General features: G+C 34.9%; 18 protein-coding genes, 1 non-coding gene and 1 pseudogene across 20 annotated transcripts in view; 10 read left to right on the plus strand and 10 right to left on the minus strand.

The window, feature by feature from the left end:
* Positions 1-2,465: 2,465 nt before the first annotated feature.
* LOC149382303 (uncharacterized) lies at positions 2,466-4,193 on the plus strand. Of its 2 annotated transcripts, none has more exons than XM_089601925.1 (2): positions 2,466-2,636; positions 2,697-4,193. In XM_089601925.1, the coding sequence occupies exon 2, from the start codon at positions 2,771-2,773 to the stop codon at positions 3,701-3,703; it is 933 nt and encodes a 310-aa protein (XP_089458051.1). In that variant the 5' UTR covers positions 2,466-2,636; positions 2,697-2,770; the 3' UTR covers positions 3,704-4,193. The 2 variants fall into 2 exon arrangements, with proteins under 2 accessions (XP_089458051.1, XP_089458050.1); XM_089601924.1 differs by having other exon boundaries at positions 2,732-4,191.
* A 4,731-nt stretch (positions 4,194-8,924) lies between these two features.
* Positions 8,925-11,097, plus strand: LOC149382304 (protein NDL1-like; annotated as a pseudogene).
* Positions 11,098-21,069: 9,972 nt separating this feature from the next.
* On the plus strand, positions 21,070-26,154 carry LOC149382305 (Tesmin/TSO1-like CXC domain-containing protein). The gene is made up of 10 exons (XM_089630847.1): positions 21,070-21,295; positions 21,772-21,935; positions 22,026-22,707; positions 23,127-23,611; positions 23,724-23,798; positions 24,476-24,656; positions 24,838-24,933; positions 25,072-25,138; positions 25,228-25,357; positions 25,447-26,154. The coding sequence occupies exons 1-10, from the start codon at positions 21,245-21,247 to the stop codon at positions 25,814-25,816; spliced, it is 2,301 nt and encodes a 766-aa protein (XP_089486973.1). The 5' UTR covers positions 21,070-21,244; the 3' UTR covers positions 25,817-26,154.
* A 1,747-nt stretch (positions 26,155-27,901) lies between these two features.
* LOC149382306 (Ribosomal protein S3Ae) lies at positions 27,902-30,147 on the minus strand. Its single transcript, XM_089630683.1, has 7 exons — positions 30,033-30,147; positions 29,852-29,899; positions 29,645-29,750; positions 28,975-29,112; positions 28,700-28,885; positions 28,379-28,579; positions 27,902-28,265 (listed from the first exon to the last, which is right to left on the minus strand). Exons 1-7 carry the CDS (start codon positions 30,041-30,043, stop codon positions 28,170-28,172), a joined length of 786 nt encoding a protein of 261 aa, XP_089486809.1. The 5' UTR covers positions 30,044-30,147; the 3' UTR covers positions 27,902-28,169.
* A 910-nt stretch (positions 30,148-31,057) lies between these two features.
* LOC149382307 (Protein prenylyltransferase superfamily protein) lies at positions 31,058-33,831 on the minus strand. The gene is made up of 9 exons (XM_089601774.1): positions 33,446-33,831; positions 32,968-33,032; positions 32,656-32,708; positions 32,450-32,540; positions 32,243-32,328; positions 32,089-32,148; positions 31,917-31,998; positions 31,690-31,803; positions 31,058-31,556 (listed from the first exon to the last, which is right to left on the minus strand). The coding sequence occupies exons 1-9, from the start codon at positions 33,630-33,632 to the stop codon at positions 31,386-31,388; spliced, it is 909 nt and encodes a 302-aa protein (XP_089457900.1). The 5' UTR covers positions 33,633-33,831; the 3' UTR covers positions 31,058-31,385.
* A 1,360-nt stretch (positions 33,832-35,191) lies between these two features.
* On the minus strand, positions 35,192-41,632 carry LOC149382308 (cell division cycle protein 27 homolog B-like). The gene is made up of 16 exons (XM_089601880.1): positions 41,469-41,632; positions 40,673-40,745; positions 40,402-40,511; positions 40,124-40,170; positions 39,723-39,820; positions 39,148-39,461; positions 38,414-38,569; positions 38,058-38,262; positions 37,700-37,914; positions 37,532-37,597; positions 37,206-37,325; positions 36,808-36,884; positions 36,595-36,714; positions 36,247-36,466; positions 35,875-36,156; positions 35,192-35,794 (listed from the first exon to the last, which is right to left on the minus strand). The coding sequence occupies exons 1-16, from the start codon at positions 41,571-41,573 to the stop codon at positions 35,744-35,746; spliced, it is 2,259 nt and encodes a 752-aa protein (XP_089458006.1). The 5' UTR covers positions 41,574-41,632; the 3' UTR covers positions 35,192-35,743.
* Positions 41,633-45,041: 3,409 nt separating this feature from the next.
* On the plus strand, positions 45,042-50,353 carry LOC149382309 (Pseudouridine synthase family protein). The gene is made up of 20 exons (XM_089630694.1): positions 45,042-45,309; positions 45,622-45,700; positions 45,793-45,993; positions 46,428-46,642; positions 46,757-46,829; positions 46,979-47,035; positions 47,141-47,220; positions 47,305-47,367; positions 47,445-47,532; positions 47,652-47,754; positions 47,870-47,973; positions 48,170-48,243; positions 48,430-48,494; positions 48,649-48,824; positions 49,045-49,112; positions 49,210-49,270; positions 49,381-49,418; positions 49,523-49,591; positions 49,697-49,964; positions 50,147-50,353. Exons 1-20 carry the CDS (start codon positions 45,083-45,085, stop codon positions 50,171-50,173), a joined length of 2,136 nt encoding a protein of 711 aa, XP_089486820.1. The 5' UTR covers positions 45,042-45,082; the 3' UTR covers positions 50,174-50,353.
* A 63-nt stretch (positions 50,354-50,416) lies between these two features.
* Positions 50,417-51,300, minus strand: TIM23-3 (translocase inner membrane subunit 23-3). Its single transcript, XM_089630695.1, has one exon. The coding sequence runs from the start codon at positions 51,160-51,162 to the stop codon at positions 50,608-50,610; it is 555 nt and encodes a 184-aa protein (XP_089486821.1). The 5' UTR covers positions 51,163-51,300; the 3' UTR covers positions 50,417-50,607.
* A 3,410-nt stretch (positions 51,301-54,710) lies between these two features.
* Positions 54,711-57,357, plus strand: LOC149382311 (Duplicated homeodomain-like superfamily protein). Its single transcript, XM_089600796.1, has 2 exons — positions 54,711-55,503; positions 55,840-57,357. The coding sequence occupies exons 1-2, from the start codon at positions 55,061-55,063 to the stop codon at positions 57,182-57,184; spliced, it is 1,788 nt and encodes a 595-aa protein (XP_089456922.1). The 5' UTR covers positions 54,711-55,060; the 3' UTR covers positions 57,185-57,357.
* Positions 57,358-74,500: 17,143 nt separating this feature from the next.
* On the plus strand, positions 74,501-78,303 carry LOC149382312 (serine/threonine-protein kinase Nek1-like). Its single transcript, XM_089630823.1, has 16 exons — positions 74,501-74,611; positions 74,828-74,938; positions 75,070-75,136; positions 75,296-75,361; positions 75,519-75,565; positions 75,665-75,710; positions 75,813-75,893; positions 75,969-76,011; positions 76,106-76,155; positions 76,243-76,324; positions 76,417-76,466; positions 76,549-76,622; positions 76,713-76,764; positions 76,855-77,065; positions 77,153-77,304; positions 77,385-78,303. Exons 1-16 carry the CDS (start codon positions 74,601-74,603, stop codon positions 78,000-78,002), a joined length of 1,761 nt encoding a protein of 586 aa, XP_089486949.1. The 5' UTR covers positions 74,501-74,600; the 3' UTR covers positions 78,003-78,303.
* A 169-nt stretch (positions 78,304-78,472) lies between these two features.
* Positions 78,473-79,509, minus strand: LOC149382313 (protein IQ-DOMAIN 19-like). The gene is made up of 3 exons (XM_089601952.1): positions 79,194-79,509; positions 78,884-79,108; positions 78,473-78,795 (listed from the first exon to the last, which is right to left on the minus strand). Exons 1-3 carry the CDS (start codon positions 79,500-79,502, stop codon positions 78,514-78,516), a joined length of 816 nt encoding a protein of 271 aa, XP_089458078.1. The 5' UTR covers positions 79,503-79,509; the 3' UTR covers positions 78,473-78,513.
* Positions 79,510-80,027: 518 nt separating this feature from the next.
* On the minus strand, positions 80,028-81,931 carry LOC149382314 (copper ion binding protein). The gene is made up of 2 exons (XM_089602079.1): positions 81,010-81,931; positions 80,028-80,365 (listed from the first exon to the last, which is right to left on the minus strand). Exon 1 carries the CDS (start codon positions 81,777-81,779, stop codon positions 81,036-81,038), a length of 744 nt encoding a protein of 247 aa, XP_089458205.1. The 5' UTR covers positions 81,780-81,931; the 3' UTR covers positions 80,028-80,365; positions 81,010-81,035.
* Positions 81,932-87,061: 5,130 nt separating this feature from the next.
* LOC149382315 (uncharacterized) lies at positions 87,062-88,876 on the plus strand. Its single transcript, XM_089601015.1, has 6 exons — positions 87,062-87,244; positions 87,332-87,490; positions 87,585-87,668; positions 87,781-87,915; positions 88,017-88,112; positions 88,512-88,876. Exons 1-6 carry the CDS (start codon positions 87,130-87,132, stop codon positions 88,601-88,603), a joined length of 681 nt encoding a protein of 226 aa, XP_089457141.1. The 5' UTR covers positions 87,062-87,129; the 3' UTR covers positions 88,604-88,876.
* Positions 88,877-89,471: 595 nt separating this feature from the next.
* Positions 89,472-90,746, minus strand: EMB3119 (Ribose 5-phosphate isomerase, type A protein). Its single transcript, XM_089601642.1, has one exon. The coding sequence runs from the start codon at positions 90,542-90,544 to the stop codon at positions 89,711-89,713; it is 834 nt and encodes a 277-aa protein (XP_089457768.1). The 5' UTR covers positions 90,545-90,746; the 3' UTR covers positions 89,472-89,710.
* Positions 90,747-92,734: 1,988 nt separating this feature from the next.
* LOC149382317 (PITH domain protein (DUF1000)) lies at positions 92,735-94,897 on the plus strand. The gene is made up of 8 exons (XM_089630468.1): positions 92,735-92,855; positions 93,071-93,157; positions 93,495-93,618; positions 93,975-94,023; positions 94,111-94,171; positions 94,276-94,322; positions 94,406-94,483; positions 94,636-94,897. Exons 1-8 carry the CDS (start codon positions 92,817-92,819, stop codon positions 94,685-94,687), a joined length of 537 nt encoding a protein of 178 aa, XP_089486594.1. The 5' UTR covers positions 92,735-92,816; the 3' UTR covers positions 94,688-94,897.
* Positions 94,898-95,016: 119 nt separating this feature from the next.
* On the minus strand, positions 95,017-99,558 carry PNG1 (peptide-N-glycanase 1). Its single transcript, XM_089630467.1, has 17 exons — positions 99,345-99,558; positions 99,230-99,283; positions 98,974-99,132; positions 98,797-98,895; positions 98,594-98,680; positions 98,110-98,192; positions 97,878-97,991; positions 97,600-97,654; positions 97,441-97,527; positions 97,160-97,215; positions 97,018-97,077; positions 96,821-96,908; positions 95,943-96,704; positions 95,796-95,856; positions 95,571-95,673; positions 95,350-95,484; positions 95,017-95,266 (listed from the first exon to the last, which is right to left on the minus strand). Exons 1-17 carry the CDS (start codon positions 99,420-99,422, stop codon positions 95,191-95,193), a joined length of 2,157 nt encoding a protein of 718 aa, XP_089486593.1. The 5' UTR covers positions 99,423-99,558; the 3' UTR covers positions 95,017-95,190.
* Positions 99,559-104,526: 4,968 nt separating this feature from the next.
* On the plus strand, positions 104,527-107,326 carry LOC149382319 (acetyl transferase 1-like). Its single transcript, XM_089629723.1, has 3 exons — positions 104,527-105,003; positions 105,901-106,415; positions 106,953-107,326. The coding sequence occupies exons 1-3, from the start codon at positions 104,581-104,583 to the stop codon at positions 107,263-107,265; spliced, it is 1,251 nt and encodes a 416-aa protein (XP_089485849.1). The 5' UTR covers positions 104,527-104,580; the 3' UTR covers positions 107,266-107,326.
* Positions 107,327-107,441: 115 nt separating this feature from the next.
* Positions 107,442-115,148, minus strand: LOC149382320 (putative aldo-keto reductase 1). Its single transcript, XM_089629724.1, has 7 exons — positions 114,985-115,148; positions 109,452-109,622; positions 109,162-109,371; positions 108,462-108,634; positions 108,281-108,377; positions 108,049-108,202; positions 107,442-107,938 (listed from the first exon to the last, which is right to left on the minus strand). Exons 1-7 carry the CDS (start codon positions 115,045-115,047, stop codon positions 107,751-107,753), a joined length of 1,056 nt encoding a protein of 351 aa, XP_089485850.1. The 5' UTR covers positions 115,048-115,148; the 3' UTR covers positions 107,442-107,750.
* A 201-nt stretch (positions 115,149-115,349) lies between these two features.
* On the minus strand, positions 115,350-115,420 carry TRNAG-GCC (transfer RNA glycine (anticodon GCC)). The gene has a single exon. It is a non-coding gene; the product is annotated as a tRNA-Gly (tRNA).
* A 4,358-nt stretch (positions 115,421-119,778) lies between these two features.
* The window catches only part of LOC149382322 (barwin-like), a 1,653-nt gene continuing 422 nt past the window's right edge, over positions 119,779-121,009 (plus strand). Inside the window, exons 1-2 of the mRNA XM_089629725.1 lie at positions 119,779-120,173; positions 120,982-121,009. The exon at positions 120,982-121,009 is cut by the window's right edge and continues 422 nt beyond it. Of these exons, the coding sequence (XP_089485851.1) occupies positions 119,787-120,173; positions 120,982-121,009 (415 nt within the window). The 5' untranslated portion in view covers positions 119,779-119,786. The remainder of the gene's footprint in view (positions 120,174-120,981) is intronic.

Below are 121,009 nucleotides of genomic sequence, written 5' to 3' on the forward strand. Positions count from 1 at the left end.
TTATCTCATAAATAACACTTTTAAAAATTTGAAAATATATTTATTTAGTGGTAAATATTTATTTTGTATGTTTGAAAAATTTGTTTGTTTACCATTTATTTATAATACAAAAACGGTTTATCATTTTTCTAAATAATATTATTAATAATATTAAAAACACATACGCTATTTTTAAAATGTTGTATTTGAAAACACTACTCTAATTTTTAGTTATTTCTTATCGAGAGAATTATAGGACTAACGTTTTATGGAGCCCTTCTTTCTAAAATTATTGTGATTAAAAAATATATCGAAAATGTTGATTTACAAATATTTAAGACGATAATACCTCTGAGTATACAATTTTCAGTATATATCATACATTTTTCAGTATACATTTGAGTAACATACATCTAAAAAAAACCTTACAATACTTAATAAAATATTTATACACATTTTACATTTGATAGTTACGAGACCATATACAATAATATACAAAAAAATCAAGCTGATGACAATAACGGAGTACACAAAACGATTAGATGAGTATAAAACTGACACTTTATTAGACATACGAATTATTTTGAATACAAAATAATTACATATAATATTTTCGAAAAAAAAAAAGAAGCTCATTATCACGTAATTTCAAACTTTCGCACGTGAGGTGGATTATTTGCAGGTCCAATAGCCTAGGTAACTTGGATAAAATGGGCTAAAATGTTGGGCCTTAAAAAATAATTATGATGACCCACAAAGAGCAATTACACGTGAACACGACGTCTTGTCTCTCCATAAAGTACTAATTAACAAATCTCACATACAATTGTTTTCTGTCTTTGTATGTAATATGACCCAATCCACTTCTCACCTAGCGCCTTTTTTTAGTTACTGATCTTATTTATTTATTGACAAAAATTCCCAAGATAATAATTGAATTGCCTATCAAAATTTATCACAAAAAATATCAAATGTGTAAGAATCTTGAAAAATAAATGATTAAGATATGAGGCCAACATTTTAGCCATTTTATTAATAACAAAAATATGAGGTCAAATATGCAACGTAATACCGGGAATTATGGAATACAGGTTTGGTTTATAAGCTAAACAAAGAGGAAAATGGCCTAACTAAGCATTCTCACTGTTGCTCAACAACTATTTAGAATCTCTTACCAAAGAAAGAAAGAAAAAAAAAATGCAACTCTTTAGAATTCAATCCACCTGAAAAACACGACAGCTCATCATAGATTCCAAATAGACAAAAACCAAACACACACAAAAATTGTAGAAGACGAGAAATATCGTGGGTTGGCTATGAGAATGACTCATAAGTTTGGCCAATGAACTATTATTATTAATATGAGCCTTTGTTGTAGGAAAGTTTATACCTTTAACCATTATTTTATGCGAAATTACTAAGCAGAATCTTCATTATTTTATGCTCTGCATGTATTTCGTTTCATAGTTTATAATATGTGCATTTTTTCTTACAAAGATATTTCAAAGAGCAATCGTGCTTGCATTTCAACAAGGACCCGCTTCTCTAAACCAGTTGTTATTAAAAAAAAAAAAAGGTTATTTATTTTTTTTCCTCTTATTTCCCTCTCTTAAATGTCTCATTCATTCTCTTACCCTTTTGATTTCATAAGTAAATTATGGGGGAAAAAAATAATAAAGAATATTGAGTTAACCACGCAATCATGATTTTTAATTTTGCTTAATTAATGAAATCCATTCACATCCTTTTTTCATCGACTTTGACCTTATTAATTCCAAAGGAATGAGATCAGAGGTTTCAATTCTCTTTTCCCTCCCTGTGAAATTGTGAATCGGCAAACTGATAGAAAAGAACAGAAAAAACTGTGGTTTTTCAGTCTCACAGCTTTGTTGTAGTGATGTGAGTGGTTTCTCTTCTCTCTCTTTCATTTCTCATGTGGCCATGTCAGCTAAAGAGAAAAAGGCAAGTCCACTGTGACAGAGAGAGAATATGGGAAATGAAATGGAACACCTTTTTTTTTTTTTTTTTTTTTTTTGCACTTTTTCTCAGCGTAGAGTACTCGTTCAAAAAAAAAAACCAGCCTTTTACAGTAATATCACTCTGTTTCCTCTGTACCAAAAGACTTTTTTCTTTTCTTTTTAGTTTTGTTATTGTTTCCATGGTTTCATTAGATTTCATATAGCTGTCACCGTCGTTGAGGTATATTTGCTTTGCTTTTTTGTTTTTACTTTTACCTTCTTCTTTTTTATTGGATATTTTTTTTCTTTAAATTATTATTATTATTATACTTTTAGGTTGGCGTTTTCCAATATTTTGAAAATTAGAAGAAAATAAATTTTTTTTCAAAGGGGTATGGTTGATAGTGAAGCAAGTATACTTTTTGTCCGTTTCTTCAATGGGTGTAATTTATTGATTTTTTTTTTTTTTTAATTAATAAATAAAAAAATCTACATTCCACAGATTTGTCTTCTAATCTCCGATGTGCCCCCCTTTTTTTTTTCTTCCCTTTCCTCTCTCTCACTCTCTCAGATTCTGGATTAGTGAAATTGCGTGTGAACAAATGCTTCAAAAGTTGAAAATCCTACTCGCCCAGATCAAATCAATCTCTTGAAGAGTGAAATAGATGGTTCAGTTAGCCCTGTTCACGGTGAATTGAGGTAAATCTCACCTTCTCTCTCTCTTGAGACGCTTTCTCTAGCTTGTGATTCCGATATCAGACGTTTCTCTCCGCCGCTGAATCCGGGCCCACCAGGTGTTCGACAAAATACCGCAGAGAAGAAACAAGTGAAAAATGAGAGACTTCCCATCCTGCTTCGGCGAGAACGGAGTCCAAGTCGCCGATTCCTCGGCGTCATCGAACGGCTCGAAGGCGGCGCAGAACGTGGTGACGTGCGTGTACCAATGCCGGCTCCGATCCCGGCCGTGCCTGGTGACGGTGACGTGGAGCAAGTCCCTGATCGGGCAAGCCCTCACGGTGGGGATCGATGACGTGTCAAGCTCCAACCACTGCCTCTGCAAGGTCGACATAAAGCCGTGGCTCTTCTCGAAGCGAAAAGGCTCCAAAACCCTAGAAGCCTACTCGACCAAGATCGACCTCCACTGGGACTTCTCTCCCGCCAAATTCGGATCCGGCCCCGAGCCAATCGAGGGCTACTACGTGGCACTCGCCGCCGACCGCCGCGTGGTCCTCCTCCTCGGCGACCTCCAAAAGGAAGCCCTGAAAAAAACCGCGGCCCAATCTCACAACCACCCAGTCATGGTGGCGAAGAAGGAACACGTGTACGGCAAGAAAGTGTTCTCCACCAAGGCGAGATTCTGCGGCGCGGGCCCGGCCCACGACCTCTCGATCGAGTGCTGCGACGAGGCGGGCCCGGGTTCGGACCCGGGCCTCGTGATCCGGGTCGACGGGAAGAGCCTATTGCAAGTCAAGAGGCTGCGGTGGAAGTTCCGGGGGAACCACACTATCCTCGTGGACGGCGTCGCAGTGGAAGTTTTCTGGGATGTCCACGGTTGGCTCTTCGGTGCACCCTCGCCTTCTTCCTCGTCATCCTCCGGGGCAGTGTTCATGTTCAAGACCTGCCTCTCCGCCGAGAAGCTCTGGTCGACGACCACGGACGATCCCACCTCCGTGCCGTGGTCCTTCACGCAGCGGATTTCCGATAGTAAAGCCTCCGGGCTCGGCCTCAGCTTCTCTCTCATACTCTACGCCTGGAAGAGCGAGTGAGTGAGTGATAATTATTTTGTTGATTTTGTGTAGAACAAGACGAAGAACATCATATCATTGTTTTTCAATATTTTTATCCTACTCCTGATTAATTTCATTACATAAATAGATCACCGACAGGTTTTTTTTTTTTTTTTTTTTTTTTTTTTTTTTTTTTTTAGTTCTTGTTCATCTTATCTTGATTATGGCTGCTGTGCATATCCCTATCGAATTCAGTGTTCAATACAATGTTGATGTAGGTGATCATGGAATGCTTGTTTTGCTGGCAAATTCTGATTCAACTCAACATTGTTTTTTTTCCAATTCAAATAAATAAGGATGGATAAATTTGTGTCATTCTATGTCCTTTCATGAGCTTAAAATCTTACTGAACACAATTTTTTTTTTCGACGTAGCGTACTGGGCAACATATAAACTTTTCATAAATCATAGTAAAAGCGGTTTCAATTAAAGATCTGGGTTCATTTTCATTAGGCTGTTACATACATTTCAGCTTTAGGAAATAAATGTGATATACGATAATATAAGCATTAAAGAGAGGAATTTATTTAAGAGCATGAAATGGGATGGAAGTTTGAGTTGCAAGTGAAGGGAGACAAAGCAGACTTGTGCTCTGAGCGGTGTCTAAACATTTAATACAAGCAAACACATCGTGCTCAATTCAGAGCTGAACTAATAAGTACTTTACAAAATATACTTTCATGACATCGTTTTAGAGTACATAAGTTAGTTAAATGTATGTTGGCATCGGAGCTAGCAATTACAATAAGTGAATTTACTATGGGGCCGTTTGGTTTAGTTTTCTAAACTCGTTTTCTGTTTTTAAATTCTGTTTTCTGATTCTAATTTTTAAATTTAAAAAACAGATTTAGAATTACGTTTCAGAATATTTTAAATGTTGTTTGGTTATGTTTTTCATTCAATTGTATAGAGATAAAATAGAAAACAACTTTTCATTGTTTTCTGTTTTCTAAACAAATTTCAAAGAAAACAGAAACATGATTCTAAATCTGTTTTCTAAATTCATAATAGAATTTATAATCAGAAAACAGAAAACGGGAACAGAAAACATAACCAAACAGCCCCTATATGTGTGATGTGTCTTTTTTTTTGGGGGGGGGGGTCTATGATAAGGCTACAAACTTTTTTATATTTTAATAATATATTTGAATTTTAAGCATGATATTTCAACATAATTTTCAAATGTGTCATTTGGACTGGTCTTTGAAAGTCCGGTGAAATGATGTTTGACAGTCGTTTACTGAGAAAATAAGCATGCATGACGTTAAATGCAATATTCACTGAATAGAATTTAGATTTTTCACATCAAACATCACGAATAAAATTACAAAAAAAATCTAATTTGAGACATTTAACACAAATTCAAATTTTATTTCATATGATTGTTAAATAGAAGAAAAATTTATCTCGTTTTACCATGATTTTTTTCGTAGATACATAATATATATATATATATATATATTTTTTAAATATCAACATTATTTTTTCTGTTTAATTGAAATGCCAGATTTTTTTTCAATTTTAAAAAATATCATATATCTCTCATCAGTTTAATATAAATGATACATACATCCCCTAAAAGTATATAATATACCAAATACCAATATTTTCGTTTATTTAAAAAAAATTAAATTTAAAATTCCCATAATGCTCTTAATGAAACAACTATTTATTTTATATATATATATGTATAATATTAAATCAAAATCTTTCTTTATAAAAAGTTAAGAATTTTTGTTTAAATAGAGGTTTTAATTATTTTTTATATAAAATAGTAATTACGTATTTATTTTATTAAAGGTATTTTGGAGAGTTCAAATTTATTTTTGTAAAAAAATAAACAAAAAGTGGTATTTACAATATAACATATTTTTAAGAGAGGGAGTAATCATTTATATTAAATTCAATAAAAATATCTAATATTTTTGAAAATCGATAAAATAAATCGCGTATTTCGATTAAATACATGATATATCATTGATATTTTCCCAATTACTTTTCATTTGATTGTAGTTGATTTAATAACACAGTAGTACTAGATTGCATATGGGTGAACAGATAAACAATGTTGATTCATTGATTATATCCATGTAGTTGACTGGTGAAGTTAGCTGGTACGTGGATAAATGGCAGTGATACCAAGGCAATGAAATTAGAGATGCAATTAAAAAATATGATGAAATCTGAAAGTAAATCCAAGCTAACCCTTTATATTTTGTCAAACAATTCTAGTAATAATTTTCATAGGCCATAACATCAACATGGTCTACAATGTAAACTAATAGTGCCCCCATGTAAACTAAGTGTACTTTTACCTAATCGTTTGACTGTGCTAACAAACAATGTTCAAGAGTCAAATTATACCTTTATTTCATTTTAATTAAAAAAAGTTTGATTGTTGTTATTATTTCTTTTATTTAAAAGATATTAATAACAATAATAAGAACAAACTATTGAAAACAACCGTTTCGCGACTAACAACTGCCCAACAACAGACAAATAATTTAAATTTGTTTTTGTTTGTTATCTTATGATGTTGAATTTCGAAAAATAAAACAACAATAATCTCACATTCTCACCTATCAAAGGGTTTTTTTATTAGTTCTTGTATTATAAAGAATGTGCAATGAACGAGTGCCATGCTATATAGCATATGTGGTGGCCTACAAAAGTTCATCTCTATACCTCCATGGCTCAAAGTCACATCTAAATTTAATTTCCTATAGTGTGTGTAAATATATGTATGTATGTATGTATATATATATATATATATATATATATATATATATATGTGTGTGTGTCACATCCAGTGGTTCAAACATAAACTTCTTATTAATGTACACAATAATTCAATTTCTGAATTATTTATAACGAATTTTTATATTTCCTTTTACTCATCGTTTTTTTTTATCATGATATATTTTATATGCATATTTTTAGTACAAAGTTGTTGAATGTTAATAAAATTAAAAGCCCGGGGTTCAATTGGTTTTCAAAAAAAAAAAAAAAATTAAAAGCCCCAATATGAGGAGTGGATAGTGACAAGGTCGTTGAGAAGCAAGAGCTCTATCCATTTAAAGGCTGATGGTGAAGAAAAGGGGATCATGGAAATATGACTTTTCCATAGGCAGACATATTCTTTCAATTGCCACTTGAAACAAAAATAATAAATAAATATGTAAATTGGAAATTGAACCACATATTTATTATCAACTTCGTGAACGGTAAAAATAAACACGACTGACTAAAAACTCTTGTCTTAAAGACCACCATATATACATGTATTATGTACATATATATGGATTTATTATAGGTGGTGATCGAATTTGGATTGACAAAAAATAATATATATTCTTGTTCATTGATTAACTTTGGTGGTACTATATAGCAACACTATCACCCGAAAAAGGCCACAATCTCCGAGAATAGTCTATTGACTTTACATAACATCTTTAATAACTTATTTGTTCAGATCTGAAAGGACAAATGTTTATTAATAATAATCAGCAGTTTTAGAATTCTTTAGATTTTGGCTGGGAAGTAATCGCATTTGTAAGACATTCTAACCAAGGATTCGACTACCAAATTTTCCGGCGAATCTCGTGTGCGGGTACTCGAAATCCGCAAGCCCATGATAGAAATTTAGATATATTCCACAAATGTCTTTATTTTTTACAAAGTCTGCAAATATTGTTTAGACTTATTTTGAACTATATATTTTAGGGGAATGATTTTTAATTAATAATTTAATTAAACTAAAAATTTCCGGTAGGGGAATGCTTTATTTTATAAACTATATATTTTTTAGACTTATTTTAAACTAGAAAGAACTAATTGAAAACTATAAAATGTTAACTTCATTATGGTGTTTTTGTGAATAGTGCGGGCGGAGCCAAAAGAAAATTTTAACTAATTATGTTACTTAAAATATGGAAATTTTATCCTAGTCAAGGTTTAGAAATTGTTTACCAAATAGCCAAGATTTGTTCATTTTCAATTTGAAGTACACATCAAAGTCTTTCTAAATGATATATATATATGCGCACACACAAAAAAATTTAAAAGTGAATACAGACATGTGTGGTTAGTATACTCATACTTAAGCAATGAAATTAGCAAATTTAGTTTTGTAGAGGCTCATTCTGTATTTTATACAAACTAGTTTGTAATACATAATTTAAAAAAACAACTTTATAAATTTATAGTGATTATTATTCTTCTCTAAACAAAATTTGTGGTCTCGGTCCTCGTCTACCACCAATGTCTGCTAGGGCGGCGCAAAAAAACCGATAAAACCGTAAATCGGACCGGACCGTAGGTTTTTAGACCGTTGGTCCGGTTTTAAACGGTTTAAAATTTCACCGGTCCGGTTCGGTCCAGTTTGAAGTTTTAAATGGTCCGATCTGGTCTAAAAATTTTAAACCGCGGTTTAGACCGGACCGGACCGGTTAGTATTTAAATAAAAAAAAATTATTAAAAAAATATGTCTAAATCGGTCCGGTCTAAGACGTTCTGGTCTAGGTCTAAAAGAGAACCAGACCGAATATTATTTAAGAAAATATAAATAACAAATATGTTAAAATAAAACGGTCCGGTTTAAAACGATCTAACGATCCAAAACGGTCTGGTCTAAAACGGTTTAAACAGGACCGGACCGTTTTAACCGGTTTGGTCCGGTCCGGTTTAATTTTTTTAAAATCGTTTAAACCAATTCGGTTTGATTTTTTTACCGGTTTTAGATTGGACCGGACCGTGCACACCCCTGCTAGCCACAAATACCGCCAATTATCTCCAAAGCAACGACGTCGTTTAAAAGATGTTCTCGGAATTGCCCTTTGCGTCCTGACCAAGGATTCGAGTGACCGTTGTGTCCATCGTAACGGTCACCTGACTCGCCCATAACCGGCAAAAATTAAAGACAGCGAGTCAATGCCTCGACTCTGGGACAAAATCGCCAAACCAGCTATACGAAGTAAGGCATTCCAACTCAATTTTGTCGTTATTGCAAGGGTGTTTCCATAATTGACTGCAAGAGTTAAAGAAAAAAGGGTGAAGAGTAGAGAAGAAGAAGAAAAATAGAGAACTGGAAAACTAACAATCACCCGAGATTTTTCATTTTTCCATTTTTGCTATTTGGCTTTAAATTCTTTGACAAAGAAGTATATATAGCGCTCTGAGTTTTATCATAGGTATCGGAGTCATGGGCGAGTCAAGTGACTCGGTTTCCATTGACATTGATTTGATTCCTTTAGGTGGTAAGGTACGCAAATGCAACAATTATCATAATTTGTTCATTTTTCAAGTTCATATTTTGTTAAATGTGACATTCTTTCTCCTTATTGTGCAGGAATATGCGATGAAAACAAACAAAGGCTCGGTCTCAGTTTTTGTTTGTGGGGATCAAGAAAAGCCTTGCCTTGATTACTCACCCATATATTGCTCTGAATTGTATGACATTCTCACTATTACTTTGATATTGCTTCTTAACCCAAGTTTACGACCTTTTGCATTGGATAGAAATCGACCCTAGTGTCTAAAAGCAGAGTCTCTAATAGGCTATTATGTCATGGTAGCTTGGTTAACTCATGCATTGCATTTCAGAGTAGAAGAACTACCTCTAGTCTTTGTCAAAACCTTGTTTATGGATCACGAACTATAGCTGAAAAAATAATATCCAAATTTTTATCTATTTATTTATTATTATTGTGTGTTTTTGCGCAGACATGTCTTGTTTTCAAGGCCTCTTCTTATGCCAAGACGCTGATTCATTGTTGCTTCACAACTTCTACATATACCACATTGACGCTCCGGGTCACGAGGTCAGTGTTGAGGATCGGACATCGTGTGTCATAAAACAAAGCAATGTCTTGTATCTCGTTGTTTGTAGAGATTGTGATTTCTAACACGTATTCTCTTTTCTTTTCTTTTTTTTATTATGCCGTTTGTGTTAAGCGTGTCCTTTGCAGTTAAAAGCGGATGTGATTTCTTCAGATTTTCCCTTGCTTAGCGTGGATGACCTTGCAGACCACCTTGTCGAAGTCCTTGACTTCTTTGGGTAGTAATATATATTTTTTTGTATAATTAACGGCTATCTAGTTGTTTGTTGATCTTGTTGTTGGTGGTTGGGATATTCATATTAATTATTTACTATCCTTTAGATTAGCTTCTAAACTCTCTACGTCCATTTTTTCCTTAAAGAGGTCATGTGCTTAGGTGTAACTGTCGGGGCTTATATCCTTACTCTATTTGCAGTAAATGGTCAATATGAAGATACTTTGTTCAAAGGTTTTTGGTTAAATCCTTTTAGTATCGGTGATGTGATTGTTTACGTATCTCTCAGATGATGTACTGAGAACGAGTGCTTGGCTTGATTCTCGTTTCTCCAATTTGCAAAGCTCCTTCGTGGGACTGAATGAGTGTACAACAAGGTTATACATATATTATTTTCAATTCCAAAAAAACTTGGAAGCTTTCATCTGCGTTATAAATTTTTCCTTGTTTATTGCAGGTCTTGATGAACTTATTATACTTCTATAGCATGTGTGGCTTGTTAAAGGAATGCCTTCTTCAGCGTTACTTTAGTAAGGTATCCCAAGAGAAAGTACTAGCATTTTAACCTATAATCCCATATTGGATTTGGATATCGAATATTTATAGATTTTATTTTTTCTTTAGGAACTTAGATGTGGCTTACAAGGTGCATAATCGGACGTAATAAAAGCTTGCCGAAGGGTAAGAAGAAGAAGCTCTCCATTCAAATAAGTTGACTTTTATGCTTTTTGATCCTCGCATTTCGTATCATTGCAGTTACTGGATGAGAGACAGAGTTTGAACGTGATGCGTTTTCTTCAAGCGATCAATGAGTAATTAATACCTTATCAACTCTGTTTTAATGATACTTTTTGAAAGTATATACAGTTATAAATTTATTATATGTCCTATGTTCTTTAGGTGTTGAAATTCATAACATACAATAAAAACTAATAAATAACTTTTATATTGATGTAGGGACTAAAATATAACAGAATTGATAGTTGTAAAACTATTTTGTTGTAAAAGTTACCAAAATGTCAGTTTCATAAAACAACATTTATATCTTGTTTTTCTTATTGTAAAATCCTCTTAATACAAAAGGTTCAAGCGTGTGGGTCGTTGGTGACCGAAGAACACCCTTACGCAATGATAGATCCGATCGAGCTATTCCTAATGGGCTTTGGCTTCTATCGGCTGCCTCAATTCCATACCTCGTCGAGCAACGGTTCGAACCCAACCAGCCCGTCGAACCGCTCTTGTATAGCTGCGGAGCTTCTCTCCCGGAGAGCTTGGGAATCAAGCTAAAGCCAATCAAAACCCGGGTCGATTTCGTCATTTGACGCTAACCACTACCACATTTCTAATACCAACCATTTTTAGTGACAAAGAAGCCTCGAAATTTTGGACATACACACGTAAGCTTGATTTAATTTTAGTTTTCTCATTTGGCTTGAGAAGAATAGGGGCTGCTAATTCTTTGAAATCGCTAGCAACAGTTCAGGTTTTGACAACGTGAATTTAGTTTTAGGTAGCATATAAATGTACTATACATAAATATATTAATTTTGTTCGATGACTATCATTGTTTTGTACACTTTTTTTTTTTTGTATGTATAATGCTCCTTGTTACTATCATCATAATTTAAGTGAGTTTGTTTCGGGCTTCAGTAGAAACATTTTGTTTATAATTACGGCACAATACAACTAGATTGTTTTTTTGTAATGGCTCGGTCTCAAAGCAAGCACGGAAACTAAACTTTTTATAGTTTCATTTCACTTGTTATTAGTTGTTTACATTTTCATTAAAAATATTTACAAAATCATCCGAAAAAAATACAATGTATTTATAAAACATTTCAAAGGTCTAGGTATTTAGGAAATTAATATCTTCAACTGAGGTATTTTTGACATTTCTCCTAATCTATTCTTGTAACCAGCATTCTGAGGAAAAAAAATCAGAATCAATTTAGATGTAACGATTCCAAAAGAAAGGTATTTAGAGAATTCTTTGTCAATATAGATGTAGTCATGCAATTTCTCCTATGCGGGTATATGAGAAACATATGCTATTATTTCGTTGAAATCCCTAAATTTTCTGGAGTACTTTAAAAACGACCTCTTTAACTGATTGTTTTACATTGGCTTTTGCTTTATATATACTTTCTTCCTCTTGATTGGGGACATGTATAGAAACCGGTAGTGTTCATTAAAAAGAATAAGCAAACAAAATGGAAATGTACACAAAGTTTACAGGCATACATACAAACAGAACTTTATTATTTCTATATCAATATATGACTCAATTAATATGATGGAAACTCGAATGCCAAACTTGATTCTTTAACTCAATAATCTATTTTATTTTTATTTTTTAAAGGGATTTAGTTATTTTGGTTAAAAGATGATTCTTTTTTATTGACCAAAAAAAATCTAGAGAGAATGAGAGATCACTTACAACTCTAATCTTATTAGATATATATTTTGCATAGTAAAAATTCTAATTACCGAATAATTAAATTAACTCCTATTATATTAATTTAAAAATAAAACACGAGCTAGTGGCTCCGCCCGTCTCCCAGCCCATTATTATGACTTAGTTACTATGCATATAAAATTGAATTTGGGAATGGAGAATGAACTTATATTCCATCTGATAAATCAATCATTTGTGCTAATTTATATTCAATTATTTCTGAAGAAATAAAATGAAATTATATAAAATTAATAAAAGAGTGCAAAGCACGTGCCATATTCGTGCATGAAATGAAAACGAAATTATTCTAATTTTGGAAATTGATCATATATTTCAGGGAGCTTAAGTTGAATTGTGGCAGTATTTAGATTGCTCAACGTGGTTGCCACCAATTTCGTGTGACTCAAGAAGTTGATTATCCGGTATAACATCATGATGATGAGGTTGATGATGGTCTTGGTGAACAAGATTATTGGTGATGGCAATCTCAGCTCTTGTTTTGGCCAATTGAGTCTCAACAATTTGTATTTCTTGATGAAGTTGAGATATAATACTCACACAACCATAAACCGGGTCTTCTATTCTATGTTGCGCCTCGATATGCATTGACTCGACCGCCTCACCTCGGCGCTCCTCCGGCAAATCCTAAATTATTAGTAATTAAAAAGTGTATTCATACTAGATATCACATGAGAAAAGAAAATTTAAAACAACAAAGAAATTTAATCTATATAATAGTTCTCCTTTCCATTATCATGCACTACTTATATACTTATGCAACAAAATGTGTATATCTATTGATAGATCATAGACTAGATATTATGTACCTGAAGCGTTTTGGCAATATTTTTTGCACCGTAGATTTTATGAACACAAGCAAATTTTTTAGGATCATTTGAAGGAAAATATGGATAGAAAATGCAATCTTGTGGGCATTTCCTTCTCAAATACTTGCAAGCTGCGCAACGATGTCTTGATGTCATATCTTTAGAGACTATATATTATATTGAAGACGATATCTAATAACCTATATAATCGATAGGACAATATTTTTTTTCCTCTTGTTCTTGATGAAAAAATCTCAACAAGATTTTATGTTTCATCGTTAAAAAATTGCTCTTATATATTCATGTTCGAATAACGGCTATATTTTTTTGAGGGAAATAACGGCTATATTTTTAAAAACAAGGTGGTGTTGAAAACCATTTTGAAAATACCACAATAAATAACTTGCCTATCGATCATGTGGTTTTTAATAATATTGGCCACATATGTATTAGAGGTCAACGTTAAAAACATTTTGAAAATACCACAATAAACATTGAGTCAAATTGTTTAAACGAAAATAGCTCATGGTTTCTCAATCACGTTTGGCAACAGTTGTAGGAGTACTTGAGTGATACTTTGACTTAGAGACATGTCCAAATGAAGCATATGTCTTATCATTTTCAAATAATTTTTCCCTCTTCTCTTTTTTGGTCATTGTTTGGACTTTGGAATTGGAAGAACAACTTCGTTGGGAAATAAATAAAGTTCAAAGACACCATGCGTTTGTGGTCCTGTGTGCCCCTCACACAAAAGAAGAACAAAAGAAAAAAAGAAGCAAAGTTATATATTTGGAGGATTATTATATGAAGGACTCTATATATGTATATAGCAATGTTTGGATGTATATGATTTTGTCAGCTTCTATATTTGTCAGCTTCTAAAACTCCGCAAACTTGCTTTCACAGCATTGTTCTTTACAAAAGTTTCACACTTGAGGGTCTTTTTTGCTTTGGTAATAAAGATTATCGAATCTAATGAGGCCCCAATTCATTTTTTTTAATAATTATTTATGTTGTCACGTGGTCTTCTTTTTTTCAATGTGAGTACTCGTCTAGGAGTTATGTAAATATGTATGTTATAACTTACAATATATATGTATGAGCTTCCTTTGCAAAAAACTCTAGAATGACATACATGTCGCTTTTGCTCACAAATTTTAATAAAAAAATACGCGTATAGAATTCAAAAGCAAGCTTTATAAAATTCCTACTATGATTTCTCAACATGAGTAAATGCGGAAAAGATAAAGAAAAGTATGTCAACGAGATTTTTTCTTTTCTTAATAACGTTTGTATTCAATGTCGTCCTTAATTTTTTAAAGTAATTGATTGCCTTAAATAATGACAATTAAATTTGTTATAGACGGTGACTATTATTTTAATAAATGTTATATATGTACACGTTAATTGTCAGAGTTATTTTCCTCTTAGAATGTTCAACGCGCGCGTAATAGATGCAAACTATAAAGACCTATGAATAAACGCGTTTTTAAAAAAACAAGATACAGCAGTATGTTGGCATCCTTAATGTATTTTCATTTATTAATTTTTCATTTTTCTAATAAAAGATTTAAAATGAAATAAGTTAATCCGAAATGTGTTATTAGCCATGCGGATGTAATTATATGGAATTTGTGAATTCTAATACTAAGTATAATAAACCTTCTAATTGCATATTGAGCGTAACAATTAATAATTAAAAAAGAAAAAAAAAAGCTTGTTATAATACTAAGTATCGTATGTTATTTGAAATGGCCGTAACATTAACATGTATACAGGGAAATCAGCACCTCATATGCACGTTATTAAATACGTATATGAGTACATTGCTGCCTACAAAAATAATTTATAAAATAACATGAATTCTCGTGATTAATAAAGAAGGAAAAAAAATACTTTGCTGTTTTTTTACTAACCACATCTGTTTCTGGTTGATTCCATGTGCATGACTACTTGAAATATAAAACCATTCTATCGCTCAAACGAGTCGAGAGCTCAGTCATTGTTGACGGCTCTCGCTTGTCGAGTGAGCTGAGGAAGTCCTCCCATTTAAAGTCCCTCGAGGATAGCTGCAATGGCGTCTCCTTCTTCGAGCTAACCTACCTTTTATTTCGACGATTTCAATCATATATGATAAACAATTCAATCATATATGATAAACAATATTGTATACATTATCTATATTGAAGAGAATGGAACATTAAAACTTGAACATGTAATGTATGTAATGTATGTTGTTATCCCACTATCTACCTTTTATTCCATGTAATGTAATGTATGTTGTTATCCCACTATCTTCGTCTGACGTACCGTACGTGACGTAACCCATGCACGTATCTAACTCTAAGCTTTATAATTTTGCTGTGTGTATCTATTTATTCTACAGACGACTTTAGCATATATAATCAGTCTGTACTTTACCTCTCGCCTGGTAATCAATTCCTTGATTATGATACACAATAAATATGAAAGCAAGTATAACTGTTATTATTTCTCTCACGACGTATGTATTGCAAGAAAACAGAGAAAAAAAAATGAAGACCATATACATATCTTGAAAAGTAGAACAAAATATAGAAAGAAAATAAAAATAGATATCTTATGGATATATACATATCGCAAATCTTTCGGTGATGAACAAATTGCAAAACCATATATCAAAAACAGATCCATTTCTTTCACTCTCACATAACAAAAAGAGCACGGGGTATCACACATTTTTTTTTTTTTTTATATTCTTACGTATTACAAGATAATAGTGAGTAACCCTAATAACAAATAAAAAATATCATACAAAAGAATATTATACGCCTCCGCTAGCTAGCGTCCCTTGGACTCGGTTCGCAACGTTGAACCTTGATCCCTCATGGAGATCGCGACACGTGGACATACGAGGAAGGAACCGAACAGTGTACCTCGACGAAGATGAGTCCCAACGCCGTCGATCCAGTGTCGACGGCGACAGGGACGACCTCGTCGGCGATATCTGCGAGTAGAGCGCACTGAAGCGAAGGAGAAAGGGCTCACGGAAAACCACCACGTCCCCTTTGAGAGAAAGCTCCTTCGTCTTGACGGAGTTTCTCCGGCGTATTACAAAATAGACGTAACCGACTATCATATGCACGTGTAATTTAATACAATTACATAAGCCGGAGGTAATCGTGTTGATGTGATTAAAATTCAAAATAGGCACAGAACAAAAAGAGAGATGTTATGTATGTGGGTCCCACATGAAGCACACGTATTGACCAAAATCACATGCACGTGGAATCCTATTGAAATAAATTAGCTGAAGCATGTAATGAAATTGACAAATAAGGCAAAGATAAGGAAGAAAAAAATTACGTCATTTTTGAAATTTATTTTCCAAGAAATGGTATTTTCGGAATCACTTCTTAAAAAGTGTCATTTATGAAAATTTTCATCGGTCCATGAGCTGTTTGCTTATCCATGCAGATGTTGGGGTCACTAAACGACTAAATGAAGAATGTGCTTCTCAATGAAAACCCGGGATTCCGTTTTTCCATACCCCTATAATAATTATTTGTATTAGACAAATTATTTATCTATATGTAAGTGTTTCATACATATTAATTTGTTAATGACAAGATTTCATTGTATACGATAACTTTTGAGAATTTTGGATTTTTTTTTTCATGAAAATTATTCGGAATGCTATGTATCATTAAAATCTTGACCTTTTCACTCAATATGCATAATTATCCATGTGAAAAGACGGGCTCTGAAAAATATATACCGACATAAGATTTGTCCTTGAGCTTTATTAATTGTCATCGCAAAACTCAATTATTTATTGTGTTCTTTTAAATGGAAATGGATATTGACTGTTTTCAACGGGGATAACTGGAATCCTTGGTAGAATTTTTTTTTTTTTTTGTGGCATAGTAACTATTACTAACATATGCATCAATAATATTTCGGTGGAATTTTTTACAAATAAGACGTGTAAAATCTGCAGCAGTTTCGCAATAAAGTGGGTGTAGCTCTGTGATTTTATGTCGGATTTGTGGATCGAATCTTAACAAAATGCTCAGTTTCCAAAAGAAGGGAATGCACTCGTAGAAAACAACCAAATTTTTGTAACCCAACAACAATAACGATTTTACTCAAGCTGCAACCAAATCAAAACATAAATGATGTGGAACTCGACAAGAAATAATTCTTTATAAAAAAATAAAAAAATTTAGTTTCATGTTAAAAGAAATAATTGAGAAGTCTGGTTTCTAATTTCATTCGTGTATGAAAACAAAAATTCTGCAAAATAAGATTAGTAACAGTAACACACTCACTCATTAAAACCAAACCTTGTGCAAGAATAATACCAACGATGATAATCACAGACTACTGTTCAACAAAATTACTATGAACCAAGCCTAATCAACTCCTAGATCTAGATGGGATACAACTACAATAATAATAAGACAAAATCAGAATGAGAATCAATTGAGGGTTTTTGATAGCTCCAATATATTGAGTATTTAGAAAAGAATCAAATTTAAAAAAAAAAAAACACACATAAATTGCAAACTGATCATAAATGAGTATTTAGAAAAGAGTCGAGCATAAATTAGATCAAACTCAGTCAGGTCAACTCACGAGCGAGGCCCGGTTTAAGAATGGAATGGTCTTCAAAGTCTTGCTACTTTCTAGTGACGCTCTAGGTAACCAAAACGGTTAATCACAAACAACGGGAAAAACGAAACTAAAAAAACAAGGTAAAACTAAATATATACAAAATCACTTGTTTGAATAAAAATAAATTCTTTAAATATATAGCTTAACAAGAAAAGAAAAAGAAAGAGAACCCCAAAAAAAAATGGAAAGAGGAATAAAAGTTGAAACCTGTTGGAGACTTTTTTGGATGATCGGCTAATCTGTCCATGCAAATGCAGAGACTATTCCATGTGTAGAGTCAGGGACAATTCAGAAGCGGCTGAGAGTTTGATATTGTAGATTAGCAACGAAATGAAGGATCAGCCGAGAAACAATGGCTCTAGAAAGGAGTATTAAGAGCTAATACTCGTGTGAGATTGTGGTCAGACAGAGAATAAATTGGAGACGAGGAAAGAAGAGAGCCATGAGAAATACGACACTTGTGAAAAATTGGGTTTAAATGAACTTGGATGCCTCCACGTTAGTCTTGCATGCAAGCAAATGTTCGCCACATTTCAGCTTGTAATTGGCTCAATCTTATGAACAGAAGAAATCTTATTAACTGCGTTTTTAATAAAATATTGGGAAAATATCACATTTATACCCTGTGTTTTAGTGAAATGTCGAGTTTAACCCTCGATTTTCAAAAATGTCGAGTTCATACCCTCTGTTTAACTAAAATTATGAAATTATACCCTGAAATGAATAACAGCGTCACAAATCTCTTTTTCATTGATATTAACTCTTATATAAGAAAAACCAAATCAAATCTAATCAGTGCCCTAACTTCCAAATTCTCAATTTTGAAATAAAAATAGCCTTAAATTGAAATTAAATAATAAAACTCATACCTCCTAAGAAATGACTTCATTCCGTGTTCGAATTGTAACTCTAAATTCTGGATTCTCTGTTCGAATATGCGATTTTGATGACTATCAACTATCGATGTTTACCCATTTACCTCTTTCCGTGTTCTTCACGATTAAGAGACTGTTGTTTATTTTTTAGTTTTTAAATAAATTACATATATAGCGCGAATGAATAAAGATAATTGGTGTTTATATATACATATTATAGTCAACGTCAATGAAAAGTCAATAAAAAGAATATTCGTGACATTGTTGTCTATTTCAGGGTATAATTTCGTCATTTTAGTTAAACAGAGGGTATGAACTCGACATTTTTGAAAACTGAGGGTTAAACTCGACATTTCACTAAAACACAGGGTATAAATGTGTTATTTTCCCTAAAATATTTTGACAGGACAAGAACAACTGGTCATACCATTTTTCGGTAGTAAATTTTTGGAGGCTTATTTGAGCAAAATAAAAAGCAAGAATAAAATAAAATTCTAAGAAAAATTAGACATACAATTTTAGGCTTTTTAGCAAAAGATGATAAGCATCGGCTATTTTGCTATTTGGTTGCAAAGATAAAAATAAAATGACTTATAAGTGCTACAATATTAAGCTACATCAAACATCTATATTGTAAAATAGCCAACGTTTTGAGATTTTTAACCACACGACTCCATCCCTATAGCTCATCTTACTTGCCTTTTACATCCTACTCACTATTGCCACGAAATAACCACACCATCGATCAGTGGCGGACCTAAATGTACCCTTTGGTGTGCCTAGGCCCCCTCTCCAGTCCAAAATTTTGGGCAAAAAACTTTTATATTTTTTTTTTACCTTAAATTTTTTTTTTTTTTGGCCCTCCCACCTTTTTAATTCTGGATCCGCCACTGCCATCGATGATATTGATGTCATTGTCATTGTACGCGGAAAAACACAATTCTATGGAAATTGCTAAAAACATAACGAATAAAAAATGTAAACCAGAGATAACTTCTGCAGGAAGTTCATTTTGATGAACAAGAGCCAATAACAAAATTATGAAAATAAAGAACAAGACAAGCGATATATCATGGTTCGGATTCACTGCGAATTGTGATCCAGTCGAACCTCGAGAGAGTCTTATGATCCACTAACTTCAAATCAGAGTACAATTGTACAAAGATCAAACAAACTTCTTGATCTCGGTTTTGAGCTTCGGCACAGAATTCCCAAACACCTCACAAAGCTTGTCACTTGTGTTTCCCCGAGATCAAGACCCTCTTCTCGATCTCTCTCTCACTCTCGTATCTTTCTTGCTATCTCTCTCTAGATTTCTCAGGTTACAAGTCGGGGATTGGATATTTGTTTCTCTATCCGAATCTGTGTTCATATACACACATAGTCTCGGTATCACGTGTCCTAATCACTCAACGATCCTAACTAACTATCTTGCTCGAGTTGTTGCTCACGTGTAGATGATGATGACGAGGCACACATCGACGACGAGAAAGACGAACCCTAAATCGAATATGGCAAATAGAAATCCCATCCCTTTGACGGCAATCTCAAACCAACCAACATCTACGTAATGTATATGCATAGCTTTAGGGATAGATGATGAAACACCAAACACGATTGGCCTTTGGCTTTCTCAAGCTCTGGTTTGGGCCATAAATGAACACGGGCACTTAATCTTGCTTTATTCTTATGTGTTTTCATGGTTATTTTTTCCATTTTCGGACTCTAATTTTGTTCTATCAGAAAGTGATGGTGGGGATCCCAGTGAAATCATTAAAGAACATGAAAAATCGAACGTTTGAAAGTTTGAAGATTCAAGTTAAAAAAAGTGTTTGTAACACATATTAATCATTATATACATTGTAAATTATTTTTAGTCGATGTTAACTTGCATTAATCTTTGATATCGAGAGTTTGGAGTACAAATTTATTGAAATATTTTTTTTTATGTATCTCAAATTTTTGGAATTTTTTGATTTAGCAGATACAAATAAATTGTAGGTCATTGATTGACTATTATAATAATTCAAGGTTATTCTACAAAAAAAATATTTGACTATTTTATGAATTCATGATTTAATTTGATTAATTAGCTAGACCACAATTTAGATTATCAAATTTGTGAATTAAATTCCTGATTTACAATAACTTTTTTATATACATTGGATAAGGAATATTTCTTTAAAAAAAATTAATAAATTGAAGAAGGAATATTGAAAATAAACTCGGATGACGTAATTCGAGCTAAATAAACAACCTCAGATGACGTAGAGAAAAGCGGCCCCCACTCGAAGAGGAGCGTGGTAGATATACACTCAGAGAGTAGAGACTTTTTTTTTATGACCAATAACAGTGGGTCCCACAAACCAGATTTGTCTACTATTGACTATTTTATTTTATATGTTTATTCTTATATATATGTATGCAATTAACGAATAAAAACAAAAAGAAAAATTAAATTAGAAAAACAAAACGAAAACCCTTTTCTTTCCCGCCTTCCCGCCCCATCCCTTTTTCATTTCCTTACCAAAGAGAAGAAAATAACAAAAAGAAAAAAAAAATGAAAAGAAAGAAAACACAGCTAGAGAGAGAAAGTAAAGAGGGGGTGAAACGTAAATTTTAGAGAGAGAATGCGGATGAAGCTTCATCTTCGGCCATGGACACTCCAGTGAAGAACCACTCCACTCCTTTACCTTCTCAATTCGAGGTCTGTTTCATTTTTTGACCTAGAATCCCAAATTAAAGGTCGCTATCGATATTTTTAGGCTTTGTTGTTGCTGTTGTCGCTGTGGTTTAATTTTTGTTTGGGGATTTATTAGCCGATTTGGTGCTGCGAGGCTGTGGTTGAGAAATATTTCCACGGAGATTTTATGGAATTTAATTCCTTTCATTTTCTTTCCATTTATGGGTAATTTTAGGTGTTTAGATCATAATTAGCCTTCTAAGCGCAAACGTGCTTGAAATGAACCTCGATTATTCCTCTGTGGTTGATCTAGGGTTTGTTGACTCGTTTCTTGTCTTTTGCTAGTCTTTCCTTTAACTGTAACTTAATGTGTGAGGATAGTGTGTAAATGCATGTTCTATAGGGCTTTTATTTGCTGTGTTTCTTAACATATTTTTGCATTTTGTATGTTTCTATGACGATATAAAGTTGTGATTAGTTAGCTATTGCTCGATTTGCAGGACTCGCCCGTGTTCAATTACATTAGCAACCTCTCTCCTATTGAACCGGTCAAATCAGGGCACACCAACCAAACATTCAACTCGCTAAATTTCGCATCCCCGCCTTCGGTTTTCACTTCTCCGCAGATCAATTCCTCTAGTGTGACTAGGTTTTCTCTTAAAAGGTTCGCAGAGCTTCTATCTCTTTCTCGATTGGATACAAATGTTTTAAATTCAAGAGGTCTTAACGGTTGAATGTTTTCTTTGTTAAACAGACACACCTTCTCGGATCCATTGAAGCTCGGGTCCGCCGTAAGTGAAAATGCGCAGACAACCGAGGGTACTTCTGAGAAGAGAGAAACTGAAAACCTAGAACTAGCGGTTGAACTTCCAAACACCTTGAAATTCGATTCCGGAAGTCCCGATGGCCATTCCGGACCTTCTTCTGTGGTTGAGACTGATGTTATCATGGAGACAAATGTTGCGGGAGATCCTCAAGACACAGATGGTTCCAATGAAGGCCTTCCATTTGAGAGAGAAAAAGATCTGCGCAAAATTTCTAGGGTTGAGCAGAGTGATGAACAAGATGGAAACAACTGGGTAAAGTTAATATCCGACTCCGATGGTGTATTTACTTTTGATTCGCCGATCCCCCGAGGTCAAACCGAGGAACAAGAAGCTAGAATGGTGGATTCTGGGACAGTGTCTTTTGTCACAAATTTCTTGGATGAAAATCCGCATGATTTGGGCAAAGAAGAAAGCATTCACCAATCAGGTTCCTGTGAGCCATTTGTAGACGGAGAATCCACCATCCAGCCGGAAGGGAACGCGAGTGCGAGTGAAACAGATCAAACCCCGGTACTGCTCTCTAGCTCTTTATTGGATAAGCTGGTTGTCAGTGACTCTTGTGAGTTAGTAGAGGACAAGAGCAACAAGTACATCAATGCTAGCTGCAAGGTAATAATGTAGCTTTTTTTTTTTTTGGTATTTTGAAAATTTAACGTGCACCATAACCCATATAGTTGAGAAACTGACTCGCATACTCTGGAGAAGCATTTTCACTCTTAAGCTCATACCATGTGTTGGCATATAAGTTTAAGTAAATATAATTAAATTGAATTTTCACTTAGGACAGGTAAATTGTCAACTAATAGCAAAGTAAACTTGCCCTTTTACAATTGAGAAATTTTAGTAAAGTTGGTTGCAGTATCTTATATATATTTATGTATGTGATGAGTAAGACAGATTTTGCCCTGCAGTTTGTCCAGTCCACACTTGTTGTAATGTAGTCAATAATGTATTCATGTACCTATATCCCTTATAGCTTTATAGTTGCACTTGTGTGATTTTCCCAACACTAATTTTTTTGCCATCAGGATCAACCCACTTCTCAGCTCTATCGTACGATAAGAAGGCGCTCTCTGGTTTTCGAACGAGCAGAAATTCATAAGAGACAATTAGTCTGCGAGTCTAAAGATAGCTCTTTGGTTGCAATTCAGTCCAATAATAAAGTTGGGTCCGCACAGGATAAAGCCGTCCAAATTAAGAGCGGAAGTGGGTATTCCCTGTCGAAGTTGCCCGGCATTGGTTTACACTTGAATGCTCTTGCAAGTACTAGTGGTGGAAAAGCTGAGAAAGAGGCTGAGCATTTAGAAGGCCAACAAATAAACACACCAAGAATAATAAAACCTTGTACTTCTCTTACACAAACTGAGGCTCCACCAGATAATGGCTCATCCCAGCATTCTTTAGAGGGAGCTTTGGTTCTCTGGAGTGAGGAAGCCCAAGTTAACGGAAATACTTATCAAACATCTTGCCTTATTGGTGAAGAGTCAGACCCAAGCAGTCCTAAAAACAAAAGGCATGTTCTCATTTACATCCTTTGTAACCATAATAATTGTATTTCTCTGAACAATTATTTATTATTTATTTATATATATATATATTTATATTTTGCTGTTTTTCATTTACAGGCGCAAGTCAGAACCAGTTGGAGAAAGTTTGGCATGCAAGCGCTGTAACTGTAAGAGATCAAAATGTTTGAAACTGTAAGTGTCGAGATCCCATCGTGTCTACTGAAATTAAGTTATAAAATCAATGTGTAATATTTTTTAAGTAGTTATGTGTAATTGGTTTTGCTGGTACACGTACTAAAAACTTAGCATCATTTTTCAACTTCTCGATTCATGTTTCTGCATATAATAGCTTTTTTCTTTGAAATTTAGTGGATAACTTCCTTACAGAAAGAGAAAAAAAAAATTCTTAGTTATATGTTACCAATTAGAACAAGTTGTAGCTTGAATTGGCAAATAGAGGAGAAATGTAAACAAGCCCTTGCAAAGTCGAAGAATCCAAAACTAGGGTTTGAAATTAATACGAATTGCTTTCAGCAGATTTGTTCATCTCCATAGCCTGAATTCCTCCATTTATTTATTTATTTATTTATTTTAAATAACCTAAACTCCCCTTGATGTTTTAATTCCAGATGTTCTTATGTGAATGCAGTGTTGCACGTTACACAGTATACACTAGATAGATAACATATAATTGAGTTATTTTGTCTTTCTTTTTTTTGTAAAGTCCAATGTTCCAATGTATGTTATCTGTATTAAATGAAGGATGACTCGTAGCCACTTCCCCTAGATTCACTTGTAAAAACTAGTCGCTCTCTTTACTTGTATTGTTTGCTCTCTTACCTTTTTCCCTTTCCATGTTTTCAATGCAGTTACTGTGAATGTTTTGCTGCTGGTCTCTATTGTGTTGAGCCTTGTTCATGTCAAGATTGTCAGAACAAGCCTATTCACGAAAATATCGTTCTAGAGACTCGTAAACAAATCGAATCACGCAACCCTCTCGCATTTGCTCCAAAAGTTATTAGAAGCGCCGATGCTGCTTCAGAATTCGGGGTGAGAAAATGTCCTTAAAAATACTCTATTTTACATAAGCCATCCCATTGTGAAATTCGAGAGGCACCACATGACTTAACCTTCTTAATGGAGAAAGCGATTATGCTATTCTTGGATAGCACCAAAGATGATTGACAACAATGCATTATCTAACTGCATGTTTTTACTCTTTCCATTGCAGGAAGAATCAAACGCGACCCCGGCCTCAGCTAGACATAAAAGGGGATGTAATTGTAGGAAATCGGGTTGCTTAAAGAAGTATTGTGAATGTTATCAGGTACTTCTCTCCCCTCTTTGCATAACGATTTTGGTATAGTAACCAAATTATATATACTAAAAGTTTGCCCCCGTTTTAATTTATGTTTTTCCTGGAACATATACCAATCTAACATAAACTTGATGCTTTCTTTACAAGGGTGGTGTTGGATGCTCTATAAACTGTAGATGTTATGGGTGCAAAAATAGTTTTGGGCATAAGGATGGTGAGTTATTCTGGGTTCTTAATACGTACTGATGACGCTTTATTATCGCACCAATTTGAGGGTTTACTTCATGTTGATTGATCTTATAGGAAATGAAGAATTTGAGTACAGGGAGTCAAAATTAGAATTTTACGCAAATACTGCCACCGCCGCGATAGATGCCACTTCAGAGATAGTCGAGCACCATGGTCACCCTATAACACCGTCCGAGACTGACAGGTTATTTTCAAATTATGTACTCTTTTATATATATATTTTGGGACATGTTTGACTTTGTTCTATAACATCTATTCCTTGTGTTTCAACAGACCTTCAAACCCACGTGCAGTCAACTTAATCAGGAATCCCCGAATGCCGTCTCTCCAACCCTATGTCGGGTCGTCCTCGCATCAAGTGGTCAACAGAGAAAATCCGAATCCCGAAAAAGTCAACTATAGCTATGAGTCATCTCAGCTGCAAATGATTCCTGAAGACGGGACTCTAGAGAGTATGGAGACTAATGGGTGTCCACAAACGAACAGCATAAAGACAACCTCGCCGAACTCAAAGAGAGTTTCGCCGCCATATCGCGAGTTTGGGTCACTGACCGCTCGTCGTAGCGGTCGAAAGCTGATTTTGAAGTCCATACCAGCGTTTCCACAGCTTTCAAACCACGATGAGAGTCAGGACATGTCATAGGAATAAGTAATGTCTCTTTTCACCTTCACTACGAACTGTATTTAATGATTGGTATTTTCAAGCAATGTCAAACTGTAGCGAGTTAAGAAGAATACCCGTCTTATCTACTCTTTCAACGCTAAATCCCCATAAAATTCGTCTCTAGCTCTTTTTTTTTTTTTTTTTTTTTTTTTTTTTTTTTATATTCTTTTGGTAGTAATATGTTTCAGTAGTGTTTGTTTGTTCCGTTTGTAAGAAATTTGTATCCAATGCTGTCTTCGTCAGTGTTGCGTAGTAGCTATGTAAGAGGAGAATAGATAATACATTTTGGCCGTTGTGTTAATATATGGATTTACACCTATGCTTTGATCACAATGGTTAGAAATCTGGTTTTTGGCTCGTGCATTAAAACCATATTTTAAACTAATTTAATACGAACCTATATGGAAGGTAGTGGTACTAGTTTTTTTAAACATTTAACTGATTCAGATTTTGTTTATCTTTCTCTTGCTCTTCAACTGTAGCTATTAACTCGATATCACAACAGATTTACGTGACTGTTGTAATGTGAACGACTAAAGAAAAAGACAAGTTCTTACTGTCAGCTTAAGGGATCCGTTGGAACCCGAAGGGAAAAAAAATGAGAATTCATTATGTTTTTTTATTCTAGCTTTATTTGAATTGAGAAAAATTAGAGAAATTTGATTTTCACCACTTTCAAACACAACAAAAATATTCGATTTTCCTATTCATTCCTCCTACCGTTTTTTTTCCCTACAAATTTTCACTCTCTCTCGTATGTTTTCCGGGTTCCAAACGGATCCTAATGGCTTGAAGAAAACTTTCCAACATTTACGTTTAGTCTAGATCAATAATGGTGCACAATCACAACTTGTAAATCGCAGTCCAGAGAATTTGCATCCATACGTAAAATATAACGCTTTCTCTCTCCTAGAACCCGAGCAGTGCTTTCGTGTTGAAAATCTCCTTGGAAGACGGTATTTTTTTGGAAGGTTAATTTCATTTTTCTTCAGATGAATCTATTTGTATCTTGTATCAGTAGATAATCTCGTTATCAATTTTGTGTATATTTTTATATATTAGTAAGTTGAGAGTCCTCTCAGTACGTCGCTTGCCAAGGTTCTTTCGAAACTTCAGGCACTCAATACCAACGCAAAGACTTTGGATTGTTTACCAGCCTCGAGATTTTGGTATTGAGGCTCTAATCACTATTAAAACTATCCTATAACATCTACTAATCCCTCTAATCACTATTAAAACTATCCTATAACAATTCAAACCACAAAATAAAGATGAAAATCTTACCTTTTGTCATTTTGAGCGTCGGGGTTGCATCAGGGTCGATTTCAAGTCAAGCTCGTCAGAATCTCCGAAGAATGGTAAGCTACGTCGTAGGCCGTCGTGGCTCGTCAAAAACACTGGTATCTCATCGAAATTCGTCGTAGAGGGTTGGATTTCGTAGTAGAGTGAAAGAGAGAGTGAGAGTGAAAGATGAGTTTATTTGAATTGGAAAACATTTTTCTCCGAATTTGTGTTAAAAATCCAATATTGGATATTACTTAATTAATGAGTCTAAACTGGATACTTCTCTATTTTTTAGGTTCTGAAATTTCTCTTTGCTTTAATAAATTGCGATTTCGAAACAGATAAAATAAAATTTAATGTCTTCTCCTCAGATTCATTGAGCGGAAATAAAATAAGAGCACAATGTATATGCTTAGAAAGCAACTTTTTAAAGGCTACATTGATTTTAATGTCTTCTACACGTATAATTTCATACAAATTCAATGCAACCTACGGAGGGACTTTACACCAAGTTACATAGTTGGGGGTAATAAAAGACAACTTCAAACAAACAATGAAACTATGAAGTCCGAATCGTTAAAAATAATTCTTTTCAAATAAAAATTACATCTCAAGAAATAGCTGAAAATGACAACGAAACCACCAATTTCTTGAGAATGCCACTTAGAAATATTTAGATAAAACAAAAGAATTTACAGCTGACATGTAATTTTAATAAATTTGTTATAATTAAGAGCTTCCAAAAATAAATTCAAAGGACTAGGAAGAACACGGTTTCAATGATGTTGGAAAAAATTTAAGGCTTTTGAACGCAGAAAACGGAAGTTCTTGAAACCAAAAGTATTAGCAAAAACAAAACATGTAAACGGAATCTATGAATCAAAGAAGGCATAAAAACTAGTACACGACCATGTTCAATAAAAATTTCTAAGCAGCATTGCTCTGCATCAGTCTTCTAAGAGCAAAATTTCCATCTCCCATATAAACTTCTACTCATCAGAGAAAATCCACAAAATTGAAAAACATAAAATCAAAATGTGAAAACACATTAAGCTCCGACAATCTCAGCCTCTGGCTCAGCCACAGTCTCCTCTGCCGGCCTTTCGACCTTCACACCAGCGTCCTCTGAGTAGTCACCGTGGACCTAAACATAACCAAAAACAGAAACACAAGACTCAGATTCTGGACAGAGAGAGATCACTAATAACCCGACCAAAAAAAATGTATGGGCAAGAAGAACGCATGACTGAATTATACCTCCATCAACTTTCCGAGGTCGAATTTAGGAGCCTTGAGAATTTTGACTTTACGGATAAACACGTTCTGCAACGGGTAGATGCTCGACGTTGCCTTCTCGATCTCCCTTCCGATCATCTCGGGGATAAACTTGTTGACCAACTCCTTCAGATCACAGGAAGTGGCCTGGTTGATCATGATTTCCCTCATCTTGCGACGGATCTTAATAACGTACAAAAAAGTCGAACAAAATGTGAGAAATCATCGCTTGATACATAACCCTAATCTATATTCACCCTCTTGGAAAAAAAAAAGGTTAAAATATATGATTAAAAAACAAACCTGGCGAACTTGGCTGGTCTGGGCGTAGCAGGTTCTCTTGACCTGGTTTGCACGTCTCCTGGTGAAACCGATGCAGAACATCCTGAGGACGTAGTTGTCGGTGGTCTTGACATCGACGTGAGCCTCGATCAGAGTCTGCCACTTGCGCACAAGCGACCTAACCTTGTCGGTCGTGAAGTCCATTCCCTGTTGTTTATTAAAATAAATAAGTCAAGCACCATAAATTGAGTATTGAAATAACAACCCAGGAGATTCTTTTTACCAAACAGTCTTACCCAGAAGTTGGTGAGGACATTCTTTCCTTGGACATCCTCGGCTCTCAGACGGATCTTCCTGTAAGCATGATCCTCATCCTTCTGGAGATCAGCTAGGGAGACCTCGAACACTCTGTGCTTGAGTCCTTCAGAGGCAATCTGAACACAGTATAATATAGATCAGAACTCAACTTCAATTGAACCGTACAGAGCACTATAGGCAATCATTTTTTAAAAATTAAAACTTCAATTGTTAATTTGACCACAAAACCAAAGCAGCAAGTTGACACCTACTACAACTTTTGTTGTTAGACAGTTCATTCCTAATTAAAAACCACAAGCTAACCTCATCGGTCTATAATAATAATTTCATAATTAACAAAGAAAATGTACAGTGAAATAGAGTTCTATTTGTGCCAATAATTTAATTGCGACTTCCAAACTAAGTTGATCTAACGTTGTAGAAAGCAGACAAAGGATCAACATTCCGATATAGAACTCTATAGATAAGGACTACGAAGTTATCAGGCCTATGAAGTCCTATAAAACAAATTTTGTTTTCACATAGAGTAATAGTTCAGACCGAATTAAACGAATTGCCGGGATCACAAACATTCAGCTACATACGATAAATTTCAATATAGAATTAATAAAATATGATGAAATATAAATATAAACACGTATAAAATACCTTTGTTCCCTGAGTTCTGGTGACAAGAGTCTTTCCAACTTGTCTTTGGTTGAAGAGTGACGGCGCTTTGATGTCATACCAGTCCTTCTTCGCGAACGGATCGGCACTGAAGATAAATGTATACATTTCATCAGACGAAGATTAAAAAAAAAAGGCATTTACAACAGAAAATAAATAAACTAGGGTTTCGTCATAGAATTCACTTACGCTTTCTTCTTGCCACCCTTCTTACCCTTGGAAATCCTCTTGTTTTTCCTGAAATTCAAGGGAAAGAAAATACCATGGTGTTAGAGAGATAGATACAACACAGTACACATGGAAGCGCAAATGGGAAGCGATTTCAAAGCATCGACGGAGATAGAGAGGACGAGAGAGAGGAGAATCGCACCCTACGGCCATGATTGCAGAGAGGGTTTGGAAGAGAAGGTCTGGTCTAGGTTTGGGATTTGAGAGGCGGAAGCGAAGTGTGAAGTGAAGAAGCCTAAATACGAAAACCCTACCGTCAATCCTTTCTTTCTTATATGCTTTCGTGGGCTTTTATCCAGCCCAGTGTTTTGCGGGTCAAAGTCAATTCCGATAAGGCCCAAAACAATTTGTTTTTAATCTCTTAATTTTTTTTAGGAGCACATATATTATATTTAAATATAGTAATTCACATATTTTAAAATATTCCATAAATACATATATTATTTTTATTTTGATAGGATTTATATTATTTTAAATAAAATTATAAAAGAATATATAAACCCCAAACAAGTATTTGTTGCAACTAGTCAATCTTTTAAAGGATTTAGCTCAAGTTTTATTTTATAAAAGTTGATTAAATTAATTGTTCAGTTAATTTATTTAACATTGGCTTTGTGAATTATTTTCTTAATATTTGAGCTATTTGTTAAAAGAAGGGTAGACTATTCGACTATTAACTTAATTATCCCAAAAAAAACTTTTACTAATTTAGAAATAAAAAAACTATAAAAATGAGAAGTTCATTATTCTTAGAGTTTTTAAAATTTGGTAGCTCGAATAATTTATATTTTCTTATATCAACACATCTGGACTTTCAAGTACGGCCAGGATGAGCTTGAAAGATCGGATTAAGCCGAAGACCCGACGTTGACCCAGTACGCCGTAGCTTAGGCTTGAATTAAAGTTTAAAACAAAACTAATCAAAATATACGAGTGTCTAAAACAATTATGACACGTGTATGTAAGATATTTTTTTTTAACTTCCTCAAGTTATTTTTGTAAACTTCTTAAGAGTAATCCCGTTGTACTCATGTTGATGACTCAAGACGTAGTACCCGTATGAACATTGCTAATATTATGGATACGTTTATCAATACGACGTCTACTTAATCTAATGCACATCATATTAGTACATTACAAGAAATTTACTAAAATCAACAAAGATAGTAGATAAATCAACTGACGACTAAAATCGGTAAACATTTGAAATTCTTGCTCTGAAATTCTAACCTGAACAGGTAACAGACAACAATGCCCAAAATTATTATCGGAAGACATAGTTCCTGGTATGCCATTATCATGCTAATCAAGAATGAATCACACCCTTACAACTAGGGACAAAATGTCAAAACATAAATATGATAAAACTTTTTTAATGAAAGACAAGTTCCTTGTAAATCAAATCGCCATATTGCGTTCATCAAGCATCGGAATGCCAGTGCCGATTTCAGACCAGGGACTACTAAGAAGAACAAGCTTAGTTCAAAAATCCGAGTTATGATGACACTTTCAAGCTTTTCAAGGCAGTGGCGACCAGAGAAAGATTCCCGGGCGCTCTTTCTTTGTAGTCCTTCTCCAAGGCCGTTGCCGCTAAAGATTGCAGTTCGGGGCTTTCCTTGTCATCCCTGTTCCGACCTCTTGCGAGCTGCCCGATCGCAGACGAACACTTGAATAACACAAGTAATACGTGTGCTTAGTCTAGTTAATCAATTTGCTGACGATTTTCCGAATTAAATGATGCCATAAATATCTTGAAACATAACGATGTACACAAATTTCTAATCAGTTGGAAAGCTTACCAAACATATACCAAAGAGCGCTCTTGTGTTTTTTCCTCCAGTCAAGTCAATGGTTGATGCATAGTACTTTTTCGCTGTCTGTATATTTTCCAGTCCACCAAGAGTGTAAAGTACCTGATGATGACCAAGCAAAAAACGGATCAAGAGTGTGCACATAGATCTTCACAAGTTTAGGAAGCTGATGAAAAAACAGTAAAAAAAAAAAAAAAAAAAAAATCATCACTTACGTCAGCATAAGCCAAGTGAAACAAGGGAACAGTGGGTTGAGCTAATATTAACTCTTCATAGCAAAAAGCGGCTTGCTTGTACCTATAAAACAACAAAGTGTATGGTTATGGAAACCGGGTAAGACCCGATGAGGAAGACTAATAACTTCAATCGACAGAGTGTTGTACTAACATTTGCAAGGAGACGTATATTTCTGCAAGTTCTCTCCAAGCCTCGTGATCTGCCATAAATCTGAAGGATAAGCAGAGAAAAAAAAAACTTGTTTACATTTCTCTCAGATGATGCACTACTGAATACCTTAAAAGAATTTAATAATCTGCCTTACATTTCAAGATATTTATTCAGTGCATCAATGGCCCCCGAAATGTCACCTTGCGCTTTCGCCATGGCTACCTTTCTCTTATGGACGATCTACAAGAAGAAATGAAATAAGATTGGACAGTTGGTCATTTCAAGTTATTCCGAAATTTTTTGACATTCAAAACAAAGACCACTTGTATGAACTTAACTATCATGCCAAGGTAAAACTTACTTGATCAAGTGGGTTATCCTCTAAAAGACTCAAGTAAGCCTTCTCTGCTTCTGCCCAAGACCCTTTCGCTTCGAGCAACATTGCCTCAAGCCTACCTGCACATTTATGCCAAGGACACAAGAAAACTAGAGTCAGACGATCTTTTCCCATGAAAAACCCAGGAGATCTTAACAACGCCGTGATGGTTGACAATATCCTAACTCAACCTACCAATTCGATTGCTCTCCGAGAATTGATTTCTTAAAGCCCTTATGCAGTCCTGCAATTAGATTTCATATATAGATACCATAAGAGTTAACTCAAGTTGACGCCAAACCAGAAATGAAAATGATATAACTAGTATCAGATCATATCCAATCTGAATGTACCTAAATTCAATCAGAATGTAAAAAGAAGATTCAATACTTTTGCATAAAAGTCAACTTTAACCATGAGGATTTCCAGCTAACTTCTTATAAATATGTCCGAATGACCCAAAATTAAAGTATATGAAAAAAGAAGGGGTAAACAAAATTTACCTTTGCGACACTAAGATTTTGGCAGTCCATAGCGGCAATGGCGACCTGCTCTAGCAAAGTCCACTCTGTGTATAAAAGGAGAAATATAGAATTCACTAATCAGTCAAAAACTCAAGCTCGGGTTCCTATATCACAAGCTAAAAACAAACTGATTTAAGAAACAAAGCACAGTCGATACATTTTGACCAAATTACACAACACCGATGCACATGAAAACCTTGACCAATAAGCTACTTCTAAACTATATTCCTAACAGTATAACAAATGTAATTATAATCAAACTAAGCAATTTTTCATCTTCCCCAAATTGAATCCGTGAAGTTCACAAAATTGAAACACGAAGAATTCTCGTTTCTGGTCGTTCCATGGTCCAATCAAGATACACACACAGCAAAAGAGCGAATTCAAAACGACCTAGATTCGGTCAATTCTATATTATTTTAAAAAATTGAGAGGGATAGGTGAAAGAAAGTCCGACCTTCAGAGCCGATACTCGATCGCTTCTTATGGTCGTTCAAGATCGACAAACCGTGCTTTAAGACTTTCTCTGAACGACGAACCTTGAGCTTCCTGACGAGGCAGAGATAGTCCCAAGCCCCTCCACCGCCATTGTCGACCTGGTTCTCGAGCCTCTTCAATTGTGTCTCCTCTGTTTTCGTCACCATCTTCGCTAATTCACAGATCCGGCAGCACAATTGAAATCGATTTCTCTCTCTCTCTCTCTCTCCTCTCTCTCTCTCTCTCTCGCTGATCTATTGGTATAGACTATAGAGAGAGAAACAAACCGCACTGGTTCTTTCTTTCTTCTGGTGTTTCTATATCGCCGACTATTTGCAAAACTAGTCCCTAACATAAAATATCAATTTATAAACAGAAGTGATTATGCAAGAAAAATTGATGATAAAAACAATTTAAATTGATTTCTATTGAAGGGATAGGTATTTCATCAATAAAACCTTATTCTCTAACTCACTCATTAAAAGATTTTTTCAATATCACTTCAATAAACCTAAAGAGTTTAAGAGAATTTTTTCACAAATTTAGACACATGTGAGATCTATTTTGACCTAATACTTGAAGTTGTGTGAGTATTTACTGAATTACCGATAACACATAAATGTTTTTGGTTTATTTTAATTACATTTTTCGATATGATATGATATACACATAGATTTCTCCATGTAAAATTTTAGTTTTCTCGATACTCTTCGTTATTTACAATTATTTATACTAGAGAAGGTAATTTAGTTCGGACACGAAACACGAAACAATTTTGACACAGTTTAAAGCGGATTTGAATCTCATTAAATGAGTCAATTCCTAAATGAATTGAACACCCTAACACGATTAAATAATAGGTCAAAACGACACAATTACGGTAACACAATTAAGATCCAATTAACACGATTATAAAATGTTGACACGAAATACACTTACGATCCGCACGAATATGACCCAACTAATATGATTACGAGTAATAGCACGATTACGATCCAATTAAACACGAATATTAAAATATATATATATATATATGTATATATATACATATAATTAAATATATAATTGTGTATAAACGTAATGTAAAATTATAAGTATAAATAAAAGACATAAAGTTGTAACTATAAATTAAAAAAAAAATAAAAAAAGAGATTTATATTCACGTAGAAGAACTTATAGTTTCAATTTTGATATGGATGATATTAAAAATGATCGATATATATCAATATCAATTCACCTAGTATTACGTATATTTAACACCAATCGACAATAGCAATCATATATAGCAATAGATTCTTTTCTTGATAGTTGGTTAACCGCAATTAACCATAAAATAACTGATTGAATGGTTAGAATGCAAATTAATCGATTAAAATGCCCACTTTTAGCTGGTTAGTTTGATCCCATGAGATGAAAGGTTATCGACAATTTGTTTTGGTGCAACGTCAAATATGATTTTTAATAACTTTACGAGCCTATTAATTTAGAATTGGATATCAGAGCGAAGAGTTATGGTCGAAATTGCTATATATGGTCGCTAATAGTCATATTTGTCAGTCATATCGCTTAAAAATTATTGTCAACTGAATATAACGTTGGTTAATTGATTAACCGTTCTAAAAAATATTGTTAACCGATTAAATCTTTTAGCCGTTTTGAATGGTTAATGATTAAATGTTAACAGCTCAAACTGTTAAAGCTTTAACAAGTTAACCATTTTACCCACGTATACTTGATGAAGTCTTGCACTATTTCCTTCGAGCTCCCATACAAAATAAGTGACCATGAAAGAGAAGAATGGATATAATCCCTACACTACATTTGAAACAGTCCTAAAACATGGTTAATAAGTGACCATGAAAGAGAAGAATGGATATAATCCCTACACTACATTTGAAACAGTCCTAAAACATGGTTTCTATTGGTTCCCAAAAAACAAAAACAAAAAATCGAGAATGCACGTTTAAAATTGGCAAACTGCTACAGTTCAGTTTCTACACTAAAGAAGGTCACGTAACACCTATTTCTCCTGAGTTTACATTCATAACTGGCGTTGGGCATTCGTTTCGTGTCTCTCAAAATTATGTTAGATTAAACCACGGTCAGTCTGCTCTATCTGCCAGATTCTAACTGCTCATGGGAACCACAAAATTCCCATACACTGATATCACAATCTCCGAAAGCACAAGCCAAACTCTGTTCTTTATATATCTTGACATTTGCATGGCCATTTCACAGGAAGATCTCTCTCTCTCTCTCTCTCTCTCTCTCTCTCTCTCTACATGTAGTCCTCTAGTTCATCGGGTACAAGTAACTTTTCAATAGCAGCCTGTTCAAAAAGATGAGAGAAAAGGGTGAGCAAAATGTTCTCCTTCAAAGGTAAGACAGTATTGAAAAGAGGCAAAGAACCTTGATAGAAGCCACATCGGTCGCAGTAGGTTTCAGATCCAATGCAAGACCGTAATGAAGCATTGCCTTGTCAGGCATGTTATTCCGTTTGTAGATTAAACCCATTAGAGCATAAACGCTGCTTTCTCGCGGGGCACATTCTTTTAGCTCTTTTAGGACTTCTAAAGCTTCATCGAAACTTTCCAAATTCATGAGCATATTAGCCTTCTGGTACATGGGAAGAGGGTTCTTCGGATCTACTGTGATAGCCTTCTCCATCATCATCAAAGCTTCCTGATTTCTCTGCCGGCAATTGGAACATAAAGATCAGAGAGCTATATGAAGAAAATAATGTCTCCTGATAGAGCATGATGAGGATCGAGCATAACGAACCTTTAGTGAATGGAGTGCCGTACCGAGATAAGACATGATAACAGAAGAACGTGGATTTATGTGGAATGCCCTGCGAAAGTGATGCTCCGAGAAATCAAACTTCTCTTGGCGGAGATAGACCATTCCAAGTCCATACCAAGAATTGTAATGTCTTGAATCAACAGTAAGTGCACTCTGGTAGCTCTTGATTCCATTCTCAAAATCCTCGAGTGACGCATATCTGCAGTTGTAAAATAGAAAAGAAAAAAAAAACATTATATATATGTAATAAATACAAATGTGTGAGATAATAAGCTCGTGTTGCAAAAGATCAGAGAGCGAGACAGAAAATTAAAGGGCATATCATACTCGTGGCCACAAAGAGTATGCGCATATGCAAATCTTGGATTGACTTTTACAGCTCGCTGAAAATTTTTAAGCGCGGTTTCATGATCTTTCTGCACACTATAATAATTACCCATGGCACACCTGCAATTGATTGATAGAAAAGAGACATGTAAGTATTATTGCAGAGACAATCAGTTCGATGAAACAGTCATAGAGACCAAATCAACAGGCTACCAAGATTGTGGAGCTAAGCGATCCGTTGATACCAGTTCTCGCGCCAAGTAACTTAATTTCATATCTTCCTTCAAATGCTGCAGAAAAACACAAAATATAAATAAATTTATACGAAAATTTTAGAAGTGCCAAGTGAGAGAACTAATGCTAAGTTCGGTCTGCCAATCTCGTCATCTTTGACATCAGGAATCAAACAAGGCCAAATGTATGATTTGTGATTTTTAACCATTGAGTATCTGTTGCAATGACAGTTTGACTTTGAAGAAATCCAAGCAAGGGGAAAAAAAAGTGCCACGAGAATTACCCTCTAAAAAACCACAAGGGACAGCCATTTCTTCAGTCATATTACTATAAATTGATATTCAGTTCACTGATGGTAGAAAGGTGAAGAAACTCACGTAAAGAACTGTAGAATAAATATCCATTCCCTCTAAGCTGTAAGGTGCTAAGTCACGGGCAAGACTGAAGGCCCTCACAGCTTTTAAATAATCTACCAGCTCAAAATATGCTTTTCCAACCTGCAGTTCGATACGTCGCCTGGTCAAATAAAAGCAGGTATAAAGTAAATTCAAATAATAATAAGAGAAGCAAAAGATGTTGAGAAACCAGAAATAAAATTCTTGGACAATGAGAGTGGACCTCTCTAAAGTCCGGAGATTCCATCCTTTGTATACCATTTTATCTTATTTTCATTAATTCAATGTTCGTGGTTCATGTCAGTTACCTGGGAAAGAACCCAGCCTGTATTGTAATGCTTGGCTGGAAGTTTTAGATAAACATCTAGAGCGTCCTGTAAAGTCAAGACCTGATTAAGAAAAGAAGAAAGAATAACCCAATTCCTAAAACGTGAAAATGTTCTGCTTCTCAACAATACCCCCAAAGCCGTACATACCTGGCACCTGTATAAGCAAGAGAGTCTATACCCCTCCCCGAATGTTCCCAAAAGGCTCAATATTTCTGACGTTCCGGAAATAATTTTTGAGCTGTTCATGCTACGACCCTCATGCATGGCTGCCTCTTCATTCTCTTGTACTCTAGTTTCACCGGAAAGTGATTGACCAGAAATAGAAGAGGCCACACTCATTTGTGTATCGTCCAAAGAGATGGCTGACCAGAAAGCAAAAGGAACAAATCTAGTGTATAAAAAAGTTCTGAAATAAATAAATTATAACCAAGGTATGTGTGCTGTGGAATCTTCACAAATTAGTATATTCATTTGGTGTATTGATGTGAGATAGAAGATACACCACCTTCATCAATATTTTCGTTGGCCCACGCATGTCCTTTGCGACTAGCCAGAGAACGTAATGACATTGAGCTTGGCTTGAACACGGATAGATATTTAGATGAGGTGGTAGTTCCATTTCCAGCGACCATTGTGGAAGCTGCAACAGTATCGCCCGAAAGTCGTGTACTCCGACGCATGCCAGAATCATTAAACAACCTACTTGAAATCTGTAAACAGAAGGATAAGATATTGAGGGAAAAGTTCAAGGTAATCTGATAAACTTCAATTGAATTTTCCAAATAATATATGTTAGTACGCGCATGTGTGGAAGCATGTGTAGACAGATACACACATAACCATTTTTATATGTAAGAATACCTTTCGTAGTTTTCCTTCATCTACAACCTTTCGTCGAGGGGCTTGAACTGTGGCATTTATTGTTGACTTTGGTGAGCTTTCGGTAGCAGCTGTACTGAGGTGTGGGCCATTTTGTGGTATATTTCTACAAATCGGTGGTGGAGCAATGCCCGAAAACTGCAAAGCAACGACACATTTAGAGAGTTAATGTACCACTGCTAACACCATACTAGTAAGAGGGAAATACTACTATTAACAAGAAACATAAAGGGTTTTTCGCGTATTTAATTGGATGGTTTAAATAAGAATATGTGTGCTCCTCAAAAACATAACGAAACAAACAAAAAGTTAAACCGTGTCAAAGTAATTTCTTATACTTAATTTCATAACCTCTCGGTACAAGGAGGAGTGGAGCGATGGAAATACAATAATTCCTCCCAACACTGGCTACAATTTTATAATATTGTTAGCTCTATCATTTGGAATTTAAACTCCTAGGCGGAATATCGAAAATGTGATTATTTTTTGTTTCTTGTAAAGTTGAGAGTAAAAAACTGGCACCCGTAATCACTATTCTTATGCACTTTATACACAAACTTGAATCAAACCACTTCTTAGAGAAATGTTCTAAACGAATGATGCAAAGAATCAATCTATTTTCAAAAATAACACTCAGAACAACCTCAAATTAGATACACAAAAAACTTCTGACAGACAAATAGATTTAAAACTTCCATACTTTAACACTCTTATACCTGTGCAGCCACTGGTGAAGGAGTGTTATAGAATAATAAGTTTGACGAGCTTCCGTTTAGAGACTGGGTGGAAGTACCTCCCATAACAGTACTATTATGGGAATTTCCCGAGATATCTCTGATATTATTTCCTTGCACATGTATCAATTGCCTGGGACTTGATTCTTCCAAGCCAAAGTTCTTTGCAGCAGCCAAATTACAATCTTCATTGGGCAGGTGCAAACTATGGGAAGCCGATCCTTGATGTAAGTAGCGGTTCTGTAGGCAACGACTGGCTGCTTCACCAAAGACCGTTGATGCTTCATCAGCAGCCCCTTAAACAACAAGGAAAACACACCAAAAAGGAATACAAGATTAATAATTAATGAACTTAAACATTTAAAAGCAAACAGTCCAAAAATAAAACTAATGGTATAACAATAACTGCTTAAAAAGCACTAGATAAAGTAAGAATGTAGATTAAAAAAAATACACAAGCTAACAATCCATAAAATAAAAAATAAAAATAGAAAACTCAATAATGTGAGCCATGTAGCAATAAATGGAATACATCATACATATATCGTCTTACAGACCTAATACGCAAAGCTCCTCATATGCGGCCCACATCAAAGGATTTAGTGACAAAGCCTCTTTAAAGTGATGGATTGCATATGTGCTTCTTTCAGTGTACCTAAATATTTGAGCGAAAAACCAATCATCAAAATCGTATATGAAGTAAAAAAAGAGAAAGAGAACAATAACACACCACATATAGAAAAAATATATATATATATATATATATTCAGCACTAAGATGGTTGTTTTTTTCGCATGAAGTAGGTGACTAGATACTATTTAAATATACACAGGGGAAAATGAAACCATATAGATGGAAAACAAAACTTTAGAAGCATATCTATTGTTGAAAACAAAACTTTGAAACATGCTCTCCAGCCTTTTTACTTTAGAAGGAAAAAAAATTGCGTATGAGAGACCTGTAAATAAGTCCAAGCAGGTAATGACCAGCAGCACCGTTTGGAACCTGGGTGTGCAAGCAAGACAACAAGTACAATTGAGCTGATTTGATATAAACTATGGTAAATGAATGACAATACATTATTATTGTTTGTTATATAAACTCTAGGAAAATAATAATATCTCTATCTAAACAAAGATTGGGCTATGGAAAAAGTGCTTGTGTGAGAAGTAACATTATTATAAGCTCATTGATACCTTCGGATATAAAAATCAGTACCGATAACTCATGCCCTACCTCTGAACTGGGCTCGTTTGGTGGACTCAGCGCCGCTTCAGCTTCCTTCAGAAAATCCATTTGAAAGCATGATATTGCAAACAAGTAGCGGGATTGGGCCATTTGTGTTCCTTGTTTTAAGGGGAAAAAGAAGGATGAAAATACACATACAAATGAGATTTGAGCTAATAAAAAGGGGGAAATTCAAAATCATTTGTAATATATATATACATATATATATATATATATATATATATATATATATAAAAGAAACAAGCTGTTGGAAGCTGACCTTTTAAAATATGGTAGGCACAATACGCTTGATTGTTGCGTAAGTAACAGCTGGCTAGCAATTGCAAATTTGTCTGCATAAGAGAATTGCTTCTTCAGAGGTAACCCATAAACCAAATTCAATTAAAGAGACTGAAATTATGCAGTAAGGGAAACTAGATAAATAAGCTATAAGGTCTTTCAGCTGTAGTAGATATCAAATTAAGTACTGAAATCCCTTGAAAAGGATTACAAAATTACATAGTTTCAACCTTCGACGCTTAAAAATGGTAAAGAAATTGTTTCAAAAAAGAAAAAATTGGTCAATAAATTAACTATACAGTTTCACCTACAGAGCTTCACATTTCTACTTCGAAAAACTATCTGAAGCTGGTTTTTTTAACTAGGAGTTGAAACCACCCTAGGAAAATCTAATTTCTTGATTAAAAATAATTTCTCATTTTCCAGTGAACCCATAAAACACAATTCTATGTAGAAAACAGCACCAGGTTTCAATCAATCAGCAGGAAAACGAAATCTTCAATCAGTATCAAACTCGAAAGCTAGAAAATGTGGAAAATCAAATTCAATAAGCAAAATAGAAAGAAACGCTGATCTCGATTAACACCGGTAATGATCGGCTCTGGCCACTGAGAGACACCAGCAAGAGAAAACAGAGAAATGAACAATCTTCTTGGTTATGAAAAAGACGATTGTCACTGAATTCCACCATAATGTCGAGACTTCTTGGTAACCAAACAGAACGACAACAACGAAAACAAAAGCGAGTGAGAGCGTAGGTGTAAAAGAAAAAGTACCTCGGACGGAAACTCAGAACAGAGACGCTCGCAGATGAAAATGGCGTTTCGGTACATGAAATCACGGAGACTGTGATGGACACAGTCGACGAGTATGGCTTCCATTTTTGCTTTGCTTTTGTTCTTCCTCGACGAGAGAGAAAGAGAGAGTAACTATTGGATTTTGGGGGCTTTTTTTAGGTTCAAATCCAGTGGCACGTGCCATAACCTTTATTTTGTTTTGTCACGTGACACTTGCTGTGATCAAAAGACATGCTTTACATTTCGTCGTGGTTTTTTTTTTTTTTTTTTTTTTTCAATGTTCGTCATTTTACCTTTAAAAATTAGAGCAAGATTCTGACTATGAGTTCCATGAGATTCAAAATGGGACCGCCGAATTCATGAACCAACGTGCTTATCGTTATATCAACTTATAACTTTGATATATTCTATATAAATATTAATAAGATATGTGCGGAAATAATCTTAGAATGTCACAATTCACAAACATTAAACAAAAAAATATATATATATTATACTGGGAATACTCTTATATTATATTAAATTAAGAATTGTTATATTATATTAAATTAAGATTTGTAACATAATAACCACTTAACGAGAATCTTTTAATATAATAGCTAAATTATCAACTTATTTAGAAAAATAGCTAATTACTAATTAAAGTTACCAAAAAAACTCTTTTTTCTCCAAATTCACATTTGATTCACCTCCGCCTAGGAATGGCAACGGGTACGGGTTTTAGCGGGTACACCAATACCGGTACCCGTACCCGCCTATTAAAATACCCGTTAACCCGGTTTTTCCAACGGGGCGGGTAACGGGTATATCCGCCGGGTGACGGATGCCAAAATTGAGCACCCGTTAACCCGTTTAAAAAAAATAAAAAAATAATTTTTAATAAGAATCAAAACAACAACCTACTCATTATGATATAATCTAATGTTTTCTTAAAAAAAATATCTAGTTTTTTTCCATAAAAATAATTAACGGGCGGGTTAGCGGGTTAACGGGGCGGGTTTAACATTTTCGCTACCCGACCCGCACCCGCTAAAATACTAACGGGTAATACCCGTTAGCCCGTTAACTCATTTTGAACGGGTATTACCCGACCCGTTAAGACCGGGTAACGGACGGGCTAACGGGTTTCGGGTAAAAATGCCATCCCTACCTCCGCCGCCGAAATTCTCACCCAAACCTCCTCCGTTCCTCCGGTCGAAACCCTAGTCTGAGCCTCCACAATCGCCAGCGAGGACTCAGATCTCGCTCCACGTAACGGTCTCTCTAAGTCGTACGACGAAACTCGAGTTCCGATACGTTTGGTTCAGGTTCTAATCAGAGATAGCGAAGATATTAATTGTGATGGTTAATCTGATTAAATGTGAGGGTTAATATGATTAACTTTGAATGTTAATTTGATTAAATGAGAAGATTAATCTGATTAACTGTGACGATCCTCCTCCAAAGACGATCTCGAATAGCGGTGAGTCCCAGCGGTTGCGTCAATTTGGTCACTCGAACCTCGACGCGAGGTCTTCACGTATTAACTGTGATAGTTAATCGGATTAATTGTTAAAGTTAATCTGATTAACGGTGACGATCCTCTTCCTTAAACGATCTCGAACAACGGCGAGTCCTGACGGTTAATCTGATTAATGTATACGGAGGATTCATGTTCCGAGTTGATCGACCTTGTTCGCCTTCACCCGCTCGTAATATTTCCTTTTTTTGCTTAGATATGTTTAAAAACTGTTGTGGATTTGGTTCTTGATCCAAGACAATGGGATATCCTTGATGCACATTTTGTCCAATTGTTTTTTTTAAATCTACAAAAGATTCCAATTGTGTTCTACTGTAAATTTGTTAATGCATTGTTTTTTTTACTGGATTTTTATTTACATAAAAAAGAGAAATTATGAATGCACACGAATATTATATAGAGACTAATGATACTGATGGGACCATGAGGCAATTACCCCGATTCATAGTTGCTGAGAAGGCTTTGGTAAGCTAGTTATTTATTCTCTTGTGGTAGTTGGTTCTTTCGTGAGCCTTGTGTTGTATAAAGAGTCTGTTGCTTGTGCTACATTTTCTTTCAAGGCTCTATATGCAACTTTCATGTCATCTTTGGTCATAATATTTTAACCCATTTTTTTCCTACTCTAAATCTCTCCTTTTTTTTCTTCCACATGAAGTTGCAATGCTTGAATAAATGTCATGGGGAACTACTTGCAGGCTCTTCGAGGAATACCCAAAACTTTGAGAATGACGTAAGTTCAAGAAAGAAAGAAAGAATACGAGAATGATGGAAAAACCATTTTATGATCTACACGTCGATTCCAAAAATTGAATTTAATTATCAGATTTCTCTGTGATAATGGTTAGTGCTCAAACACTAACTGAACCAAATGCTAATGTTATTTGATGTCCTATTACTCAGGTATGTACATAGTTACCAGAGCTATTTATAGAATCATGCAGCAAGTATGAAGGTGCAAAAATATGGTAGCCTCTCATTGGCGGTACATTTAATGACGTGCTTCGTTCTATGTACATTTTGGTAGCCGCGTGCCCCGTCTCTTTGCCCATCATGACCGCGCGGTACTCATCAACAAACCCGCTAATACGTTCCACCAATTCGGTCGGAGACCATTTGCTTTCCCCGAGATGATATTGTTCATGTGGCTCCACAATTTCCAAATCAAAATCACCAACAGTTCCAGAGAACGTACCCTAAGAGACTCCATGACTTTGAGGAAGAGACTTATAGCATAATCTCTTCTCAGATTTTCGACTACGTCTTCAAAACTTTTGATCTTCCACACTTTTCGGGACCACAACCAACCCAAATAGACGTGTAAGATTGATTCAACACCGCGGGAACACACCGGGCAGCTCACATCATTCGTGATCTTATGTTTAGTGAGAATAGTCCGGACTGGATCCACCATTTGCAAACACGCCACACAAAACACTTGATCGTTTGTGAGAGTTTTAGGCACCAAAGTTTGCCACACCAATCAACGTTTTCGGAAGGGGTATAACTTGCCATAAGAAAAAAAAGAAAAAACCACTTTATATTCATTTTGTATCGAGTATTCGCCAACGAAAGACATCGGCAGGTTTCATTATGTTCACCGAGATGCTAAGAATAGCCGCCGCATCCATGCATATTTACAACAATAATTGTGTATATATACATGTGTGTGTGTGTGAGAGACAATTAGGTTAGTACTCCAATACTTCACATTTATTTTAAAAAATAGGTAAAATTTTATTTTATTAAAAAAATAGTCTATCAAGCCGAAATAAATTAAATTTAATTATTTTAGTTAATTTAATTCACTTCAATTTAAACGAAGTAAATTAAATTAATTATTTTAGTTAAAGTTAATTTAATTTACTTCGACATCATGAACTATTTTTCAAATAAAATGAATTTTTCGTTAAAATCTTTAAAGAATCTAGTTTACTTGCAACAAATTCTAAAAAAAAAAAAAAATTAAAAAAAAAAGCCGTGTAAAAGGTTAAAATAATAAAATAAAGCGCGCCAAATTGGGAGGATAAAAAAAAGGGAAAAAAAATAGAGAAAGAAAGAGGGGGAAAGGTGCGAAATGCTATTGGGTTTCAGAATTCCGAGCAAAACGGTGCGTTTTATGGACACCGTAAAACCCATATCGTCTTCGTCCTCGTCGTCGTGTTTGTCCGTTGCAAAACCCTACTCGCTCTGCAACTTCGCGCCGGAAACCCTAATTGCAATGAAAGCTCCCGAGGAATCCGATGTCGGCATTTTCTGCTTCATTTCTGACCTTCCTGGTTTTCGCGGAGTCCTCAAGCAAAGGTCTCTCCATCTCTCCAATACGAGCTAACACTCATTGCACATCTCTATAATACGTGTGTTATTTGTGCTATAGCTTCTACGTGAACTTGGAAAAGTAGAGACTCGGTTTCTGATTTTAAGAGCTTTAAATCTGGTACCAGATTATCCATAGCTTGTAACTAGCGATGTTTACTAAAGGCACGGAAATCATTAGAGTCGTGCAGTGCTTGCTCTTTGTTTCTATCTGATACCAGAAGAAGATTATGCATATTGTTAGCGGTTGTTTTTTGTAATTTTAATCGATTTAGTTTTTCTGCTTGGTGATTGATGTAGGTATTCGGATTTTATAGTAAACGAAGTAGATCCTGATGGGAACGTAGTTCATTTAACCTCTTTGAAGGCACCCCCAGAGGTATTTTTTTTCTTTTTAATCTTGCATTTGCAGACCAAATTATGGTGTGTTTTCTTTTGATTATCGATAAAAATTTGGATATCTTTATTCAGCCCCGTGAGGAATGTAAAATCGAGAACAGCGACGCTTCAAGCAAAAGTTATATTTCTGAGCTCGAATCATTTAGATCTCTCGCTGGGGACTCTGATGCCGAGCTTTTGAAAGCTTTGATCGACCAAATCAACTCTGGTAGTGGCGAAGATTGCATTTCGCCCATTGTTCTTTCACCGAGTTCTGACAAAGCTCGTCGAACGGTCAGTTCAGATTTTCATTTTTACATTTAGCTCTTCATGTTATCCTAGAAAATTTACCATGGGAAAAATGAATTAGCTTAGTTTTGTTGATCGCTGGTAAGTCTTGTTTCATCTTGCATACTGGAGCTGACTTGTTGAGTGGCTCGATTTTGGGAATCTAGTGACAAGGATTTCATGTACACGATGAACAAGGTTTACTATAAAAAGAGGATTTTTTTAAAATCAGAAATGGGTGAATGAGAATCGAATTCAATGCCCATATGATAGCCTAGATTGATTGTTTGGCTCCTTGCTTGCTTGATTACGAGTTCAAAATTGATTTTCAGATATGGGGCTTTTTTTTTAAAAAAATTTGGGCATAAGGACTCGATTCCTTTTTTTCCTCTATTTTTCTGTCATCCATCATTTGCATTTACTCTATTCACATATTTCAGGAAATACACAATTTTTTTAAGACGAAGTTGAAGTTTCTCGTCACTGATACCACTGATGGGCCAGATGCTTCTTCAAAATGCATCCGTGTGAGATTAAATAATAGTGGTCAGAGCAACCAAGGAAGGAACTCCAGAAAACGGAAAGAACGAGGTGGTAAACCTTTTGATAGTAGAGGTTCAGAGGACTGGCAAGACAATGTTGGCAAATTTCTTAGGTAACTCGATACAGACACAAACACACCCACACACAAATCATTCTGAATTATAGTACTTTCCATTGCATAATACTACTTAACCTGCAAATTTCTCGAATAACCTATTATATTTAGGTTTCATCTTTACAAGGAAAACAAGGATTCTCAGGAGGCCATTGGACTACTTGGAAAGATGCTTGGCATACAGGTTCTTGTTATTGCACCTTTTTCATTTTACATGAAATTAATCAATTCCTTTTTTATTTATTTTTTATAATATCACACATTTGCGATAGAGGTATATTGCTTTGTATCGTGGTGAGATTCTGCTAATGGGGTGACGATGATATGCAACAGCCGAAGTCGTTTGGGTTTGCAGGAACAAAGGATAAGCGTGCAGTCACAACTCAAAGGGTATTAATTTAACTGTATTTCTTGGTACTGGTGCAAAAAGTCTAGATTTTGGAACTTAATGATATTGAAGAATGGTGCTCACATTGTTATCCGTTTAAAACTCAGGTGACAGTGTTTAAGCTGCGTGCTAGTAGATTAGCTGTCCTGAATGACAGGCTAATTGGTATTAAAGTTGGCGATTTCTGGTAAAGTTGGATGAAGCTATTCGTCATTTTATTTACACATTTATTCAATTGTCTTTTGATCATTTAAGTTTTTGTGTTTTTCAGCTATGTTAACGAGGGACTATTCCTCGGACAACTCTCGGGAAACAGATTTACTGTTACATTGAGGTGAAGGTTTTCTCACGAAGTTAATTTTACGTGTAGATGCACTCTTGAGTTTGTACTTATTGCACTCATTCTTTCAGAGGAGTTGTTGCAGATTCTGAAGATACTGTAAAGGCCTCAGCGGCTGCTCTAGGAAAACAGGGTTTCATTAATTACTTTGGCCTACAAGTACTTAATCGCTACTTTTTATCTTCTTATCTACATGATGCACTTAAATTTTAGCTACACAGCTTTAGCCTTTTGCTATATCCGTATTCTTATTGCGATGTGTATTTAAATGAATTCAGCGTTTTGGAAGCGGTTCTGTTCCGACCTTCCTTGTCGGAGCTATGCTACTCAGAGGAGAGTGGAAAGCTGCTGTGGATTTGATTCTTGATCCAAGAGAAGGGGATATCCTTGATACACATTTTGTCCAATTGTTTTTTCTGTATCTAAAAAAGATTCCATTTGTGCTCTACTGTAAATTTGCTAATGCACTGTTTTCTTTGACTGGCTCTTTATTTACAAAAAAGAGAAATCATGAATGCACGCGAATATTTTAAAGAAACTAGTGATATTGATGGGACCATGAGGCAATTACCCCGATTCATGGTTGCTGAGAGGGCTCTGGTAAGTTAGTTATTTCTTCTCTTGTGATAGTTGGTTCTTCTGTGAGCCTTGTGCTGTCAAAAGAGCCCGTTGCTTGTGCTGGAATTTCTCTCAAGGCTCTATATGCAACTTTCATGTCATCTTTTGTCATAATATTTTAGCCCATTTTTTTCCTACTTTAAATCTTTCCATTTTTTTGTTTTTCTTCTTCATGAAGTTGCAATGCTTGAAGAAATGTCCTGGGAACTACCTGCAGGCTCTTCGAGGAATACCCAGAACTTTGAGAATGATGTAAGTTCAAAAAAGAAAGAAAGAATAAGAGAATGATGGGAGTTAGTGTAATTTAAGAAAGCATTCTATAATCTACACGTCAATTCCCTGAATTGAATTTAATTGTCCGATTTCTCAGTGACGATGGTCAGTGCTCAAACACTAACTCAAGTAAATGCTAATGTTATTTGATGTCCTATCACTCAGGTATGTACATAGTTACCAGAGCTATTTATGGAATCATGCAGCAAGTACGAGGGTGCAAAAATATGGTAGTCTCTCATTGGCGGTACATTAATTACCTGCTTCGTTCCATGTAGAGTCTGGAATCTCAGTAACTGTGCCATATTTATCAACGTTTCTGCCGGCGCTTAATTAAAGCGTTCAACAAAGGCTATATGCTTATATGATTACATCGTACTGTAGGCACTGACAACGTGGTGGTTGGCGACCTTGTGTATTGCAAGGAATCAGACATGCCGTGTGTGAAAGAAATAGCCACACCCGTGGCTGAAGACGAAGACTCTAACAATACGCTTCCTAATGATCTAGATGAAACCACAGTGACCGATATTCCCGAGGAAAAGAATATCAGTGTAAAGGTATGTTATTCTACTTGGGATCCTTTTAGGATTGTTTCAAAGGTATGTCCTTGAACTGCTATCTACCACCAAACCCATATAGGGTGCAAGTTATTCTGTCCTATGGTTTTGGGACTTGCTGGTATCTGTGGTAGTCATGACATCTTGTTTATGGAAAAAAAATTGTTTTATTTTGAACTTAAGTTTAATTATTCATAATACGTGTATAATCTTGTTGCAGGCTGTGACTGAGCAAGATATCCTCAGTGGAAAGTATACAATTGTGGATGTTGTGCTTCCTATGCCTGGGTAAAGAAAGAAACGTCAAACCTTGTGCCACCTTATATATGCATTGTGTGTTTACCTTACTGTTCATTCCCACACTTTTCATATGCTTTTTTGGCAGTTCAAGGGTAATTCTTCCTCAAAATGATGTAGCCCAAGTCTATCATGATTTGGCGACTAAGGTCTGTCTCAACATTCCAGAAATCCATAGGTCCTGGGTTATAATTCTTCAACAATTATTGTTATTTTATTTTTGAAAAAGTTCTGATTGTCATTTTGCTACTGTATTCAGGATAATATCAGTTTGACGGAGAGCGCACACGGTGTCAAGTATATCACTGACTTCTCTTAAACCCGCATATCATCGATTTTTTTTTCTTTTCTAATAATTGCTCTTACTTAAATTAAATCCGTGTTTTTTCATAACATTGCAGAGAATTCTCTATCACGAACATGACTGGAAGTTACAGGCGTGTTTTCCAAAAGCCGCTAAATTACGAATGGTTAAGCCTTGGCTTTCCTTCTTTCCGTTCCTCGGACTTTCGGCGATCAATTATTCCCGCTCACAATTCTTTTCCTTTCCTTTTCTTCTTCCGGTTGTGTTGCAGGGAATTTCTGACATATACCGACAGTACGGTGCCTTTGGCAGAGACGGATATGGACATCATGGCTAAATCTAGACCCGCGGAAGATGTCAAAGAAGACACAATCAACGGAAACGAAGAGACGAGTTTGAATAACGGGAATGATATATCAGACGTTCCAACAGGGAACAACTCTGAAGAACCCCAAAAGGCGATCAAGCTAAGTTTCACTCTCCCGGCTTCTTGTTACGCCACGATGGCCATCAGAGAGCTTCTAAAGACCTCAACTTCCGTACGTATCTCTTTCCATTTATTACCAAGTCCATTAGAAATAGTCTACACAAATTGAGTTTTTGCATGACACTCTTCTTCACAACCCAAGTAAAATCCCAGACCTGAAATACAATAAAGCATAGTATTTACTTGATTATTTAGAGAAGTCATTAAGCCTTTGAATTGTACTCTGTTTTGCAGACTGCGTTTCACAAGACGTTAAATTAGAGGAAGGAACGATCTCCGTATAACAACCGTGCAAACATTATTTCAACTTTTTTTTTTTTTTTTTTTTTTCCGTTTTATGAAATTTTGTTTTGACGCATCAGAGTGTGATCAGAGATTTCTTTATCTTCATTTTAAGCTCAGATGCAAAAAAATTGAATTATATGCAGTACAACTTTCATCGTCGTTGATTGTTCTTCATTTTCAATTATTAAAATGGTAAAAAAAAAAAAAAAAAATTCAATATCACGAAGAAACGATTATCATTGCAAAGTCGACAGATTTTTTTCAAGGAGAGATTAAACTACAACCTACAAAAGAAAAAGAAAAACTATCAAAGTCTCAACCAAACCGAACAACATATTTCTCTCTTCTCCAAACCCCTAAATGATCCAAATTAAACGCATTTCCAATCTCCAAAACCAGACCTAATAACTCTATATCGGAACATATCTCTTGACGACGTGCTTTCCTGCCACCGCCGCCGCCGCGGCGATCCCTCCCACCGCTCCGGCGATCGCCGCCGACCTCGGCCCCGCCGCGGCTTTGTAAATCGCGCCAGTCCCGAGACCCGCCGCGACGGTGTTCAGCAAATCGTCGCGGCCGCGGAGATGAATCGCTCCGCTCTCTAGGCCGGCGAAGATCAGCCCTAGGATCCCGAGCGTGTTCCCGTACCTCCTTCCGAGCTGGCCTCCCGAGTTCAGGACTCGGTTGACTCGGAGCTTGGCCGTTTCGCCGCGCTCCGCCGCCCCGAGGCCTTCTACTGTCCCCCTGGCGCCGCCGACCACCGCGCCGGAGAGGTATCCTATGCCGGTGTAGTACTGGAGATTCTCGCCCCAGGATCGGTGGGGCTTCGAGGCCTCTTCGATGAAGAGGTGTTCGTGAGCCGTTGGGAGATTGTAGAGGTTTCGGATCGGGACGTTGAGGTCTTTGTAAGGGTTGTATAGCCTCTGGTTATCGTCCTCGTGGCTGTGTGTTCTCGAATCCGCCATAGGAGCTCGGAGAGAGAGAGGTCTTTGAAAAATGTTCGGACAATCAAAAACCCTAGATATCAGAGAAACTAGGGTTTAAGCGTTTGTTCTCAAGGTTTATTTGGCCAAGTCTTTCTCCAGATTGTTTCACAACACCAACTAATACTCTAATAGTGGTGTATTAAAAAAAATATTAAATAAAGTGTTTAATCTTTAATTGAATGATTCAAGTCGGTTCGCTCGTCCGAAGATTCTGTACCAGTCCAGATGTACTACTTAAAGAGTCAAGCCCAACCTCAAATGATTTGACAATAATGGGCTTCTAATGACTAATAAAACTGGGCTTGCAATTTAGATCTCATCATACTAGTGCTGGACAGGAAATAACTAGGGAAATTACATCACTAGCTCAAATTGGAGACTGAATTCTCTAAAAACCTCGTATTTCAAATATTTCTTGGAATACCTCGCTATGTGAATATTTGGACGAAAATCTCTTTCGAATATTCTAAGTATCTACAAAATATAAATTTTTTTACCCGTAAATTTCTTCGTTCCAAGAGAAACCATCTAAAATCAGCTAAGTAGTTTAACGAGAGGTAGGATTTTCCATCCCAAAGTCCGAAAAATATTTAAAAAAAAGAATTTGAAAGGAAGATGAAGATTGAAAGACACAATAGAAAATTCACATGAAAAATAAAGTATCTTGAGAAAGCAACTGAGAAATAAAACATTGATAGAAACAATTTTTAAAACGAGGAAGCTCAAGTAATTTTAACATATTAACTAGTCGAAACTCAAAATAAAAAATTTACTTCGTTTTCAAAAACATATTTTTTTTATAACACTTCAAATCTCACTCTTATTTTAAGAATACTTTATTCTTTGTGTTTATTGCTTACTATGCTCTTATTTCGAGTCCTCATCTTTGTTTAAAAAAACGAGTTCACATTCAGACTCGTCGACAAATATAACAGAAGATAATATATACGAAAATTAATCAAGCACAATTTATATATATGTGATTGGTAATAAGTATAACTTTAAGAACATGTTTGTCCGAATATTTAGTTTGTGAAGTATTTCAAGAATTATAACGATATTACGAAATAATGTGTTCGAATTTCCTCAAATAATTAGCTCAGTTGTTTTTCTTGTTTACTATGAGGTAAGAGAAGTGATTCGTAATTAGTGGTGTGTAACGAAGCTATGTATTGTTCTCACAGGGCATAATTAAAGCAAAATAATGGCAAGTAAATGATGATTATGTTTTTGGCGGGAGAATTAGCTTAGCACATGGTCATTGAATAGCAACTTTAATTCGGGCGTGACAGAACAAAGTTACTTTTGAATTATTTATGGACACATATCAGGACGATTTATTGTTTTGGTGATGTCAATTTGTAACGGAATGTGTTTAGCTTTTTTCCTCCTAGTCCAGAGTGAATAAATGCTGGACTAAATTAGCTCATAATTTTGCATACATATATTGTCAATATGGTTGGAGAGGATAAAGGGCAAGCCATATTGAGCTTTTTACAATGTTCCCTTGTATTCATTACAAGCCCTGATGTGTCTCTATCAACAATTCATACCAAATTGGTGAATAAATTTCTATGTGCTGGAGGACTTAGCACCCAGTATATCTTTTCTTATTAACTTGGTTTTTAAAATTTTCTCATGGTAATATAATTGTGCTAGACAGCTTTATTTGTAGTCAAATTGCTAATGTTTCATATTTTGTACTTTAATTCCGCATACAAAATTGAATGTGGTAATTTTCTTTAACATAAAAAGGTTAGTTTTTAGACTTGTGTAGCGCTGGTCAAATGGATAAATTGTCATAGTGTAATTTAATTTTTTAAATGTATATGATGGCTTTATAGGTAGAGGAAGATAACGCTAGCTTATAATGTTTTTTTTACTTCTTTCCAGTTGCTTTAAACTTCTGTGCTATAATGTTTAATTTAAGAGAGGAGTGAAATGTTATATGTTTTATATTTTTAAAATGGATCTAAAAATGAGAGAATTACACAACTAAAGTTTTTTTTTGAAGTTTTATTTAAAAAATATTGTGATTTCAAAATATATTAAAAATGTTGTTTTTTCAATTTGTTACGATAATATTCTTAAGTATATAATTTAAGTATACACAAATTTCAGTATACACTCGATATATTGTTAAGTAGTAAGTATACATTTATAAATGAATATATATTTTATTTATATTTTAGATGTAAATATTTTAGATGTATGAGCACACCGCTTTTAGAATGTATACATTATAGTACTATTTAAAAAAAACAAATTGATAATAATAACATAGTGTATAAAATGATTAAAAAAACATAAGAAATTGACATTTTATTGGACACAAACTATTTTCGATATAAAACGATTACGCGCTAAGGTAATTTTCACTCTTAAGATGAGAAGGTAACTCTCGTGGGCCATCTTGGGCCTAAAGGAAAGTTAAAAAGTCCAACTAAGTCACTCTTGCCCAAGACCAAAAGTATCATTTAAGGACTTTCATTCCATTAATCAATTAGTTATTTAACATTCGAATTCCATGATCTTTAAATCCCTCAAGACACACAAGCATGTCCAGATTATGGACGGAACGAAAGTGCAATTACGAAAATTTAACCGAATTAGATGACATTTAAAAATAAAATAAAAAAACTTTCAAACAAACCAATTATTTTGAATCTGGTATTTAATTTTTTTACATGCTACTTAAAGACTAATTATTATGGAGAAAAGAGAACGAAAATAAAGATCAATGATTGGTAGGAATGATTGATCATACTGACTGAGTTTTTGGAGGGTTGAGATTATGAGGGTGTATTTAAACTTACGGTGTGGGCTGGCCCATGTGAAAATAGCCCATCCTTAAATTAATTGGTCCCAGTCTCTGCATGTTTTCACGTGTCCTGCCATGCCTTTGCCGTTAATTACACCATCATGAGCATCAGCTACTGCATAGGATTCTAAGGACCCCCAAATGGTACAAAATAGGAAAAATATAAAATTTAATAATATTATCAGTTCTCAACCCTACTTAAGCTATGCTTTGTCACACTCTCAAGCCATGTGAGAGTTGTCCTCACGCGCCGACCCAGCTCTCATATCTGCATGTACTAAAAACGAGTGATGTGAAATTCGATCGGTTGATGATATTGGGTTGGGGACAAGATTTATATATTTTCAAATTTCAACAACACAAAAAAAAAATTATTTGCTTGTGGTTAAGTGGTCATTTCCACATGTTTTGTAACATTAATAATGTATGTCTAGTGATTGGTATCGAGTATAGGTACTAGTACTACTACACAACAACAACAATCAATTGGGCTTTTTGATATTAAATAAATAATAAAAAAGTTTTGATTTTTTCTTTATTTTTGGAGGCATGGAATGTAATTCATGATTCAGTTCCATTTTGAATGAAGAATAATAAAGACTAATAAAAAACAATAATAATAGAAAGGAAAAAATGGGATTCTGAGATCAATAGTACTTTGCACTGAATATATGTATAAGTTTGCCTCAGTTGGGAGTGTGACTTCACTTTCCTTCTTAAAGGTTGTGTGACAGCAAATACTAATGCTAAGCCTCCCTTTTCTCTCTTCCAGAATAGGACAAACTCATTGATAAATGAGAGAGAGAGAGAGAGAGAGAGAGAGAGAGAGAGAGAGAGAAACAAAAGAGAGAGAGAGACTAGGATTGGTATTTTTGTAGTCTTCTCTTTCCCACCTTTTGCCAATTTACAGTAAATTGTGTGTGTTGAGAGCGAGAGAGCCAAAAGATAGAGAGGAAAAAAAAATCACTATAGTGTTTTTCAAATACACACTTCTATTACATCTCTCTAGTCTCTACTACTAATAACAACACACACAAAAAAATCCTAGAAAGAAACATGTTTGATGGATTACCTAATGACCAGCTTTTACACCAATTCATAACACCAACAACAAGAACTTCTTCTTCTTCTTCTCCTCCAAATCATTCGCTCCCTATTTCCTCTTTCCCTCTCCAATCTCAGACCACAAACAACAACACAATAGTCAACCACTTTGACTCATTCTCTCACCATAATCACTTACTTCTTCCCATTCACCACCACTCACAGCTGCAACAACACCATGAGTTTCTCCACCACAGCTCGTTATTGCACCACCACATCAACGTCAACGACAAGGCGGTCAAAAGCCACGTGGCGGAGATCGAGCGATCGATGGCTGCGACGGTGGTGGACGAGGACGACGAGCCGTGGGGGAACGAGGAGATTCTCGCGCTGTTGAGGATCAGATCTACGACGGAGAATTGGTTCCCTGATTTCACTTGGAACCAGGTCTCAAGGTACGTGTATATATCTATATAATTGTTTATTTCTTCAATTAATTCTCTAGGTTTTTATTAAATTCATGTTATTGAGCTTTATTACGGCGTTGAATTTGAGAGGGAAGAGAGAGAATTAGCATGTTTGTTTGTTGGTATTCTATTCATGTATAAAGTTATTGAGATTACCCAAAAAGATAGAAAGAAAAAAAAATCACAGAGAGAATAATAAATAATAAATGTTTGTGAAAAGTTCTTCTGTTCATTGTTTTGTCGGCTACACATACATACATACATACATACATATATACAATATAGTGATATACAGACATTGAATAATGGTGGTGTGTGTGACAGGAAGCTAGCAGAGATTGGATTCAAGCTCAGAAGCGGAGAGAAATGCAAAGAGAAGTTCGAAGAAGAAAGCAGATATTTCAATAATAATAATAATTGCTCAAACAAAAACTTCAGGCCGTTTCTCAGCGAGCTTGACGAGCTCTACAATCACAGTACTCAGCGGCAAAACGACGTCGTCGCAGTCACAATCGAGCCCCGAAAGAACAGCCATTCACCGGCGGAGCAGATAGGAGTAACCAATAATCCGATAGACTTGCCCGCAGAGGATCACACGAAAAAGGCTTCCGAGGATCATCAGAGTGGGAAGAAAAGGAAGAGATCAGCACCAATTCTAGAACCTTCTTCTTCTTCTTCTCCAATGCCGTCGGCGAGTAATAAGTTCGAGATGTTCAAGGGGTTCTGCGAGGAGATAGTGAAGAAGATGATGGCTCAGCAAGAGGAAATGCACAACAAGCTCATGGAAGACATGGTGAGAAGAGACGCAGAGAATTCGAGAAAGGAACAAGACTGGAAGAGAAAGGAAACGGAGAGGATGAACAAAGAGCTCGAATCCATGGCTCACGAACAAGCACTCGCCGGAGACAGACAGTCCGCGATCATCGAGTTCTTGACCAAATTCACCTCCGATCACACCAAGTTCCCAGAGCCGATCATTAAGAAGAAGAAGAAGGAATTCTCTCTCCCCGCAATCGCCGCCAAAAAGGTGCTGGTAAAAAGTCAAATCACTTCATCTTCTTCTTCCACACTGGTCCACGAGAAAAGCCCTAATTCTGAAAACCCTAGCCCTCAAAACCCTAGCGCTGTTATCATAAATATCCACAGTCCTCCGTTGAGCATCGGCGAGAACAAGGACAAGGATAGCCAATCGGGGAAGAGATGGCCGAGAGACGAGGTTTTGGCACTGATAAATCTCCGGTGTAGTACTCTCTACAGTAACAGCAATGGATCATCAGATAACAGCAACAAAGGGAATAATATTCCTCTGTGGGAGAGAATATCGCAAGGAATGTGGGAGATGGGATTCAAGAGAAGCGCGAAGAGGTGCAAAGAGAAATGGGAGAACATCAACAAGTATTTCAGGAAGACCAAAGACGCGAACAAGAAAAGGTCTGTCGATTCAAGAACTTGCCCTTATTTTGACCAGCTTAGCACTTTGTACAGTAAAGGAACGCTCGTTCATCATCATCATCATCATAATCACGATGAAGATCATCATCATGTTATAATCGATGATATTGATCTTGGTCAAGGTGAGAGATCGGAAACTACAACTTCTATTACTACTACTACAAATAATAATAATAATAATATCGTTGTACCATCGGCTTTTGATTTTGAATTCTAATCCTATAAGTTTGGCATTTATTTATTTTTCGTGTGCAACAATACAATGTGGCGTATTTCTTGGGTTTTTGGGGTTTTTTTTTTTTTAATAATTATTATTTGGTGAACATGTAGTGGTAGTACGAGAGTGACATGAGAAAAGAGAAAAGAAAAAAAAACTATTATTTTATTTTATTGTTTATATTTTTCTCGACCTGCGATATATGTTGGAGAGCTTGTTTTTAGCGGTCACCGACAATTTTGAGAAAATAATAATGAGATTTTTTTTTTTTTTTTAATTTGTGAAGCAAGAGTAGTCATGACTCATGAGGTTACTACATGGTGTGATCATCTGAGAATTGTCATTGTTTGATTCTGTGTTTACTATTTCAATAAATTGAAAAGACATGATATTTCTTTCAGAGCTTCCTCTCGTGCTGTTATTTCTATATGGAATAAAACCAAAAAAGAAATATATGTGCACAGACCAAAGAATCTTTTGTAGCCGAAATAAAAGGAAGGCTTTAATTAAAAAAAAAAATTCTATCGTGTGGTGATCGTGTTTACCAAGTTGTTTTTGCTATAAATGAACAATTAATGTCACCTCATTTAAGATTCTTATTTGCCATTTTGATAGTTTTTAATTCGTACAACACAGCAACCAAACAGTGTTCTTAACTTGGTCTAGTGCTGAAGTTATTTATAACAAAATAAAATACAATTATTCTAGTGAGAATTTTACACAGCCTTAGTCCTTAGAGATGGTGAGTTCAAATAGGCTGAACTATAATGGCCATTCAAGTTTCTGTATTTTATTTAAAATCCTACGTTTAATAGTATATCAAGGGTTCGTGATTAGACATAATATGGAATTGTCGAAAATAGCTAAGAAATAAGATCAAATAATGCATAAGTTTGACTAAATGGAAGGTACCATTGACTAACGTTGATCTTTGTATTTACTAATGTGCAATAGTGATATATATATATATATATATATATATATATATATATATATATATATATTACATTACACTATCAGTTTTACACATAATATCATATTTATATATTGTATATCAGACTACTTAATAAATCAAACTTCAATCATCAATGACTACACGAAGCTTATTAAGGAAAACCGCTCCTAGCAAGGTCTGCATATGAGCAAAGTTGTCGTTAAAAAAATATTAAGCAAATAAAGTAACAACAAAAATAAAGTTGGGTCAAATATGGAATATATAGTTACGACACTAAACAGAATAAATTAATTGCCTTACCTATCTAAATATAATTTGAGTTTAATAAACTCACGTACTGTAAAAGTATAATAGAGTTTCGTTTTAAAATCAATTGACAATTAAAAAGTAATTCATGACTTTTATAAACTTTGGTAGTTTCCATTTTTTTTCACTGTGATTCCTAAGATAAGGAGCATCTGAATTAAGAGAATGAAGTTCAGAAAAATCATTGAATTTAACGTTATGACTATCACAAAGCTAGGTATTTTACATTTCTTTCTTTTAAGTGCTAGTTCTATCATTGAACAACAATGTATTCGATCGGAATTTTGTTCAACACGAGAGTCTTTTTACCATATTTTTCTTGTAGAGTATTATCTCTTCGTACTTTTAATTTAAGATTTTTTTTTTATATGGATATTGGTCATTTACACTTTCATTTAATTGAGAATGGAGTAATGAAACATATGGATGCATTTTAGATTTATCGTTAGAGCTTGCACACCTCTAGGTACTTTACATTTCTTTCAATCAAGTGATAGTTTTATCATTGAAAAATATCGTATTGGGAACTTTTCTCAATACGAAAGTCTTTTCACCATGTAATTTTTGTAGAAGAAATTACTTCTAGCATAGGTTTTAAACTTTAATCTCAAGAATATCGTGCCTTCATTAATTTAAAATATGAAAATAAAATCGTATATATGCATATTGGTCGTTTTTCCCAACTTAACATTCTTTTGTTTATCAATTAAGATAACATACACAACAATATCTAGAAGCTCTCAATTTTATTTTACGTTCACCACTTACCATCCCGTTCCTGTGAAGGAACAATTACATTCAGTTGTGTTTAACTTTAACCTAGCAAGTAAGTAATCACCACTACATTTTAGCATTTGGATTAAAAAAAAATGTCAAAGAATAAGAACAAACAGAGCAAACGAAATAATCGGCGCAACAATATTACAAATTTTCTTCAAGTATATAGAAAAGAGCTTTGTACGTAGTTTCTATTTTACAATAATTAAACCACCCAACGTGTTCATTAACAGTTGTGCGATAATGGCCGTCGTTTTGATCGGAACAACATTGTTGAGAGAGAGAGAGAGAGAGAGAGAGAGACGAATATTATCATGACTTATCCAACTACATTACATTACTGGATGATGTATATTGCCGTAAGATAACACGATGGAGAAGATAATATGTGGGACCCACGAGTCGTATATTACGGTGGGTGAGTGTCTCTCCATCCGATCCAATCAAAATCCCCCCGCCGCTTTTGTCGTTTTCTTCCCTCTATTAAATCTGCCTCCTGTCTAGTGGGTCCCACTGACACTTTTTTTTTTCTTTTTCTTCAGAACACAGCACAGAATGAGAGAGATTTTTTAAAAATACATTTACATGCATGCGTATACATACATACACACTGCACAAATCAACGTCACACGTAAGGGATCCCCTGCGACACGACCCACTGCACCTTCGTGGTCCCTCCCCTAAAGAGTCGCTTCGAAAATAGCACGTGCATTCGCGCCCCCACCCAATGAACGGCTCAGATTGACTCCAAAAGTAGTCAACTCTGGTTGACCTCGTTTCATTGGTAATTACGAAGAGAACAATGGGTCTCCTTCTTCCTCCTTCCATTCTTTGGTTTCTAATATATGTCTTTCGTTAATTGCGGTTGACTTGTCGAGTCCTGTTTTTGGTTTAATTCGTGTCGTTGGGTTGAGTTGTCCACATCTTTGTTCGTCGTGACGTGTTCCGCACTGGAATATTACTCTGCAGCTCCGAGCCAAAGCAAAAGCCCATAATCGAATATTTTCAGGGCTCTATGTATTGTGTACGTCAAGACGAACGATAGTTCATTCATTCATGTCTTTTGGGCTTAGCTGTAGCTAATAATAATTTTTTTTTGGGCCAATATAGAATAATTCGATGGTTACGGCCTTGAGGAATTATATTTTTTTTCTTTGAAGAATGAGAAATTATTCTTTTTATGATTGGGAATTTTAAAAATGTAGTCTTGAATCCTAATCGATATAATTTCCGTAGTATGGCTATTACATTGTTCATTACTCTTCACTCGTGTACTAAATATTTAGTTTCAAAAATTTATTTATATCATCAATTATTTTTTAAAGAAAAGGTATGAAATAGTTAAATGGCTATCTTTAGTTAGAATTATAATTTAACTATTCAAATATAAAAGAAATAATTTAACTCAGACCTACGTCTCTACGGTGAGTATCAGGACAGAGAGAAATTACATTTTTTGCCAGTTTTTATTATATTTTTTTATTTTTTCACCTTAAAAATTTACAAATTAGCTCTTTTTTATATACTATATATTAGGACAGACGTAAATGATATTGATATTAAAACATTACTAAAGTAAAACAAAATTAGAAAACTATGTGTAACTGAATAATTAGCTCAGCATGATTCGTTTATGTAGATAAATTATTATTTAATGTTGAATACATATATTTACTTTTGTTTTTCTTCAATAAGTCATAAGTATCTGCTATATAGGATAATATAAAATATATAAGATGCAAATCTATAAAATCTCGCGGGGTAAACTCAATTTTCCCTTCGAGTAACTTTGTAAGTGTAATGATTATATGTCAATTTGTCTCCTTAATTGGAAATCGTTTAAAATAATCTTTAAGATATAAATCATATATGTTCAATCATTTTGTTACTTTGTTTACCAAATATATAATATATTTAAGACTTCTGTATAAAATTTAAGGATGATATTATAAATAAAATTATAATTAGATGTGAATGAAATGTCATTGACAAACATGTTTTCGTTAATCATTATGATTTGTACTTTTTAGTTTGTAATATAACAAAAAATAAAAAATAAAAAATTATACGGTTTATGGTAACTTATAAGAATTATTTAATTCCTTTTTACAATTATAAAACAAAGCAACATAACTAATTTAGGAGGTGAATGGATAACATTTTTCATTTAACTACAAAATTATTTTCGTTCTAAACTAGGGGCATTTAATTTGATAGTTGGAGCCATTTATGTGGCACTCAAGTTTGTTCTTTATCCGTAATGCCATGCGTTACAAAAATAAAAATCCAGTTGGATTTGTTGCGTTTAACACAAATGTCAAAGGGAATTTGTTTGCCTTTAAAGAACCATGGTCGTTTGTAGAAAAAATACATGGCATATTTCGATGTCACGTCCTAATAAGAAAGTAGTTGTATAGATAAATTATAACATAATCCTTATTACTCTTTCTCAATACTCTCACGGACAGATTAAAAATAAACACTCACGGAATGTTCTACAAATTCAATTGATTAAACAAGCTCACAAAGACCCAATCTATACATTTCGCGAATATTTAATACGATTTTTTAACGACACTAAAAAAAAAATGTCACGCAAGTACATGCTTCGTTTTGAGATATATCTATTAATTCATAATTTTTTTTTTTTACAAACATATGTCCAAGTTCAACAACTTTTTAATAAACTATATGATGAACAATGATAAGCTTTCTCTTATTGAATCCGAAAGCTGTTATTTGACATAGGTTCTCTACGGAGATGAACGACCGTTATAGAAAACGGTCGACTGTTGTTATTTCGTTAAAAAAAAAATCAATTTTCAAATTGAGTTATAGCTCGACAAATGATGAAGTACCAACTTTTTTTTTCTTAGTTCACCGAGTCTAGAATGAATCCATCATTTCGGAAAAATAAAGATAAAAATTGAACGAGTCTTAAGTGCGTCAAAAAGACCGGCTTTGGTTTTTTATATGGAAAATTTAAACATATGAGAAAAAAAAACTCATTCAAGTAAAAGAAAAAAATATATATGCATGTAGCCTCATAAACCCCAATCGAATATTATTTACTGTCATTTAATTAATTTTTCTAACATAAAAAAGTAAATAAGCTCCCCTAAGATTTTTTTTCCCCAAATTAACGATTATATAATATGGGGAAAAAATCATAGGATTATATAATTATAATAATTTATTAAAGATTATATAATGGCTATCAAATACCATTAGTTAGGTTCATCTTCATTTCATATGAAACCGGATAACTCATATGAAGTGAACTGAAAAGAAAACGGGTTAATTTTTTTTTTTCGATTCAGACCACAGCCATTATTGTCTCAATTATTGGAAAATTTAATTTCTCTAAAAGCGTCTACTAGGCAATAATGTATCCGAAGAATTTCTGAATATGTCTACGTTTTAGGTTAATCTATTTGCAATCATCACTCCCCTTTATTTAGACCCCGGAGAGACCATAGTATCCTTAATTTGGGGCCTATACACTTCTTTTATTTTTATACATCTCACTACTACATTCGAGGTTAAAGGGGAAAAAGTAAAATTAATATACAATTTATCACTAAATGACTGTGATAATTAAATTGAAATTATGTAAGAATATGGATATTTATAAATGCATTCAAACATTTATTTTTTGAACTAACTAAATGAAAACATCAGGTACATAAATGTATAAACTTGATGATAACCAGCGAAACCCTAGCTAATTCTTTGGCGAGAACTCACATTTTGTCAAACCATTTATATTTATTAATGTTTATCCATGATTTAATTTTATTTTATTTTTTCTATATTTTTTTAAGAAGTGGCACTATTGGGATTTAATGCTTATTAATCTCATTATAGTTAGTACTCAAAGTCAAACCCAATAACATGTATGCCTTAAATCCAAACAACCTCTAGCTAGCCTAGCTCTTTCATACATAATTATTTGAATTTTGGACATATATACATACATATATATATACATACATACATATATATATATACATACATACATACATATATATATATATATGCACGTAGCACTTGACATATCTTACTAATATCTATCTGAAGATTAATATGCCTTTCAGTTTTAAAGTAGACGCAGATGTGCTAACACATTTTTTTATCTTTTCGGATTTATTAAAATTTAAAACTCGCTTACTTTCATGCAAGACGCGTTTTTTTTCCTTCATAAATTTTAATTTATCATTTCGTAGATTTGCTTGTAAACAACTATATGTACATGTATTATAGCGTATAGCTTAGAAGCTAAAGTCTTACAAAAAAAAATTAGTTATTATTCTATTTTTTTCTTCTTTGTTAATTAATTAAGTTTTCTATTAATCCAACACATCACCGACGAATAAATGTACGCAATAAATCAAGTTCTCAATTTTGTGGCAAGCACGCAATACGACATGTGACATACTACTTAGTTTTAAATGTTAATATTATTTTTCTTCCTACATTACACTTTTGTATTATCAAAACTTGATTTCATCTATAACTATAAATTTGGAGTTTCTATGGTATTTAAATTATCACAAAAACATCCAATTAAACTTATGATAATAATAGTAATAGTAATAAATCAAATTAAGCCTATTATATAATATGTCAATTAGGTCAGCAGTTCAATAGTCCACACTCTTTTAAAAATATAACTCAAATTTTATTTTATTAGAAAAATAATCCATCAGACCGAAATTAATTAAATTAGGGCGCTATAAATAAGAAGCTCATTAGAAACATAGATTTGTGATTTAGTCAACATTTAGATAATAATTATTAATTAACCATTCTAAACTATTTCTTGATTAAGAAAGACGCTAATGCCCCTAATTTTGATTTTCGCTCAAACTTGCCTATATAGATATTCATTGCAAAACAAAACAAAAAAATCAATTTAAAATATGTTCATAACTATTCCGCAAAAATTGTGGACACACTAAATAAGTCAAGTCGACTCTCATCACTTCACGCAATGCTATTTCCGTTTTAAGAGCAAAAAAAAAAACGCTAAAAATTTTCTTTTAAAATTAATCATTCTTCACCGACTAAAACCAAGGAAATAGAGAACGAAAGAAAATGAAAAAAGAATAATCGATTTAATCATCAGAGAAATCTGGTCGAGGTACAAAATTTTAGTTTTGAGATATTTTGTTCTTCATTTTGCATGTTCTATAGAAGTTAAGGTTTATGGTTTTTATTTTTATTTTTAATGTTTTAATCTGTTGTTATTGTGTTAATAAAATGAAATAGGGAGGAAATAATTGGTAATATGAATCAAGTTAAATTATTGTTTTGTGCCTTGAATGTTACGAAATAACAAATAAAATAGCATCGCGAGACACAAAAATATTATCATTGAATATCGCTTAAGTCAAACAATAAATAATTACCTATAAATAGGGAAACCAATTGATTCACTAAATAAATCCATATAATCGGTGCAAATTAAAAAAAAAAACGACTGATTTCATAAGAGAATTTATGAAGGAAATAACCGTGTTATATAAGAGCAATAAAAGTTTCCTTCAATTAAGAGAGCAAAATAAGTTATTTAATGTATTTAACGCCGCAATAAAACAAAAGATTTGTACGATAAAAAAAGAGATTTCATCATGCTTTAGTTGCTATCATGTCACTATAATGGCTACTTTTCATTAAAAAAAAAAAAAAAAAAAAAGCAAACTATAACAAAATACTTAAATTTTAATAGACATAATTCTTTCCAATTCTCACTAAATTAATAGTTAATATTGACACTGTTACTTGCAACAGTGTCAACAATAGCCACTTCAAAATTGACAATGTTTGATTCTCATTGTGAAAGCAAAAATCCAAAACTTAAGGGCCTGTTTGTTTCTCAACTTAAAAACTGTTTTTGACTTTTCTAACTTGAACAGTTTTATGAAAAAACTGAATTCACTGTTTATTTGATGATTATCAGAAAATAACTCAAAAAGTTTTCAAACTGTTTTCTGTTTTAATGAAGAAAATCAGAAAACAGTTTTTAGATATTTTCCAATTTTTTCACTCAACTTTTTTAACTTTTTTTTTTTTTAAATATCTCATCTTGATATCTCATTCTCTCCTATCAACATCATTTCATTTTTCTCACTTTTGATTATCGAATTTATTTTCGTTCCCTGAAAAACTTAAGTTTTACAATTATGACAAACTTTAAACAATCGAAACTTCATTTTACAAACTGTTAATTGGTCGTGATCCTCTCGTCGAGCACATAAGTTTTCACTATTTTTAGTCAACATTAGGTATCAAAATTTGATATTTGTTGTATTGACTATAAAGACAAACGGTGTTTTTCGATGAACTTGTGAACAATCATTATGACTAAAGGTACGACCATTATATTCACACCAAACACTTTCAATTAGTATATATCTCGACGCCTAATTCTTATGTGAATTATTATACTATAATTACAAAAAACTGAATTAAAAAAACTGAAATCCTTACAAAACAGTTATTTAAAAACAACTGCAAAAAATTTTACAGTACAACTATATGAAAACAAAAATGAGTGAACAACCAAACCTTACGTCTCTTTTTTGGCAACGAAAATATATAGGGGAATATATATGACTATAGACATTGACGGGTCACAGCCTCACAGGGAATTTCCAACACTTATCATTTTTATTTTTTTTTAATTCCTCATCTTTGAAGTTCCAGCTATATCTTAGCTTATATTCTGTATTATAATTCGTGTCGTTTTAGTGATATGGAAAATGTCAAAAACAGATTTCTTGAAGAATAATCCAAAAAATCCGACAGGTCAAAACCAATTTTGCATATCCACCGAATTCAAACAAAATATGTTAATTTGGGTAAAAACAAAAAAACGAAAACATATATGCATATTGCATAGCTAGCTACGTAGCTCATAACGTGATGTCCATGCTCAGTGTTTTTTTTGTTTTTTTTTTCCTTTTAATTTTGGTCCCCACGTTGAGTTTGATCACCAAAAAACTGAGGTTTTCATAATATCTTCGATTTCACGAGCATAAACTATAGGTCTCACTTTAATATTGATTGAACATTTTTGTTTCTTTCTGTCTTAATCACAATCCGTGTACCTACTTAATACACTCACATGTATATCTGAATTCTAGTTCGGTAAATTGAATGCTTAATAATGGGTCCTGACTAATGTATGTGATTGGATTGAATAATAGGGTTTTTTTTTTCTTCCTGGAATTATCAGTGCAAAATGTCGTTTGTTGTATTTTTTTTTTTTGCGTTGAGTTAAATATGTTGTGTATATATGCATAATATATAAACACGCATGTAAAAAAAAAGGTCCCAACTCATAACAAATAAAAGTTAGAAATGGTTAAAAAAGATAAAGAAATATATCACACACACACACACACACACACATATATATATATATATAAAAGTTTTATGAAACGTTGTATGTATATCCTTTGTATTAAATATGATCATATTTTTTCATGCCTTTATTTTAGCCACTTGATTTGTCATTTATATCAAATTTTAATTCGTATTATAAATTTTGTTGATTTTAAGTTGTGAAAATTTTGTGATAGCTAGCTTAGTCTAGCGGTAATCCCACACACCTCGATGGAGAGGTCATGAGTTCAAGCGCCCATTGGACACTGCTAATATATAATGTAATCTTGGCCGATAGTGTTCCTACTAAAAAAAAAAAAAAAAGTTGTGAAAATTTAAAAATTCCCATATTGTTTGTGTTTTAATTCATGTTATTGATTATAACATTTATATACGTTGCTTTAAAATACAAAGAAACGTAATGCTCATGTAAATATTGCAAGATGATATAAATGGCATTTTGAAGGGAAAATACCGCACTATTCCCATTCACGTTTCTTCCTTCGTAATTTCATATACACAGCCACACATGAGTAAACGGTGACACGTGTAACGAGTAAAGTAGAGCACTTTAATTATGTTTTTTTTTTTTGTTCTAAAATATATTTCATTATATCTTACTTCGATTTTTTAAAACAAATATTTCCAAACATGTCATTTTACCGAATCAACTAAATTTATAGTTTAATATCTTATTATTAAATAAGTTATACAAAAATTATAATACTTTTTCTAATTTTGTGACAGTACAATATAAATAATTTCAAGAGTATCTTTAATAGGTTATTAGAGAGACTTAACATAAAATTGAAGCAAATAACTTCACCATTATTTCACATTTAAACCATTTGCTTTATAGAGCAAATTGGTTCTAAAATAATTTGTGGGTCCTTTAAGAACCTCCCTTAATTAGCAAGTAGCTTCACAATAAAGATGATTTATCTTAATACTCCAAAGCTCTTGTTAATGGTTCGCTGTGCTAACCTCTAAGCAGGCCTGACTCTAAGCAAAGACAAGTATATGTTCAAAAAGCTATCTTTGTTTCGTCTTTGCCTTTATTTTCTTTTTGTTGTTTTGTTCTATATATGCATATCGTTTTAATACATTATATAAGAAGAAATATTCTTGGAAGATATCATGTCCAAAAGATTGCTATCTAATTTTCGTATGAGATTATTGAGACGGGTGTCTGGTATGTTCCGGATATTTGATTCCTTACGTATCTGTATAATAATAATAATAATATTATTATTATTATTATTTGCATCGAAGTGTTAACTTAATTTGCATCGAAGTGTTAACTTAATATCACTAATATTACACAGACATAGAAATATATTGTCTTGGGCGAGAGCTTAAAGCCAATATTTATTTAAAAATAAATTAGTCTTCTAAAGATATAGCTAATTTAAATGATTAGATCTACAAATTAACTAAGGTGTATCTATGATTAATGAAAACAGTCAAAATTGGAAAATATTTATATATAATAGTTAATTACTTATATACAAGAGTTAAAAAATTATATTGAGGGTTTTAAAAAAAAATAGACCACCTAAGTTTTACTATTTTGCTAATCAATCAATATTTTTTTGTTAAGAACTAATCAATTAAGTTTAGAGGGCTATTTTTAATAGTTTTTCCGTTTTCTTAAACAAAAAAAGACTAAGTTTTACAGCTACATGAAGAATGTGAGTTAATCACATCAAGTAATAAAAATTTCGGAATTCTCTTGTCGTCTAGATCATAAATTAGAATCTCATTAATAATCATTTAAACACATAATTAAGCCACTTGAAACATTGTTATTGCAATCTAACCAACGTTTCATTTAAGTTTCAAATATATACACAAATGATGACATGACTTTATTAGTCATTTAACAAATTACTACATTGACTTATATTTTTTTTTGTTAATTTCAATTAATTTTCGTTTATTCTACACGCAATATCAGACGTTAGAAAATAAACTTTTGGTTCCATAATATTTTATTTTCTTTTTGTAGTCCAATTAGTTGCGATATGAAGCTTTCTTGGGTTAATTTCAGTTAATTTCCATTTATTTTACACGCGATAAGTTTTGCCTGACTGTAACGTTGGTTAGTAGTTGATTTCTGTGATTTATGTTACATAAAGGTATTCCGAAATTTTATAACCGTTTATTTATGTAGATTGCTAGATTACAAAATTTACCAAACGTTAGCTACATTCTTAAAATCATATTTGAAATTGGCTACTTTGCTAGATTACATTTATAACAAATGAAACATCAAATATTAGTTTTTCTATTAAGACATATAATAAAGGTCGGACGTTAATCTGTCGAGGCATTTAAAGAACAAATATTATAGCATAAATAATGTTCAAACCGATGTTATACCTTTTTCCCAAAAAAATCATAGCTTCGCTTTCCCTCTAAAAATTTAAGACTTGATGAACTTTCAATCTTCGATACCGTCACCTCAATTGCGAAAGGGAAACTCCAATGATCTCGTCCAATAGAGGTCTCTCGACTTAAATAAAATTATTATTTTTTATCTTTTACTTTATCTTTTAATTATGTTTCGATAATCCTTATTTATTATATATGACTTTTGTTATCGCCCAACTTTTAATCGGAGTGATTTTAATTTTTATATTTAGATCTTAATCTCAGATCTAAAATATGATTTTCTTCTCTAGACGTGGATCTCAGTTGGGCAAAACCCCTAAAACCGCAATTTACAACAAGGGAAGATCGGCGTTTTCCGCTAGTGGTTCCTATAGTAATATGATAACGATTTGAAATTGAGAGCCGTATGATGGTCCCTAATACCCAGCCACAAGAAATAACAGATTATCCATATAGCTGGGTAACCCACATTATTTTGTTGTATCTATGATTGTTTGTGATCCACTTTTCATTTTCTTTTTGTAGAAGTTTTTGAATTTTTGTTGCGCTATTCTTGTAATTTAAGTTTTTGGCTTTAATCAATATTTTTTTAGGGGTGTAATCGAGTTGGGTTAGTCGGTTTTGTCATGTGCTATCAACCCGAACCGCAACAATTAATTTTTTAGTTTTAAAACTCGAACCAACCCGATTCAAAGGTAAAACAAACCAAACCAACCAAAAAATAATCGGATTGATTTGGGTTTGTTTTTTTGGATAATAATTATCGACAAATGACTTTATAACTCGAATGAAAATCATATATGTATATATATCTAATATGATGTGTCAAATAAAATCAAAATTTTACTTCATCAAGTTACAACTCAAACTTCATCGGATTTTAACGGACCGATTTAAAGAAGAGTGCGATTTGGTTTGAATGGTCGAATTGTTCGATTTGGGAATTTAACGAAGATTGCTAAGGGCCGTTTGGTTTAGTTTTTTAAATTTGTTTTCTGTTTTTAAATTCTGTTTTCTGATTCTAATTTTTAAATTTAAAAAACAGATTTAGAATTACGTTTCGGAATATTTTAAATGTTGTTTGGTTATGTTTTCCATTCAATTGTATAGAGATAAAATAGAAAACAACTTTTCATTGTTTTCTATTTTCTAAACAAATTTCAAAGAAAACAGAAACATGATTCTAAATCTGTTTTCTGAATTTATAACCAAACAGGTTTTCTAAAACTGTTTTCTAGAATTTAGAATCAGAAAACAGAAAACGATTTTGGAAAAGTTAACCAAACGGCCCCTAATTTTTTTTATGAGTCCTTTATTAAAAAAAAAAAATCTGTCCAAACCTGACAAACTTCGATGAGGTGCTGGTTATATTATATAGAACAAATAAGAAAAAAATGGTGCATCATAAGTATGGTACTGGATGGGCAGTGAAAATAATAAATTTGCCAGCATATTTATCGGATTAAAAACAATTTATGGCAAACAAAATTTCGATAGACAATTGATATTATTTTGGTACACTTTAGTAAATTAGCATGGAATCAGATCGCATCACGCTTACTTTTTCACTAAGATTCATGTTTTGATTTTTCAAAATTTTTTTTTTTCTCACCGCCTTCCAAACAAATCCAAAATATTGAGTTAATTAAATAAAAAACAATCCCTAATTTGGCGTAGGCAAGAGCGGAGTCCGTGCTATGCTATGTCACCTACCACACAGACCATCTTTTTGGGACCCACGTCTACACTCACACAGGGACGGTGTGAAAGTTCTTTTGGTCTTGAAGTTAAAAAAAAGATAAAACGCGAGGGTAATTTGGACAATGTGGTCTGGGAGTACAAAACAAATAGAGCTCCGGATTAATAGGCCTCTCGTCGTCTCGTGATTGAGGAAGGCTTGTCGTTATGGATTTAAGTGTGTGTAGTGTAGCTGTGGGGATCCACTATGTTTTTTCTTTGACGCGGTCAATCTTGTTTTTTTCTTTTTCTGAATACTAGGTATTTGGTAACTTTTATTTATTCATTCATCTATAAGCTGAAATATACCATTATACGTAGAAAATGTTAAATCATTCTTAATTTATGAAGTAAATAAAAATAATTTTAAATTTTATCCACTAACTTTATATACACATATTAAATATTGCATTGCAGCATAAAGATATCACTTTTAATAGTGCTAACACTTTTAATTTATTAAGAAAATAATCAAATTTAATTGAACTTTATAAAATTGATCGCCACAAAAAAATATAATTAATTCTTATTACTTAATTTTTTTATAAATATATATATTCATGTCATTTTGATAAAACTGAATTTATTTTTGTCTCATTATTTTTATCCATACAATATCAAAACTTTTGTATGTTATATAACTGTTTAGAAAATACGTAACTTTCTCACGCTTTGAGTTCTTACCTAATTTTTTTTATTTATTTTTATTTTGTATATATATAACAAAAGGGTTCTTTACATGATTATATTTGATAAAAACTAAAATGACTTAGAATACAAAAATGTAGTTCACTGTAAAATTCAAATCTCCTAAAAAAATTATTAATGAATTACAAACACAATCACTCTAATACAACAAAAATCGTGTGTTACCAATTTTTTCAGGTTACCGATTTTATTTATTTACTTATGATTAATACTTATAAGTAGCTTTATCATTTATGTATTCAATTACATAAGAAAATACGTAACTTTCTCACGCTTTGAGTTCTTACCTAATTTTTTTTATTTATTTTTATTTTTTATATATATAACAAAAGGGTTCTTTACATGATTATATTTGATAAAAACTAAAATGACTTAGAATACAAAAATGTAGTTCACTGTAAAATTCAAATCTCCTAAAAAAATTATTAATGAATTACAAACACAATCACTCTAATACAACAAAAATCGTGTGTTACCAATTTTTTCAGGTTACCGATTTTATTTATTTACTTATGATTAATACTTATAAGTAGCTTTATCATTTATGTATTCAATTACATAAGAAATAACAAAGAAACACATCACAAGTTTCTTATTTCAAAGCCATGGCACAAAAAGGAGTTAATTATAGTGAAGTTTTGCTTATGTGAGGACAATTCAATAATCTCACTATTGCTTTTGATAGTTATTCAAGCAAGTAATATAATATAATATGATGAAAAGGTCCATTCTTTGTGTTTTTCCTTTAGGTATTATATATACGAGTCGTGACATCCTTTTCTAAAGTAACACTAAGTATAAACTATTATGGACCATAGTTGTTTTTTTTTAATGGAAAGGTTTGGATTTTAGCATACAAAAATAACACAATTTGGAAGCGTTCATTCACGAATCTATTGAAAAGATAACATTAATTAACTAAAATAAAGTCGAAGTCTTGAGAATCAAACATTTTAGTGGAGAACTTGTTCGCGATAGATAATTATAAATCATTGTGTAACTATCCCTAATCTCCTGGACACAGCCAGCCCTATGATGTTGTTTGACATATCATAAAAATATATAATAATAATAATAATAAATGCTGTTTTTTTTAATTACAAAATTAAGTAGCATACTGATTATGTAAAGTTTGAAGCAAATGGGTAATTTACATATTCTTTACCAAAAATAAGAAGAAAAAAAAAGAACTATGTCAGCAAAAAAAAATTATGTTAAAAACTGAAAAAATTATAAAATTTAAAAACATGTCTTCGAACATCTCCCATCGAATTAAGTTGGAGCTCCAACAAATTTTTGAATCCTGTTTAAGACTTAAATTCTCTTTTAGAAGACACAAGAGCATGGGTGAAACAAAATTCTATAAATGTAATGTTCTGATTTAAAAGATAATCGGTTCCAAATTTTAAAGCAAAAGAAAATTATGTCCCTCTTTAATAAAGTTCGTCAATGTTTACACACAGAGTTGTGTGAAGCTCGACAACAATATACGACGAGTTTTTATATTTTATTTTAGAATTTTTTTTTTTTTTTTTTTGAAGGCAGCTTTGCTGCAGTGGGGATTGAACCCACGACCTCCACACAGGAGGTGGTGTGGAATTACCACTAGACTATCCTAGGTACCACTTTTAAAAATTTATGTTGAGTTGTATTCTTTTCATTAAATAAATATTTATCATAAAAAATGGTACTTATATGTATATTTAATTTATGGAGTAATATTTTATCTGTGTTATAGTTTTAGATGATCTAATTGTAAAAGGAAAAATAAGAGCATGATCATCGTCGAGTAAGAATTTAGTTTTTAGGGTGAAGATTGAGTTTATATTATTCATTCTCCCTAGGCTTATTATTTTTGGTTTAATGAGAACAAAATAAAATAAAATATGAAAATGCTGATAAGGAAAAGGACAACGAGGAGAGGAAAATTACAAAAAAACATACCCACCTTCCCAGTGTCTCCTACACTAATTTTTTATTATTATTTATTTTTCTTCAAGTAAGTCTTCATGTCAAATAGAGAGAGACAGTCTTCTCTCTCATTTTCACAAATCACAACATATCAAACCTTTTATTTTCTCAAACACTTGTAATCTCATTCTCACTCACTTTGACTCTCTCTCTAATCACCTTTTTTAATCCCATAATTAGCACCTTCCACTTTATTTATATTGCACTCTAATCTCTCTCTCTCTCTCTCTCTCTCTCTCTTTAAGTCCTTTTTTTGTCAGTTTCTTTGGAGTGAAAAACTCCAATGGCGAAAGAGATACTGCAACTTCTTCCTCAATTTGCGCTTACTCCTCTCAAACGGTGTCGTTCTACAGCATCTTCTCCACCGTCTCTGTCTCTCTCACTCACATTATTGTGATCTCTCTCACTCTCTCTCTCTCTCTCTCTCGCTCGCTCTTCTAGACTTCGACTCGATCCAGTTTCCAGGTACATACAGTTCTGCAAATCTTTAATTTCCTTTCATTTTCAAGCACACAATAACACACATGCATTCTTGTTTACTTTTCGATTCCCGTTTTTTTTTTTCTTTCAAACTTCAGTTTATCGAGGTACATTCTTTTGCATTTTCTAAATGTAATCATGCTTCTTTTGTCAGAGATTCCACTGTGCAATTCAACTTTCATGTCTTTTTTCAATCTCCTTTCTTCTGGTCTCCATATTCTTTTTTCTGTATCTGATAAATTTGGAGCTTGACATTTGTGATGATTCGTCTATTTGCTTTTCTCTTTCTCGCTCTCTATCTTCGGATTTTTTTAAATTTTTTTTTTTTTTTTTTTTTTTTTTTTATGTGTGGTTTGTGACTGCATTTGGCATAGATATATATATATCCGTACTTTGTTTCTCTGTCTCCTGCTTTTTTTCTTTCTTCAGTTGACCGATTGCTAGAAAATGTAGGAAAGCCAAACCATTGTACTTTGAACTTGTTTTGTTAAATGAGATCTGTATAAAGATATTGGCACTGAAGCCACTAAAGCGAAACATAGCTTTGTATAAGTTTAAGCTAATGTTGAAGCTCTTCTTGTAAACTTCGAGAGTCCTTCTTTATTCTACGAAGTTTTATCAGTGATACTGTGAATTGACGACATACTCAATTGCTAGCTAGGCTCTATGAGATAGACAGCATTTTCAATCACATTGTAAATGGAAACGAGGTATAAGTGAGATCAAGATCAAATGATATCAGCTAGTTTTCTTTTTATTGTTCTTATATTTTTTTTTCCAATTAGTTTGTGGTCGAGGTATTATAGCAGTTATGTGGCCTCGTTTGGCCACCTCGTGTGTTTATGTGCATTTCAAGAATTACGTGTAAATATCATTTATGTGAAAGCTTGTTTCAAGAACTTGAGTCTTTTATGGTATGTGAACAGAGAAACCAAGCATAGAACGGGTAACATGGAGCAATACGACGTACTCGAGCAAATTGGTAAAGGAGCTTTTGGTTCAGCTCTTCTTGTTAAGCATAAGCATGAAAAGAAGAAGTGAGTGTGGAATCTAAACTCTTTGTTGTCCACCGTTTTCATGTCACTGTATTGTGCTCGTATTACTGTTCATATCTGCGGGAACCAATATCCTTTTTGTTGACTTGCGTGTTGTGTGTGTTTTACCAAAGGTATGTGTTGAAAAAGATTCGTCTTGCTCGTCAAACCGATAGGTCTCGCAGATCTGCACATCAGGAGGTTGGTATTCATTTCCTTAATCATATTCGATTGAATCTAAAGAGATTCAATATAGAAATTGTAGCTGGTTGTTCTATTACTGGACAGCTGTTGACTTGGAACTGCATTTTATGCAAATATGTATCCACCTATTTATGATTTTTGTTTTGATTTCAACAGATGGAACTCATTTCGAGATTCAGAAATCCATTTATTGTGGAGTACAAGGATTCTTGGGTAGAAAAGGTATACGATACCTCTATTTTGTTTCTTCGACTTCGGCAGCGTGTTTTTTGGCTACCCGGCTATTAGCTGTGCCTTTTGCTTATTTATTTATTTATTAATTTATTTTTTCTTCTTTTTATGGTGGACTAACATCTTTTCTCATCTATCTTCTTATCAGGGCTGCTATGTCTGCATTATCATAGGTTTTTGTGAAGGCGGAGACATGTAAGCTCTTTTAATCTGCAGTTAGAATCCATATCTCAGTTGATGTACTCACGTTTATACAATCCAGACTTTTCTCATACTTTTCATTGTCTGGTACAGGGCAGAAGCTATTAAGAAGGCAAATAGCATTCTTTTCCCAGAAGAGGTACTTTACTCTGCCTTGAGAGAAATCTTCTTATGCTATGTGAATCGGTAAAACTCTTAAGAGCGTCGGTAACTAATTACTGGTTTTTTTCCCTTCTTTCAGAGGCTATGTAAATGGCTTGTACAACTCCTCATGGCGTTAGATTACTTGCATACGAGTCATATTCTACATCGTGATGTTAAGGTCAGTGTCAAGCTTGTTCACTGTCCTTTTGAAAACTCCCTTAACAGTACTAATGCCATTTCATGACCTCTTCAGTGCTCAAATATATTCTTGACAAAAGATCAGGATATTCGCCTTGGTATGCCGTTCAATGTATCCCTTTACAATATTTGTTCTCTATTCCCTGAAAGAACTGCATGTTCCTAAAAATAGTTTTCCCAATAATGAATCAGGTGATTTTGGGCTTGCCAAAATGCTGACCTCGGATGATCTTGCTTTGTCGGTAAGCAGTTTACTTTACAAGTTCGGTCACCTTATAGGATCTTCATTTGTTCTTCTGGTTCTTAAAGTGTATAGTTTCGCATTTCAGGTTGTTGGGACTCCCAGCTACATGTGTCCTGAGCTTCTAGCCGATATGCCGTATGGATCGAAGTCAGACATTTGGTCTTTAGGTCGATATGCATTCCAAGATCGTAGAATTGATTTTAAATATTATTATGATATCTGACATAAATATTCATATATTCTGAAACCTTCCGTCTAGGATGCTGCATGTACGAGATGACGAGTCTAAAACCTGCTTTTAAAGCATTTGTAAGAATCCTGTCCGTACATTCTTCATTCCAATTAATAATTTCATATCACTAATCGTAGTATCTGCATTTTCCTTGAGCAGGATATACAAGCACTTATTAATAAAATTAATAGGTCCGTTGTGGCTCCCCTTCCTACAAAGTATACGAGTGAATTGTAAGTCATATTTTTACAGCTATTTTTAACAGTATTTACCAAGGTTTATAAAAAATCACTAGCTGATTATTTTCCTCATCCCTATTCCAGTCGAGGTCTTGTTAAAAGCATGCTGCGGAAAAATCCAGAATTTAGGCCGAGTGTATGTTTAACTATTGCATTTCCTGCGCCCTAAGTCTCTCTTTCGTAATAAATTCGCAATCTTCATTTTCCACAATTTCGGTCCTGTCAGGCTGCCGAGCTTCTTGGTCATCCATACCTTCAGCCTTACGTTCTTCAGATTCAACTCAAAGTCAACAATCCGAGACGCGGTAGTTTAAGGCCACACTCCAATTACACGAGGAAAGCCAGATTTTCCGAGCCGGAAGCGACTGTACCCAATTACAGGGAGAAGCGGTATTCTCTCAACAACGATAGGACATTGAATCCAAGTATATCTGGAGGTGAGTGTGCATAGGTTTTTTATTTTTATTTTTATGGTCTACTAAACGCGTGATTTTTCGAGATAATCTGAGTCAAATTCTCCGCAGAACTATCCTTTGCAGAATCTCAGAAAGAAACAACCACTAAGCGGACAGTCATTTCCAAGACTACAAGCATGGCTAAGAATTCGAGGCTCACACCATCGAAAGCCTCTGCGACTCCTAAGAAATGGGCAGAGCCCACAAAGACCCGTGCATCCGTAAGATATTCACTAGCCGTAAATGATTAATTATGGTCCATGAGATTCTTAGCTCTTATTCCGTTTTAATTGTTTTCTAGGCACCAAATTTAAGGACTACGAAGAAACCCGACTCCAATAATCGACGAGCTTCGTTGCCATTCCAAACCGGATCCACGATCCAGCGGCCTCCTTTCATTCCCAGTATCGGAATCCTCCAAAGCGTACAGTCACCCGATGTTTCAATGAACTCTCCTCGAATCGACAGGATCGCCGAGTTCCCATTATCCTCGTACGACTTTGGTGACCGTTCGCTCACCAAAGACAAATGCACCGTTCAGATCACCGACATGTCTCCGACCAAACCCAGTTTCAACGCGTGGAACGGAATCCAGCGCAACATTTTCAAAACCGAGAGGGAATCGGAAGAAGGGAGTGTCGGAGGAGGTGGGTCGGACCAGAACGTGACGGTTGGGGCTTCGAGCCGGACCTCGTCGGACACGCGGCGCCGGCGGTTCGACCCGTCGTCGTACCGGCAGAGAGCCGAGGCATTGGAGGGTTTGCTCGAGTTCAGCGCGAGGTTGCTTTGTCAGGAAAGGTACGACGAGCTTGGAGTTTTGCTGAAGCCATTCGGGCCCGGAAAGGTCTCTCCCAGAGAAACCGCCATTTGGTTGACCAAGAGCATCAAGGAAAACACGGCCGTTAAGCAGGAAGATTGATTGATTGTGTACCATAAAGCCGTTAACTTTCAACAGGTAGCCACTTAGCGAGTCTTGCTATTATTTTTTTTAACTCTCCGAAATTAGCCGCTCAGTTCAGATTTCCTAGTTTAAGTCCCACGAGCTAAAAGTATCGAATCTCACCGAGCTAAAAGGACCTTTCTAGATATTTTGTAACTAACCGTCTAACTTTATGAAATTTTGAACTCTTGGCCAAGATCACATTCACTAAAGATGTAATCTCATTCCTCGCCTTCTTTTACCTAAATAGATGTTTCGGATTAATGGAAAAAGTAGCATTATAATCTAGTACCATTAGCAAGTATTGATCTTCACCAAAATGTTGGCTAAAAGTACAAGTGCAACATACTTCCTTGGTCCGCAAGTGCGGAACATATAGTAAATATCGAAATTAGGCTACATTATGGTAAACTAAACAAATTGAAGAAACTAAACAGAATGACCCCGTATATATCTTGAAGTGCAAGTCTTAGCCATGAATTTCAATACCTCAAATGACTTGAGCATATTTGCTTCGGATGCTGTGAGATCTGCGTTTGGCCCTTGAAGAGACTGTATTGGTCATGTAATTTGGCGGTAATGGGCGACCATTTGACCAGGGCTTTGGATAACAAGACTGTCGATGATCTAAAGAAGCTTTTGTTGGTTTAGGCATTTGTGCGACTGAGAAAGTTTGTGGACTAATCTCAATTTTGGCCGGGTAGTCCTTGAATTCAAATCGCTCCAAGACTGAAAGGTGAACAGAACTCTTTGAGACCATATTCACTGGTATCTAAACAACGCAAAGAAACGGGGTGTCATGGATTGGATTCGGAGTTGTTGTTTTTTTTTTTTTTAAACGGAAAGCTATTTATACATACTCTATTATGATAACGTGCTGAACAATCATCCATTGTTGAGTGGCTTCTTACAACGAGCTGCGCTTCCTCAGCCTTCTGAATTCTCCGAATTCGAGCCTTGATTTGAATGGACATCAAGGCATGCATTTGAGTCAAAGCTGACACAGTCTGTCTCCTCACAATGCAACCCCTCACAAGTGCTTGTAGCTTCACTAGTCCTCTCAAAGCATGTAAAGCTTTCCTTGCCTGAAAAAAAAAAAAAGAAGAAAGAAATAAATGACAGAAGAAAGTCGTTGAATTCCCAACTTTGCTTTTGGCTTTTAGTTTGCACCAGAAATGACCGAAACGCGGCTTGAATCTTTGTCGCAGCAATGTTTTCGATATCCCCTCGAGTCACCACCAATGCATTAGCATGTTTCTGTGAGGCCTGCAATGTAAATTTCGCTTTGATGGCGTCAAACGACCCGGAAAACTTTCCTGCAAATCTTCTGAAACTCCATTTCCCTTCTAGTTTCGGAATACAGTATTGGCTCTCCATTTTTGCTGATTTAAACCTCATTGAAAAACTTGTGCAACTCCTATTTCTGAACTTCTTTTTCCCTAACAAGACGTCGGCGATCCATTTGGTAGCCTTTTCCATCTTAGCTCGCAACACGCTATCGTCCCAGTTCAGATTAGTAACAAAACTAGAGAACAGAACGGAATGCTTTGATGAAAAAACTTGATTTATATAGAACAAAGCCGATCTTGGTAAAGATGAAAAAAAAAATGTTCTTATAATAGTGCACAACTATAAGCTAGTTTGTTGGGGTTGGGACCTCAGCGTCTCACACGTAGAAGTGGGCTAGTTTTGATCATTACCAATAATGTGTCGGCCTGCAGTTTGTGTGTGGGTTTTTTTTTTTCTTTTTTTTTTTTTCAATAATATAGAGATTGGGTCTCCTTGCTAATCAGACTCCTCAGAAAAACGTCAACGGCTAAAAAGTTTGTGGACCTTAAGAAGACCATTCTCAAAGGAGGGCAACTTTACTGTAATGGCTAATACTCTATATTATTCTCTCCATTTTCACTCTGCAAACAATTAAAATGATTTTTTTTTTTGATAAATAAGTTGAGTAATTAATTCGGAAATCCAACTGCAAGTAAAAAGTGAAGCAGTTATTCTAAAAAACTCCGGCTTGCCGTGCAGGAAAACAAAAACTAACCTAAATTTCCAGTTCAACTTCCGTACAACAATTCTAAAAAAAAATGAATCAACTGTTTTTTTTTTTTGTTGATCTGTATCAAAATTCTCAATTCAGCATACAAATGGGAGTTCAATTACCCAGAGCTGCATCGAATATATGCACTAACTAAATTTCTCAACAAACAGAAGCACAAAAAGCCTTTCTGCGCCCGGAAAAATTATTCAGCGATTCTCTCGATTTCACAGTTGCCCTGGTTAGCACATACTTCCGTTCTTCGGATAAGGCAGTAGTTTTCCAGCAGCAACCATAACTCTCTCTGCAACAGAAGCAATTGGAACTTCATCGCATTAGACAATACTAAAAGAACAAACTCAACCATTTCCCCTCAAGACAAGCATTTTTCTAGCAAAAAAGGGCATTAAAATACAACAATCAACAGCACCGAAACAGAAAAACTTATAGCATTCCATACCCAAATAACACATCTTTCTAAAACTGTTAAATTCCAAGACAATAAAAGATCCAATTTTCTGCTCCCTTCATATTTTCCTTTTCACTACAAATAATATTTTAGTTTTCCCTCTAACCAGTTGATTTCTTCAACAATAATCAATGTCTGTCAAGTACAAGAACACCACCACACTTTTTTCTTTACCAAGATCAAACTTTATCACCATTAATCTTTCAAATACAGAACAACTAGAAGTTTTCCCAACTTCTAGCATTCCATGCCCAATGACATAAATATCTTTCTAAAACTGTTAAATTCCAGAGACAATAATCCTATCATCCTTTTTCATAGTTTTCCCTCCAACTAGTTGATTCCTACAACCATAGTCAAATGTTTTTCAAACACTATAATAACACCACATTTTGTATGCAAACATATCATTCACAAACAAACAAACAAACAAATAAAAAAAAGTTTATTTCAACGGAGTTGAGTTCAGATAAAATTACCCGAGAAAAAAATAAAAGAAAAAGAATCATCTGAGCTTCTGTCTTCCACCGGAGCCCATCCCGGCGTCCTTCATCATCTCCATATATCCTTCGATCGGCGGAGTAACAGTGGCAATGTACCGCTCCTTCGGCGCAGGGGTCAAATCCCGCTGCATCGCCGCCTTGCGGAGGTGCTCCGGCAGCGCCGCCACGGCCTCTCTTCCCATCTTCCTCAGCGCCGTCTCCGCCGCCTGCTTTTTCCGGTGAGCGATCATCAGAACCCGACTGTACTCCTTCGCCAGCCTCCGCCCATCCTCCACCGTCAGATCGTACTTCGGGATCTTCTCGGCGTCCACAACGCCCAGCGTGATCAGATCCAGCCCCGGGGTTCCGATGATCCCCGGCTTCTCCGACACCCCGAGCTTTTCCATGTCCTTCTTCATCACCTCCATCTCCACTTTCCGCGCCTTGCTAACCAGCCCTAGCTTCGACCTCTCCATCTCGCGCGCTCGCTCCTTCGGCTTCAGGTGCCGGATCGGCGGCGGCGAGTTCATGCACTGGTCGTAGAACTGTTCCAGTCTCTGCCTCTCTCCGCCGCCGCGGCCTCCCGGAGCGCCGGTGCCTCCTCCGCCCTTCTTGATCGTGATTTTGCTGCGCTTCAGCGGCCCGGTTGCTTTCAGCTTGGCCTTTCCCTTCGGAGTCCCGCCGGCGAAGCATCGCTGGAGAAATTGGTGGGCTGTCGATCCCGGTGAGGATGGGGACCAGGGTTTCAGTTTCAGTACTCTTATCATCTTTGTATCCAATCAGCCTAAGAATTCTTTTTTGAGATGTTCAATCGTTTTTTGCTAAACCCTAATCCCTCTTCTTGCGTAATCGTGATTATGAACCGGTTTTGTTTAACCCGAAGGTGTAAATGAGTATTGGAGTAGTAGAGATTCCAGTGTCGAAGAAATGAGAACCAGACTGTTTCGATTAAACGACGACGTGTTGGCGTTTTACTATTGGGGCTTATTTTCTGGGCCTCTCATTTTGGGCCCAACCTGTTTGACTTTTGTTATGCTCAGGCTATACCTTCTTTTAAAACTTAATCCCTCAAGTAGTTTATTTATTTTATTGTATTTAATTGTTTATAATTTTATTTTACTTACTTTTCTATTTCATTGTTTAAAATTTTCTTCATTTTTTTTTGTTATTTACAGCTTATTTATGTGGAAGGTTTGAATATTCGGCGATATTGTGCTAATTCCAGTTTTAAACTACCGTAGATTTGTTTCATAGCTTTCAACTGAGCGGCAGACACTACGCGACTGACATATAAACCGACGGAGAATTAAAAAAAATATATAAACTGTGATGCTAAAAAAATGAGCATTATGCTTAGAAATTCCTTGAATTGAATTATTGCTCATTTATTAAAACTAAAATTTCGAGTTAGATTTCCCTAAAGCATTTTAAATATAAGTAGGGGTTAAGATTCTACTGATTCCATTAAATTGGACGTAAATTATTGTATGATCAAACAAAAAAGACTAAGAATGTCCATAGCACGGCCAATTATGTTGAGGCAGTTAACATATGCTAGTAATAACGCGATGACACGTTTAGGTTTCTATTCTAATCTAGTATTTGGTACGAAGGTGTATTAATGACGATACATGCTAGACTTAGATGGTTAGCTAAATTGTTTGGTTAAGTTATAAATTGAATTTTTGGCAATTTTGAACAAAAATATCTTGTCTTCATTTTAACGATATAATTTTCTTTGGAATTTTGGTTCCATCGTAATTCACTAAATTTAAATTACTCTTACAAAATATTTAAGAGACAAAAAAAGACTAAAAAAATCGATGCTGTCGCTCTTAATTATCACTGGAATTTGATGATATTTAATATGTTCTTCAATATATTCAAGAAAAAAACTCGAAAATGAATAAATATAAAAAGATCAATTTTTAGTATAAAAATGGATTTTATAAGTGGTTATCAAATATTTTAAGTAAAAATTGGACCGGTAAAAGAGAATGAGAGTGTGGTAGCTAGCTTGGTCTAGCGGTAATCCCACACTCACCTCGACAGAGAGGTCATGGGTTCAAGCCCCCATGGGATGCAGAAATGCATGCCCCATAGGATTTATTCTAATAAGTATGTAATCTTGGCCAATAGTGCCACCTGTTATGTAATATTGGCCGATAGTGTCACCTACGCTTTGCACTGCTAATATATCATGTAATCTTGGCCGATAGTGCCCCAACTCAAAAAAAAAAAAAAAAAAAAAGAGAATGAGAGTAAAAAAAGCATTGAAAATGAAAATAAAAAATAAAATTTTGAAGAAAATGACATTTTTTAAAGTATAAGTGTGCTAAAATTCAAATTTTATAACTATACAATTACCAAGTTTAATCAAATAATTTAACTAACTATTGAGCTCTAAAAATGATTTTTTTTTTTAATATTAAGGTTTGCCTTTTATATTTATATCATGTTACTTGGGAACCTGTGGATGAAGACATTGCCTCTCCGCATCCTATTGAGATTCATTTAGAGGAAGAACTTTATAAGAATCGGATTGATTCTTATCAAAGAGAGAGCTTTAAGCTAGTTAGGCAATGATCTAAGATTTCAAATTTTTAGTGGAAAAAAAAGTTCTAATATATTTCTTGACTGTATAAAACAGCCTCAAATTGTGTAAATAAAGACTTCAAATTGTAGAAAAAAAAGTTTCGGGTTTTTGGGGAAGGGAGTTATTATGTCCAACGCCTTATTTTTTTAATATATTTTTAAAAAACCTAATTTTTCCATTCTTCACTAAGACCAAATAATATGTTAGGACGGCTCGCTAAACCGGCATGCTCTAATGTATTAGAATTTTACAGTAGCACGATTAAAACGACTTCATATTTATGTTGAATTTTTATAGTTTAATTTCCACATTGATGACATAATGTAGAGAACTAGAGTTTGATTGGAATGTTCTAATTATTTATTATTTGTAAGACGGAAAAGCTTAAACTTTATGTAATTTAGATATTAAATTTTTTTGAGCTAAAAAAAAGTAACCTAAAAAAACAAATATGTTTAAAAATGGAGGAGAAATGATGCTTTTGAGAAAGCAATTCCTTACGCCTCTAAAAGTTTTATAAACTTTGGAAAAGTTAGATCTAGAATATTTCAATTGCAGTTTAATAATATTTTTAAATCTAATAAATGCTTTGTAAAGTTTGAACAATATATAAAAAGAAATGGTGATCTCCTCTAAAACTCTAGTTGCTCTCTTCCTACAAAAAAAAATGTCGCCGTCTCCTCAAAGCATGAGACAATCTTGTGGTCTTAATAATTAGAATACTTTTATTAGGGGGAGGTGTCTCTTTCTTCTTTTTCATGTATTCGTCGAATTTGTTGTCATATGGAGGTTATAGTTCGTCGTTCGAAACTCAGACTTCTTGTCATAGAATTTTTTTTGGCTATTCTCGATCGCGCACCAATCTCATTCTTTTCATTGTATTACTGTAACTGTTTTGTTATCCAATTTAATTTTTTTTAAGGAATCTTCAATTTTATGTTGATCTTACTGTTGATGTCAGAAAATAGATACAACATTTGTCTCAGCGAAAACCCACATACGCCGAACAGGTTATGCCGACTACATGAAGATTTAGGTCGAATTATCCATATAATAGACGAATCTAGTTACAAGGAAAATAATAAATAAATATTGAGGTGCTGATGATAGGTGATAAGCATATTGGGTGTAAGAAAAATCAGATCCCATTTTCCACTTTTTTGATGTCCTTATATAGTGCTTAGATTGTCTATAACGTGAGTCGATCAGACCCATGTTTTGAAAATTATGCTGATAACTATTCATTTCGTGTGTGTGGAAGTTATTTTGATAACTGATTTGGCTTATATGGCCATCTGACGATTATCTGGAGTTTACGTGACCATTGTAAACATTCTATTTTGACTAGTCTTTAAATAACCGCTAGTTTCTCCGATCTTTTCTCTTATGATCGGTGTATATTGGGTTCTTCGGTATATCACCTGATCGGTGAAATTTTACCCCTATAACACTTACATTTTGTAATTTAAGCTTATTTAACTTAAATCAATAAATATTGTGAGGAGCTCTTAGTATATATAGATGAAGTGATGAACAATATATAGACGTCACACCACAAAGTAAGACATAATACGAGTAGGTGAAAAAAAGAACTCGTTTGAGCAAAGACCTAATATTAGAAGCTTCCATGAGCTTTCACGTCAAAACACTTGATAATAATAAAGAAATTATATGGGTACCAAATACAATATTTACTTCAACAGACTTAATGAAAATTAGCTACATATGGATTACAGGATCCGACGAGTTATAATTAATTCATTGAACGTCCATATGTCCTCTTTTCTTACAAACAATTATGACAAATCACGTTTAGTTGTATTTCATTGTCATTATGGACTTCTTCCTTCAACCCTATAGGATCGCATTTTCTACACGCTTATCTTTCTTTGCTTGGTTTATTTTCACTCAATTTCGGGCTACTATTTATTATTATACAATAAACGAAACTTATTGCGGTGAAATTTTGACTTATGGGGAATTTCTTTACATGTGAATATATATCGCTCTTTTGTTTATTAATTTCTAGGTAGGTACTTACCTCAATCTAAATTTCTAATAGCTTATTGTAGTTTCGTGACAAAGTAACAATTTGAAAGCAGAAGAGCGTGTAGGCTCATGGGTCATGATTCTAATAAACATGCAATTATTTGACATAATTTTTTATATTATTTTTTGCAGTTTGGAAAGTGAAAGGCATAGAAAGACAGTGTTATTTTGTTGATAATTATGTAATGGTTATCACACTAGAAAGCTGTATACCAAAATATATTAAAAAAAAATGAAACTAACTCAAATTGATCAAGTTACCGAAGAGAAAATGGTTAAGATTATGAAAAAAGCAAGATTCAGACTCTAAAAGCATTGCCAAACGCGTTCAGTATGGATAGCCTAATTTATCTTTCAATTTCTTTTTGTTAAAGAAATATATTAGAATCTACCATGCCGAGCGGCAATAAATTATGAAATTTTAGGGATTAAGAGAGAAAAGAAAAGTTTGAATAATAATGTAAGAATGAAAAATTATAATAGTTGAGTATATATCTCATGGATTAGCAAGTTTTTATTTGGAAGAGTGTAACTTTTTAACTGCCGCAGTTTTTACTCCTGCTAATAGTTCAACATACTCTTTGTTGTTACTATGGAGTCTTGAAGCCAATAAAAAAAGACTAAAATAACCTTACAATATATATATATATATATATATATATATATATATATATGTATATACGGACCATCAAAAGTTTGATAGATTGAGATGATGTGAGAAGCGCCATGCTATTTTTACATTTTCTACAACACCCTTAATTTTTGTTTTTTTTTGTTTTTTATACATTTTGTCTCATGTACTAGATTCATTTATATTTAGAGACAGTCTCACACGAATAATTCACCGTGCTCGACATTGTGGTACAATTGTTGTAACATTTTTGTTTGTCGATACATAATCAAATTATGATTTTACAAAAAAAAAGTGATAACAAAGTTTCAATTTAGGATTTTGAATCATTGAAAATTTGAGTTCGAAATTCTAAATTTTCTCAAGACCGAAATGAACCGGATATATCTACACCTAACGGAGATTTCATTTTTTTTTTCTCCAGGAAAAGTAGTAGGAATTGTTACACAGGATGTAAGGAGTTTAGAATAATCTTTTGTAATTTGTTGATATGCTTAACTAAGACTTCTTCTGAAGCTTCTAAAGTCTTTGTTGGCCCACATTGATTGAAACCCTACCTTTTGAAGAACACAATATTTTACCACGAATTAATGTAGCATTTAAAATTATATCGATCATAGCAGTTAGCTTTGATCAATTCAAACAAAGTCATTTTTATTGCGAATATACCATTACCATACACAAATATAATAAAGCTACGGTAAAAGAAAGTCTATACACATGTGACCATTCCATGACGTATATATATATATACCCAAGCCACCTTTGATTCAATAAACACCATCAATCTACTAATTCATACTCTCTCTTTCTCTCTCTAAACATATACATAACCATAAACATGACTTCTTCTTCTTCAACAACTAATTACCTTGCACTTCTAGCAATGGTTTTAGTTGCTCTTCCGATCGCCACTTTGGCACTCGATTCCGATGACATAGCTCCAAGCCTAGCCCGTAAATCTCTCTCACTCTCTCACATATCTTCAATCAAATATATTTATTGTTAAATGAAAATACATTTTTGATATATATTTAACACAGAGGCGATATGCAAAGAAGTTGAGTGTGGAAAAGGAAGATGCGAAGTGGATGCGAGTTTCCCTTTAGGCTTCACTTGCGAATGCGACGATGGTTGGAGGCGAAGCAGTGACAGCGACCACGAAGATGACCTCAAATTCCTTCCTTGTGTCATTCCCAACTGTACATTTCAATTTAATTTATTAAATCTCATATATTTTTTATGTTCATCAAACTAGTAATTTAGATTTTTGTTACATATTTTTTTTTTAATTAGGCACGCTAAATTACGGAAGTTGCCAGCCAGCCCCACCTCCGGTTTCAGACAAGGAAGTCCCGCGCAATATCTCTGCTTTTGACCGTACAAATACTATAATAAACTCGATCTTACGTATACATGATCTTCAATTTCTTAATTAATTAACTCATTTTAAAAGAACTAATTGTTGTACGTATATGATTGATTAAATTAGCTTGTTTCTGGGCATACTGTGGAGAGGGGAATTGCATGAAGAACAAGAGTTATCCCTTTCACACGCATACGTGTGAATGCAACGCTGGCTTCTTCAATCTCCTCAACGTCACTGCATTCCCTTGCTACTCCGATTGTATGCGCATTTATACAAATTAGATATAATTACCCATTAATTAATATGTGTTGTTCTCCCACTAATAATTAACTGTTTTTGTTTGTGGTCGTGTTATATAGGCACGCTTGGATCTGACTGTTCAAGGCTTGGAATCAAAGTTGCCAATTCAAATTCCGCTGGTGGTACTGGAAGCTCAATTAATAATAATAATCATGGTGAGATTAGCATTGCTACGTATATATGAACTTAGAAAAATAGCGTTTAGATGATATTTTTGCTTAAAAATATACTCATATATGGTTGGGGTATTGGGTAGGTGATACACGTTACCTGCTCTTCTAGATTAACATTTTATTGAATACAAATATATGTAATTATGAATTTTTTTTTCCTAATATTTGATTTATAATTAATAATTAAGAGATACAAAGACTTATTCAAAAGTATACCACTAGGTTTCAAATATGGCACCTTCGCTGTGCACTTGACTACTTTAGCGCTAACTAAATCTTATATCTAGAAGAAAATTGATTTCTTAGAGATGAAAAAAATGAAGTAATATTAAAATTAAAACTAAAACTGAGACTAATAGACTTGTTGAAATTGAATTCCAGGTACCTCATCGTTCCCCGGGAAGCTCCAATTTGTGGCCATATTGATGGTGTCCGTTGGCGTGTTCATGTCCGTTGGCGTGTTCATGTACTAGTGATGGCATAAATAGTAGAGCGTGATGGTCGTTTATATATATAGGTTTATAATCACATATACAGTTGGTTTTCGTGCTTGATCATTGGTTTTACTTTTATATATAATTCTGCGACATTGTTTTTTTCTGTATAAATCAATGTTTGTATTTTGTACAAAATAAATGGCTGTAGACTATAGCCTGTAGTCATGGGCTAGGAGTAGTATACATACAGTGCACCCCATGTTATACATATATATATAAACTTCTTCTAGTGGTTGATTATTGATATCATCATCGTGAATTAGTGATTGTCTTTGTTCATATTGATCAAATAGTCACACTCATATCTCGCCTTCCAAAATCATGCTCGACATCTCAAGATTCTTCACGAAAAGATTAACTTAATCTCTTAATAATTGAACACGTCCCCACCAATTCAACGACTAATATACTCGATTTCAGATATAATTACAGCTAGAAGAAGACCCATGTTGGGAGTTAGATGAAGATTTGCCATTTGATTCATTGTCCCAAGCAAAAAAAAAATATATTTTTCAGCTATAACTTGCAGTAGTATTCTTCTTTTTCAATCTACGCAATTCATCACTCCAGGAAATTCTCAAGAGGCGACAGAGGGTGAATGATAAATAAATTACAAAGACAAGCTTCTAGGGTCGCTCGTTGACTAATAAGTATCATTTGAGTATTTCATGACCTTACATTTTCTTTTCGACGTGGAATTATTGATGTCATTTCAAGAATCAAGAGCATGGCTATTTAATGAATGACTTGTCATTTTAAGCCGCAAAGTATTTCTATGAACTCCGTGTAGACTTGTTGGAACAAACATCCACTTTCCAAAGGTGGGATTTCATCACAATTGAGCTTAGAAGAACAAAGGAAAACATTTCAGAAAGCTTTTCCTCTGCAAAGCATTTCCATACTAACTGTAACGATCTGAAAAAAAATTCATCGCAGAGCAACAAACAAACAAAAGCTTATTCCAGCAATGCACATTATTTTCTTTTTAACAAAAAAAAAAAAAAAAAAGTTACAAATTGGTTGCTTAGAAATTAGAACACGGAATTCCCAATTTCTATACAAAAATTTCATCTGATCGTATCATCACTTAGTCATAACATCCACGCCCGTCTTACCGGCGATGATGACGGCGGTGGCCATATCCAAGAACAGCCCGTGCTCAACCACGCCCTCGAACCCCGAAATCTCCCGCCCCGCCGCTCCGGCGTCCCTGATCGGCGTCTGAAAATACAGATCCACAATGTAATTCGAATTGTCGGTGACGTACGGCTTTCCGTCGGGCTCAACTCTGAGCTTAGCCTCACAGCCTTGCTCTTTGAACAGATCTTGAAGCCGCAGCAGATTGTACTTCCAGCAGAACTGAACCACCTCCACAGGCATCGCCAATCCGCTCCCTCCGAGCCCCGCCACGAGCTTGGTCTCGTCGGCGACGACGACGAACTTCTCCGACGCCGCCTCCACCATCTTCTCCCTGAGGAGAGCGCCGCCGCGGCCCTTGACGAGGTTCAGGTCGGGATCGACCTCGTCGGCGCCGTCGATGGCGAGGTCGAGGCGGGGATGGTCGTCGAGGACGGAGAGCGGGATTCCGAGCGATCTGGCTTGCTCCTCCGTGCGCTTCGAGGTCGGGACGCCGATTATGTCGGAGAGCTCGCCGGAGGATAGGAGGGCGCCGAGCTTGGCGACGACGAAGGCGGCGGTGGAGCCGGTTCCGAGGCCGAGGATCATGCCGGACTTGACGTACTCGACGGCCTTGTCGGCGGCGATCTTTTTGAGGTCGTCTTGGGTCAAGACCGGCGCGGATTGGGCTCTGATGGAGACCGCTCTGTGCAGAGGGGTGCGCAGGTTAAGGGGCGTCCGGGTGCGCAGGCTAAGGCGGAGCGACGGCGGCGAGAGGAGCGAGATTGAACTGGACGCCATTTTCCGTGCTTTGTGTTTCTGTGAGAGAGGAGTTGAGTTTTATTTGTTTTATTTATTTATTATTATTATTATTATTTGGGTTTTTTTTTTGAGGGAAAGAGATGAGAGGGAATGAGTGAATGGGAAAGGAATGGCTTTTGGTTTTGATGGATAGATTGGTTGGTGTGGTTGGTTAGTTCGGGAAGAGGTTTTTTTGTTTGGTTCCTTTTGTTGCAAAGAAATGTGTGAGAAACTAAAAGAAAATATCCCTCAAAAAAAAAAAAACTAAAAGAAAATAGTAATATGTTTTTAGGCTTATTTACATTTAGTCCTCTTAAATTTCGGGTTTTTGTCAGCAGTATACGACAGTCAATGTTTGAATTCCCTTTGAAAAATGGCAATTGACAATTGAAGATAGCTTTGAGAGTTGACTCTTCTTAAAACCCTTTATTCAGGGTAAAGGTGGTCATATGGGATCCCGCGGATCCCGTTTCCCGTATTTTTGGTACCATATGGGAAATGGGAAAAAATCATATTAGGAAATGTGGTACCGGTATTTTTGTCCCAGAACCATCCGGGAAATAGGACGGAACTGGGATCCCCGTTTAGCACCATTTAGTAACATATTTTTAATATTGTATTTTTTTAATTGAAAATACATGAATTTTTATTTATTTTTAAATGTATTCATGATTAAAAAAAATAAAAAAAAATATATGAGAAATATGGGAATCCCGGAACCGCGAAATATGGTACCGAGAATTCCCGGTACCGTGAAAAATGGTTCCGGGATTTTCCGGTACCATTTTTTACGGTTCTGGGAGTCCCATTTCCTGCAAAATATGAGACGGGACCGGGGGATCCCATTTCCCGGATTTCATATGGCCAGCTTTAATTCAGGACCAGTTAGGGAAAATAAACTAAAAAAAAGGAAGACAAAATATAAAGTAAAAAATCATATAGAACATAAGTAGGAGTGTTTTGACTTGAGGAATTGCTTGAATAAAAACACGTGAATTTAATACGAGAAAGGCTAAGACTACAAATTCACCAGAACTGGTTGGAGTTTTCAAATACGAATTAAAACAAGTTTGTAACTATGGAAGTTAATCACATTCACAAATTAAATATTTACTAACCTCTCTCAAATGTTATAACAAATATACGTAATTGATAGACTATTATCATCTCCGCATCTAATCCGATTAAACTAATTACACACATTAACAACTAGAATTCAAGCAATTATACTAATCTTAGCCAACAATTATAATTTAATATGAGCGCGACAATTACTATCTCTTAATAAGCGAAGAATCATAGATAATAATTTTAATGTTAATCAAATACTAAAGAACAAACATGAAGCAAAATTAGATTATATGGAAATTTTTAAAAAGTTAAAGGTTATATATGCTTTATAATATCAATAAATAATTGGGTAATCTAGCAACGTAGCCAATTTCAAACATAGTTGTAAATTTTGTAATCTAGTCATTTACAGAAATAAACGGTTAGAAAATATCGGAAATACTCTTATGCAATATAAATCATAGAACCTTATCGTGTCTAAAATAAACGAAAATTAACTGAAATTAACCCAAGAAAACTTGCCTTACATTATGGATTACGCAAATTTGAATACCCTTTTCAAATTAACTAATTAAACTATAAAAAAAAGAAATAAAATATTATGGACTATTAAAAGTTGACGTGTATTTTTTTAAATGAAAAAATTGACGTGTATTAATTGCATTATTTGGTCTATCAAAACGTTGGTTACGTGTTGATGTTAACCGATTTTAATAGAATATAATCTATTAATTTGCTAAATAAATAATAAAGTCACACTCGAACTCATCTTTTCATTTTAGATCTTATTTGTTGAGTAGACATGATTTATTGATCGAGTTAACCGCTCGTCGCTACGAAACATAAACTTCAAAAAAGGGATGCAAATTGTGTTGTCATTATAAACTATATGTTGTTTCCTCGTAAAAAAAATCATTAATTTGAGCAAACTGTCAACGCTCAAACTCTTTTTTCGAACAGATCTCAACGCTCTCAAAACTTCCACAGTTTGTCAAGTGTATTTGTGGAAAGAAAAAAAAAAACTTTTTTAAGAAAAGATTCAAGAAAAAAGAAAAGGAAAGAGGAATGTGAAATACGACGCCGTTTCACTCCCAACCTCGCTTATATAACAGGAGACTTTTCATTTTATGTTGGCCTTGGAATTTACATTTGGTTTTTATTTTTGTGCTACAATTCTTCAATTCCTTTCAATTCATCAGTCATGTCCGCTGAATCAGCTAGTGCCGTTCACAGAAACCAAGTGAGTACTCTCTAAACCCATCTTCACTTTCATACATATATTTTCCCCTCAATTATTCCCATGTGTGGTTGCCAAGAAATATTCGGAATATTTATTGATAAAAACTCGGAATCTATCAGCTAAAAACAAAAGCGATGTTATGGGCTTTCATTGATTATGGATGGTCAATCGCGGATTGCTGTTTCTAAAATATCGAATTTGTGATGATCATCCAGGTTGATCTGTTGGACTTCATAGACTGGTCTAGTGTCGAATGCCTCAACCAAAGCACGAGTCACTCCTTTGCCAATGCTCTCAAGCAGGTACGATTTCTGTTTTTCTAGGTTTTATTTTTCTACTATTGATCTGCTTTGATCCGCACAGCACTTTTTTTGGCCCAAAGAAGCAAGAAAAAATGCGAACAAAAATAAAAACCTATTCAAGAATCTAAGAACCATCTCTTTTTGCTTATAGACGCTATCACTACTGTGTAACCAAAGATGTTTTAGGTCTAGCTTTCAGCATCTTAGAAATCTATGATAGATTATTTTTGAGTTCTCAGCCTGAATCTTATTTATTTACTCACAACCACTTTTCTCTCTAGAACTTCGGGCCAAAGAGAAGTGGCACTGATTTTTCGCCTCCTTGTTATTGGTTTAGGGCTACAGAGAAGATGACGGGTTGAATCTGGAGAGCGATGCGGACGAGCAGCTTCTGATTTACATTCCTTTCATGCAAGTTGTCAAATTGCATTCCATCGCTGTCAAGGGACCCGAAGAGGAAGGTTAGCGAATTCAACCCTTTTTTTGCTCGACAATAGTCTTTTGAGGTTCGGTGTATTATTCGCGAGCTCGACTAGGTCTAATGAGGTTTGAGTGGGAGTAACAATGAAACACAAGACATCATGATGATTAGTATTATTTTCGTTTTTTTTTTTCCTTTCGTTTTGTCGCGGAATGATGCGACACGCAAAAGTGTGTCTACACATTATTCTTTAGCATCAGATTTCATAGCCCATTAGTTAGATTCATTTGCCGAGTTCTGTGTCAACCGATAAGGGTAGGGAATAATGTTGACTGGTCTCTTTTGCAATCTAGACATGACTGTTTGCTTTAACTCAAACCGGGAATTCATTCTCAGGTCCTAAGACGGTGAAGCTTTTCTCAAACAAGGAGCACATGGGATTCAGGTAGAGGATAGTTTCATGGACTAGGTAGTATAACTTTTAAAAGAGTAGAAATGAATTAACCATTTACGTCTTGTTTGATTACTCCAGCAACGTTGGTGACTATCCACCGAGCGACACTGTCGTTTTTTCACCTGATGCAATTGCTACGGTTGGTATCTTATACTCTTCTTAGCATGTGGTGTTGGTCGTCTTCTTTTATTTTTGATTAATTTATTTTGCTGGGTAATCTGATTCCCATGCTTGTTGTTGCAGGGAAAACCTACTACATTGAAATATGTTAAGTTTCAGAATGTTCGTAGGTAATGCTTTATGTCATTTCTTTTTTGTGCGTTTCCTACTCTTACTTTTAATTGTAATGAAATCTCACATCTGACTTTATCAGCCTAACAATCTTTATTGAGGATAATCAATCCGGTTCCGATGTTACCAAAGTCCAAAAGATATGCCTTTATGGATCAACGTAAGTCCTCGCTCTCTGTCTTTCGTTTGAAGGGGATTATATCATCATGGTTCTTTTTTCCGCCGGATTTTGTTCCGATCAGTTTGTTTGGCCGGAATTTTCCTCTGCATTCTTTTTGCTGGCTAATCTTCGACGTTGTGGTGGTTATGCAGTGTTGAAACGACAGACATGAAGGGCTTGAAGAAGATTGAGGACGGTCACTGAGGGAATATGAAAACCATTGGACGAAGCTGAATTGCTGCAACTATTGTTGAATTTCTTTTTGGTCTCTTTGCTTCTTTTTTTTCTTCTTTCTTTTCCCCAAAAAAAAAAAGAATTTTTTTGAAATTGCTTTGTCACAAGTTGTGCGAGAATCTCCAATTGGCTATTTAGTTATGACTAATTCATCCAAAGCACTTTCTTATTTTGGTACCATCTGGCTAGCTTGTCTTCTCACAGCGCTATGAATTCAATTGATCATACATTTTGATTGGTATCTTCTAAGCAACATTTGATTATCGTCTTCATAAAAAAGTTGACTTCAACTTGCACAATGACATGATGTAGCTGTTTGATTTTCATTCAAATAAGCAAAGACAGAGCTTAAATTATTATATTTTAAATCCTTGAAAAGAAAGGAAAAAAAAAAAACTTTTTTAATTCTGCTTATTATAGTATGAACTTTCAGAGAAAAGCCTAAGTTCAGATTAAGATCAACACTAATCGCTTCACAGGTAGAGGTCAATGCAACCTATTTGCAGGCGGGATTGCGAATGGCCATCTCTAACCGCCAAAAACCTAAACCTGCACATCCAGAGATTCTCAACTCAAATGGCGATTCGTAATATTTAACCACTGTGATTTAAACACATTTTGTGATCATATACCTGAAAGCACTTGAGGGCTGACCCGGAGAAGCAATTTTATAGGTTTGACGCTGAAAACGCTCACCAAATTTCTGCGACTTCTGTTCGTCCATAACATGCCAACTTGAACCCCCATCATCGCTTCCCTCAAGAACCCTGCAACAAGTTGAGGAAAAAGCCAAAAAAGTGAGCTGTACAGAAGGTCATAAAAGGCATTGTATATTGTATTATAAACCACGAACCAATCCATGGGATCCCTTTCTGGTGCATCGTTTGCTGACATCAACTCGTACGCCACGAGTCTCCGCTTTTGGCCATCTGGCAATTTGTATATGATCCAACAACCTGCATAATCATATTTCCAAAGTTGTAACATGGATCACTGAAGGGACTTCTAAGCCGATTTTCATTACGACTTCCAGTTTGTTGTTTGTGTTCTAATTGAATACAGCGAAAGATCAAAGTACCTCGTCCACCATTTGGTTCTTCCCATTTAGATGTTCGAATTCCATCAAATGCTGCTGTGGCCTGAAATCCATGAAGCAGCGTATTTAGGCGAAAATTCAAGAATAAAAACAAAAGGAAATCGATCACCTAAGTCGGATACAACTCACAATTCCAAAAGGGATTTCTTCGCCGCTTGCAAGGACGGAACCCGAATGTATTCTATTTGGTCTCAACAATGGCAAGGAAAGAGATCCTTCACCGAAATTTTTACAATTCTTGAGATAACTGATGGCATCATCTAAAAAATTCAATGCCACGGGCAAGGCTATAGAAGTTTGAACAGGATTTCCAGCCAAGCAAAACTCAATCCTTTCATCAATCCCCACGTTACTACTTAGCGAAAGAGCATTAAGTAACTCGCCAAAGTAAGGTAAAAACTGGAGCACAAAGGATTGACTAGTGCCCAGGGCTGAATCTAGCAAGGCATTCCTAGTTCTGAAAGGGGATTTCTGAATATCCGTGATAACGCCTTTGAGAATCCCAAGCACTTCAAGAATTCTAGGTACAGTGAGTGTTTCCTTGACGAAATATGAAAACAGCGGAAGAAAAGCATCATAAATTTTAGTAACATGCTCGTCTACACATACACGGACCGGACAGGAAGAGGAACTCAAGGAACTACTCTCAGATGATCCCATTTCAGATCTCAACAAGCGCCATTCTTTGTCCCCACTTTGCCTTCCAGGCAATGAGATTGAGGCATCATCAGCGGCGTACAAGTCTCTCTCAAGTTCTCGTCTTTCTTTCTCATCACGGTCTCTAAGTGTAGAAAGCGCTTGAGACGTTAAGCCTCTTCTATATTCTGTAGTTATCTTACTGAGGACACTTGACGAGGCAGACTCGGTGACAATATCCCGTCGAGACAGAACCTGCAAGCAGTGATTCTACTTAGTATACCTCATCACGAGAAACGGTAAGGATTCTCCTTCCGAAAATGTTACCAATAAAATAGAACATAATTAGTAGAAGCAGTGGTACTAAAAACCTCATGCCACTTCCTCGTGTAACGTTTAGTAACATCGTGAACCCCATCTTTTGCAATGGCAATTACGTAATTTAATTTCTTATTCCACCTTCCAATGCAAAAGTAACTCAAAATCATTAGCAAGAGAGCAAAAAAGCTTGAATGCTTCAAGAATAAGTTAATGTGGTATAGCAATAATAATAGTTACAAATGCGTACCCCTTCTCATACAACAATGGTTTGTCGTAGACTCCTTCACAAGGGTCAAGATGCATCCATCTAAGCAAGACATGCTTATTAAACAGTTACGAGACCCTATTGCCAATATTTAAGTTTATTTATAATCATTATGCTTAATTACCTTCCAAAACGAGATGAGAAACACTCTGTCCAAACATGATCTGTGAAATCCAAGATCTGCACATAGCATGGAAAACCATAATACTTACTGTAACAATCCACATCTCAATCACAGACAGTCATCATCTCGCAGACAAAATTACTCTCTGTGGAGTGGAAATTTTAGCGAAAAGTTGGCTAGTTTCTAGTGGCACGAAAAATGAGACGAACATAACATGTAGATGTTACTCTCGCTTTTCAAGGATTTGGATGTAGTGGATGAATTCCTATGAAATCTCTTACCAAACGGGATTCATAGCCAAAAGCTCGACAATAAAGGGTGAAACAATTGGCCCACTCCCCACAACGCCCCCTTCTTGTTTCAACAAGCTGCATAGAGAAGAAGAGAGATCAAGTCAAAGTGTTAAGGAAGTGAATTTTGAACCGAAAATACGTATATACCTTAATTGGATCATTGTAGCGAGGGAAACGAGTGATTGCTGGGCAAAAATTACACCTGAAATTATCATAATCGATAAGTACAGCGGTAAGATCGGATGTCCCATCAAATTAGGTAGAGTTTATCCTTAACACATTTAGCTATATAAATATTATTTAAAGATTCATTTATTAAAAAAAGGTAGCAACTGCCTGACTCGGACGATTAGTGTAGGGCATAAGTGTGACATGTTCAAGAAATTGAAAAATCTTCCATAGAGTCCCTTGTACTCATGGCATACCTGTAGAGTTCAACTCGAGAAGCCCCAAAGCGAAGTTCCGAAGAAAGTGGACCTCCCATGCCCTGGGCTGTGGTCTCTTTGCTACAGCCATCACAAGGAGGTGAATTAACCCACCTAGAGCCAATAAACCAAGGGAAAAACATTAGGCATGTCACACAAGTAATAAAATCTCAAATCGAACAAAAGACAACGTCGACGCTATTTGTTAAAGAAAAGGTAACAATAATAAAACCTGAACGATTGTTTGAACCAGAAAAGAAGCTGCAGCAAGAAAGCGTGATCTTGTTCCGATTTTGATGGTTTGAAATTTCCCTCCTAAAATGTGTTTGATTAGATTCTACAAAACTCATAGAAAGAAGACCATTATACTAAGGGTTCATTAGGAAAATAGCTAATTTAAACGTTTGACATTGCTAAATAGCCACCGCTTAATAAATTTTAGGTAAATAACCATTTTTAGACGTAAATCTTAAGTAAATAGTTATTTCATAAACTAAATGTTGGCTATTTACCTATAATTTACGTCTGAAAGTGGCTATTTACCTGACATTTATCAAACGTTGACTATTTAGCAAAGTCAAACGTTTAAGTTAGCTATTTTCTTAATTTTCTGTTATACTAAAGGATAACTCTCCGTCGTCTCGTTAGTAGTACAATGCAGCAAGCATAGTGAAATGGGATCACAACAGACGAAAATATATGGTTTTTTTTTTCACCTTCGCCAAAGAAACCAAGGCTTTCTCTTCAAGTTCGTCGATCGGTACCGTCTTCCGAGCCGCTTCTTGACGCTCCACGTCCTCGTACTAAACCAAAAAAGAAGCCATCGTTTTATTTTATTACTCTTTTTTTTTTTTGAAATATAAATTCTTTTATTCACTTTCACGTATTGTTGTGTGCAGAAATGAAAAGAGACTGTTACCCAGCGAACTTGATCGACGTAAGGCCGTACTCTTTTCTCAAACCGTCCATCGTCTATTTCCGGAGCAAATCGCTGAAACACAAGCGCATCTTCCTCCGCCTGGAACAAGTAAAACCATCGTCTTTTTTTTTTTTAACTGACAAAAAGGAAAGTAAAATTCAAGACTACGACACAAACCTGCAACATTCGAGCCAATTCCTCATCGGACTTGATCATCTCGCTGGCCGGTTCCTGAGAACCATCTTCCTCGGCGATCGAGACCAACCGGAGCTTCTCTGACACCGCGCCGAGATCGATATCGGCGAGCACCGTCCGATCGTCATCGAGTTCGACAATCTACGAAAACAAGGTACAGGAAATTCGAGTCCGTAATGAGAACGCAACGCAAGGGTTTCGGAGAAGTCTCGTGCGTAGAGGCAGGCATAGCATATACCTTTTGGTGCTCAGGAAGGACCGAAGTGATCGAGAAGAGCTGGAATTTGAAGACCTGAAACGGAATTTCACATGTGACGATGTTATCGCGAGAGAGAGAGAGAGAGAGAGCTCACTTCGAATCCATCGTCGGTGTCGTAATCAACATCGAAGTCGGAGTCTTTGTGGTGAACCTGGAATTTTCTCTGAACCATTTTTATCTTTATTTTTCCTCTAAATATTGAAGAAGACAGAATTATTTTGGTTTTGGTTTAGGTGGAGCATTTGAGCAAAACCAACACACAACTTAACGATGAAAGGCTTGATTCGGTGGTCTTAACTCTTAAGAGCATCTCCAAAGTGACACGATAGCTTTGCAATTTCTCACTCCATTATTACAAAATTGGTGAATATAAAAACCCAAATATAAAAAATTTATATTCATTCTAATCATTTTTTGAGTGAGATTTTAATCATATTAAAAATAATTTAAATAAGGACAGTGTAGTAAAATAACCAAAATGAAACTATAAAATTTGTTTTTAGCTTACATTTCACAATTTTTAAGGAAATAACCAACAGGTTTATGTGGCAATAATTAAGGTCTGATTTGTTCTTATTTATTAACCAATTCGTTATTTTCTCTCTCATACTTTTTTTCTACACTTTTTTTTTTACATAAAAACTTCAAAAAACCATATCTATTTCATATGAACTCGAAATCGAGTGATTCCAAATCCTACGGATTCGTGACGCCGAAATCTTCAAAAATAGATCCATTGTGTTTGATGAAAAATCATGTTTAATATCATAGATGCAGAAAAATCACGTTATTACTTTAAATATGAAAATAACTGAAATTTTTTGAAATTATCAAAAAAATAAATGGAAACATAAATATGATGCCTTAAACATAATTTTTCATCAAACACAATTGGTCTATTTTTGAAGATCTCGACGCCACGAATTTGTAGGATCTGAAATCACTCAATTTCGAGTTCGTATGAGAAAAATACGAATTTTTGAAGTTTTGATGCAAAAAAAATTATTTGAAAAAAATATGAGAGAAAGTGACGAATTTGTTAATAAATAAGGGTAAATCAGACCTTAATTATTGTCACATAAGCCATTTGACTATATCTCTAAAAATTGTCAAACATAGGCTAGATCCAAAGTCACATGTTTAAAGTGGCCTAATTAGTTACAAATCTTTTTAAATAATTACAAAATGACTCTAAAATTTAATATATTTTAATATTTGTAGTTATATTAATTTATCGAAAAAATCATGTTATATTGTTCTAATTTGATATAAGCATTAATAAAAAATCAATTAAGTATATAGCATATATATAAATTAACTTTAAAAAATAAATTGTTAAAATATATTACATTACAAAATTAAGAGCAAATTACAAACTAATAAATTTACAATTATTTAGCAAAATAGTCAACTCAAACCTTTAAAATTGCTAAATAGCCAAGGTTTTGTAAATACTAAGTAAATAGCCAGATATCATTTCATACACTCTTAAATTTACAAAAACGCCCAAATGATTCCCGCCCATAAGTCACAGTAGTTGACTTAAAAAAAAAAACGTGATTCCGAGATTTGAGGGGAGTAATAACTGCAAATTTAAAACCGATCAACTCACAACCTCTTATCACACGGCAATTACGCAAAAAAAACAAAAAAACAAAAAAACAAAAACAAACAAACAAGATTTCTCCCAAAAAAAATTTCCAACTCGCGTCACTTTCTCTGACGAACTGCATCCATCTTCTCCGACTACCAATTTCGGCGAGGGGATCTCAAACATGTATGCATGTGTAATTTATTCCGATTGTAACTCGTATTTACTAATGTTCAACATCGATTTACACATTAAAACATGAAAAAGTGTTTTTTTTAGGAATCGGTTATGAAATAAGATGGTATTGCTTATTCTTCTTCCTCTGTGTAATGAATCAATGGATTTTTGTTCATTTATCCGAAAAATTTCACAAAACCCTAATCTTCACAATGTATTTTGGGGGATCTGACTATTGTGTTTATAATACACCTATGCATGTGTCATGTGCAGTAAATATGTGTAAATGCACGCCCAGATTATTTGTAAGTCATTATTTACACATAATACCATTGTAAATGAGTTTAAAATTGGTGTTTTTGGATTTACAAGGATGTAGGTCAAACAAACAATACTATATCTGGTTTTGCTAGATATCTGGACCATGAATTCAAAGTTACCCCCGAAGTGCAATCATGCTCATAGCCGCCACAGGAACATCTTTTATGTGCGTTATAACAGCATGTAAATATACGTAAATAACAGCATGTAAATATACTGCATTATAACAGTATGTAAATATACGTAAATACATTAATAAACTGGGATGAACCTGGCGTGGAAGAGAGATATAATCACGTTTGAAATATATGTGCGTTAGAAACAAGAAATTTAAATAATAAAACGAGACAAGATAAATCATGCAGTAAATATAAGTTGACTAAATCATGTTCACACTTATATGAGGAATTTATATTCAAAAAAACCGGGAAGTTATATAATCAGAAATTTCATAAACATTCGAAATTCAAACGCAACAGGGGTAAATTTTGGATATGAAAAAACGTATTATTGGGTCACGTCATCCGAGTGACTATTTACTTAGTATTTACAAAATCTTGGCTATATAGCAAATCATAAGGTTTGATTTGGCTATTTTGCTAATTTACCCATAAATATAAGCAACATCAAATATTTAAAAATGTAGGGTTCCTCATCATTGAAAATATTGCTAAATGAATTTGGTGTAGAAGAAGTTCTTTATTGTTGTTGTTGTTGCCGCTATATACGAACGGTCTAATAATATTTCAGCTTATTATATTTATATAACTATTTTAAGTTCCGGTCACTTATCGAATCCAAAACTTTCATAAACAATTTGTTTTGTTTTTTAAGCTTTTTAATAGCCATCCTTTCTTGCAAATCTAATGAATATTTTAGCCTCTCATCATTATGTCTTTCTAAATTTTGTAAAAAAACATCATTTTTTTTTTTGCTAAACTTTTCCACATAAGATGATACTGATTATCCTTTTTTATTTTTTGCTTTCTTTACTTCCACTGGCCGGTTAGTACATGTATCACTAACTTCATTGTTTAAATTAATAAAACATTATTAAAATATTATAAACAAATATGGATTATGATTTTTCTTTGTTTGTAAAAAATATAGTATTGGGTTGGAGATGAAATACTGTTTGAAGTGACATAAATTGTATTTTAAAGTGTAAAATATTGTATTTATAGAGTTTTAGATTGAAGATGTTCTACGGCAATGTGAAATCATTAGACAAAGAGATATACACAACATCAAATAAAGTATGTTGTTATTATTTATTTATTATTCAGATAACCCCGTTTCGATTATAAGCCACTTTTATTTTAAAAGGTTTTTTTTCGCACTAATGTTAGCATTTTAATATGCAATTCAAGTCCCTAATGTTAGCATTTTAATTTGTAACCTATTGATTTAGAAATCTTTTTTTTTTAAAACTCTAAAGCCTAAAACTATTCAAAATATATTTACAAACTAAAATACCTTATTAATATATTTAAAACAAGCTAACTAAATTTTGTTTTGACCTTAAAAATACTAAATAAAAGTTAAACATTTTGTATTTTTAGAGTATTATTTCATCTAAACTATATGTTTCAAAATTATAAACAAGTTATCTTTTAGTTTATATGTGTGTTCTAATTAAGTAGTTTTGTGTTGAATTTAATGTATTTTTCCCCCTTCAATTAGGGCTACTAAATTAATAGGACTAAAATGCTTATAAAATGGTTCAGCATCAAAATTTTACAACCATAAAATTGTTAATAAAAAATGTATAGTTCATTAGACTTAATGACGTGACGTAGTGGTGCCAATGCTTGATGTTGTTAATATGCAGTTGTTAATATTAAATACAAATAGCATAAATAATGATAAATAGTATGATTATTCATAAATTATGACATGCTCAATATTTTGGATAAAAATGTAATATGTCAAAATTAATCTAAAAGTATGGCTTCTTTATATTTATTTGTACAATACTACGAAATATTTTTTTATTTTTTTTTTATATTTCGTCTGCCTAGTTTATTTTTACATAGTCGTCAATAATCTATCTGATTTATTGACATTGTCGATATTACGATTTTTTTTTTTCAAACTTGAAAAATTTGGATGTAGATTCAAACCAAAAGAAAATCAACAACTACATATCCGAAATCAATCTATTTTTTAGTCTCTCTCTATTTACCGGCGAGAATTCAGGTTTATTGGTCATGACTTTAACTTTAAGGTTTGGGTTTAAGTGTTTTTTTTTTGTCATTTTTTATGGGGGATAACATAAAATAAAAAATAAAAAGAAGAAGAAGAAGAACATAAATCTTGACGGAGAAGAAGTGGAAACGGCGTGGAGGCGAGAGAGAGAGAGAGAGAGAGAGAGAGAGAGAGAGAGAGAGAGAGAGAGAGAGAGAGAGAGAGAGAGTGAGATTTATGTCCATATCAACGTGCTTCAGGATTCCACTCTCTCCAAAATCTCGTATATACCTAATATTTTGAGAAATCCGAAGAAAAAAAAAATGATTTAAAAATTATGGAAATTCGTTTGAAAATTCATAGACATTTTATTTTTTTATTGACAAGAATGTCAATAAATCTTCAAACGATTCTGGGAAATTTAGTGACATCATTGTCAATAAATTTTTTGGATTTCAATAAATCTTCAAACATATAAACCTTTGCTTTTACCTTGCGTCTTTTATGTCCATAATAATTCATACATCGTTTGCTTTTGTTGAAAGAATAAATCTATTTTCGAAATCATGTTACTCGTTTTCCTGGTTATTTGAAGAAAACTTTAGTCATAATAAAATACTATAGCAAATGCAAAAAAAAAAAAAAAAAAAAAAAAAAAAGATAGAAAATTAAAAACAATCGTATAACTCGCCTAATAAAGTCAAATATGCGTAGTTTATAAAGTGGACTCACCTATCAATATCACAAAACTAGACACACAACCACAAAACTTACAGAAAATTAAATTGAAGATAGAGTCAAGAAAAACATGCACGTACTTCGTGAAGTTTCTGCCCCGGCCGAATCCATGAACGACACAATATAAATGTCAACTTCTATTATTTAATTCTTGCCGGCTTTTTAATTAATGTTGCTTAACTACTTTTTTCTTTCTTTCTCTTTTCTTTTCTTTTCCCATTCTAATCTAAAAATCTATATATATGTAAACGATTCCCCAAGAAGCTTTCATTCCCTTGAATATATTCTATACAAAATAGTCACCTTGATAAAAACAATGTCCAAACCTAAGAGCCGAGTCAAAGTGACATCAAAGCTAACGACCGTTTCGAGCCGTCCAATCGAGTCGGGTAGGACCCACAAGTTCACGGAGCTTGATCGAGCCATGAGTCGTTACAGCTTGCACGTAGTGTTTTACTACAAGGCGAGTATTTGCAACGACTTTGATTTGGACCCTTTGAGGGTCTCTCTTTCGGATGCTCTGTCGTTGTACCCGCCGGTCACGGGTCGGGTCGTCCGAAACGGGGACGGGCTGTGGGAAGTGGCTTGCAACGACGCCGGGGTTCGGATCTTTCGGGCAAAGGTCGGGGCTACGCTCGACGAGTGGCTCAGATCGGCCGACGGGGCTGAGGAAGAAGATCTGACGGTGTGGGAGCCTATGCCCGAGGATTTCACCACTTGGTCGCCTTTCCGGATCCAGGTATGGATATTTGTCCATTGATTTTGATTTTATTTTATATTAATGTACTCTAGTCTAATCTATCTTCTCATTTCGTAAATTACTATTTTTTTTTTAATTTTTCTGTTTTCGATCGAGCTGTGATGATATTTGAATTTTATCATATTTTAAACAGAAACTCATGTTCATCTTTTATCTTAAATTTAAATTTGTTCGAGGTATTTGGATGAGAAAAAAATTAAATTGAAAATAGCTTATCTATATATATTTATGAAAGGTGTGATTGTTTCTGGTAGTTAAAATTTTGGGAAGTTAGCTCATATAAGCTTATTTATTGGCCTAGAATTATGTACGAATTGAACGACCAATAGATTTTCTGGAGTCCTAAGATTCGTTGACTAAAGGGACCAGTAGTAAACACTCTCACAGCTCACCGAAATAAATAAATAGGTTTCGGGTCGGGTAATGGTTAAAGGTGCGTTTACATAGTAATGGTCAATTTTTGTTCTTTAGTTTTATATAATCCATGATAAGAATTTATCGTTAAAGGAAATCGACTTGGATAACGTGTCAGTTTTCCAAATGTTGTTGTTAATTGATGTTTTATTTATGTCCTTTACATGCTTATTATCAGAGCCTGATTGTTTAGCTCGTCTCTTTTTCAGCTCACGTGTGAAGATCGAAATAGTTAATAGTAATAATAAATTCAAAAAAAGTAAACTTAATATTATACCCTTAATTTTTAGCTAGGTGACAAACAATAGTAGTACCACTATACTAGTACATGCTTTGCCTTGAATAACAATAAATTCGATACATTCGTAACTTGTTTGTTGTGTAGCACTAGCATTGCACAAATAAATTCGATATGGCAACTAACGGTAACGATGATAATAAACAAACAAATAAATGATTCAGGTGAGCAAATTCGAATGCGGTGGAATGGCGGTGGGTATAAGCTGCCCACACATGCACGCGGACCTCACGTGCCTCACTCTTCTCCACAAATCTTGGACCGACATCCACCGCCACCGACACCCGACCCACCCGCCCGTTTTTCTCGACCCGAAACCCGACCCAAATACTCGCCGGAAACCGAACGTTACGCCGCCGAGCACTGCCACCGCCACCGCCACATTCAAGTTCAGCCACTCCGCCGTGAAGAAGGGCCTTCTCGAAGTCTCCGAAGCCTGCTCTGCCGCCACTCCTTTCGACTTCCTCGCCGCGCTCTTCTGCTCTCGCGTAGGTGTAGAGAAGTCGGTCTCTGTCTCTGTCTGCATCGACGCCAGGGCTTCGCGGTCGCTTCCGCTCGGCTTCTTCGGCAACGCTCTCCGTTTCTCCGCCGTCGTCTCTCTCGACGACGACCAACGGTTCAGACTCGCTCACCTGACTCGGCAGATCCACGACGTCACCGTCGATGAATCAGAGCAGACGTAAGTACATTCTAGGAGCTCTAATTATGTAGTCATTCAGACTCGTTATGTTAAAATTATAATTTAACTATATGATAATCAAGAAAAGAAACTAAAAAAATATTGGGCATGTCTCGTGAAACATAGACATGAACTGAATTATATCTTTAATATTTGAATTGTTATATTATAATATTAATTGAAGATAATCATTCGATCATTTGATATAGTTTTTTTTTTTTTTAATTATTTTAAACAACTCTAAATTATTTTAATTTTGTAATATAGTTAAAATATAGGAATTTATAAACTACTAACCCACGTCAATGTTTGTTAAATGGCCACCGTTTGGTTAATTATAGTTAATTAACCGCTAGTTTTATTAACAACAATGAATTGACAATTTTTCCCAAATAATTCACCTATTTCACAAACTTAAGATAAACAACTATAGAACCCTAAAATTTATTACGAATAAAAAGAAAAAAAAAACTACAAAAGATTATCTACCATTGATTATAAATTAAATTTTTACACCTACATTTTTTTTTTATATAGTGGCTCCGGCTTTGTTGGCGGGTACGCGGCGGAGGCGATCACGTGCGTGAGCATGGAGCACGTGGTGGAGGTGGCCGGGGACTTGGGATTTGGCGACGAGGCAGAGCCGATGCACGTCTCATACCGCGTCGGAGGTGTTGGTGGCAAAGGGATGATCGTTGTGGCGCCTTCGCCGGAGGAGGGGTTTCTGTCTAGGACCGTGGTGGTGAGTTTGCCGGCGGAGGAGTTGGGTGAGCTCTGTGAGGACAAGGCTATTCGGAGCTTCGACCCTGTGTTGCTATTGGCCGGGAAAAGAATGGACTCAGATTCGTGAATGTCCCAAGCTTTGTTGTATTACATGTGTTATATAGATTCAATTTTTTTTTTTTTTTTTTTTTTTTAAAATGACGCATTCCGTTTGCTTGATGCCAAATTATTTGCATTGTATCATAGTTCATATGTAAGATGTGGTTTTAAAGTAACCATACACATGAAACATTCAAGATCAAATTGTTAGGCTCTCAATGTAGAAGATTATATACATACTTCATAGTTTAGATTACTTTATTACTTGATTTTTTAGGAGAAGGTTCGTTCCAATTGTGACTCGAACGACCTACAATTTTTCTGGTAAACAACCAGTATCATATTTAATTAAGAAAAGTCCCGCTAAACGAGACAATTCAAACAAATAATCCGTGCTCGTATAGTCGTATGTAAGATGTGGTTCTTAGTGTCAACTGATAACGAAAAAGTAACTATAATGGAATGGCTATTTTTTTTTTTTTAAATTGGAATTGAACCAATAAAGTTTATTAATTAGGCCTTTGAATCCATGGGAGGAGTGTTGGCATATTTCCATGAAGAACGATCGGAGCCGCCGTTACTTCTACTTCCGGCTATTTCCTCGACTGGCACTGCATTAGAAACCTCTCTCAATTCCTCTTCTCCTAGTTTCACTCTAAGAGACCCAATGTTATTGTCTAAGTTCTTGGTCTTAGTCGTCCCTAATTTTAAAAAAAAAAAAAAAAAAAAAAAAAAAAAAAAAAAAAAAAAAATAGTTCGCCCTTACATCTGATTTTTCACACGAAAGCGAGAGTGTCGAGTACTAACTAACCGGGGATAGGCACAACGTCGTGTCCTTGGTGAAGAACCCAAGCCAAGGCAAGCTGAGCCGTGGAACACTCGTGCTTCATTGCGATGGCCTCAACTCGATCGTAGAGCGTCTTGTTCTTGCTCAAATTCTCTCCACAGAAACGAGGATGCGAAGCCTGTAGAAATAAAACAGAAGTACGATCATACACAAGAGAAAAATAATATGAGAATGTTTTATCTTTTTTGTCATATACCAGAAAACTGTTAGACGGAATGGTTTCAACGGTTCCTTTCCCGCCAAAAAATCCGCGTCCGAGAGGGCTGTACGGTACTATCCCAATGCCTAGCTCTCTGTTGTGTATCGGAATTTCAGTAAAAAAAAAAAAGGAAACAAGCGAAACGAAACTTGACATCGAATCGAAATCTGATCGAAACCTGCAAAGAGGGACGATCTCTTCCTCGATATCGCGGCACCAGAGCGACCATTCGATTTGAACGGCAGTGATTGGGTGAACTTCGTGGGCTCTTCTTATAGTGTCGGGGCTGGCTTCAGATAGCCCGATGTACTTTATTTTGCCTTCTTCCACAAGCTTCTTCAGCTCACCCATCTACACCTCAAAAGCACAAAATATGTGATCCGATAGGACGCTTTTCTTTACGTTTAGGAAGAGAGGATTGTTCGTTCTAATAGTTGATTATCTTTCAGAAAAAAAGGACATCGAGAAACGAAACCTATGACACCCCCAAAAATAGGAGGATCACAATGATTATAAGCGTTTGGGAAATTCACCAGATAATGAAAGACTCGAAGCAAAAAAGAATACTGATTTTCATCAGCGGTGAAACATGATGAACATAAATATCACCACGTCACACATAATTCAAAAACTCAAACAAAAATTTCACAAATGAACTTCAAAGTTTAAACATGTAAACACAAAATACAACCTCTTTGAGTTTTGCTGGTCTAAAACGGATTTGGTCGGCCCTTAAAAATCCATGGCACAACAAATCTGATTTTTTTTTTTAATGTGGGTATTGGGATTGGGTCGAGGGACTTTTACAGTTTCCAAAACCTAGCACATGATTTTTTGAACACTTCGAGTATTCATTCATTTGAACATAGAACACTCACAGTGACTTCTATGGGAACTGAGGTGTCAACTCTGTGTTGATAATAGAGGTCGATGTATTCGAGGCCGAGATGGTCGAGACTGGCCTCGCAGCACGACCGCACATACTCTGCCGTGCCGTTCACACTGAAGCTGTAATCAGCTAAGTCCATTCCCGTTATCCCAAACTTCGTGGCCACCTGAACTTCCTCTCTTGGCAACTCCTTCAAGGCCTGGATAGTAAAATAAATCATCAATATACAAAATCAGGTTCTTCTTCTTCTTTTTTTTTCAAAATTTATTACACTTTTACCTTTCCCAGTAATATTTCATTAGCGTGATTTGCTCCGTAGACGTCGGCGGTGTCGAAGAACGTGACGCCAATGTTGAAAGCGTGTTTGATTATGGAGAGTCCTTGTTCTTCGGGGACGGGACTGTTATACGCTCCGGATAGACTCATACACCCGAATCCCAACTTTGACACCTAATTCATTACATGTAAGATTGAATTACAGTTCGTAAATAAAATTTGAAGAAAAAATGCGAGGGAACATCCAAATTCTCTATCATAGAGTGAGGAGAGAGACACAAATATGGTTTTGCTACATGCACAATTTTGTTTATGTTTTCAATATCCACGTACTCTATTGTCAGAGAAAACAAAATCTAAATTTTAGTTGCACATTTTCGCTCTAATTTTATTTAATTCAAACGATCGATGCAATAGTTGGTTGCTTTTCTTTGGGAAACTTGATAAAGCAAGCTTAGTGGAGCATGTGATTTGAAAACCAAACCATGTTTTGGTTCCCTCAGGAAAACCAAGCATCTCACCATGTAAAATGTCCAAATTACCCTTAAATGAATTTTTTTTTTCAAAATCAATCCTTCACTCACTCACTCCCCTTCCCTTCCCTTCCCTTCCCTTCCCTGGGTTTTTTCAATTCTGAAACAAAAAAAAAAAAACAAAAACAACGCACAGCCCATACCTTTCCCCTTTCCCTTTCAAAAACATAAAAAAAAAAAGAAACCCCCGCTCAGTTCTCCCCGACCCGTCAGTTCTCCGTCGTCAGTTCTCCCTGTCGTCGCCACTCGTCATTTCGGTCCTTCGTCGCCAGTCCAGCATCCTCGCGAACCAACAGAGCCCTCTAGCCGATCCTTCCTGGCTTCTTCGCTTTTGCAGGAGGTTTGTAGGGTTCGCTTGTGGCTCCAAAGGCACGAACGCCATTCTTTCGGCCGAGTACTTCTGTTGTGACCGTCCTAATCCCATTCTACAGGTCTCACTCTTTTCATTTTCTTTTATATTATTTTTTCTAAAGATTTGATTTTGCATATGAACAGTGTGTGTGTGTGTGGGAAATTTCAGGAATTTGGGTAGTGTGTGTGAGTGATGAAACTACACAATGTTTGGGGCTTTGTTGAGGTTTTACATTGCAATATGTTAGTTAATCTGAAAGTAAACGAATTGACTTCTCTTGAATTCTAGAATGTTAGTTAATCTGGTGCTCCGGTTTTCTGCTCGACCTGTAAAATCCCAAAGTCAGTCTCTCTTTCTTTCTCGCTTCCAGTCTCTCTCTCTTTGCCTGAGCTTTTTTAAAAATTGCGTGTGATTGAAATAATATTTTATTTATTTTCTTGCGCGTCTTTAGGCCTGCAAGGTCCAAGCACTGTGGTATATGCGGTCGATGTGTCGCTCGGTTTGACCATCATTGTGGATGGATGGTACGAAATCTCTTGTTCTATTTTTTTTTTTTAATTCTTTTCGTCTTTTCCTTTTTCGGGGTTTCACCTAAAAGGTTTTAATCGTTGCAGAATAATTGTATTGGCGAGAGGAATAACCATTATTTCTTGGTGTTTCTTATATGGTAACCTTTACTCTTATCCTCGTACGTATTTTCTCTCTATCTGCGAAAATAATTTGTAAAATGTCTTTGGAACGAGCTCAAGTCATTTAGATTGTTGTTCTGTTATTTCAGGCACTTCCTTCTCTGTGTATATGGCACAGTTGCCATTGGTTTTTTTTGGGATTTTCAGTGGTTGCTGAGCTCATACAACACACAAATTCTTCTTATGGTCTTTCTTGCTATTGTCTCGTTGCTTCTGGCGGGTTTCTTTGCTTACCATGCCAAGCTGTGCCTCACAAATACAACCACGAACGAGGTTTGGTTTCCGTTTACTTCAGTTTTGATTAAATAACCAGCAGTCCCTGAACTTTGAAAGCTTGGCACCCGTGCCCCTTTGACGAAGGGATGGAAAGCACCGTGGCAGCCCCCGAGACGGCAAGCACCATGGCAGCCCCCGAGACGGAAACCACCGTGACAGCCCCCGTGACGGCAACCACCGTGGCAGCCCCCGGTGACGACGACGACGACTTCGTCAACCCTCCGGCAAAAGAGACGGCAAGAACTGTGGCAGCCCCCAAGACGGCAACCTCTGTGGCAGCCCCCGACGACGACGACGACGACTTTTTATTTATTTTATGTTGGATTGTGTAGTTTCGAAGAGAAAGAGCAAGCGGCCCATAAAGCATGATGATTACACTCCCTTGCTTTGATAGTGTTGGAGACTAGTTTTTTGGATGAAAATTGGGTTTGTAATGTTTATTGATAATTACTTTGGTAGTTTTGGAGACTAGTTTTTTGGATGATATTTTGGTTTGTAATGTATACATGAATAACCCGAAATGTGTCTGAAATCCATTACAAAAATTAACTGAAATGTCTGAAATCCATTACAAAAATTAACTGCAATGTCTGAAATCAAGCACATAAACTAACTGAAAACTCTGAAATCAAACACATAAAATAGCTGAAAACTCTGAAATCCATTACAAAAATTAATTGGAATGTCTGAAATCCATTACAAAAATTAACTGAAATGTCTGAAATCAAGCACATAAACTAACTGAAAACTCTGAAATCAAACACATAAAATAACTGAAAACTCTGAAATCAAACACATAAAATAACTGAAAACTCTGAAATCAAACACATAAAATAACTGAAATGTCTGAAATCAAGCACATAAACTAACTGAAAACTCTGAAATCAAACACATAAAATAACTGAAATGTCTGAAATCAAGCACATAAACTAACTGAAAACTCTGAAATCAAACACATAAAATAACTGAAATGTCTGAAATTCATCACATAAACTAACTGAAATGTCTGAAATCCATTACAAAAATTAACTGAAATGTCTGAAATCCATTACAAAAATTAACTGAAATGTCTGAAATCAAGCACATAAACTAACTGAGAACTCTGAAATCAAACACATAAAAAACTGAAATGTCTGAAATCCATCACATAAACTAACTGAAATGTCTAAAATCCATTACAAAAATTAACTGAAATGTCTGAAATCCATTACAAAAATTAACTGAAATGTCTTAAATCAAGCAGATAAACTAATTGAAAACTCTGAAATCAAACACATAAAAAACTTAAAACTCTGAAATCAAACACATAAAATAACTGAAAACTCTGAAATCAAACACATAAAATAACTGAAAACTCTGAAATCAAACACATAAAATAACTAAAATGTCTGAAATCAAGCACATAAACTAACTGAAATGTCTGAAATCCATCACATAAACTAACTGAAATGTCTGAAATCCATTACAAAAATTAACTGAAATGTCTGAAATAAAGCACATAAACTAACTGAAAACTCTGAAATCAAGCACATAAACTAACTGAAAACTCTGAAATCAAACACATAAAAAACTGAAAACTCTGAAATCAAACACATAAAATAACTGAAAACTCTGAAATCAAACACATAAAATAACTGAAAACTCTGAAATCAAACACATAAAATAACTGAAAACTCTGAAATCAAACACATAAAATAACTGAAAACTCTGAAATCAAACACATAAAATAACTGAAATGTCTGAAATCAAGCACATAAACTAACTGAAAACTCTGAAATCAAACACATAAAAAACTGAAATGTCTGAAATCCATCACATAAACTAACTGAAATGTCTGAAATCCATTACAAAAATTAACTGAAATGTCTGAAATAAAGCACATAAACTAACTGAAAACTCTGAAATCAAACACATAAAAAACTGAAAACTCTGAAATCAAACACATAAAATAACTGAAAACTCTGAAATCAAACACATAAAATAACTGAAAACTCTGAAATCAAACACATAAAATAACTGAAATGTCTGAAATCAAGCACATAAACTAACTGAAAACTCTGAAATCAAACACATAAAATAACTGAAATGTCTGAAATCCAATACTACTGACGAAAAGTACACGACTTCCTATTATGTCCTCTACCTCCACAAATACTACATTTGCGCTGAACAACAATTACTTCACCTTGAGACGACAAACGTTTGATCTTGCGCCGTCCTCCTTTGCTCTTCTTCTTCGGCCGACCAGCGGGGTTTTTCGCAACAGGTACCTTGACCTCCATATTCAACAGCTCTTCTGGAGCATTCCACTCGTGTTCAGGACCACAAGGGTACACCGCATCCATGTAGGCTGCTCTCCAACTTTCTAAACTATTTCCAGTCAAACATGTACGACAGTTCAACGATTTGCATATCCTCCTAATTGCAAATCAATAGATCATGCATGAGTTAGCCAAAAACACACGATAAATCGATCAACCTAATGCAATTGAGAGCATCCACACACCCTAATCCCCCAAAAAGCAGGCTAAATATTACTCATTTACAAACTACAACAAATGAATAAAAGACTATTAATGAAAGAGATAAGAGTGTACTCTGAAGTGCACGAAGTTTTTTTTTTTATTATCTATAAATATGATCTAAAAAAGCAGTAAGTTTAGAGTTCTCTTTATTATCTGCAAGTCTGAGATCAATGAACAAAAAAAGTTACATAGAACTAACGTATTAGTTAGTCAGTGAAGAACTCCTTTATTCACTCGCAAATAAATCAACAAATTGGAATTCAAAAGAAATACCCATTTGCAGGCCAATAATAAGCAAGCGCCTTTGGTTTGCTCGTCAAATTTTCTGTTACAAAAATAGGCAAAACCGAATACAAAATCCCACATAAAACAACCAGAATTTAATCTCAAGAACTAATCATCGAATTTTCTCCGAGCGAAACGCTCCAAGTACTGCTTCGGGGCTGCCGGGTGAACCCTCGAGAGCCCGGCCACAAAGTGATTTTCGCTGGTCCCAATCACGGTCGCGATTCCATATTCTTTCTCGAGGAACCCAAGCTTTCTCAGCCACACGTAGAACCCGTACCCGATCCCCGGGGAGAAGAGAACAAGATCCGTTCAACATACGCGTTGACTCCGACGCGGAGGTTGTTCTTCTCCGATCTCCGCTACGAAGGACCGAAATGACGAGTGGCGACGACGGGGAGAACTGACGACGGAGAACTGACGGGTCGGGGAGAACTGAGCGGGGGTTTCTTTTTTTTTTTTTATGTTTTTGAAAGGGAAAGGGGAAAGGTATGGGCTATGCGTTTTTTTTGTTTTTTTTTTTGTTTCAGAATTGAAAAAACACACGTGAGGGAAGGGAAGGGAAAGGGAGTGAGTGAGTGAATGATTGATTTTGAAAAAAAAATTCATTTAAGGGTAATTTGAACATTTTACATGGTGAGATGCTTGGATTTCCTAAGGGAACCAAAACATGGTTTGGTTTTCAAATCACATGCTCCACTAAGCTTGCTTTATCAAGTTTCCCTTTTCTTTTTTCTTCATATTTTTCAGGTTTGCAAACTTCCAGTGATTCATTAAGGCTTCTCTGTGAAAATTCCCACTGTTATTGATAATACAGAGGTTCGAAGTTTAACTAAACATGGAAGAAAAAAATAAAATAAAATTGAATTTATGTACCTCGAGTCCTTGGTTGCCAAGTTTAATTCTTGGAATCTGGAATTGGCTGTTATGCTTTGCCATGCTTGAGATTCTGAACTCCGTCTTTTGTCTCTCTAAACTCTGGCGATTTGTGTTTAGAGCAATATGTATTCGAGAGTTCGGTCTCGGGTCTTGTTCGTAATAAACACAGAATGTTCTTACCTACTCTTACCCACTATAAATCGTATTTGATTGGATTATGAATATTCCTTTGTTTACTACTAGAAAACGTGCTTGATACTTTGATTATGTTATATCCCTAACTCCTATTGTAAAAAATAATACCTTCTTTTTCATTTTTTTAAACGTCACTTACCAATCAATAAAAAACATGAAAAGTTTAATGCACCAGCCGGGAATCGAACCCGGGTCTGTACCGTGGCAGGGTACTATTCTACCACTAGACCACTGGTGCATGTTTGTTTAGAACGAATTTTAATATGAATATAATATTATATAAAGAAACTGCTCATCTTTTATCCTCTCTCAAAACCTTATTAGATTTTTGTTTTTTACTAATGAGATTATTAAAGTTTTCCCCCTCTTTTTTTTCTGTCAAACACATATTTTGGTGGCAAAGCGTTACGTTAGAATCAATATCTAGATATGGATTTTCCTATCTACTTCATAAGGTTTCTTTTGTAAACATGTGAGCTAGTAGTTTTACACACTCCAAAGTTAAATATTTTGAAATTCAAGGTCATGTTTCTAAGAATTCGTGATTCCTAAGGTTGTGTTTGGTATACATTTCAAAAAGTGTTTTTAACTTTTTAAGTTAAAAAAATTAGAAACAAAAAGTGAAAGTAGGGTTTGGTTGAAGTTGTTTTGAAAATAGGGTAAAGGAAAGTGAAAATAAAAAAATGGTGTTTTTCGAAATTATTTTCTCGCGTGGTACTCGACTTCTCTGTCATTTCCTCTCATTGTCGAGCAAAAAAAAAAACCAAATTATCGAGTAGACCGAAGAAGAAGGTGGGTCGCGCCGGGGATGGTTCACCAAGCCCGTCCGTCGCACCCACCGCGCCGAGCAACTCCGGACCGAGGGAAGTCACGCTGAGAGGAGAGGGGATCACCGAGCTCGTGGGTCGCATCGGGGGAGGTCCGCGCAGCCCGTCTGTCGTCCCTGATGCACCAAAGAAGAAGGAAGTCGCTGGATCTGTAGCAAGCTGATCCCCGTCGCCCAACCCAGAGGAGGAGACACCCGCGATGGGGAGCCCTCGTTGCGGCCCGGTCTGGCGCGAGGTCGCCGGATCTTGAACGGGCCGGTTCCCGCCGCCCAACCCAGAGAAGGAGGACCCCGCGATATCGGGGAAGGGGAGCCTCGATGCGGCCTAGTTTGGCGCGAAGTCACCGGAAGAGTCTTTTGTGGGGTTTCCGATAACGCCCTCAGATGCCAGCGAGGACAGGACGTAGGAGAGCATCTGAGCTGACGAGGTCGAGGCTGTGAGCTTCGCTGCCATGGCTGCCGCGGCTGATTTCCGCGGGTCTTCCTCCGCCGCCGGCCCCGGAGCGTACATCACCGGAGCCAATTGCTCTTTGTGAGCGTGGACTTCTTTTGGCCCCGCGTTCTCGTGCTCACCTAGCACTTGGCGACAAATGCTATTGGCTTGCTCCGACTGAGACTGAGCCGTCTGAAACACACAAACATAACATAATTTAACCGGAGACATAGAAATAGAGGAATCTCTCAAATTAAATTATGACACATCATCATTTTTATTATCATTTTATCATTAGATATGAGTATTAAAAGACGGTTATTAACATGGAAAAACATCCAGTTCGTGACACTAGTGTCACGAAGTGAATCCAGTTCGTGACACTAGTGTCACGAAGTGAATCCACTTCGTGACACCCTGGAAAAATCGGGAAGTGTCACGAAATGGATCCACTTCGTGACACTGTGTCACGAACAGGATTCACTTCGTGACACCCTGGAAAAATCGGGATTTCAACAAAAAACACCATTTTGACAAACAAATCACACTCAAACACAATGGAACCTATTTCAACATGAATCAAAACAATTAAACATGTTCTTATATGTTAAAAATATGATGAACTTACCAACTTATGTTTGTAGAAGTTTTGGATCTTGGATTTGCAAGAAGAAGAACCTTGGATCTTGAAGTTTTGATGAACAACCTAGGATTTGCAGGAAACTTCTTCAAACATTATTGCAAAATGGGTTTAAGATGAATTTAGCATTATTGCAAAATGTGTTTAAGATGGGTTTACCATTATTGCAAAATGGGTTTAGGAAACTTACCGTCGACGACCAAGATTCCGGCGACCCAAGATTCCGGCTGTCTCGTCAAGCAAGCTTCATCAACTTCTCCAGCTCAGACCCAAACGAGGGAGAAGAAAAGAAAAAAAAATCTGCCACAATAGGTTCTCAGAAGAAAAAAAAAACGTAAGTAGAGGGAGGGTAGGGTTAAGGGTAGATGGGAAAAAATTAATTTCTCTCACCTTTTGTCAAATTTTTCATTTTGGACTATATTTGGTAAGGGGCATTCATATGGTATTATCTGTGTCAATTCCCCAAAAAACTAGTACAAAAAAAAAATGTAAAATGCAGTAGCGACTCAAGCTGGCTTATCGGTTCGGAAGCAAACGGAAGGAATGACTTCCGGGTCATCTTTATGCTCATTGGAAATTTCCGAGTTCCGATAACACAGAAATGGCAGCCACAGTTCCGATATGTGTTGGAAATGGCAGTGGGTGCGCGGAAATGGGTATACCGATAGTAGCCATGAGAGGTTGTGGACTGTTTGCGTTGAGGGGTTATGCAGAGAGAGAGAGAGTTTGGACTGAGGGTCACTAAGCTTATTAAATACAATTGTTTGGTTTTGGCAGTGATGTGTAGTGGAGACCAAAATATAATTCATGTACGTATAGCTTATAATAAGACCAAAATAGTCTTAATATTTGTATAGACTTTTTTTTTTATTATTAATTTGTTTAATATTTAACTAGTTTTTTCCCACCATTTTTATATTCTTCTTATTTTTTATAATTTTTAACTTTTTTATTTTACATATTAGTACATTCTTTGAAAATTTTAACAGTTTAGTCCCTTTAATTTACCATTTAAATTTGATTTTTTTTTTTAATTACTTAATGGAAGTTAACGGAAATCCATATTTCCATTAAACTTAACGGAAGTTCCATTTCCAATAACCAATGGAAGGCACCAATTTGCCTAATGGAAATGTCATTTCCAATAAGCAATGGAAGGTAGCTTATTGGAAATGGAATTTCCATTACCTTCCAATAGCCAGGTTGAGTAGCGACTAGTTCCTCACGTTCCCCACCGCTATGAACATCATCACCTAGTATTATTTTACAGTATCGTATGATGATGTATCACTTTCATTACACGTTTATTAAAGGGTTAGGTAATCACTCGCTCTCTCTTGAGTAAAGAAAAAAAAAAGACACGTATTCATGTTCAAGCGTGACTCTTTCCAAGCGTCTTTTTTTTTTTTTTTTTATCATTTATTGATACATAGGTTTATCACAAGTTTTGTCGATATCCATATAATTAACATTTTTCCTAAGTCCTACTAAAACCAGACGCCTCACACGACTTTTCAAAAATTAGCCGCTGTGCGTAAAGCACCGTTAATTACTTCCACTAAATCAAATCTCAACCATTCGATCAGCTGATCTGTCAAGCGCCTCTCGCATCACATCTACACAGCGCATTATTACATAACGTGACTCAAAAGCTTTAGTAATGTCAACCGTCGTTAGTATAAAAAAAATCACTAGTTAATAATCCCTACTTTTATTTACCTAGCTAGCACAACAAGACACACACACAAAAAAAAAAAAAAAGTTATGTGATAGATTGAAAGAATGAATGATCTTAGGGCACGTTTGGTTGGCAACATTTTAAAGGAATGGAATGGAATCTATTCCTAAAACTCTTCATTACTATGTTTGGTTTAGTTTTAAAGATTGTAATCATGATTATTTTGAATGGTCATTCAATTAATTTGATTACTTAGCATAGGCAGTTGAATGGTCCATTCCATCATTGAATGGATAATTTTTACCAAACTAACCTTTTTTTCTAATAAACTTAAAAAAAAAAAAGTATGTATCAAAATCTTCTCTGGATATAAAAAATAGTCACGAATCACGATTGTCCCAAAAAAAAAAAAATAATCACACAACTAATTTATTTGTTTAAACCTTTGATACACTATTGAAGCTTCAAATCACCACCACCAAATCAATCTGAGACAACAATTGAGGAAGTTGGGGTTGGCGGTGCCGGAGTTGTGATGGCGGCGGGGGTCGCGGGGGCGGAGTGGCGCCGGACCTTGAACTCGAACACACGGAAGTGGTTGCGCGAGAAAGCGTCGGAGAGTGAGTCCGAGTCGTCGGAGTTGGCATCGTCGGTGACGGAGGGGAGGAAGCGATGGGTAGTTGGAGAAAAGGAAATCGGAACTGGACCGTTGACGAGCGGCGCTATTACTAGTTCATCGTCATCATCATAGTCTGAGACATTTCTTTATGAAATGTGGTGGACCTCAACATTTTAAAACTTGAAAAAATAGTTGCAGAGAATAAAAATAATTTGGGGAAGATGACGTTCTTTGAGAGAATAAAAGGCTATTTTGGTCAAGTTTGTTTTATTCCATTCCATTTCTAAATAAATAAAAAAATCAAACCAAATAAGATAATAAGTTTTTTATTCCATTACATTCTTATTCCCATTACCATTCCTATTACCATTCAAATTTTACTTTTGAACCAAACATGCCCTTAGAGTAATGGTAGCAATGCTGTGCCTAGTGATGATAGGCAGCGCAACGGCACAGAATTGTGGGAGGCAAGTTGGCGGGAAAATCTGCGCTAACAACGAGTGTTGCAGCCAATACGGGTGGTGCGGCACCACAGACGATCACTGCCTTCCGTCCAATGGCTGCCAGAGCAACTGCCGCGGCGGCGGCGGAGGCGGTGAAAGCGCGACGAACGTGAGAGCGACGTACCATATCTACAACCCCGCCCAAAACGGATGGGACTTGAACGCCGTGAGCGCGTATTGCTCCACGTGGGATGCCAATAAGCCCTACGCGTGGCGCAGTAAATATGGCTGGACCGCTTTTTGTGGGCCCGTCGGGCCACGCGGCCAAGCCTCCTGCGGCAAGTGCTTGAGGGTAAGTCAAGATCAAATCCCCAATTTGTCAAAAAGAAAATTTGCATTGATTTAAAGTTAAAATAAATATTTATTATCTTATATATATATATATATATATATATATATAATTCACAAGAAATCACAAATACATATATATATATATATATATATATATTATTTATAATTCCTTATGTTAAATTGAATCACAATTTTGTTTATCTTGAATAAGTCTATCTATTAAAAAAAATAACCCATAATAATCAAAGTAAAATGTATTTTCAATAGTTAAAGTCTTTCTAGTATTGTTGAATTTAATTAAGCCACAATAATTTTATAAAAAAATGATAAAATTTGTTACATTTCGTTTAAAATAATATTTCATGTAAAATATTTATAATCTTAAAAAATATTATTAGAGGATTAACGTTATCGGATTGGATCGGTTTCAACCCATTTGCATGACCATCAAAATCTAAACCAACCCAAAAGGTCCGGGGTTTGGATTGGTGGAACAATTTGATAAAAGACTGTGATTTTGTTTTGTTTGATGTGATCGAGTTATTTGGTTTAGCGGTTTTCATTAACAACGATCACTTTAAATTCAAAAAGACACAAATGATAATAAAAAAAATGAAGGGACATGTAACATGTTATTGAAAAGGTCATATAAATTTACTTAAAAGTGACAAATAATAATATAAAATTATATAAAAAAATTTACCCAAAATCACCGGGCCAGTTAAGTGAAGTCTATCAAAATATATTTAAATTATCAAAAAACTAATGATCTTATGAGATTTATTGATATGGATTTGATGGGTGCGCAGATTACGAATACGTACACTGGAGCTCAAA

This window comes from Urtica dioica, chromosome 11 (genome assembly GCF_054948205.1).
Source record: "Urtica dioica subsp. dioica isolate 48M chromosome 11, U.dioica_male_clone48M_v1_H2, whole genome shotgun sequence".
Taxonomy (NCBI): domain Eukaryota; kingdom Viridiplantae; phylum Streptophyta; class Magnoliopsida; order Rosales; family Urticaceae; genus Urtica; species Urtica dioica.

Coding starts and splice junctions, on each gene's coding strand:
- LOC149382303 (XM_089601925.1), top strand. CDS start 2,771: ATGAGAGACTTCCCATCCTGCTTCGGCGAGAACGGAGTCCAAGTCGCC.
- LOC149382317 (XM_089630468.1), top strand. CDS start 92,817: ATGTCCGCTGAATCAGCTAGTGCCGTTCACAGAAACCAA. Junction 94,323..94,405: donor AAGTTTCAGAATGTTCGTAG/GTAATGCTTTAT, acceptor TGACTTTATCAG/CCTAACAATCTTTATTGAGG. Junction 94,484..94,635: donor ATATGCCTTTATGGATCAAC/GTAAGTCCTCGC, acceptor GTGGTTATGCAG/TGTTGAAACGACAGACATGA.
- PNG1 (XM_089630467.1), bottom strand. CDS start 99,422: ATGGTTCAGAGAAAATTCCAGGTTCACCACAAAGACTCCGACTTCGAT. Junction 97,216..97,440: donor TTGGCTATGAATCCCGTTTG/GTAAGAGATTTC, acceptor TGCTATGTGCAG/ATCTTGGATTTCACAGATCA. Junction 95,857..95,942: donor AAGAAATCCCTTTTGGAATT/GTGAGTTGTATC, acceptor CATGGATTTCAG/GCCACAGCAGCATTTGATGG.
- LOC149382313 (XM_089601952.1), bottom strand. CDS start 79,502: ATGGAAAAGGCTACCAAATGGATCGCCGACGTCTTGTTAGGGAAAAAG. Junction 79,109..79,193: donor CCGCGTTTCGGTCATTTCTG/GTGCAAACTAAA, acceptor TTTTTTTTTCAG/GCAAGGAAAGCTTTACATGC. Junction 78,796..78,883: donor CAGCACGTTATCATAATAGA/GTATGTATAAAT, acceptor TGCGTTGTTTAG/ATACCAGTGAATATGGTCTC.
- LOC149382311 (XM_089600796.1), top strand. CDS start 55,061: ATGTTTGATGGATTACCTAATGACCAGCTTTTACACCAATTCATAACA. Junction 55,504..55,839: donor ACTTGGAACCAGGTCTCAAG/GTACGTGTATAT, acceptor TGTGTGTGACAG/GAAGCTAGCAGAGATTGGAT.
- LOC149382314 (XM_089602079.1), bottom strand. CDS start 81,779: ATGATAAGAGTACTGAAACTGAAACCCTGGTCCCCATCCTCACCGGGA.
- LOC149382319 (XM_089629723.1), top strand. CDS start 104,581: ATGTCCAAACCTAAGAGCCGAGTCAAAGTGACATCAAAGCTAACGACC. Junction 105,004..105,900: donor GGTCGCCTTTCCGGATCCAG/GTATGGATATTT, acceptor TAAATGATTCAG/GTGAGCAAATTCGAATGCGG. Junction 106,416..106,952: donor GTCGATGAATCAGAGCAGAC/GTAAGTACATTC, acceptor TTTTTTATATAG/TGGCTCCGGCTTTGTTGGCG.
- LOC149382309 (XM_089630694.1), top strand. CDS start 45,083: ATGCTATTGGGTTTCAGAATTCCGAGCAAAACGGTGCGTTTTATGGAC. Junction 48,495..48,648: donor TACGAGGGTGCAAAAATATG/GTAGTCTCTCAT, acceptor ATCGTACTGTAG/GCACTGACAACGTGGTGGTT. Junction 49,592..49,696: donor AAGCCGCTAAATTACGAATG/GTTAAGCCTTGG, acceptor GTTGTGTTGCAG/GGAATTTCTGACATATACCG.
- LOC149382312 (XM_089630823.1), top strand. Junction 75,566..75,664: donor TTTTGTGAAGGCGGAGACAT/GTAAGCTCTTTT, acceptor TGTCTGGTACAG/GGCAGAAGCTATTAAGAAGG. Junction 77,305..77,384: donor CCACAAAGACCCGTGCATCC/GTAAGATATTCA, acceptor ATTGTTTTCTAG/GCACCAAATTTAAGGACTAC.
- LOC149382308 (XM_089601880.1), bottom strand. CDS start 41,573: ATGGAAGCCATACTCGTCGACTGTGTCCATCACAGTCTCCGTGATTTC. Junction 39,821..40,123: donor CTGCTTGGACTTATTTACAG/GTCTCTCATACG, acceptor TCAAATATTTAG/GTACACTGAAAGAAGCACAT. Junction 38,263..38,413: donor ATGAAGGAAAACTACGAAAG/GTATTCTTACAT, acceptor TTCTGTTTACAG/ATTTCAAGTAGGTTGTTTAA.
- TIM23-3 (XM_089630695.1), bottom strand. CDS start 51,162: ATGGCGGATTCGAGAACACACAGCCACGAGGACGATAACCAGAGGCTA.
- LOC149382307 (XM_089601774.1), bottom strand. CDS start 33,632: ATGGTGACGAAAACAGAGGAGACACAATTGAAGAGGCTCGAGAACCAG. Junction 31,804..31,916: donor TTCACTTGGCTTATGCTGAC/GTAAGTGATGAT, acceptor GGTCATCATCAG/GTACTTTACACTCTTGGTGG. Junction 31,557..31,689: donor CGCTCTTTGGTATATGTTTG/GTAAGCTTTCCA, acceptor GTGTTATTCAAG/TGTTCGTCTGCGATCGGGCA.
- LOC149382315 (XM_089601015.1), top strand. CDS start 87,130: ATGACTTCTTCTTCTTCAACAACTAATTACCTTGCACTTCTAGCAATG. Junction 87,245..87,331: donor CATAGCTCCAAGCCTAGCCC/GTAAATCTCTCT, acceptor TATTTAACACAG/AGGCGATATGCAAAGAAGTT. Junction 87,491..87,584: donor TCCTTGTGTCATTCCCAACT/GTACATTTCAAT, acceptor TTTTTTAATTAG/GCACGCTAAATTACGGAAGT.
- LOC149382320 (XM_089629724.1), bottom strand. CDS start 115,047: ATGGCAAAGCATAACAGCCAATTCCAGATTCCAAGAATTAAACTTGGC. Junction 109,372..109,451: donor ATGAAATATTACTGGGAAAG/GTAAAAGTGTAA, acceptor TTTACTATCCAG/GCCTTGAAGGAGTTGCCAAG. Junction 108,378..108,461: donor GAGATCGTCCCTCTTTGCAG/GTTTCGATCAGA, acceptor GATACACAACAG/AGAGCTAGGCATTGGGATAG.
- EMB3119 (XM_089601642.1), bottom strand. CDS start 90,544: ATGGCGTCCAGTTCAATCTCGCTCCTCTCGCCGCCGTCGCTCCGCCTT.
- LOC149382306 (XM_089630683.1), bottom strand. Junction 29,751..29,851: donor AAGGGTGGCAAGAAGAAAGC/GTAAGTGAATTC, acceptor ATTTATCTTCAG/TGCCGATCCGTTCGCGAAGA. Junction 28,580..28,699: donor AGACCAGCCAAGTTCGCCAG/GTTTGTTTTTTA, acceptor TACGTTATTAAG/ATCCGTCGCAAGATGAGGGA.
- LOC149382305 (XM_089630847.1), top strand. CDS start 21,245: ATGGACACTCCAGTGAAGAACCACTCCACTCCTTTACCTTCTCAATTC. Junction 22,708..23,126: donor ACATCAATGCTAGCTGCAAG/GTAATAATGTAG, acceptor TTTTGCCATCAG/GATCAACCCACTTCTCAGCT. Junction 24,657..24,837: donor ATGCTGCTTCAGAATTCGGG/GTGAGAAAATGT, acceptor TTTCCATTGCAG/GAAGAATCAAACGCGACCCC.